This window comes from Cherax quadricarinatus, unplaced genomic scaffold (assembly GCF_038502225.1).
Source record: "Cherax quadricarinatus isolate ZL_2023a unplaced genomic scaffold, ASM3850222v1 Contig162, whole genome shotgun sequence".
NCBI classification, from domain to species: Eukaryota; Metazoa; Arthropoda; class Malacostraca; order Decapoda; family Parastacidae; genus Cherax; species Cherax quadricarinatus.
In genome coordinates this window covers 180,001-290,911 of record NW_027195188.1, presented here as the reverse complement: position 1 = coordinate 290,911, position 110,911 = coordinate 180,001, and the positions used below count along the sequence as shown (strand labels likewise).

Sequence of the window (110,911 nt, the reverse complement as noted above, 5' to 3'; positions counted from 1 at the left end):
TTAAGTTACATTCACTTGTTAGACGAAGAATGAGGGGAGACCTGATCGAAGTGTATAAGTGGAAGATAGGTATTAATAAAGGGGATATTAATAAGGTCTTGAGGATGTCTCTCCAAGAGAGAACCCGCAGTAATGGATTTAAATTAGATAAGTTTAGATTTAGAAAGGACATAGGAAAGTATTGGTTTGGAAATAGGGTAGTTGATGAGTGGAACAGTCTACCTAGTTGGGTTATTGAGGCTGGGACTTTGGGTAGTTTCAAATCTAGGTTGGATAAGTACATGAGTGGGAGGGGTTGGATTTGAGTGGGACTTTCACATCAGAGCTTATTTCTTGGGTGGCATTGAAAATTGGGTTGGGCAAATGTTTTGTTAGTGGGATGAATTGTAAAGGACCTGCCTAGTATGGGCCAGCAGGCCTCCTGTAGTGTTCCTCCTTTCTTATGTTCTTATGTTATGTTCTTATGTTCACACCTTCTCCTAATTTCCACACTCCGAATTCTCTGTATAATATTTACACCACACATTGCCCTTAGACAGGACATCTCCACTGCTTCCAACTGCCTCCTTGCTGCAGCACTTACAACCCAAGCTTCACACCCATATAAGTGTTGGTACCACTATACTTTCATATATTCCCTTCTTTGCCTTCATAGGTAACGTTTTTTATCTCCACATATACCTCAACTATAGGTAGTAGGTTGGTAGACAGCAACCGCCCTGGGAGGTACTACCGTCCTGCCAAGTGAGTGTAAAACGAAAGCCTGTAATTGTTTTACATGATGGTAGGATTGCTGGTGTCCTTTTTTCTGTCTCATGAACATGCAAGTTTTCAGGTACGTCTTGCTACTTCTACTTACACTTAGGTCCCACTACACATACATGTACAAGCACATATATACACACCCCTCTGGGTTTTCTTCTATTTTCTTTCTAGTTCTTATTCTTGTTTATTTCCTCTTATCTCCATGGGGAAGTGGAACAGAATTCTTCCTCCGTAAGCCATGCGTGTTGTAAGAGGCGACTAAAATGCCGGGAGCAAGGGGCTAGTAACCTCTTCTCCTGTATATATTACTAAATGTAAAAGGAGAAACTTTCGTTTTTCCTTTTGGGCCGCCCCGCCTCGGTGGGATACGGCCGGTGTGTTGAAAGAAAGAAAGAATATACCTCAACGCACCACTCACCTTTTTTCCTTCATCAATTCTATGGTTAACTTCATCCCTCATAAACCCATCCACTGACATGTCAACTCCCAAATATCTGAAAACATTCACTTCTTCCATACTCCCTCTCTCCAATGTGATATCCAATTTATGTTTAGATAAATCGTTTGATACCCTCATCACCTTACTCTTATCTATGTTCACGTTCAACTTTCTACCTTTACACATCCTCCCAAACTCATCCACTAACCTCCGCAACTTTTCTTTAGAATCTCCCTTAAGTACACTATCATCAGCAGAAAGTAACTGTATCAACTCCCATTTTGTACTTGATTCCCCATAATTTAATCCCACCCCTCTACAACACCACCTTCACAACCCCATCTATAAATATATTAACCCCTTGACTGTTAAAATCCCAAATCCTGAGGTGTCTCCTGGTGTCGCAAAATTTCCGAAAAAAAAAAAGACATTTTTTCTTATGAGATGACATAGAATTTTTTCCGGTTTTAATGACACCAAAAGAACAAAATTTGATGGAAAACTGACAGAATTATGCTCTCGCGAGTTAGCGACCTCGGCGATATTCACGAATAAACAATTTCGCCCATTTTGAGCCCTATCTTCGGCTAATTCCATTGTTCCAGTCGACCAAATTTATAGCTATTTCTTTAGAACTCTGTTTTTTCCATTGATTGAGTGTAAGAAACTGCCCATTTACCAATTTCAACTACCCAATAACATGGTCAGAAATTTGCAATTTGGCTAATTTCATAAAAATTATAAAATATGACAATTTTAAAATAGGGTCCAGAATGAACAATGCAGACATTCCTGGCTCTAAAATAACATTTTCTTTATTCATCAGTCACATCTCCTGGTCCCTCTAATATTGCTCTTGCTTTCTATTTTGAATTTTTATTCAAACAAAATATAAAAGATTTACTGTTATGCAGACAACTGCAATATTGTAATAATTGTATAAATAATGTCAACTCATTCATGACTGCATATCAGAATGGCTACTTGGACATTTATTGGAAAATGCATCATTTGTTTACTTTTCAATATTGGCAAAAATCAAACATTTTCCCTACTCAGAGCTTTATTTCAAGGTTCTTTTCATAGTAAAACCAATCAATTTCTTTTCATAGTAAAACCAATCTATTTCTATAATATGACTTCCATTCTATCAAATGAGACCAAGAAAACGAGAATACAACCATAAATACTATACAGTGGACCCCCGGTTAACGATATTTTTTCACTCCAGAAGTATGTTCAGGTGCCAGTACTGACCGAATTTGTTCCCATAAGGAATATTCTGAAGTAGATTAGTCCATTTCAGACCCCCAAACATACATGTACAAACGCACTTACATAAATACACTTACATAATTGGTCACATTCGGAGGTGATCGTTATGCGGGGGTCCACTGTACAAAAATAGACCACAAACTTGGCATTTTAATTAAAAAAAAGTCGGAGTTTTTTTTTTCATTATGCACTGCATGCTGCAAGATTTTTTTTATATGGTGCACAATGACCACACAGGCCCATTCTCTCACATATGTGCCTACCAGCTTCCTCCTGCTTGATTTGTAGCCACTAGAATTTATGAGTACAGTGGATCCCCGAGTTTCATCAGCATCGACTTTCGTGAAATCCGACTTTTGGCAAGTTTTTTCGGCAAAATTTGGCCTTGTGGTTCGTGATTGGACTCGTGACTCGGCAACCGTCCGGTACCCGTCCGCCTGTCACCGCGCACACAAAGCCAGTTTCCCGCACCATTCACACTCAGTGTGCCATCGTTTACCAGCACGTGACCATCACCCTGCGGGTTCATACAATACATTTCATAATAATCCATTGTCTTTGTGCTTGTAACTGCTAAATAAGTCACCATGGGCCCAAGGAAAGCTAGTGCAAGCCCTTTGGTAAAGAAAGTGAGGAACACAATCAAATTCAAGAAGGAAATCAAGAGAGGGATTTTGAAGGGTTTGGGGCTGACCCTAAGGAGCCTATGCCAGTTGTGGAATCTATTGTGGCATTGGGAAAGTCCCTGGGGTTGGAGGTGAGTGGCAAGATGTGGAAGAGTTGGTGGAGGACCACAGAGAAGAGCTAACCACTGAAGAGCTGCAAGAGCTTCATCTGCAACAGCAAGAGATCACAGCTCAGGAAATTGCTGCAGAGGAGGAGGAGGAGGAAGAGAGATGGAGGAAGGTGCCTCCTTCAAAGATTAAGGACATCTGTGCAAAGTGGATTGAAGTCCAAACATTTATGGATGAACTTCACCCTAACAAAGCTGTTGCAGGCCGTATTGGCAACATGTGCAATGACAGTGTTGTGTCCCACTTCATACAAATCTTAAAGAAATGCCAGAAACAGAGCTCTCTGGACAGATATTTTGTGTGACAGGGATCCAGGGACTCTCAAGTTGTTCTCAGTGTCTTCAAAAAACAAAGAAGGGAAGTAACCCCAGATAAGGACTTGGTACCTGAAGTCCTAATGGAAGGAGGTTCTCTTTCCAAACAATAGTGTACACCTTCCTCCTATCCCCTCCTCCCGTCTTCCATCCGCCCAGAAGTCTTCAGTAAAGCTAAGTGTAATGTTATTATTATTTTATATATTCATGTACTTGATTTCTCATTGTTTTCAGTATGTAAATCTTTATTCAATTTGAAAAAAAAAAATTTAATTTAATATTTTTGGGTGTCTGGAACGGATTAATTTTATTTTCCATTATTTCTTATGGGAAAATGGTTTCGCCATTCGGCAATTTTGACATTCGGCAGACTCTCTGGAATGGATTAATCACGAAACTCAGGGGTCTACTGTATATATACGTCAAACATGGTGGCTCGTAAGACATGTATATATGACCGAAACAGTCAAAGGGTTAAACAACCATGGTGACATTACACATCCCTGTCTAAGACCTACTTTTACTGGGAAGTAGTCTCCCTCTCTTCTACACACCCTAATCTGAGCCTCACTATCCTCATAAAAACTCTTTACAGCATTAGTAACTTACCACCTATTCCATATACATGTACTTGCAACATCTGCCACATTGCTCTCCTATCCACTCTATCATATGCCTTTTCTAAATCCATAAATGCAATAAAAGCTTCCCTACCTTTATCTAAATACTGTTCACATATATGCTTCAATGTAAACACTTGATCTACACATCCCCTACCCACTCTGAAACCTCCTTGCTCATCCGCCATCCTACATTCTGTCTTACCTCTAATTCTTTAAATTATAACCCTACCGTACACTTTTCCCGGTATACTCAGTAAACTTCTTTCTTTCTTTCAACACACCGGCCGTATCTCACCGAGACGGGGTGGCCCAAAAGGAAAAACGAAAGTTTCTCCTTTTACATTTAGTAATATATACAGGAGAAGGGGTTACTAGCCCCTTGCTCCCGGCATTTTAGTCGCCTCTTACAACACGCATGGCTTACAAAGGAAGAATTCTGTTCCACTTCCCCATGGAGGTAAGAGGAAATAAATAAGAACAAGAACTAGTAAGAAAATAGAAGAAAACCCAGAGGGGTGTGTGTATATATATGCTTGTACATGTATGTGTAGTGTGACCTAAGTGTAAGTAGAAGTAGCAAGATGTACCTGAAACCTTGCATGTTTATGAGACAGAAAAATGGACACCAGCAATCCTACCATCATGTAAAACAATTACAGGCTTTTGTTTTCACTCACTTGGCAGGACGGTAGTACCTCCCTGGGTGGTTGCTGTCTACCAACCTACTACCTAGACTCAGTAAGCTTATTCCTCAATAATTTTTACAATCTCTTTTGTCCCCCTTCCCTTTATATAAAGGGACTATACATGCTCTCCGCCAATCACTAGGTACCTTCCTCTCTTCCATACATATATTAAACAAAAATAACGACCACTCCAACACTGTGTGTCCCCCTGCTTTTAACATTTCTGTCATGATCCAGTCAGTTCCAGCTGCTTTACCCCCTTTCATTCTACGTAATGCCTCACGCACCTCTCCCACATTCACATCCTGCTCTTCTTCACTCCTAAAAGATGATATACCTCCCTGGCCAGTGCATGAAATTACCGCCTCCCTTTCTTCTTCAACATTTAACCCGTGAACGGTCCAAGCAGATCTACACTCACATGTGTAGTGCTCCAAAAGTAGATCTACGTTTTTTTTACATATTTTCAAATATAACAAAAAAAAAAGTAGATCAAAGTTTTTTTACACATTTTCAAATGTAAAAAAAAAAAAAGATCTACTTTTTTTACATACTTTCAAATGTTGAAAAAACGTATATACATGTATACGTTTGGATCGTTTGCGGGTTAAAAGTTCCTCAAAATATTCTCGCCATCTACCCAACACCTCCATCTCCCCATCTACTAACTCCCCTACTCTGTTTTTAACTGACAAATCCATTCATTCCCTAGGCTTTCTTAACTTGTTTAACTCACTCCAAAATTTTTTATTTTCACTAAAATTTCTCTTTTTAAATTTAGAAATATACATATACAGGAGAAGGGGTTACTAGCCCCTTGCTCCCTGCATTTTAGTCACCTCTTACAAGATGCATGGCTTATGGAGGAAGAATTCTGTTCTACTTCCCCATGGAGAATTATTAGGGTTATTCCATGATATATTAAAACTGAGTGATTTGTGATCACTTTCCCCAAGCTCATGATTAACCTCAAGATTATTAATTAGCAATTCCCTGCTGGCAAGAACCAAATCAAGCAGGCTATTTCCTTTAGTTGGTTCTGTCACAAACTGTTTTAAAAAACAAACTGTCACAAACTGTTTTAAAAAAAATTTCCTGCCAAATTGCTCCAGTCAAATTGTCTAAAGTTGAAATCTCCCATTAGCACAACATTTTCATATGCAGATGCCTTACGAATTTCGTCCCATAGAGGTTTACTGCACTCCCTATCAAGATTTGGGGCCCTGTAAATCACACCCAAGATTAGTTTTTCACAGCCCTCGAGAAGCTGTAACCAAACAGATTCAGTGGCTGACGCTTCTAATTTTATATCCTGTCTAACACAACAATTTAAATTGTCTCTGACATACATCGCTACTCCACCACCCTTCCTGTACCAGTGTGGAATAATTTATAGCTTTGTATGTAGAGTCTCTTTTGTCCCACTTCCCTTTATATAAAGGAACTATACATACTCTCTGCCAATCCCTAGGTACCTTCCCCTCTTTCATACATTTTTTTTTTTTCAACAAGTCGGCTGCCTCCCACCGAGGCAGGGTGACCCAAAAAAGAAAGAAAATCCTCAAAAAGAAAATGCTTTCATCATCACTCAACACTTTCACCACACTCACACATTATCACTGTTTTTGCAGAGGCGCTCAGAATACAACAGTCTAGAAGCATATACGTATAAAGATACACAACATATCCCTCCAAACTGCCAATATCCCAAACCCCTCCTTTAAAGTGCAGGCATTGTACTTCCCATTTCCAGGACTCAAGTCCGACTATATGAAAATAACCGGTTTCCCTGAATCCCTTCACTAAATATTACCCTGCTCACACTCCAACAGATCGTCAGGTCCCAAGTACCATTCGTCTCCATTCACTCCTATCTAACACGCTCACGCATGCTTGCTGGAAATCCATGCCCCTCGCCCACAAAACCTCCTTTACCCCCTCTCTCCAACCCTTTCGAGGACGACCCCTACCACGCCTTCCTTCACCTATAGATTTATATGCTTTCCATGCCATTCTACTTTGATCCATTCTCTCTAAATGACCAAACCACCTCAACAACCCCTCTTCTGCCCTCTGACTAATACTTTTATTAACTCCACACCTTTTCCTAATTTCCACACTCCGAATTTTCTGCATAATATTTACACAACACACTGCCCTCAGACAGGACATCTCTACTGCCTCCAACCGTCTCCTCGCTGCTGCATTTACCACCCAAGCTTCACACCCATATAAGAGTGTTGGTACTACTATACTTTCATACATTCCCTTCTTTGCCTCAATAGATAACGTTTTTTGACTCCACATATACCTCAACGCACCACTCACCTTTTTTCCCTCATCAATTCTATGATTAACCTCATCCTTCATAAATCCATCCGCCGACACATCAACTCCCAAGTATCTGAAAACATTCACTTCTTCCATACTCCTCCTCCCCAATTTGATATTCAATTTTTCTTTATCTAAATCATTTGATACCCTTATCACCTTACTCTTTTCTATGTTCACTTTCAACTTTCTACCTTTACATACATTCCCAAACTCATCCACTAACCTTTGCAATTTTTCTTTAGAATCTCCCATAAGCACAGTATCATCAGCAAAAAGTAACTGTGCCAATTCCCATTTTGAATTTGATTCCCCATAATTTAATCCCACCCCTCTCCCGAACACCCTAGCATTTACTTCTTTTACAACCCCATCTATAAATATATTAAACAACCATGGTGACATTACACATCCCTGTCTAAGACCTACTTTTACCAGGAAGTAGTCTCCCTCTCTTCTACACACCCTAACCTGAGCCTCACTATCCTCATAAAAACTCTTACAGCATTTAGTAACTTACCACCTATTCCATATACTTGCAACATCTGCCACATTGCTCCTCTATCCACTCTATCATATGCCTTTTCTAAATCCATAAATGCAATAAGAACTTCCCTACCTTTATCTAAATACTGTTCACATATATGCTTCAATGTAAACACTTGATCTACACATCCCCTACCCACTCTGAAACCTCCTTGCTCATCCGCAATCCTACATTCTGTCTTACCTCTAATTCTTTCAATTATAACCCTACCGTAAACTTATTCCTCTATAATTTTTAAAATCTGTTTTGTCCCCTTTCCCTTTATATAAAGGGACTATACATGCTCTCTGCCAATCCCTAGGTACCTTCCCCTCTTTCATACATTTATTAAACAAATGTACCAACCACTCCAACACTATATCCCCACCTGCCTTTAACATTTCTGTCATGATCCCATCAGTTCCAGCTGCTTTACTCCTTTCATTCTATGTAATGCCTCACGCACCTCCCCCACACTCACATCCTGCTCTTCTTCACTCCTAAAAGATGTTATACCTACCTGGTCAGTGCATGAAATTACTGCCTCCCTTTCTTCATCAACATTTAAAAGTTCCTCAAAATATTCCTGCCATCTACCCAAAACCCCCTAGCTCCCCATCTACTAACTCCCCTACTCTGCTTTTAACTGACAAATCTATTCGTTCCCTAGGTTTTCTTAACTTGTTTATCTCACTCCAAAATTTTTTCTTATTTTCTGCAAAATTTCTTGACAGTCTCTCTCCCTTTCTATCATCTGCTTTCCTTTTACATTCTCTCATCACTCTCTTCACCTTTCTTTTACTCTCCATGTACTCTGCTCTTCTTGTAACACCTCTGCTTTATAAAAACCTATCATAAGTTACCATTTTCTCTTTTTTATCACACCCTTTACTTTATCATTCCACCAATCACTCCTCTTTCCTCGTGCACCCACCCTCCTATAGCCACAAACTTCTGCCCCACATTCTAATACTGCATTTTTAAAACTATTCCAACTCTCTTCAACCCCCCCACTACTCATACTTGCACTAGCCCACCTTTCTGCCAATAGTTGCTTATATCTCACCCTAACTTCCTCCTCCCTTACTTTATACACTTTCACCTTTCACCATTTTCCTTTTGTCCCATCTACCTCTTACTCTAACTGTAGCTACCACTAAATAATGATCCAATATATCAGTTGCCCCTCTATAAACATGTACATCCTGAAGCCTACCCATCAACCTTTAATCCACCAATACATAATCTAACAAACTACTTTTATTACATGCTATATCATACCTTGTAAACTTATTTATCCTCTTTTTCATAAAATATATATTACTTATTACCAAACCTCTTTCTACACATAGCTCAATTAAAGGCTCCCCATTTTCATTTACCCCTGGCATCCCAAATTTACCTACTACTCCCTCCACAACATTTTTACCCACTTTAGCACTGAGATCCCCAACCACAAGTACTCTCTCACTAGGTTCAAAACTCCCAATGCACTCACTCAACATTCCCCATAATCACTCTCTCTCTCTTTTACACTTCTCTCTTCTCCAGGTGCATAAATGCTTACTCTAACCCACTTTTCACATCCAACCCTTATTTTACTCCACATAATCCTTGAGTTTATACATTTATATTCTTTCTTTTCCTGCCATAACTTATTCTTCAACATCATTGCTACTCCTTCTTTAGCTCTAACTCTACAGTGGACCCCCGCATACCGTTGGCCTTACATAATGTTAAATCCGCATACCGATACGTTTTATCGCTAAGATTTTGCTTCGCATACCGCTAAAAAACCCGCTCAACGCTGCTCGTCCGAGACGCGTCTAATGTGCAGCCTTAGCCGCCCTCACATGTTCCGCCGGTGGCATTGTTTACCAGCCAGCCTCCGCGGTAACATCCAAGCATACAATCGGAATATTTCGTATTATTACAGTGTTTTTGGTGATTTTATTTGCAAAATAAGTGACCATGGGCCCCAAGAAAGCTTCTAGTGCCAACCCTACAGGAATAAGGGTGAGAATTACTATAGAGATGAAGAAAGAGATCACTGATAAGTATGAAAGTGGAGTGCGTGTCTCCGAGCTGGCTAGGTTGTATAATAAACCCCAGTCAACCATCGCTACTATTGTGGGCAACAAAAAGGCAATCAAGGAAGCTGTTCTTGCCAAAAGTTCAACTGTGTTTTCGAAACAGAGATCGCAAGTGATGGAAGATGTTGAGAGACTCTTATTGGTCTGGATAAATGAAAAACAGATAGCAGGAGATAGCATCTCTCAAGTGATCATAGGTGAAAAGGACAGGAAGTTGCATCAGGATTTAATTAAAAAAATGCCTGCAACTAGTGATGATGTGAGTGAATTTAAGGCCAGCAAAGGTTGGTTTGAGAGATTTAAGAAGCGTAGTGGCATACATAGTGTGATAAGGCATGGTGAGGCTGCCAGTTCGGACCACAAAGCAGCTGAAAAATATGTGCAGGAATTCAAGGAGTACATAGAAAGTGAAGGACTGAAACCTGAACAAGTGTTTAATTGTGATGAAACAGGCCTGTTTTGGAAGAAAATGCCAAGCAGGTCCTACATTACTCAGGAGGAAAAGGCACTCCCAGGACATAAGCCTATCAAAGACAGGCTTACTCTGTTGATGTGTTCCAATGCTACTGGTGATTGCAAAGTGAAGCCTTTATTAGTGTATCACTCAGAAACTCCCAGACCGTTCAGACAAAAGAATAAAAGAATATCCTCAAGGCTAATTTGTGTGTGCTGTGGAGGGCAAACAGTAAGGCATGGGTCACTAGGGACTTTTTCTATGACTGGTTACACTATGCATTTGCCGCCAATGTGAAAGATTACCTAACTGAAAAGAAATTAGACCTTAAGTGCCTCCTGGTGTTAGACAATGCCCCTGGTCATCCTACAGACGTGGCAGAGCGACTTTATGGAGACATGAAGTTCATTAAGGTGAAGTTTTTTGCCTCCTAATACCACTCCTCTCCTGCAGCCCATGGACCAGCAGGTTATTGCAAACTTCAAAAAACTGTACACAAAAGCGCTGTTTGAAAGGTGCTTTGTAGTGACCTCAGAAACTCAACTGACTCTAAGAGAGTTTTGGAGAGATCACTTTAATATCCTCAATTGTGTAAACCTTATAGGTAAGGCTTGGGAGGGAGTTACTAAGAGGACCTTGAACTCTGCTTGGAAGAAACTGTGGCCAGAATGTGTAGACAAAAGGGATTTTGAAGGATTTGAGGCTAACCCTGAGAGGAGTATGCCAGTTGAGGAATCAATTGTGGCATTGGGGAAGTCCTTGGGGTTGGAGGTTAGTGGGGATGATGTGGAAGAGTTGGTGGAGGAGGACAATGAAGAACTAACCACTGATGAGCTGATAGATCAACTTCAACAGCAAGAGGCCAGACCTGAGGAAACTGGTTCGGAGGAGGGGAGAGAGAAATTGAAGAAGTTGTCTACTACAAAGATTAAGGAAATCTGTGCAATGTGGCTGAAAGTGCAAACCTTTATGGATGAAAATCACCCTCACACAGCTATTGCAAGCCGTGCTGGTGACTATTACACTGACAATGTTGTGAAACACTTTAGGGAAGTCATAAAGGAACGAGAGGTACAGGCCACTATGGACAGATATGTTGTGCGACAGAAGTCCAGTGACTTTGAAGCTGGTCCTAGTGGCATTAAAAGAAGAAGGGAAGTAACCCCAGAAAAGGACTTGACACCTCAAGTCTTAATGGAAGGGGATTCCCCTTCTAAACATTAAGACTCTCTCCTCCTCCCATCCCATCAATCACCACCAGATCTTCAATAAAGGTAAGTGTCATGTAATTGTGCATGCCTTTTTCAGTTTGTGTGTATTAAAATTAATATTTCATGTGGTAAAAATATTCTTTTTTCATACTTTGGGGTGTCTTGCACGGATTAATTTGATTTCCATTATTTCTTATGGGGAAAATTCATCCGCATAACGATAATTTCGCATAACAACGAGCTCTCATGCACGGATTAATATCGTTATGCGGGGGTCCACTGTATTTGAAACCCTGACCTAATCCCATTTATTTTTCCCCACTGAAACTCTCCCATCCCCTTCAGCTTTATTTCACTTAAAGCCAGGACATCCAGCTTCTTCTCATACATAACATCCACAATCATCTCTTTCTTATCATTCGCACAACATCCATGCATATTCAAACATCCCACTTTGAGTTTTTTTTTCTTTTTCTCTTTAGTAGGCTATAAGGGAAAAGGGGTTACTAGCCCATTGTTCCTGGCATTTGAGTTGACTTTTACAACACGCATGGCTTACAGAGGAAAGATTCTTATTCCACTTCCCCATGGATATAAAAGGAAAAGCAGTAAGAACAAGAACTATTAAGACAAAATCAAAGAAAACTCAGATGAGTGTGTATACATAAACGTGTACATGTTAACCCTTTGACTGTTTCAGGCCCCTTTCTGAAACTGTCATTCTATGTCGCCAAATATTCAAAAAAAAAATTATTTTTTCTTATGAAATGATAGAGAATCTTTTCCCGATGGTAATGACACCAAAAGTTCGAAATTTGGTCGAAAACTCACGGAATTACGCTCCCACGAAGTTAGCGGAATCGGCGACATGTGTAGCGGCGATTTCGCCGACTTTGAGCCCTGTTTTCAGCCAATTTCGTTGTTCCAGTTGACCAAACTCATAGCTATTTCTTTAGAACTCCATTTTATCTATCAGCTGAGTACAAGAAACTGCCCATTTACCAATTTGAACTACCCAATATAGTGGTCAGAAATTGGCAATTTGGCCAATTTCAGGCAAATTAAAAAAGATGCCAATTTCAAAATAGGGTCCAGAATAAACAAGGTAGACATTCTTGGCACTAAAATAGCATATCCTCTGTTCATTAGTCACATCTCTAGGCCCCTCTTATATTATTATTGCTTTCTATTTCGATTTTTTATTCATACAAAAAATACAAAATTTACTGTTATGCAGACTACTGCATTATTGTAAAAATGGTATAAATAATATCAGTGCACTAGTGAAAGAATATTAGACTCCCCAGTTGACGTGTATTGGACGTGTGGTGTGATTTGTTTACTCCTGAACATTGGTAAAAATCGAACATTTCCGCTAATTTGAGCTCAGTTTCAAGGTCGTTTTCATCGTCAAAGTAATGAAAATCATCTCTATTTCTGTAATATGTTTTCCATTTTATCACCTAAGACCATGAAAACGCGAATACAACGATAAATACTATACGAAAATACACCTCAAAGTCGGCGTTTTATTCCAAAAAAACGATCAGTTTTTTTTTTTCTCATTACGCAATGTGTGCTGCAGGTTTTTTTTACGTGGTGCACACTGACCACACAGACCCATTCCCTCACATGTGGGCCTACCAGCTTTCTCCCGCTTGATTTGAAGCCGCTAGAATTATTAAGTATATATACGTCAGAAACATTGGCTCGTAAGACGTATTTATACGTCGAAAACAGTCAAAGGGTTAATGTTGCAGTTTAAAAACTGTAGTGTAAAGCACCCTTCTGGCAAGACAGTGATGGAGTGAATGATGGTGAAAGTTTTTCTTTTTCGGGCCACCCTGCCTTGGTGGTAATCGGCCAGTGTGATAATATAATAAAATATAATATGTATGTGTAGTGTGATCTAAGTGTAATTATAAGTAGCAAGACGAACCTGAAATCTTGCATGTTTATGAGACAAAAAAAAAAGACCAGCAATCCTACCAACACGTAAAACAACTACAGGCTTCCTTTTTACACTCACTTGGCAGGACGGTAGTACCTCCCTGGGTGGTTGCTGTCTACCAACCTACTACCTACAGATATAGTTAGGATAATATAATTTAGGATTATATAATTTAGGATTATATAGGAGTGAGACAACCAAGAGGGCCAAAGGAGCTATTCAGGTCAATGTCAGTACCGTGACTGATTAAAGTGACAAAGCAGACCAAAACCAAAAATTGAAGTTAATGTTGGGAAAAAATGGAAGATTAACAAAGCAATTTCAAGAGGTATGTATAATTTTGACAAAGGGCTGTTAGAGATTAGATGGATTAATTTCTGAAATTTAGTTGAATGCATTTTTTTTTTTTTGTTAAACTTGCATTTAATAGTGCAATGTCGCATGTCAAATCTTCAAAACACACAATATGGCCTGACCTTAGCTTTCTCTTCATCTCTTCACCTGACCTGTCTTTAGTCTTTTTCTCAGGAGTGATTTGATAATGGTTCAGAATGGGCAGAAACATCATCTGAAGTTCCTCCTCCAAATATGAGTTAATTTTTTTTTATTCTATTTTACCACAGTGCCCATCTCTCATCAGTGTTGGGCGACTCAAAAAAAAAAAAAAAAAAAAAAAAAAAAAAAAGGAAAAAAACACACCAACAATGGCTGTCTTCCAAGAAATGCACTATCTGAATCCCATCATATATATTTCCTTACTCACAGTCCAACAGTACATGACATAAAAACATCATTTTTCCACTTGCTCTGATCTAACACACTCACACAATCTTGGCGGATGTATGTGCCCCTAGGACTCAAAGCTTCCTTTACTCCCTCCTCGCAATATTTCATGGAACCCCTACCCCTCCTGTCCACTTCAGAATTACACACCTACCTGGTTATTGTGTTCTGCTCCATTCTCTCTACATGCACAAACCATCTTAATTAACAACCCCTTCCATCTACACCTTAATATTTTTGCCCCTTATTTTCTATATAGTACTACTCACACCATACATAGATCAAAAAACATGACATCTCCACTGCCTCTAGCCCCCTCCTCACTGCAAAATTTGGGGTTGTAAGAGAAGTGAATGCTCAGGTGTTGGCAAGAGGTTTGGGGTTAAGAGATAAAGAATTAACACAAAGAGGGAGTTGTCACAGTTGCTCTTTGCTGATGACACTGCTTTTGGAAGATTCTGAAGAGGAATTGCAGAGGATGGTGGATGAGTTTGGTAGGGTATGTAAAAGAAGAAAATTGAAAGTGAATATAGGAAAGAGTAAGGTGATGAGGATAACAAAAAAATTAGGTAACGAAAGACTGGATATCAGGTTGGACATAGAGAGTATGGAGGAGGTGAATGTATTCAGATATTTAGGAGTGGACGTGTCAGTAGACGAGTCTATGTAAGATGAAGTGTATCATAGAATTGATGAGAGGAAAAAGGTGAGTGTGCACTGAGGAGTCTGTGGAGACAAAGAACTTTGTCCATGGAAGCAAAGAAGGCAATGTATGAGAGTATAGTTATACCAATGCTTTTATATGGGTGTGAAGCAGGAGGAAGTGGAGATATCGTGTCTGAGGGCAATGCGTGGTGTGAATACGTATAATGCAGAGAATTCGTAGTTTGGAAATTAGGAGGAGGTACGGGATTACCAAAACTATTATCCAGATGGGTGAGGACGGGTTGTTGAGGAGGTTGAGACATGTAGAGAGGAAGGAACAAAATAGAATGCCTTCAAGAGTATAAATCTGTGATAGAAGGAAGGAGGAGTAGAGGTCGGCTTAGGAAAGGTTGGAGGGAGGGGGTAAAGGAGGTTTTGTGTGTGAGGGGCTTGGCCTTCCAGCAAGCATGCGTGGGCATGTTAGATAGGAGTGAATGAATACAATTGGTTTTTAGGACTTGAAGTGCTGCTGAAGTGTGAGCAGGGTAATACTGAAGGGATTCAGGGAAACCGGCAGGCTGGACTTAAGTCCTGGAGATGGGAAGTACAGTGCCTGCACTCTGAAGGAGGGGTGTTAATGTTGTAGTTTTATAACTGTAGTGTAAGTGCACCTCTGGCAAGACAGTGATGGAGTGAATGATGGTGAAAGTTTTCTTTTTCAGGCCACCCTACCTTGGTGGGAAACAGCAAATGTGTTAATACATAAAATCTGTACTGTACAGTAACTCTCCACTTTATGCAAGTTCACTACATGCAGATTCACTTTCATGCTATGTCCCATTTCTACTAATATTACCCATGAATATAAATTAGCCTCATGCAATCAATGTATTTCACAAAATGTAACAGATTCCTATAGCAAAGCATTAGGTGATGATCTGATTGAGATTACCACAGCTGCCATGGACTGGAAGGCAACTATATAGTACACAAAGCATGGGACACTCACTTACAATTAATTTCTTCCAATTCCTTACTATATATGTGTTAAAATGTTAAACACATTTATGAAAACTTTTACATACTGTATCCCAGCCATAACAAACCTGCCATTATCATAGCACAACTTACTTTATTCATATTTACAGTAGGTATAGGTTTCTGTAGCGAGCTTCTTCCCTGCATGACATCTGCACATGAACGTTTTGTTTCACTATTTTCATTGGCTTTGGCATCACACACTTTTCCTTCAACCATTTTACATGAATCATTTGGCCTTATAATAATACCATTATCTTTTGATTTTGTACCAACTAATGCACTGTTACTTCGAGCAGTTTTAGACTCTTTGGACTTGGTGCTCTCGGAAATTTTGAAGTGAGCACTGAAATCTTTGTCACTGTTCGTTTTTACAGTATCTTCAAATTTTTCCATGCAATTAATAGTTTTACTGGAATTATTTATATTTTCTAGGCAAGTCTTATCTTCAGCTTCTTGTTTGAGATCTACAGCTTCATCAATAACATTATTACATAACACTTGCTTCTCATTTTCAGTTAGGTCACCTTCCATTACCTCTATAGGTTTGCCATTTTCAAAACAATTTTCAGCACTTTTAATGTTATCATTTCCCAGTACTGTTTCTTTCTGGGTATCACTTTCATCATCATTCTCAATTTCACTAGTCTCACTTGTCTCATTCCCCTCACACTCACTAACCTTTTCCAAAATTCTTTCATTTTGTAATTCACAATTCACAACAGAAAACTGAGAGCTCTCCTCTTGTTGCTCATCAATGCTTGCCTCATGTACAATTATCACTGGTTTAGTTGGTGTTGCTACACTCGATAAAATTCTTTTATCACTGCCCAATGGATCTTTTTTTGATGTATGGAGCTTGTCAACTGGTTTTTCTCCTGGCAAATTACCATTTATATGCCCAGGACGTCCTAGTTTTGTATCGAATGTGAGCGCTCTTCTTGCATCACTCATAGTCAAGATCTTACGGTCATGCTGCAAAGCCTGGGAAGGAAAACATATTTATATTATGCATTATTTTCTTGAAAAGCAGTAAACCCTTGACATAACAGACCTCAATGTAATGGACTTTCAAAATTATGAGTAAAATGCACTAGTTAAATTATACTTTTAATTCCTTTATTTTCAATGTTTATCGCAGAATATCTATACGTGTACAATACAATATTACATATACAGTACAGAACTTTAACCCTTTCAGGGGTCCAAACTCCTGATCTGAAACTTGAGCTAAGTATAAAAAAAAAAAAAAAAAAATTAGCGGTCATGGCAATATTTATGCACCAGCGATTTTTGCCTGCTTTGAGTCCTATTTTAGACCAATTCCATTGTTCCAGTCGACCAAACCCATAGCTATTTTGCTAGTATGCCTTGTGTTCCATTGATTAACCCGTTGACTGTTTCAGGCCCCTCTCTGAAAGTGTCATTCTATGTCGCTCAATTTTTGAAAAAAAAAAAATTATTTTTTCTTATGAAATGATAGAGAATCTTTTCCCGATGGTAATGACACCAAAAGTTCGAAATTTGGTCGAAAACTCGTGGAATTATGCTCCCACGAAGTTAGCGGTCTCGGCGACATATGCGTATCGGCGATTTCGCCGACTTTGAGCCCTATTTTCAGCCAATTCCGTTGTCCCAGTTGACCAAACTCATAGCTATTTCTTTAGAACTCCATTTTATCTATCAGCTGAGTACAAGAAACCTCCCATTTACTAATTTGGACTACCCAATATAGTGGTCAGAAATTGGCAATTTGGCCAATTTCATGCAAACTAAAAAAGATGCCAATTTCAAAATAGGGTCCAGAATAAACAAGGTAGACATTCGTGGCACTAAAATAACATATGCTCTGTTCATTAGTCACATCTCTAGGCCCCTCTTATATTATTATTGCTTTCTATTTTGATTTTTTATTCATACAAAAAAATACAAAATTTACTGTTATGCAGACTACTGCATTATTGTAAAAATGGTATAAATAATATCAGTGCACTAGTGAAAGAATATTAGACTCCCCAGTTGACGTGTATTGGACGTGTGGTGTGATTTATTTACTCTTGAACATTGGTAAAAATCGAACATTTCCGCTACTTTAAGCTCAGTTTCAAGGTCGTTTTCATCGTCAAAGTAATGAAAATCATCTCTATTTCTGTAATATGTTTTCCATTTTATCACCTAAGACCATGAAAACGCGAATACAACGATAAATACTATACGAAAATACACCTCAAAGTCGGCGTTTTATTCCAAAAAAACGATCAGAGTTTTTTCTTTCTCATTACGCAATGTGTGCTGCAGGATTTTTTTTATGTGGTGCACACTGACCACACAGACCCATTCTCTCACATGTGGGCCTACCAGCTTTCTCCCGCTTGATTTGAAGCCGCTAGAATTATTGAGTATATATACGTCAGAAACATTGGCTCGTAAGACGTATTTATACGTCGAAAACAGTCAAAGGGTTAAGCAAAGAAACTGCCAATTTAAGTATTTCAAATACCCTATAAAGTGATCAAAAATTGGTATTCTGGCCAATTTCACACAAAATTAAAAAAAAGTTTAAAACAGGATCCAGAATAGACAATGTAGACATTTCTGGCACTAAAACAACATTTCCTCTGTTCATTAGTTATGTCCCCAGGCCTCATCTATATTACACTTGCTTTTCATTTTGAATTTTTATTCAGACTACTGCATTATTGTAATACTGAAATAGTTATACAATTATTATTGTAATAATTGTATAAATAATGTCAGCGCATTCATGAACACATATTAGACCGGTCAGATGGACATGTACTGGATGAGTGTCCTCTGGAATATTGGCAAAAATTGAACATTTCTTCTACTTTTAGTTTAATTTCAAGTTACTTACAATCCCAAAACCAATCAAAATCACCTCTATTTCTGTAATATAGCTTCCATTCCATCCAATGAAACCATGAAACAGAATGAAATCATAAAAACCATCCAATAATACACAGCAAACTCACTGTTGTAAGCCATACACACGGTCACAGTTTTATTTTCCCACCATGCAAAATGTGGGGCAGGATTTTTTTTATATGGTGTACTCACCGAATAGATCCATTCTCTCATATCTATGCCAAAATTTACTGATCACAGCTTACATGAGGGAGCTGAGGTCATCACATAGTTCTACGGCACCGGCCCTCAGCTCAAAGCTGTAGTACTACGGCACAGACCTCGAAAGGGTTAATGCTTACTTTAACATTATTTTGATTAAACAGACACACTGGCAATCCCACTACTAGTCCATTATATTGATAGTTTACTCTATGATTATGAGATAATGGTGTCGCTTTATTCACTGAACATTAATGTACACAGGATGGGAAAAATAAAAATAAATATAAAACTAAATATAAATGTAAACAAGCACAAACACACAAAAAAAAACATGCACAGTCAGTACTATTTTTGCATATCAAGTCAAAATGAGCAAAGGTCACCAATAAAAATCATTTTGAAAATACAGTGTAATAAACTGTATTTCTGCTACAAACAGAACTAAAATATCTTATAAATTATGACTCAAACTTGTAGATATTTAATAATTATTTTTTAAAGTCTTCTACATGACAATGAATTTTGCACATTAAATGGTACATATACTAACTACTTATGAATAAATTTATTTTTGCTAAAGACTATCTTACAGGTATAATTATTTTTAAACCAATTAATAAAAAGATTTACACCAAAAATAAACAAGAAGTTAGTAGTAGTGCAAACAATCATATCTATAAAGTGATATCTTCATTTTCCTGGTGCTATTAGCCACATGATGAATACTGTACAATACTGAGTCTATTGGGAATTGCTCTGTATGAGTCATATTTTAGATACACAGTATTTCATTACTGAACTTACCTTTCCAGGAGATGATGTACGAATTTCCCAAGTTAAGGAATTAGGTCGTTGAGGTGGTGGTGTGTGCTCATATTCCCACTTTAACTTCAACCACTCTATAAGCTTCTGGAAATCACTGCTGTAACGCTCTAACATTAAAATGGCCTCCTGTTAAACAGAGACCAATGTAAATAAATGAGTCAAATATTCTTTACGTATCAATATCTAACTAAGCTCCAAACTCAATTAATTTTATGCAAAAAACTTTCTAGCACCAGACGAGTCTGGCACAAGACCAGGATCTGGGAGAAGAAAAACTCTTGGAACTAATCAAAGGGATACAAAACAAGTCAGGAGTGTGCCAAAGATGTCTACTATAATGATTATTCAGCATATTTATAATATGAACATTGGTTGTTTCAATAGCGATGAAATATTGTACAGATGCTCCTCGATTTACGATGGAGTTACAGTCCAATGAACCTATCATAAGTCAAAAATATCCTAAATCAAATATGAATATGATATGCTAAATAAGTAATAAATAACTACTGCCATTGAATAAGTAAATAAATAAGTAATTACTGTAACTAACTAAATATATACAAGTTATGGACTTACCACCTTCATGCTGGATAATTATCTAAGTTTCATCTCCAAAGTAATTGCTTTTGCACCATCGTAAAGTCAAAATATCATAAATCAAACTATCTTAAGTCAAAGAGTACTTGTATTGTGTTTTACATACAGTGTCACCTGAAGCATCACTAGCAAGACAATGACTGAATGAGTGACAATGAAAGTATTTTCTTTGTTGGGACACCCTACCTCAGCGGGAGAAGTCCGGAGTGTAAAAAAAAAAAAATGCTTGACCACCAATACCTCTCTCTCTCTCTCTCTCTCTCTCTCTCTTTTCTTTTACACAGTGTTTGACAAGGTTTGGTTAAGGATCCCTAGCTTTATCGACAAGCTATTTACAGGTTAAGGATTCCTAACTTTATTGACAAGCTAAGAGCTGTTACCTACATCAGCTCATTTGAAAGCATTTTTATTGTCATGAGACATACAAGCAGGGAACTGGATGAAGTTGGAGCCATCTGTGGGCAAGCATTTTCATCTGATCAACTGACTTTATCACGCTGACATAATGCTGAATGAATGTGTTCCAGACTCGAGCATCCTGGGGATAAATGATCTCAGATGAAGTGGTGCTCTGGAGAAGGGTACAGCCAGAGTGAAGTTGCTGCTTTCTGCCCATCTTGTGGTACAGAAGCTTGCTTCACGCTGTCCACGAAGTAGATCCAAGTGTGGTACTTTGACAATATTGGCCTTGTACATAACAGTAAGGCCACCCACATCCCTCCTGTGTTGAAGGCTCTGCTGAAATGAGAGATCTATCCAGGATTGGTCCAGGTGAGAGATGAGATGTCTTGCTCTGTTCTCTACTCTGTCAAGCAGTTACAGATGAGAGGGGGGGGACAGGCAAACCAAGAAAGTGGAGCATACTCAAGGTGTGAGCATACTTGTGCCTCGTACAGAATTTTGCAACCCCTACTGTCAAGCAGATGTGAGATACGGCGAAGTGCTGTAAGCTTCCTGGCTGCCTTGTTTGCAAGATTTACAACGTAGTTCTTCATGGTCAGTTTGGAGGCAAATTTCACCCCAAGGATATTAACTTCTCTCTGTACCTCCCTCTCTCTGTGCCTCTGTCTGTCTCTGTCTCTGTCTCTGTCTCTCTGTCTCTCTCTGTCTGTCTCTGTCTCTCTCTCTCTCTCTCTCTCTCTCTCTCTCTCTCTCTCTCTCTCTCTCTCTCTCTCTCTCTCTCTCTTCTTCTCATTGGGGCTGCCTTATCAGTAAGCTAAAATAGATAGTGTAAAGTATCCCAACTTGGTCAGGCAGGGTATCCATTTTCTTTTGACTTGATAAAAGACATTAACTGAAAATCAACCAAAGGATTTTATTAAAAATATAATTGCTGGAGTTCCCAATAACAAATTACATAGTTTCTTCAGTCATTCTTATGAATGTCAATATAAGCCAGTATCGAGTGATAGAGAGATACAGTATCGTTAAAACAAATCAAGTCAACCTGTTAATGCATTCCACTTTACTATTCTTTCCTCTCTCCCTCCCTCAACCCCTAGTCCCAACTATGGTATGTGTCAGTGCAATTTGACTGCTTGCATACCCATCTTCCTTTACCTTGGTGCAAGACACTTAAATTGGAAACCAACCATAGAATTTAATTTAAAATATGCTAAACAGATTTCCCATGCCCAATCCTGTTTCCTTTCTGGTCATTCTTATGTCAATATAAAATAATTTTGTCATACTTAAAAAAATATTAAACAACAGAGAGTGTAAGTACTGTACAGTACTCCTGGGTACTGACAGAGCAAGTCTATTTGTAAATCAATATTATTTTTTATTGTCAATTTGAAAGCAATAACTGAAGATTCTATAAGAGGCCTCTGAAATAACGAGTGCACCTTGTGGCATTAAAGCATAAAATATACATAAAATATAGGTAGTAGGTTGGTAGACAGCAACCACCCAGGGAAGTACTACCGTCCTGCCAGATGACTGTGAAACAAAAACCTGTAACTGTTTTGCATGATGGTAGGATTGCTGGTTTCTTTTTCTGTCTCATAAACACGCTAAGATAACAGGGATATCTTGCTACTCCTACTTACACTTTGGTCACACTTCACAGACACGCACATGCATATATATATATACATACATCTAGGTTTTTCTCCTTTTTCTAAATAGCTCTTGTTCTTTTTTATTTCTTCTATTGTCCATGGGGAAGTGGAAAAGAATCTTTCCTCCGTAAGCCATGCGTGTCGTATGAGGCGACTAAAATGCCGGGAGCAATGGGCTAGTAACCCCTTCTCCTGTATACAATTACTAAAAAAGAGAAGAAGAAAAACTTTATAAAACTGGGTTGCTTAAATGTGCGTGGATGTAGTGCGGATGACAAGAAACAGATGATTGCTGATGTTATGAATGAAAAGAAGTTGGATGTCCTGGCCCTAAGCGAAACAAAGCTGAAGGGGGTAGGAGAGTTTCAGTGGGGGGAAATAAATGGGATTAAATCTGGAGTATCTGAGAGAGTTAGAGCAAAGGAAGGGGTAGCAGTAATGTTAAATGATCAGTTATGGAAGGAGAAAAGAGAATATGAATGTGTAAATTCAAGAATTATGTGGATTAAAGTAAAGGTTGGATGCGAGAAGTGGGTCATAATAAGCGTGTATGCACCTGGAGAAGAGAGGAATGCAGAGGAGAGAGAGAGATTTTGGGAGATGTTAAGTGAATGTATAGGAGCCTTTGAACCAAGTGAGAGAGTAATTGTGGTAGGGGACTTGAATGCTAAAGTAGGAGAAACTTTTAGAGAGGGTGTGGTAGGTAAGTTTGGGGTGCCAGGTGTAAATGATAATGGGAGCCCTTTGATTGAACTTTGTATAGAAAGGGGTTTAGTTATAGGTAATACATATTTTAAGAAAAAGAGGATAAATAAGTATACACGATATGATGTAGGGCGAAATGACAGTAGTTTGTTGGATTATGTATTGGTAGATAAAAGACTGTTGAGTAGACTTCAGGATGTACATGTTTATAGAGGGGCCACAGATATATCAGATCACTTTCTAGTTGTAGCTACACTGAGAGTAAAAGGTAGATGGGATACAAGGAGAATAGAAGCATCAGGGAAGAGAGAGGTGAAGGTTTATAAACTAAAAGAGGAGGCAGTTAGGGTAAGATATAAACAGCTATTGGAGGATAGATGGGCTAATGAGAGCATAGGCAATGGGGTCGAAGAGGTATGGGGTAGGTTTAAAAATGTAGTGTTAGAGTGTTCAGCAGAAGTTTGTGGTTACAGGAAAGTGGGTGCAGGAGGGAAGAGGAGCGATTGGTGGAATGATGATGTAAAGAGAGTAGTAAGGGAGAAAAAGTTAGCATATGAGAAGTTTTTACAAAGTAGAAGTGATGCAAGGAGGGAAGAGTATATGGAGAAAAAGAGAGAAGTTAAGAGAGTGGTGAAGCAATGTAAAAAGAGAGCAAATGAGAGAGTGGGTGAGATGTTATCAACAAATTTTGTTGAAAATAAGAAAAAGTTTTGGAGTGAGATTAACAAGTTAAGAAAGCCTAGAGAACAAATGGATTTGTCAGTTAAAAATAGGAGAGGAGAGTTATTAAATGGAGAGGTAGAGGTATTGGGAAGATGGAAGGAATATTTTGAGGAATTGTTAAATGTTGATGAAGATAGGGAAGCTGTGATTTCGTGTATAGTGCAAGGAGGAATAACATCTTGTAGGAGTGAGGAAGAGCCAGTTGTGAGTGTGGGGGAAGTTCGTGAGGCAGTAGGTAAAATGAAAGGGGGTAAGGCAGCCGGGATTGATGGGATAAAGATAGAAATGTTAAAAGCAGGTGGGGATATAGTTTTGGAGTGGTTGGTGCAATTATTTAATAAATGTATGGAAGAGGGTAAGGTACCTAGGGATTGGCAGAGAGCATGCATAGTTCCTTTGTATAAAGGCAAAGGGGATAAAAGAGAGTGCAAAAATTATAGGGGGATAAGTCTGTTGAGTGTACCTGGTAAAGTGTATGGTAGAGTTATAATTGAAAGAATTAAGAGTAAGACGGAGAATAGGATAGCAGATGAACAAGGAGGCTTTAGGAAAGGTAGGGGGTGTGTGGACCAGGTGTTTACAGTGAAACATATAAGTGAACAGTATTTAGATAAGGCTAAAGAGGTCTTTGTGGCATTTATGGATTTGGAAAAGGCGTATGACAGGGTGGATAGAGGGGCAATGTGGCAGATGTTGCAAGTGTATGGTGTAGGAGGTAGGTTACTGAAAGCAGTGAAGAGTTTTTACGAGGATAGTGAGGCTCAAGTTAGAGTATGTAGGAAAGAGGGAAATTTTTTCCCAGTAAAAGTAGGCCTTAGACAAGGATGTGTGATGTCACCGTGGTTGTTTAATATATTTATAGATGGGGTTGTAAGAGAAGTAAATGCGAGGGTCTTGGCAAGAGGCGTGGAGTTAAAAGATAAAGAATCACACACAAAGTGGGAGTTGTCACAGCTGCTCTTTGCCGATGACACTGTGCTCTTGGGAGATTCTGAAGAGAAGTTGCAGAGATTGGTGGATGAATTTGGTAGGGTGTGCAAAAGAAGAAAATTAAAGGTGAATACAGGAAAGAGTAAGGTTATGAGGATAACAAAAAGATTAGGTGATGAAAGATTGAATATCAGATTGGAGGGAGAGAGTATGGAGGAGGTGAACGTATTCAGATATTTGGGAGTGGACGTGTCAGCGGATGGGTCTATGAAAGATGAGGTGAATCATAGAATTGATGAGGGAAAAAGAGTGAGTGGTGCACTTAGGAGTCTGTGGAGACAAAGAACTTTGTCCTTGGAGGCAAAGAGGGGAATGTATGAGAGTATAGTTTTACCAACGCTCTTATATGGGTGTGAAGCGTGGGTGATGAATGTTGCAGCGAGGAGAAGGCTGGAGGCAGTGGAGATGTCATGTCTGAGGGCAATGTGTGGTGTGAATATAATGCAGAGAATTCGTAGTTTGGAAGTTAGGAGGAGGTGCGGGATTACCAAAACTGTTGTCCAGAGGGCTGAGGAAGGGTTGTTGAGGTGGTTCGGACATGTAGAGAGAATGGAGCGAAACAGAATGACTTCAAGAGTGTATCAGTCTGTAGTGGAAGGAAGGCGGGGTAGGGGTCGGCCTAGGAAGGGTTGGAGGGAGGGGGTAAAGGAGGTTTTGTGTGCGAGGGGCTTGGACTTCCAGCAGGCATGCGTGAGCGTGTTTGATAGGAGTGAATGGAGACAAATGGTTTTTAATACTTGACGTGCTGTTGGAGTGTGAGCAAAGTAACATTTATGAAGGGATTCAGGGAAACCGGCAGGCCGGACTTGAGTCCTGGAGATGGGAAGTACAGTGCCTGCACTCTGAAGGAGGGGTGTTAATGTTGCAGTTTAAAAACTGTAGTGTAAAGCACCCTTCTGGCAAGACAGTGATGGAGTGAATGATGGTGAAAGTTTTTTCTTTTTCGGGCCACCCTGCCTTGGTGGGAATCGGCCGGTGTGATAATAAAAAAAAAAAAAAAATATAGTAAGCGTATATGCACCTGGGGAGGAGAGAAGTATAGAGGAGAGAGATTTTGGGAAATGTTGAGTGAATGCATGGGGAGTTTTGAACCAAGTGTGAGAGCACTTGTGGTGGGGATTTTAATGCTAAAGTGGGTAAAAATGTTGTGGAGGGAGTAGTAGGTAAATTTGGGGTGCCAGGGATAAATGAAAATGGGGAGCCTTGAATTGAGCTATGTGTAGAAAGAGGTTTGGTAATAAGTAATACATATTTTATGAAAAAGAGGATAAATAAATATACAAGGTATGATGCAGCACGTAATGAAAGTAGTTTGTTAGATTATGTATTGGTGGATAAAAGGTTAATGGGTAGGCTCCAGGATGTACACGTTTATAGAGGGGCAACTGATATATCGGATCATTATCTAGTTGTAGCTACAGTTAGAGTAAGAGGTAGATGGGATAAGAGGAAAATGGCAACAACAGGTAAGAGGGAGGTGAAAGTGTATAAACTAAGGGAGGAGGAAGCTAAGGTGAAATATAAGCAACTATTGGCAGAAAGGTGGGCTGGTGCAGGTATGAGTAGTGAGGGGTTTGAAGAGGGTTGGAATAGTTTTAAAAATGCAGTATTAGAATGTGGGGCAGAAGTTTGTGGTTATAGGAGGGTGGGTGCAGGAGAAAAGAGGAGTGATTGGTGGAATGATGAAGTAAAGGGTGTGATAAAAGAGAAAAAGGTAGCTTATGAGAGGTATTTACAAAGCAGAAGTGTTATAGAAGAGTAGAGTATATGGAGAGTAAAAGAAAGGTGAAGAGAGTGGTGAGAGAGTGCAAAAGGAGAGTGGATGATAGAGTGGGAGAGGTATTGTCAAGAAATTTTAATGAAAATAAGAAAAAATTTTGGAGTGAGTTAAACAAGTTAAGAAAGCCTAGGGAACAAATGGATTTGTCAGTTAAAAACAGAGTAGGGGAGTTAGTAGATGGGGAGATGGCAAGAATATTTTGAGGAACTTTTAAATGTCGACGAAGAAAGGGAGGCGGTAATTTCATGCACTGGCCAAGGAGGTATACCATCTTTTAGGAGTGAAAAAGAGCAGGATGTGAGTATGGGGGAGGTGCGTGAGGCATTACGTAGAATGAAAGGGGGTAAAGCAGCTGGAACTGACAGGATCATGACAGAAATGTTAAAAGTAGGGGGGGCCAGTGTTGGAGTGGTTGGTATTTTTGTTTAATAAATGTATGAAAGGGGAGGGTACCAAGAGATTGGCAGAGAGCCTGTATAGTCCCTTTATATAAAGGGAAGGGGGACAAAAGAGATTGTAAAAATTATAGAGGAATAAGTTTACTGAGTATACCAGAAAAAGTGTACAGTAGGGTTATTACTGAAAGAATTAGAGGTAAGACAGAATGTAGAATTGCAGATGAGCAAGGAGGTTTTAGAGTGGGTAGGGGATGTGTATATCAAGTGTTTACATTGAAGCATATATGTGAACAGTATTTAGATAAAGGTAGGGAAGTTTTTATTGCATTTATGGATTTAGAAAAGGCATATGATAGAGTGGACAGGAGAGCAATGTGGCAGATGTTGCAAGTATATGGAATAGGTGGTAAGTTACTAAATGCTGTAAAGAGTTTTTATGAGGATAGTGAAGCTCAGGTTAGGGTGTGTAGAAGAGAGGGAGACGACTACCCGGTAAAAGTAGGTCTTAGACAGGGATGTGTAATGTCACCATGGTTGTTTAACCCCTTCAGGGTCCAAGGCCAAAATCTGAAGTGGTGCTCCAGTGTCCAAGAAATTTTGAAAAAAAAAAAAAAATTATTTTTTTGTGAAGGTAATGAGACAAAAAAAAAAAATTCTGATCAGTACTTACCGAGATACAGTGCCAAGAATTTTGTCCAAAATGATGTGGTGGCGGCAACATCGACAAATTCCACATACGCGCATTACTTTATTTAGCGGTTTTTATAGTTTTTTCTTTTCTTTTCCAATTTTTTTCTTTTCCTACTAACATTTGGGGCCTGAGAGACCAATACTGTATATAATGTATATATATAAACTCACTGTATTGAACACAATAACCTCACTAAAGTTATCATATTATTGTTTACCGCTGTTGTTTATTACAATAAACATGCACAAATCTTGTATAATACTAATGTTCTATCATATATTTACATATTTACAATCACTGGACATGGTTTTAGAACTGCTGCAGCTTGTGGAACTCCTTGAAACAAGGCACCATGCACAGAGGTACCTTACATTCCTCACACATAAACCGAGTGTCTTTGCGTCTTTGTTGCCGTCGTTTTGTTTGTGCACAGACGATGCATCTCTTCTGAGCAAATTTCTTCTGAGTTGAAGGAAGCTGTATTATGAAATGATCACCTTCCCTCCTCAAACGCTTGGGTATATCCTGAGGAATTCGAGGACCTTGTTGTATAGCAGGTGTTCTTACCTGGTACTTCATTATGAGTTGTCTGACAACAGACAAACAAAATTCACCATACGGTGGTCTGTTGCCAGTCTTTATTTGGTACATATTATATGCATTGAGCATTGAAATGTCCATGAGATGGAAGAAAAGTTTCATGTACCACTTGTAACTCTTACAAACACAATCAACAAAACCAATCTGCATGTCACATTTGTCAACCAAGCGCATGTTTTGTGTATAATCAATCACTGTCATTGGTTTTCGAATACGTTCATTAGTCACTCGATCAACTTTGCCACTGTCTTGCATTTCATTACGGTGAATGGTTGTCAACAATGTGACATCTCGTTTGTCGTGCCACCGTAATGCCATGATGTCATTGGCAGTAAACACCTGCACGTCATCACCACGAGCACCTGCGTTGAGCCTGGGAATATGTTTACGATTAGAATGCACTGTGCCACACACATCTGTCTTGTTCACTCGCATGAAATCACCGAGTAATGGGCTTGTGTACCAGTTATCGGTATATAATGTATGCCCCTTACCAAGATAAGGTGCCATCATGTTTCTCACTACATCACCTGAGATACCCAATAACATCTTGGTATCTTTCAATGTTTTACTTCCCGTGTATACAACAATATCCAACACCAGGCCACTGTCACAGTCACAGAGTACAAAGTTTTATACCAAAGCGTTTCCTCTTGCTCGGTATATACTGCTTGAATGACAGTCTACCTTTGAATAAAATCAAAGACTCGTCAATTACAAGATTCTTGAATGGATAAAAGTATATGCTGAACTTTTGTTTGAGATACATGAAAACATTTTTAATCTTGTATAACCTGTCACTTCTGTCAGGCCTGGTTTTGTCAGAGAAGTGCAACATACGTAACAGTAAGATAAACCTGTTCACTGGGATGATTTCACTGAAGACCGGGGTAGAAATTAGCCGATCTGTGGACCAGTATGCTTTTATATTATGCTTGTAGACATGAGGCATAAGCGTTATTGTTGCAAAAAGCAAATACATTTCTGCAACAGTCGTCTCTTTCCACCTGTGTAGTCTTGACTGTGGTGATATGATCATATTTGCCATGGAGTACTCAAAATACTTATTACTTTCCCTGACAATAGTTTCCATCAATGGCTGGTCAAAGAATAATTCAAAGAATTCCAGTTCATTGGCCGTGGTTCCAAGGGGACAAGTAGGTAGAATTCCACTTTGAGAGTCATCAAAGTGGTGGGGCTTGGGAACAAAATTGGGATTTTGCTGCCAATCCCAGATACGGTTTGCTGGTGGATACTGGACATCATAGGCTGGTTGTGCGGGTGGTTGTGGTTGTGGTGAGCTGGTGGCTGACGCTCCGCTTTGTCCTTGAACTGACGAGTCAGCAGCGTGGGTCCCAGCCTGGGCTGGTGAGTCACGCATGGCGGTGCCACTACTATCATCACTACCACCATCTACTGATGCCTGTGGTCTATCCATGCCAAGTGTAGCCACATCATCCTCACTATCACTATCTAAACCTGGTGTAGGGCCACGGGATGTACTCCGTCCCCTGGGCACAGCATAGGGTACACTACCCGAGCGCATGCGGCAGCGAACATACCGACGCTTCACTGGTGAATATGATTCCTCACTATCACTACTCGAATGATCGTCAAGCGCAATAAAATCACAATCCACATCACTATCATCATCATTACTGAAGTCAGAGGCCTGGCCACGCGAAAATATTAGTTTTCTCTTGCGTTGAGGCACAACCGACCTTAAGTCACGAGTGCCCACACCAGAGGTAGAAGGTTGAGGATCGTCAGGGTTTTCTGCACTATTATCGATATCCTGGTCTTTCCTTTCGGTCACTAACTGATCAAAGCCATAGAATTCGTCTTCATTTCCACTTCCATCAGTGTCAGAACTATCAGATAGGAAGAGGAGAGTCCCAATTTTCCGGGGAGTGAGAGCTGACTTGCGATGAGGCATGGTGAACAAGGGTAACTGAGCCGGCATTCCCACAATGCTATGCGGGCGCCTAGATTTTTTGTTTATGGCGCACACCCACCATGCAGACCCATTCTCTCACATGTAGGCCTATGAGCGCTTTCGCGCTAAATTTGATGGCGCTAGAATTTTGGCGTAGATCTACGGTTTGGACACTCAACATGAAGCCGTAGATCTACGGGACGGACCCTGAAAGAGTTAATATATTTATAGATGGGGTTGTAAAAGAAGTAAATGCTAGGGTGTTTGGGAGAGTGGTGGGATTAAATTATGGGGAATTAAATACAAAATGGAAATTGACAAAGTTACTTTTTGCTGATGATACTCTGCTTATAGAAGATTCTAAAGAAAAATTGCGAAGGTTAGTGGATGAATTTGGGATTGTGTGTAAAGGTAGAAAGTTGAAAGTGAACATAGAAAAGAGTAAGGTGATGAGGGTATCAAATGATTTAGATAAAGAAAAATTGGATATCAAATTGGGGAGGAGGAGTATGGAAGAAGTGAATGTTTTCAGATATTTGGGAGTTGACGTGTCAGCGTATGGATATATGAAGGATGAGGTTAATCATAGAAGTGATGAAGGAAAAAAGGTGAGTGGTGCACTGAGGTATATTCGGAGGCAAAAAATGTTATCTATGGAGGCAAAGAAGGGAATATATGAAAGTATAGTAGAACCAACACTCTCATATGGGTGTGAAGCTTGGGTTGTATATGCTGCAGCGAGGAGGCAGTTGGAGGCAGTGGAGATGTCCTGTCTAAGGGCAATGTGTGGTGTAAATTTTATGCAGAAAATTCGGAGTGTGGAAATTAGGAGGTGTGGAATTAATAAAAGTATTAGTCAGAGGGCTGAAGAGGGTTTGTTGAGGTGGTTTGTTCATTTAGAGAGAATGGATCAAAGTAGAATGACATGGAAAGTGTATAAATCTGTAGGGGAAGGAAGGCCGGGTAGGGGTCGTCGTCGAAAAGGTTCGAGGAGGTGTTTCGGGCGAGGGGTTTGGACTTTCAGCAAGCGTGCGTGAACGTGTTAGATAGGAGTGAATGGAAACAAATGGTATTTGGGACCTGACGAGCTGTTGGAGTGTGAGCAGGGTAATATTTAGTGAAGGGATTCAGGGAAACCGGTTATTTTATATAACTAGACTTGAGTCCTGGAAATGGGAAGTACAATGCCTGCACTCTAAAGGAGGGGTTTGGGATATTGGTAGTTTGGAGGGATATACTATTCTGTATTTTTATATGTATATACTACTTCTAAACTGTTGTATTCTGGGTACCTCTGCAAAAAAAATGATTATGTGTGAGTGAGGTGAAAGTGTTGAATGATGATGAAAGTATTTTCTTTTTGGGGATTTTCTTTCCTTTTGTGTCACCCTGCCTCGGTGGGAGACAGCCAACTTGTTGAAAAAAAAAAAAAAAAATACATGAGTGAGAGGGGTTGAATTTGAGTGGGGACATGCATGTGAGTAAATAGAATTATCAAAGTTTATTGCTTGGGTAACATTTATTCTGTTAGTGGGTTGGATTTGTGAAGGATCTGCCAAGTATGAGCCAACAGGCCTACTGCAGTGTTCCTATGTTGATAAGTAGAACAGTCTTCCTAGTATGGTTACTGAGGGTTGGATGTGAGTGGGACTTGCACATGAGTAAATAGAATTATCAAAACATTTTGCTTAGGTAGTATTGAAAATTGAGCTGGGCAAATATTCTGTCAGTGGGATGGATTGTGAAGGACCTGCCTAGTATGAGCCAACAGGCCTGCTGTAGTGTTCCTCCTTTCTCATGTTCTTATGAAACAATGGGCAGCGCTGGAGTTATGTAGAGATGACTGACACTCCACGAAAAAACTTCGGTTTTCAGAATTTTTCGAATTTCAGAATTTCAGATAAAGTAATGGGGATTGTAGTTCTTGTTCTTGTTTATTTCCTCTTATCTCCATGGGGAAGTGGAACAGAATTCTTCCTCCGTAAGTATGCGTGTTGTAAGAAGCGACTAAAATGCCGGGAGCAAGGGGCTAGTAACCCCTTCTCACGTATAAATTACTAAATTTATAATGAGAAACTTTTGTTTTTCTTTCTTGGGCCACCCTGCTTTGGTGGGATACAGCCAGTTTGTTGAAAGAAGATAATCAAAATGAGGTAAAACATCTATCACAACATACCTTGCATTCCACAATGCTTTCATCATCTTCACATGTCTGATAGATTTCATCCACTGCTTGTTGCAAGTTTCGGAAAAGAAAACCCCAGTGTCGGGCACGCAAACCTTTAAGGAAAACAATGGTGGTCATATTAATGGGTAAGATAACTCTGGTTATGAATGAAAATTAAGAAGAATTACTCTCAAAACATCAAATATGCACCTATGCAGAGCTGGCTGTAGATTATGGCAACACTCAACTATGGGTTAAATAACTAGAAAACAGTCTAAACGTTATTCGTCAGCACTTACCAGCCTGATAAGAAGATCTAAAAGATTGTATTATAAAAATAGACTACATAACATCAAAGGTGATATGAAAAAAATCTGGAAAACTCTATCTGAAATTCTTGAAAATAAAAAGTTATCCAAAAACAAAACAATCAAAGTAACAAAATCAGATGAACCGCTACTCACACCTACTGAAACAGCAAACAGACTCAATGTTTTCTTCTCCACCATAGGTAAAAATCTAGCGAATATAATACCAAGCATAAACACCCGTCCATCAGACTACCTCATAGGTACCTACCCAAATACGCTATTCCTAGCTCCAACCAACCCCATAGAAGTTACACTCATCATAAACACCCTTAAAAACAAGGCAGGAGACATAAACAACTTGCCTGCTTTTATGTACAAAAAAGCTTCTCAAGTATTGTCACCAATTATTGCAATGCTCTTTAACAAATCCATTGAATCAGCTACCTTCCCAACAATCCTCAAAATAGCGAGGGTCACTCCAATCCACAAAGGAGGTGACCAAGCTGACTTGAATAACTATAGACCAATATCTAACTTACCACTTACCACTGCTCTCTAAAATCTTTGAAAAATTAATGCACAGATGTATCTATTCCTACCTCGTCCCACACTACATATTAAACCCTTGTCAGTTTGGATTCAGGAATAATAAAAGCACGAATGATGCTATCATACACAAGCTATCATATACCACACTTGAAAAGAAAGAAGTCCCGCTGGGCATTTTCATTGATTTACGTAAAGCTTTCGATACAGTCGGCCATGAACTGCTGTACTCCAAATTAACGCACTATGGCATCAGAGGCCACTCCCTCAACTACCTAAAATCATACCTTAGTAACAGAACTCAATACGTGTATACAAATGATGCAAACTCTTCCACCCAACTAATCACAGTAGGAGTCCCACAAGGAAGCATCCTTGGACCACTCCTCTTTCTCATCTACATCAATGATCTACCGAATGCATCACAGCTACTCAAATCCATATTATTTGTAGATGACACTACATATGTCTTTTCCCACCCAAACACAGTCATACTAGCAAACACAGTTAATGCCGAATTACAGAAAATATCTGCCTGGATGATGACTAATAAACTTACCCTGAATACTGATAAAACCTATTTCATTCAATTTGGAAACAAAGCTGCAAATGATCCGATTAACATAACGCTAAATGGATCATCAGTCACAAGACTCACAGAGGGAAAATTCCTAGGTATCCACCTTGACATTAGCCTTAAGTTCTGGACACACATACAACAAATCACCAAGAAAATCTCCAAGACTGTAGGCATACTATCAAAGATAAGGTACACCTACCATCCGACTTACGACCTGCTCGACATACGACCATTCGACTTACGACCTTGTTTTCTATGCCAAATTTCTGGGAAATAAACAACTGTTTGTGTTGTACACAGAGTTTATCCTAAACCTTACAGTATAAAATACAGTACTAACAGCATAAAAAGTGAAGTAAAAAAATAAATACCAAAATAAAACAATAAAATAAAGTCATTACAAAAATGTGATGTTGATATTCAGTAGTAAGGTTCGACTTACGACCGGTTTCTCAGAACCGAACTTGGTCATAAGTCGGATGGTACCTGTACTACATTCCACAATCAGCTCTCCTGGCACTGTACCATACACTCATATACCCTTATCTTACATATGGAATTTGTGCATGGGGATCAACAACATCCAATCACCTAAAACCCCTCATTACCCAGCAAAAGGCAGCAGTAAGAATGATAACGAATTCCCACTCCCACCAGCATACTCCACCAATTTTCAAAAGTCTGAATCTGCTCACCATTAAGAACACCCATACTTATTCATGTGCCTACTACATACACAGAACAATACACGCAAATATAAACCCTCCACTCAAACTCTCCTCACCAACTTAAAAACAGGACACATGACCACAACACAAGACACAGATCTCTTTTTGGTATACCTCGTGTCCATATCACACTGTGTAAAAACTCTATGCACATAAAGGGCCCTAAAATATGGAACTCATTACCAGAAGATATTAAAGTAACCCAGTCTGAAAATCAGTTTAAGACTCTTCTCAAAAGCCACTTAATCACCCTAGACTAAATGCTAAATACTCAGTGCACACATACTCACCTATGTACTCCTACATCATAACCTCAACAATCACTTTGAACCTTTTATCCATTGTTGACAGGAATATAATTGGACCATTGTTTTCCACAAAAAGCATTTTAGACTATATGAATATATCCTTTGTCTTATACAAATTTAATTCACTTATAATTAATAATCTACTGTTCAACTATGAAATAATTACTATCCTACTGTACAACTATGATAAAATCCTTAGTGTTAAGTACTCTGTAAGCCAATAATGTTAATTTTTACTTTTTTAACAACACACTGGCTGATTCCCACCAAGGCAGGGTGGCCTGAAAAAGAAAAACTTTCACTATCATTCACTCCATCACTGTCTTGCCAGAAGGGTGTTTTACACTACAGTTTTTAAACTGCAACATTAACACCCAATGTTAAGTTGGCCCATAATGCCTAGGCATAATAGAGGCTCTCTTTGCATTGCAACCCACTATAGTAAATATAAAATCTCAATGTACTGTTTGCAAAGACACAAAATAAATAAATAAAATAAATAAATGGCAACGGCCAACTTGTTGAAAAAAAATATATATATAAAATATTTTGCATGAGCCGGATTACAATACAATTTGAAATATTCTGTTTCAAGGTAGACTGCCAGTTCAAGGGTGATCCAGTATATATACTAAGCAACACAGACCCCAACTTATGCCTAGAACAGATTAACTTGGTGGCACTCGATGTATGCACAAGACTTATTCCTCTAAAAAAAAGGAGGAGTAGATGTAAAATAGAAAGAGACAGGTGGTCCTTTTACAGGCAACGGAAAAGAATAACAGAGCGGCTAAAAGAGGTCAATATATCTGAAATGCGTAGGGAGACACTGGTCAGAGAAATAGTAAGCATCGAACTTAACCTAAAGGAATCTTATAGGAGTCAGGAATCGTGGGAAGAACTAAAAGCCATCAATGAAATCGAAAGAAACCCAAAGTATTTCTTCTCCTATGCCAAATCAAAGTCGAGAACAACATCCAGTATTGGGCCCCTACTTAAACAAGATGGGTCCCACACAGATGACAGCAAGGAAATGAGTGAGCTACTCAAGTCCCAATATGACTCAGTTTTTAGCAAGCCGCTAACCAGACTGAGAGTCGAAGATCAAAATGAATTTTTTATGAGAGAGCCACAAAATTTGGTTAACACAAGCCTATCTGATGTTATCCTGACGCCAAATGACTTCGAACAGGCGATAAATGACATGCCCATGCACTCTGCCCCAGGGCCAGACTCATGGAACTCCGTGTTCATCAAGAACTGCAAGAAGCCCCTATCACGAGCCTTTTCCATCCTATGGAGAGGGAGCATGGACACGGGGGTCGTCCCACAGTTACTAAAAACAACAGACATAGCCCCACTCCACAAAGGGGCCAGTAAAGCAACAGCAAAGAACAACAGACTGATAGCACTAACATCCCATATCATAAAAATCTTTGAAAGGGTCCTAAGAAGCAAGATCACCACCCATCTAGAAACCCATCAGTTACACAACCCAGGGCAACATGGGTTTAGAACAGGTCGCTCCTGTCTGTCTCAACTATTGGATCACTACGACAAGGTCCTAAATGCACTAGAAGACAAAAAGAATGCAGATGTAATATATACAGACTTTGCAAAAGCCTTCGACAAGTGTGACCATGGCGTAATAGCGCACAAAATGCATGCTAAAGGAATAACAGGAAAAGTCGGTCGATGGATCTATAATTTCCTCACTAACAGAACACAGAGAGTAGTCGTCAACAGAGTAAAGTCCGAGGCAGCTACGGTGAAAAGCTCTGTTCCACAAGGCACAGTACTCGCTCCCATCTTGTTCCTCATCCTCATATCCGACATAGACAAGGATGTCAGCCACAGCACCGTGTCTTCCTTTGCAGATGACACCCGAATCTGCATGACAGTGTCTTCCATTGCAGACACTGCAAGGCTCCAGGCGGACATCAACCAAATCTTTCAGTGGGCTGCAGAAAACAATATGAAGTTCAACGATGAGAAATTTCAATTACTCAGATATGGTAAACACGAGGAAATTAAATCTTCATCAGAGTACAAAACAAATTCTGGCCACAAAATAGAGCGAAACACCAACATCAAAGACCTGGGAGTGATCATGTCGGAGGATCTCACCTTCAAGGACCATAACATTGTATCAATCGCATCTGCTAGAAAAATGACAGGATGGATAATGAGAACCTTCAAAACTAGGGAGGCCAAGCCCATGATGACACTCTTCAGGTCACTTGTTCTATCTAGGCTGGAATATTGCTGCACACTAACAGCACCTTTCAAGGCAGGTGAAATTGCTGACCTAGAAAATGTACAGAGAACCTTCACGGCACGCATAATGGAGATAAAACACCTCAATTACTGGGAGCACTTGAGGTTCCTAAACCTGTATTCCCTGGAATGCAGGCGGGAGAGATACATGATTATATACACCTGGAAAATCCTAGAGGGACTAGTACCGAACTTGCACACGAAAATCACTCACTACGAAAGTAAAAGACTTGGCAGACGATGCAACATCCCCCCAATGAAAAGCAGGGGTGTCACTAGCACGTTAAGAGACCATACAATAAGTGTCAGGGGCCCGAGACTGTTCAACTGCCTCCCAGCATACATAAGGGGGATTACCAACAGACCCCTGGCAGTCTTCAAGCTGGCACTGGACAAGCACCTAAAGTCGGTTCCTGACCAGCCGGGCTGTGGCTCGTACGTTGGTTTGGGTGCAGCCAGCAGCAACAGCCTGGTTGATGAGGCTCTGATCCACCAGGAGGCCTGGTCACAGACCGGGCCGCGGGGGCGTTGACCCCCGGAACTCTCTCAAGGTAAACTCCAGGTAATATGGGTGTGAAGCATGGGTGATGAATGTTGCAGCGAGGAAAAGGCTGGAGACAGTGGAGATGTCATGTCTGAGGGCAATGTGTGGTGTGAATATAATGCAGAGAATTCGTAGTTTGGAAGTTAGGAGGAGGTGCGGGATTACCAAAACTGTTGTCCAGAGGGCTGAGGAAGGGTTGTTGAGGTGGTTCGGAAATGTAGAGAGAATGGAGTGAAACAAAATGACTTCAAGAGTGTATCAGTCTGTAGTGGAAGGAAGGCGGGGTAGGGGTCGGCCTAGGAAAGGTTGGAGGGAGGGGGTAAAGGAGGTTTTGTGTGCGAGGGGCTTGGACTTCCAGCGGGCATGCGTGAGCATGTTTGATAGGAGTGAATGGAGACAAATGGTTTTTAATGCTTGACGTGCTGTTGGAGTGTGAGCAAAGTAACATTTATGAAGGGATTCAGGGAAACCAGCAGGCCGGACTTGAGTCCTGGAGATGGGAAGTACAGTGCCTGCACTCTGAAGGAGGGGTGTTAATGTTGCAGTTTAAAAACTGTAGTGTAAAGCACCCTTCTGGCAAGACAGTGATGGAGTGAATGATGGTGAAAGTTTTTCTTTTTCGAGCCACCCTGCCTTGGTGGGAATCGGCCAGTGTTAATAATAATAAAATAATAAATACAAAATGGGAAATGACACAGTTACTTTTGCTGATGATACTGTGCTTATGGGTGATTCTAAAGAAAAATTGCAGAGGTTAGTGGATGAATTTGGGAGTGTGTGTAAGGGTAGAAAGTTGAAAGCGAACATAGAAAAGAGTAAGGTGATGAGGGTATCAAATGATTTAGATAAAGAAAAATTGGGTATCAAATTGGAGAGGAGGAGTATGGAAGAAGTGAATGTTTTCAGATATTTGAAAGTTGACATATCAGCAGATGGATTTATGAAGGATGAGGTTAATCATAGAATTGATGAGGGAAAAAGGTGAGTGGTGCATTGAGGCATATGTGGAGACAAAGAATATGGAGGCAAAGAAGGGAGTGTATGAAAGTATAGTCGTACCAACACTCTTATATGGGTGTGAAGCTTGGGTTGTAAATGCTGCAGCGAAGAGGCAGTTGGAGGCAGTGGAGATGTCCTGTCTAAGGGGAATGTGTGGTGTAAATATTATGTAGAAAATTCGGAGTGTGGAAATCAGGAGAAGGTGTGGAGTTAATAAAAGTATTAGTCAGAGGGCTGAAGAGGGGTTGTTGAGGTGGTTTGGTCATTTAGAAAGAATGGATCAAAGTAGAATGACATGGAGAGCGTATAAATCTGTATGGGAAGGAAGGCGGGGTATGGGTCGTCCTCGAAAGGGTTGGAGGGAGGGGGTAAAGGAGGTTGTGTGGGCGAGGGGCTTGGACTTCCAGCAAGCATACGTGAGTGTGCTAGATAGGAGTGGAGACGAATGGTATTTGGAGCCTGACGAGCTGTTGGAGTGTGAGCAGGGTAATATTTAGTGAAGGGATTCAAGGAAACTGGTTATTTTATATAACTAGACTTGAGTCCTGGAAATGGGAAGTACAATGCCTGCACTCTAAAGGAAGGGTTTGGGATATTGGCAGTTTGGAGGGATATATTGTGTATTTTTATACATATATACTTCTAAACTGTTGTGTTCTGAGCACCTCTGCAAAAACAGTGATAATGTATGAGTGTGGTGAAAGTGTTGAATGATGATGAAAGTATTTTCTTTTTGGGAATTTTCTTTCTTTTTGGGTCACCCTGCCTCGGTGGGAGACGGCCGACTTGTTGAAAAAAAAAAAAAAAAATAATAATAATAATAATAATAATAATAATAATAATAATAATAATGCACAACACATACATAAAAATAATTCAGATTGCTTCTGCTAGTTGACACAGCTGGTAAGCAGTAAACATGTTTACATCGCTGTGGGAGTAGTTTTCTCATGCTTGTTTGCATTTTTTACAGTCATTTGGCCAAATTTCTTTTTTCTAACCATGGTTCCTAAGAAAATAAGTGCAAAGGACAGTGCTGAGAACAAAAGGATAGTGATTTCCATCAACATCCCCCACCCTCAGCATCCCCCACCCACACTTTACATAAACGGTTTTTATACGATATTTCTTATTTATTCTCCATACAGTGTTTCAGTGTTTTCCTTAGAAAACTAGTGATCTACTACAGTTAGCCTCAAAAATACTCTGCTTTCTCTTACAGTAAGAACATGGGAAGATATAGTCAAGTTGAGACAGAAATGGCAGATGCTTCTGCTGCTGCCTCTGCCACCACATTATGGCCTATTTTATTCATTCTAGAGTATATATCATGCTTCTGTGGTAATTATATTGTTTATTATGTCAAATTAGATAAATTGTGATAGATAAATAAGCCGTACAGTTGATAATAGCGTCATATTCATGTATTTTTTCTCTGGCCAGAGTGCAGGAATGGATTAATGGCTTTTCAATTAATTTAAATGAGGAAAATTAATTTGATATATGAGTAAATTGAGTTACGAGCTAGCTCCTGGAACAGATTAAACTCGTAAGTCAAGGTTCCACTGTATATGAATAAATATTTACTTTTGTAACAATAAAGATAATTTTGAAAATGCTATTATCTTTTTTTTTCACTTGTTTGTTCATTACACAAATAAAAATCACTGCCTTGGCCTGGACCAAAAAACCCTGATAAATAAAAACAATACTTCAAAAACTTCAACTTTACAGTAACTTAAAGCTTTAAAAAATGCTGGTGCTTTCTCCTTATAGCAATATTTCAAAATACGTAACCAACTGCAACTTACTAGCTTGAGGATCTCGACCAGCAGAGGCCGATCTTGGTCGTTTGTCTTGCTTAGAGCCACGACGTGGAATCATCTCTGCCACTCTCCTTACTTCTCGATGTCGTACAACTGCTAAAACAGTATTTAATCATAGCATAAAATGTTTATTAATCTATAACATAAAATTTATTCCACTCCTCTTTTTTTTATATATATAAAATTTTTTAACACCATGCATCTCCCACCAAGTCAGAGAGACTGAAAAGAGAAGAAATATTTTCACTGTCATACATTCAATCATTGTCTTGCCAGAATCATGCTGACATCACAGCTTAGATAACCTTGCAAACTGCAACCTCTCCACCCCCTCCTTTAGAGTGCAGGCACTGTATTTCCCGCCTCCAAGATTCAATTATGGATAACTATTTTATCTTATCTTAGTATGCCATGTCTTGTATTGCATTAAAACCAATAGATATTTCTTTAAATCTGCTCTTTTAAAAATGAAATATACTGCAAGGATTGACTGACATAAAAATTTCAGTATGGATTCTAGGTACAGTAGAACCTCAAATATAGAACTTTCTTCGGTCCAAAAGGCTGTTCAAGTGTCGCTACCGAACGAATTTATTCCCATCAGGAATAATGTAAATTAGATTAGTCCATTTCAGACCCTCAAAAATACACTTATAAAAGCACTTACAAAAATACACTTACATAATTGGTTGAGTTGGGAGCAGTTCAATTTTTGAGGTTCCACTGTACAGTAATGTGGGCAAAACTTTGCAAATACCACATATATTTGCATATATTAACCTTTCAACAATAAAAATTCCAGTCAACATATTAATTCATAGAGTTGAAGGCTTAATAATAAATATTAATAAAAAAGAAAATACTGTAAACACTGTACTTCAACTACCTCTCATGAGAGATTTCTTGATCCTGGTGAGGGGCTCTCAATCCAAGGAATTGGAAATGTCCTCCCCTTCCTTGAACTGAACCTGACTGCTTCCTAGAGTTTACCTGGTGTCAGTTCTCTTTAAAAAAAATCAACATCTCAACATCACCATACATAAAATGTAGATAAAAATCCAAATGTACTCCTATTAACCCTTCTGGAGCCTAGTTCATAGGCCTTATGTGTATCCATACAGTATACAGTGGAACCTCTACTTGCGAGCGTGTCCACGTGCGAGTTTTTCCAAATACGAGCAGATGATGGGTCGATTTTTTGCTTCCATACGCGAGCAAAATTTCCACAAGCGAGCAGACCTCAAGGCAGGTTCCTTGACACTGGTGAGGGGCTCTTGCTCTTGATCTTGGGAATTGTATCTCATTTGTTTGTTGGACTATCTTATTGAAACTTGGGCAATGTATGATGGAAAGATGCTTCTTAACGTACAACAAAAATGAAAAAATCTAAGCATAAATAATGGAGTTCACTTCTCACCAATTAGCCACCCCTTAGCGGTAATTTCAAATGGTTTTTATGGTCCATTGCTTGGCTGTTTCAGAGTAAACAAATGATGTCACCGTCCATTCCAATATCCAGTCGTGAATGGGTTGACATTATTTATACAATTATTGCAGTAAGGAATAACAGTAAAGCTTATATTTGTGTGAATAAAAATTACAAATTATTTATATAATAATAATAATAATAATGAAAGAAATCTAAGCATAAATAATGGAGTTCACTTCTCACCAATTGGCCACCCCTAAGCGGTAATTTTGAATGATTTTTATGGTTGAATTCTCGTTTTTATGGTCTCATTTGATAGAATGGAAAATATATTACAGAAATAGATATGATTTTGATTGCTTTCATGACGAAAAGTACCTTGAAATAGAGCTCAACCTAGGAGAAATGGTCCATTGCTTGGCTGTTTCAAAGTAAACAAATGACATCACTGTCCATTCCAATATGCAGTCGTGAATGGGTTGACATTATTTATACAATTAATGCAATAAGGAATAACAGTAAATCTTATATTTTTTGTGTGAATAAAAATTACAAAATATTTATATAATAATAATAATATGTTGTGTATCTTTATATGTGTATGCTTCTAAACTGTTGTATTCTGAGCACCTGTGCAAAAACAGTGATAATGTGCGAGTGTGGTGAAAGTGTTGAATGATGATGAAAGTATTTTCTTTTTGGGGATTTTCTTTCTTTTTTGGGTCACCCTGCCACGGTGGGAGACGGCCGACTTGTTGAAAAAAAAAAAAAATAATAATAATAATAATAATAATAATAATAATATAAAGTTTTTCTTCTTCTCTTTTTTAGTAAATGTCTACAGGAGAAGGGGTTACTAGCCCATTGCTCCCGGCATTTTAGTCGCCTCATACGACACGCATGGCATACGGAGGAAAGATTCTTTTCCACTTCCCCATGGACAATAGAAGAAATAAAGAAGAACAAGAGCTATTTAGAAAAAGGAGACAAACCTAGATGTATGTATATATATATACAGTGGACCCCCGCATAACGATTACCTCCGAATGCGACCAATTATGTAAGTGTATTTATGTAAGTGCGTTTGTACATGTATCTTTGGGGGTCTGAAATGGACTAATCTACTTCACAATATTTCTTATGGGAACAAATTCGGTCAGTACTGGCACCTGAACATACTTCTGGAGTGAAAAAATATCGTTAACCGGGGGTCCACTGTATATGCATGTGCGTGTCTGTGAAGTGTGACCAAAGTGTAAGTAGGAGTAGCAAGATATCCCTGTTGTCTAGCATGTTTATGAGACAGAAAAAGAAACCAGTAATCCTACCATCATGCAAAACAGTTACAGGTTTCTGTTTCAGTCATCTGGCAGGACGGTAGTACTTCCCTAGGTGGTTGCTGTCTACCAACCTACTACCTACTACCTACTGAAGGAGGGGTGTTAATGTTGCAGTTTAAAAACTGTAGTGTAAAGCACCCTTCTGCAAGACAGTGATGGAGTGAATGATGGTGAAAGTTTTTCTTTTTCGGGCCACCCTGCCTTGCTGGGAATCGGCCAGTGTGATAAAAAAAAAAAAAATGTATAATACGTATAATAATAATAGTATAATAATATAATACAATAATAATATGTATAATAATAATACATATATACATGTAATAATAACGTACTACACATAACAATTATAACAGACAGCTTCAAAAGGCCGTCACTAGACGGCAGTGTTTGCCACAACAAAGAGGGAGCAGTTGTGGCTGCCTCCACCTGTTACATAATGACATATTTTATTCATTCTAGAGTATATATCATGTTTTTATGTTATTTTTATTGTTTGTTATGTCATATTAGATGAACTGTGATATATATATAAGCCGTATAGATATTAGCGAAATTATTCATGAAGTATTTTGCCCGGTCTCCAGACAAACTCTCGTCCACTGCCGACACTGCCCATACCACTACATGAATGACATATTTTATTCATTCTAGAGTATGTATCATGTTTCTATGTTATTCATATTGTCTGTTATGTCATATTAGATGAACTGTGATATATAAATAGATGACATTAGCGAAATTATTCACGAAGTATTTTGCCTGGTCTCCAGACAAACTCTCGTCCACCGCCGCCACCGCCCATACCACTACATGAATGACATATGTATTTTATTCATTCTAGAGTATATATCATGTTTCTATGTTATTTATATTGTTTGTTATGTCATATTAGATGAACTGTGATAGATAAATAAGCCGTATAGATGATATTAGCTAAATTATTCATGAAGTATTTTGCCTGGTCTCCAGACAAACTCTCATCCACCGCTTACACCGCCCGTACCACCACATGAATGACATATTTTATTCATTTTAGATTATATATCAGGTTTGTATATTATTTATATTGTTTATTATATCATATTAGATGAAGTGAGATAGATAAATAAGCCATAGAGTTGATATTAGCAAAATTATTGAAGTACAGAATTCCACTGGAACGGATTAATTGCATTTCAGTTAATTTAACCCTTTGAGGGTCCGTCCCGTAGATCTACGGCTTTACGTTCAGGGTCCAAACCGTAGATCTACGTCATGAGCTCAGCTCACTCTGATAAACTGTGAGTGGTACATTTGGGCCTAGATATGAGAGAATACATCTATGTGGTATGTATGCACCACATAAAACAGATCCTGCAGCACGCTGTGTATAATGAGAGAAAAAAACTGAAATCATGATTTTTCGATTAAAACAGCGACTTTGCAGTGTTTTTTCGTATGTTTTTTATAGTTCTATTTGCAATTTCTTGGTCTCATTTGATAGAATTGAAGACATTACAGAAATAGAGATGATTTTGATTGGTTTTCGCACTGGAAATGGCTTGAAACTGAGCTCAAAGTAGCAGAAATGTTAAATTTTTGCCGATATTCAAGAGTAAACAAACGACCTCACATGTCTAATACACGCCAGCTGGTGGGTCTAATATGCATTCACAAATATGGTGATGATATTTATACAATTATTACAGTATTGCATAACAGTAAATCTTCTATTTTTTGGTGTGAATAAAAATTCATTATGTGAATAAAAAATCAAAATGGAATTTATTTGTAAAGCCTCAAAACGTAACTAATGAACAGAGGAAATGTTAGTTTAGTTCCAGGAATACCTACATTGTTTATTCTGTACCCTATTTTGAAATTGGAATATTTTGAACTTTGTGTTAAATTGGCCAAATTAACAATTTCCGATCACTTTAATTTGTAGTTGAAACAGGTGACTTGGCGATTTCTTGTGCTCAATTGATAGAATAGAAGTAATACTAGTGAAATAACTAAGAATTTGGTTGACTGGAATAATGTAATTGGCCTAAAATGGGAGTCAAAGTCGGCAAAATCGCCGATTCGTAAATATCGCTGACACATCAAAATTTGCGAGAGCATAATTTCGTCAATTTTCCATCAAATTTCGTACTTTTTGTTTTATTACCTTCACAAAAAGATTCTCTACCATTTCATAAGAAAAAATAACAAATTTTTTTTTTTGAAAATTCTTGGACACTGGGGCACCACTTCAGATTTGGGCCTTGGCCCCTGAAGGGGTTAAATGAGGAAAATTGACTCTGCAAATGAGCAAATCCAGTTGCAAGCAAGGTCACGGAACGGATTAAACTCGCAAGTAGAGGTTCCACTGTACTTTTGCACCATCATCCACAGGATGGGCATGAGGTGCACAATAAACTAGCCACTTCTGCAGCAATATCTTAACCCCTTCAGGGTCCAAGGCCAAAATCTGAAGTGGTGCCCCAGTGTCCAAGAATTTTCATAAAAAAAATTTGTTATTTTTTCTTATGAAATGGTAGAGAATCTTTTTGTGAAGGTAATAAAACAAAAAGTACGAAATTTGATGGAAAATTGACGAAATTATGCTCTCGCAAATTTTGATGTGTCAGCGATATTTACGAATCGGCGATTTTGCCGACTTTGACTCCCATTTTAGGCCAATTACATTATTACAGTCGACCAAATTCTTAGCTATTTCACTAGTATTACTTCTATTCAATCGATTGAGCACAAGAAATCGCCAAGTCAACTGTTTCAACTACAAAATAATGTGATTGGAAATTGGTAATTTGGCCAATTTGACACAAAGTTCAAAATATTCCAATTTCAAAATAGGGTCCAGAATAAACAATGTAGGTATTCCTGGGACTAAACTAACATTTCCTCTGTTCATTAGTTACGTTTTGAGGCTTAACAAATAAATTCCAATTTGATTTCTTATTCACATAATGAATGTTTATTCACACCAAAAAATAGATTTACTGTTATGCAAAATTGTAATAATTGTATAAATATCATCACCACATATGTAAATGTATATTAGACCCACCAGCTTGTGTGTATTATACGTGTGAGGTCATTTGTTTACTCTTGAACATCGGCAAAATTTTAACATTTCCGCTACTTTGAGCTCTGTTTCAAGCCATTTCCAGTGCTAAAACCAATCAAAATCATCTCTATTTCTGTAATATGTCTTCCATTCTATCAAATGAGACCAAGAAATCGCAAATACAACTATAAAAAACATACGAAAAAACACTGCAAAGTCACTGTTTTAATCGAAAATCATGGTCTCAGTTTTTTTTCTCTCATTATACACAATGTGCTGCAGGATTTGTTTTATGTGGTGCACACATACCACATAGATGTATTCTCTCATATCTAGGCCCAAATGTACCACTCACAGTTTATCAGAGTGAGCTGAGCTCATGACGTAGATCTACGGTTTGGACCCTGAAAGGGTTAAAAATCTAAATCCATATATAAATTTTATTGAAGTAAATCCTGCTTCCTTAAGTAGTGAAGTCAACTTACTAGAGTCAGTGTGTGGCGGGTCTTGAAGTGGTAAGGAGTAAGCAACAAGGTTGCGAGCTTCCCTCCCTTCCTCCTGCAGGCGAGCTTTGACACGCTCCACAACCTCATCCTGAGAAAAAAACCTTATTAAACATTTCCAGAAAGATCACATTATACATGTTAACAATTCTGCATTTTTTTAAAAACTTAAAAATATTAATTGGTGAAATCAGAAAGTCTTCAAGACCCCCCCCCCCCTTCAGCTCTGAGTGCAGTATCAAAATATGTAAATCTACAAAACTTGATACTGTATTAAATACACAATTATGCACAGTGAGAAAGAAAAGATTCTGTATTCAAACTGGAAACATATATCTAGATAACAGAATACTATTACAAAAATTTTGACAAACACCAAATGATACCAGTAATAAATAGCCAGCTTACTTAAATAATATACATTCAATACTTCCCTGAAGACTGTGGATTATATACATACATAATTACTGTGAAAGTAAAAGTACTGTACACCTTTCTCATACCAATAATTACCTTTCTGGGTCCAACTCTCTCAAAATTTTCTCTACCTCTATATTGGCTTTCTGTCTTTTATTTTTATTTATTAACATGTCAGCTGTTTCCCACCAAGGCAGGGTGACCCAAAAAAGAAAAAACACTTTCATCATCATTCACTCCATCATTGTCTTGTCAGAGGCATGCCTACACTACAGTTAAAAAACTGCAACATATCAACACCCCTCCTCCATAGTGCAGGCACTGTACTTCCCACCTCTAGGACTCAAGTTTAGCTAACCGATTTCCCTGAATCTCTTCATAAATGTTACTTGGCTCACACTCCAACAGCACGTCAAGTCATAAAAACATTCATCTCCACTGGTTCCTATCTAACCTGCTCACACATGCAAGCAAGCATGCATGAGCACACAAAACCTCCTTTACCCCCTCCCTCCAACCTTTCCTAAGACAACTCCAACCCCACCTTTGTTCCACTAAAAAAAACAGTATGGCCTGCAAGTCATTTTATTTTGTTCCACTCTCTCTAAATGTCCAAACCACCTCAACCACCCTTCCTCTGCCCTCTGGATTATACTTCTAGAAACCTCACACCTCCTCCTAATCTCCAAGCTATGGATTCTTTGCATTAGATTCACACTACCCTTAAACATGACATCACTGCATCCAGCCTTCTCCTTTTGCAACATTCACCACCCATGCTTCAAACCCACATAAGAGCATTGGTACCTCTCTTCTCTCATATATTCTCCTCTTTGCTTCCATGGATAATGTTCTTTGTCTCCACACTTCCCCCAGTGCTCTAATCGCCTTTTTCCCCTCATCAATTCTATGATTCACCTCATCTTTCATAAACCCATCTGCTGACAAGTCCACTCTAAAATATCTGAATAAATTCACTTCCTCCATCCAATTTGATAGCCAGTCTTTCATTACCTAAATTTTTTATCCTCATCACTTTGCTCTTCCCTATGTTCACTTTTAATTTCCTTCTTTTACATACCATTTCAAACTTGCTCACCAACCTTTGCAACTTCTCTTCAGAATCTCCTTAAAGCACAGTGTCATCAGCAAAAATCAACTGTGACAATTCCCACTTTGTGTTAGATTCTTTATCTCTTAATCCCACACCACTTGCCAACAACTGAGCATTCACTTATCTTACAACCACCATCTATAAATATATTGAACAACCATGGTGACATCACACATCCCTGTGTAACGCTTACTTTTACTGGGAAATAATCTCCATCTCTCCTACATACTCTAAGCTGAACTTAGCTATCCTCGTACAAACTCTTAACTGCTTTCATTAACCTACCACCTATTCCATACATTTGCAACATCTGCCACATTGCTCTGCTGTCCACCCTATAATATGCCTTTTCCAAATCCTTATATAAATGCAACAAAAAACCTCTTTACCAAAATACTACTGTTCACCTATATGCTTCAATGTAAACACTTGGTCTACACATCCCTTACCTTTCCTAAAGCCTACTTGTATTTTATAACAACATATACAGTACAGTGGACCCCCGGTTAACGAACTTTTTTCATTCCAGAAGTACGTTCAGGTGCCAGTACTGACCGAATTTTTTCCCATAAGGAATATTGTGAAGTAGATTAGTCAATTTCAGACCCCCAAACATACACGTACAAACGCACTTACATAATTGGTCGCATTTGGAGGTGATCGTTATGCGGGGGTCCACTGTATTTATTTTTAGTTAAACAGCAAGGCAAACCTCAAGTCTTTCTACATATGTAATCTTGTTTCTCCAAGAAGACCACTTGTGCAATAGCCAACCTCCCATGTTACTACAGTACAGTGGTCCCTTGAGTCATGATGGGTTTCAGTTATGATAATTTTGAGTTACAATTTTTTTTAACACGTTGGCCTTCTCCCACCAAGGAAGGGTGACCCCAAAAACAAAATAAAAATAAAAAAGAAAGAAAAAACTTTCATCATCATTTAACACTTTCACCATCTCTCATACATAATCACTGTCTTTGCAGAGGCATCCAGATACAACAGTTCAGATGTTCCTCCAAACTGCCACTATCCCAAACCCCTCCTTTAAAGTGCAGGCATTGTACTTCCTATTTCCGTGACTCAAGTACAACTAACCGGTTTCCCTAAATCCCTTCATAAAATATTGCCCTGCTCACACTCCAATTTACCTTCTCAAATTAATTTAGTTTTGAGTTGCAATGAAAAAATTTAAATACAATATGAATACAATGGTCAGCAAACATGGATTCACCTCAGTCAACCAGCAATACAACTGCTTGCATCTTAGGCAGCATGAGCTGCCCAAGATGCATATAGGTCAGTAAAAATAATAAGTGCATCTGTCTGGTGCTTAGCAAACGGAGGATCAAGCCTTACACTGAATGTCTTACACTGAATGACCCTCATGGGTTAGCACTGAAGTGAATTATTTTATTACCATTTCCAAGCAAAAGGAAATTATAAAGAATATTAAAGTGGCTGATGAATCTAAGTTAGTTATTGTGGGTAACACAGAAGCAGATGAAGGGAGATACAGTGCCTGCAAGTTTTATCTGTAAATGTGCAAGTCCAAAGTACAGTAAAAGTTGCACTTCCAAGGTCTTGGAACGAATTACCATGTAGTATTTTGGGGTTTCAGTTATGAAAGTTTTGAGATATGATACGTCTTCTGGAACGGAGTGATATCGGAACTCAAGGGACCACTATATCAGTATTAGGGATGGGATGATACCTAAGTTTCTGCCAATACCAATACTCAGTTTTAGGCCAACACTGATGCCATCAAAATTAGCTGACACCCAATGCTGATAACGATACTTTGGCACACCTCTAATCATTATACAATGTACATTCGACTGAAATGTGTCAGGAAGACTGTTTGAAGAGGCTCCCTCAATACTAAACCAGTTATAATTAAGACATTTTGGGTTTGAATGTTTATACAGAAGAAACTATTTCTGTGAATATCTTAAGTTACACATGTATTGAGGAAACATTTAAGATTTTGTTCAGCTCAATATAAATGACATTAAACTGTACTTTTGACTTTAGCCACTGTATACATCAGTTTTGAACATTCACACTTGCAGCAAATGTGGTCCCTGCAGGTCTGAAAATTTCTTGTATACTAGTGATATGGGGGATAACATAATATAATACCTTAGCCTTCTGTCATTGCTTTTAAACATAAAAAGCCATTTCCCTCATTCTGTCAAATAAGCATAATACCTGATAAAAAATAAATCTAAATATTTAATATCACTACATTCTAGACAACATTTTCTAAAAAAATATACCAAAGATTCCTTTATGCTCAGCCATGAGTGAGAGAAATAAAATCCTATTAAATGTTTTACACTTAAGCAGGATTCCTGGACTTTGCTTTATCATTAACATTTAAATAACAGGTAAATTTTACCAACCTCTACTCAAATTTAATACAGATTTTACTTTCCTGCATTTTTCTTGTTTTTCTTTTTTTGTTTTTTATTAAACAAAATTGGATATACACCTACCATCCGACTTACGGCCCGCTCGACTTACGACCACTCGACTTACGACCGTGTTTTTTATGCCAAATTTCTGGGAAATAAACCACTATTTGTGTTGTACACAGTGTTTATCCTAAACCTTACGGTATGAAATACAGTACTAACAGCATAAAAAGTAAAGTAAAACATGAAATACCAAAATAAAACAATAAAATAAAGTCATTACAAAAATGTTTTGTTGATATTCAGTAGTAAAGTTCGACTTACGACCATTTCGACTTACGACAGGTTTCTCGGAACCGAACTCGGTCGTAAGTCGGATGGTAGGTGTATTAGCAGTGCTTTTCCTTGGTAATTCTTATTACTGCACTATTTCATTTCCAAATGAGGAAGCCTGGTCCAAGACCAGTCCATTGGTGTGATGATCCCTGGATCCATTAACAGTTGTATTGTACAGCCTCTCCTCACTTAGCGATGTACTTGTTTACCGACGCCTCGGATTTACGATGGGCTCTCTGACCAGTATGCATGCCTAAATAACGTATATAAGAGATGATTTTCTCTATTCCGTTTTTAAAATATACAGTGGAACCTCTACTTGCGAGTTTAATCCATTCCATGACCTTGCTTGCAACTGGATTTGCTCGTTTGCAGAGTCAATTTCCCTCATTTAAATTAATTGAAATGCACTTAATCCGTTCCAGTGGAATTCTGTACTTCAATAATTTCGCTAATATCAACTCTACGGCTTATTTATCTATCTCACTTTATTTAATATGACATAATAAACAATATAAATAACATAGAAACCTGATATATACTCTAAAATGACTAAAATATGTCATTCATGTAGTGGTATGGGTGGTGTCCGCAGTGGACGAGTTTGTCTGGAGACCGGGCAAAATACTTCGTGAATAATTTTGCAAATATCATCTATACAGCTTATTTATCTATCACAGTTCATCTAATATAACATAAACAATATAAATAACATAGAAACATGATATATACTCTAGAATGAATATGTCATTCATATAGTGGTACGGGCGGAGTCGGCAGTGAACAAGAGTTTGTTATACAGTGGAACCTCTACTTGCGAGCGTGTCCACATGCGAGTTTTTCCAAATGCAAGCAGTCGATGGGTTGATTTTTTTGCTTCCATACGCGAGCAAAATTTCCACAAGCGAGCAGACCTCAAGGCAGGTTCCTTGACACTGGTGAGGGGCTCTTGCTCTTGATCTTGGGAATTGTATCTCATTTGTTTGTTGGACTATCTTAATGAAACTTGGGCAATGTATGATGGAAAGATCCTTCTTAACGTACACCAAAAATGAAAGAAATGTAAGCATAAATAATGGAGTTCACTTCTCACCAATTGGCCACCCCTAAGCGGTAATTTCGAATGGTTTTTATGGTTGTATTTTCGTTTTTTTGGTCTCATTTGATAGAATGGAAGATATATTACAGAAATAGATATGATTTTGAATGCTTTCACGACGAAAAGTACCTTGAAATAGAGCTCAACCTAGGAGAAATGGTCCATTGCTTGGCTGTTTCAGAGTAAACAAATGACATCACTGTCCATTCCAATATGCAGTCGTGAATGGGTTGAAATTATTTATACAGTACAATTATTGCAATAAGGAATAACAGTAAATCTTATATTTTTTGAGTGAATAAAAATTACAAATTATTTATATAATAATAATAATAATAATAATAATAATAATAATAATAATAACAATAATAATAATAACAATAATAACAATAATGTATAATTATATGTATAATAATAAAACGTATAATAATAATAGTATAATATAATACAATAATAATAATATGTATAATAATAATACATATATAATAATACAGTGGACCCCCGCATAACGATGGCATCACATAGCGATTTTTCCGCATAACGATTACTTTTATCGCAAAATTTTTGCCGCGCATACCGATTAAAAACCCGCTTACCGATTTTCGTCCGAGACGCGTCCAATGTGCCCTCAGCCAGCCTCACATGTGCCGCCCCGTCCCATTGTTTACCAGCCAGCCTCCGCGGTAACATCCAAGCATACACTCGGAATATTTCGTATTATTACAGTATTTTCGGTGCTGTTTCTGGAAAATAAGTGACCATGGGCCCCAAGAAAGCTTCTAGTGCCAACCCTACACCTCAAAGGGTAAGAATTACTATAGAGATGAAGAAAGAGATAATTGATAAGTATGAAAGTGGAGTGCGTATAGCCGACCTAGTCAAGCTGTACAAGAAACCCCAATCAACCATCGCTACTATTGTGGGCACCAGAAAGACAATCAAGGAAGCTGTTCTTGCCAAAGGTTCAACTGTGTTTTCGAAACAAAGATCGCAAGTGATGGAAGATGTTGAGAGACTCTTATTGGTGTGGATAAATGAAAAACAGATAGCAGGAGATAGCATCTCTCAAGCGATCATATGTGAAAAGGCTAGGAAGTTGCATGAGGATTTAATTAAAAAAATGCCTGCAACTAGTGATGATGTGAGTGAATTTAAGGCCAGCAAAGGTTGGTTTGAGAGATTTAAGAAGCGTAGTGGCATCCATAGTGTGATAAGGCATGGTGAGGCTGCCAGTTCGGACCACAAAGCGGCTGAAAAATATGTGCAGGAATTCAAGGAGTACATAGAAACTGAAGGACTGAAACCTGAACAAGTGTTTAATTGTGATGAAACAGGCCTGTTCTGGAAGAAAATGCCAAGCAGGACCTACATTACTCAGGAGGAAAAGGCACTCCCAGGACATAAGCCTATGAAAGACAGGCTTACTTTGTTGATGTGTGCCAATGCTACTGGTGATTGCAAAGTGAAGCCTTTATTAGTGTATCACTCTGAAACTCCCAGAGCGTTCAGGCAAAAGAATGTCCTCAAGGATAATTTGTGTGTGCTGTGGAGGGCAAACAGTAAGGCATGGGTCACTAGGGAATTTTTCTATAACTGGTTACACCATGCATTTGCCCCCAATGTGAAAAATTACCTAACTGAAAAGAAATTAGAACTTAAGTGCCTCCTGGTGTTAGACAATGCCCCTGGTCATCCTACAGACGTGGCAGAGCGACTTTATGGGGACATGAGCTTCATTAAGGTGAAGTTTTTGCCTCCTAATACCACTCCTCTCCTGCAGCCCATGGACCAGCAGGTTATTTCCAACTTCAAGAAACTGTACACAAAAGCTCTGTTTGAAAGGTGCTTTGTAATGACCTCAGAAACTCAACTGACTCTAAGAGAGTTTTGGAGAGATCACTTTAATATCCTCAATTGTGTAAACCTTATAGGTAAGGCTTGGGAGGAAGTGACTAAGAGGACCTTGAACTCTGCTTGGAAGAAACTGTGGCCAGAATGTGTAGACAAAAGGGATTTTGAAGGGTTTGAGGCTAACCCTGAGAATCCTGTGCCAGTTGAGGAATCCATTGTGGCATTGGGAAAGTCCTTGGGGTTGGAGGTTAGTGGGGAGGATGTGGAAGAGTTGGTGGAGGAGGACAATGAAGAACTAACCACTGATGAGCTGATAGATCAACTTCAAGAGCAAGAGGCCAGACCTGAGGAAACTGGTTCAGAGGAGGGGAGAGAGAAATTGAAGAAGTTGCCTACTACAAAGATAAAGGAAATCTGTGCTAAGTGGCTTGAAGTGCAAACCTTCATGGATGAAAATCACCCTCACACAGCTATTGCAAGCCGTGCTGGTGATTATTACACTGACAATGTTGTGAAACACTTTAGGCAAGTCATAAAGGAACGAGAGGTACAGGCCACTATGGACAGATATCTTGTGCGAAAGAAGTCCAGTGACTCTGAAGCTGGCCCTAGTGGCATTAAAAGAAGAAGGGAAGTAACCCCAGAAAAGGACTTACTACCTCAAGTCCTAATGGAAGGGGATTCCCCTTCTAAACACTAACACACTCTCTCCCCTCCTCCCATCCCATCAATCATCACCAGATCTTCAATAAAAGTAAGTGTCATTTAATTGTGCATGCCTTTTTCAGTTTGTGTGTATTAAAATTAACATTTCATGTGGTAAAAAAAAATTTTTTTCATACTTTTGGGCGTCTTGCACGGATTAATTTTATTTCCATTATTTCTTATGGGGAAAATTCATTCGCATAACGATTATTTCGCATAACGATGAGCCCTCTTGCACGGATTAAAATCGTTAACCGGGGGTCCACTGTAATGTACTACATATAATAATTATAATAATAGAAAGTGAACATAGAAAAGAGTAAAGTGATGAGGGTATCAAATGATTTAGATAAAGAAAAATTGGATATCAAATTGGGGAGGAGGAGTATGGAAGAAGTGAATGTTTTCAGATACTTGGGAGTTGACGTGTCGGCGGATGGATTTATGAAGGATGAGGTTAATCATAGAATTGATGAGGGAAAAAAGGTGAGTGGTGCGTTGAGGTATATGTGGAGTCATAAAACGTTATCTATGGAGGAAAAGAAGGGAATGTATGAAAGTATAGTGGTACCAACACTCTCATATGGGTGTGAAGCTTGGGTTGTGAATGCAGCAGCGAGGAGGCGGTTGGAGGCAGTGGAGATGTCCTGTCTAGGGGCAATGTGTGGTGTAAATATTATGCAGAAAATTTGGAGTGTGGAAATTAGAAGGTGTGGAGTTAGTAAAAGCATTAGTCAGAGGGCTGAAGAGGGGTTGTTGAGGTGGCTTGGTCATTTAGAGAGAATGGATCAAAGTAGAATGACATGGAGAGCATTTAAATCTGTAGGAGAAGGAAGGCGGAGTAGGGGTCGTCCTCGAAAAGGTTGGAAGGAAGGAGTAAGGGAGGTTTTGTGGGCATGGGGCTTGGACTTCCAGCAGGCATGCATAAGCGTGTTCAATAGGAGTGAATGGAGACGAATGGTATTTGGGACCTGACGATCTGTTGGAGTGTGAGCAGGGTAACATTTAGTGAAGGGATTCAGGGAAACCGGTTTTTTTTATATAGCCGGACTTGTATCCTGGAAATGGGAAGTACAATGCCTGCACTCTAAAGGAGTGGGAGCGGTTTGAAGGGATATGTTGTGTATCTTTATACGTATATGCTTCTAAACTGTTGTGTTCTGAGCACCTCTGCAAAAAGAGTGATTATGTGTGAGTGAGGTGAAAGTGTTGAATGATGATAAAAGTATTTTCTTTTTGGGGATTTTCTTTCTTTTTGGGTCACCCTGCCTCGGTGGGAGACGGCCGACTTGTTGAAAAAAAAAAAAAAATAACAGACGGCTTCAAAAGGCCGTCACTAGATGGCAGTGTTTGCCACAACAAAGAGGGAGCGGTTGTGGCCGCCTCCACCTGTTACATAATGACATACTTTATTCATTCTAGAGTACGTATATATCATGTTTCTATGTTATTTATATTGTTTGTTATGTCATATTAGATGAACTGTGATATATAAATAAGCCGTATAGATGATATTAGCAAAATTATTCATGAAGTACAGTGGACCCCCGACATTTGATGGCATCGACATTCGATAAATCCGACATTCGATGCATTTTAACGCATAAATTTCACCTCGACGTTCGATGGAAAACCAGACATTCAATACGATTCGTACGAGACATGTCCACGTGTGGCCTGAACTGCCCCGTGTGTGCCAGTGTTTACAAGCCAGCCAGTGTGCGTGCATCTAAGGATATATTCGGTACATTCCATATTATCCATATTATCACTGTTTTTGGTGCTTGTTTCTGCAAAATAAGTAACCATGGGCCCCAAGAAAGCTTCTAGTGCCAACCCTTCGAGAAAAAAGGTGCTAATGACTATTGATATGAAGAAAGAGATAATTGCAAAGTACGAAAGTGGAGTGCGTGTGTCGGAGTGCATGATGATTTGGTAAAGAAAGTGCCTGCAACTAGTGGTGATGAGAGTGAAGTTAAGGCCAGCAAAGGTTGGTTTGAAAGATTTAAGAATTGTAGTGGCATACACAGTGTGGTAAGGCATGGTGAGGCTGCGAGTTCAAGTCCTAATGGAAGGGGATTCCCCTTCTAAACACTAACACCATCCACACTCTCCCCTCCTCCCATCCCATCAATCATCACCAGATCTTCATTAAACGTAAGTGTCATTTATTCTATTGTTATTAATCTATTGTCATTGTTGTTATTGTAATTATTCTATTGCATTAAACTTAATATTTCATGTGGTAAAAAAAAATTTTTCATACTTTTGGGTGTCTTGAACGGATTAATTTGATTTCCATTATTTCTTATGTGGAAAATTAGTTCGACTTTCGATATTTTCGACATTCAATAGCTCTCAAGAACGGATTAGTATCGAATGCAATCTATTACTCTAACCAATTATCTTGTATTAGCACCAATTGCTTTAGTGATGAATATGGAGAATACATTTTTGCTAATTTTACTGTAAAAAACCTCAAGACGCCTTTAACAATCTGTGCCATTTACCGGATACCCCACACAAACATCCCAAACTTCAGTGAGAAATTAAAGGCACTAATAACAAACAGACAAATGAATAAGCACCACCTTCTCTTAGCTGGAGACTTCAACATCAACCTTGGCCTACTAGATGATCAGCCTGTAACTGATTTCATCAACAATATGAACAACACACTTCTCATACCAACAATAACTAAACCAACCAGGCTCACTGAAACAAGTGCAACTATAATAGACCACATATGGACCAATATACTAGCCCCCTTAAATCAGGGATAATCACAGATAGCACTACAGACCACTACCCTACCTTCCTCTTGACAAACATTAGTAAACCACCACTTGAATACAACAAAGCCTCATTTAGACTCCATGATGAGGCCTCAATAAGGAAGTTCACAGCTGACATAGAGACTGTTGACTGGCCTACAGAATTCTCCAAGGCCAATGGTATTGATGACTGGACAGACATTTTTCTTAACAAACTACTTAGACTATACAACAAACATTGTCCTATAAAAACGAAACAGATCACAAACAAACGGCTTGGTTGCCCATGGGTAACCAGCACCATTCTGAAATCCATTGATAAGAAACACCAATATGAAAAGCAATATAGACAGGGCTTAATACACAAAGATATTCTTAAACACTATTCATCAGTCCTCACCAAAGTAATAAAGAAAGCCAAACAACTATACTACTCCAGTAGATTCACTGACACAAGAGGAGATATAAAAAAAGACCTGGAAAACACTCTCTCAGATTCTAGGGACCCACAAACTGAAAAAAAACAAGAATATTGTCCTAACTAAACCTAATGAAACACCACTGCAACCCACTGACACAGCTAACAAGATAAACGACTTCTTCTCAACCATAGGTTCTAATCTCGCCAATAAAATCCCACGTACCAATGCCCATGCCGGGGACTACCTAGAAGGGAATTTCCCAAATTCCTTCTATCTTGCTCCAACTGAGCCCACGGAAGTCACCGAGATTATAAAGTCACTTAAAAATAACTCAGGGAATCTGTCTCATGTCCCACCATTATTGTACAAGAGAGTGGCCCATGTCCTCTCGCATATTATCTCATTACTTTTTAACAAGTCACTAGAAACTAGCACCTTCCCGAAATTACTCAAGACGACAAGGGTTACACCAATACATAAAGGTGGTGACCCTACAGATTTAAACAACTATAGGCCAATATCAAACTTACCATTGCTATCCAAAATCTTTGAGAAACTCGTGCACTGGAGACTGTATTCATTTATAACGTCACAAAACATACTCAACCCCTGCCAATTTGGATTCAGGAAAAATAAAAGCACTAACGATGCAATCATAAAAATGCTAGATCTGCTTTACACAGCATTGGAAAATAAGGAATATCCACTAGGAATTTTTATTGACCTAAGAAAAGCTTTTGACACAGTAGACCACGGCATCCTACTCCACAAACTTGACCATTATGGTATAAGAGGCCATGCGCTTGCATATTTCAAATCTTACCTTACTAATAGGTATCAGTATGTCACCATTAAAGACACAGCATCAACAACACAGCCACTTGATACTGGAGTTCTGCAGGGAAGTGTCCTTGGTCCCCTGCTCTTCCTCATATACATCAATGATCTTCCAAACGTATCTCGACACCTGAACCCCATTCTCTTTGCTGACGACACGACTTATGTCATCTCTCACCCTAATCTTGCCACCCTCAACACCATTGTTAATGAGGAGCTGATCAAAATATCGACTTGGATGACAGCCAATAAACTTACGCTTAACGTTGACAAAACCTACATTATGTTTGGAAGCAGAGCAGGAGATGCGCAAATTAACATTAAGATCGACAACACTCTAATTGCCAGGCATAATGAGGGCAAATTCCTAGGCCAATACCTCGACAACAACCTGAACTTCAGCACCCATATCCAACACATAACCAAAAAAGTATCCAAAACGGTTGGGATCCTCTCCAAGATACGATACTACGTGCCTCAAACTGCCCTTCTCACACTATACCATTCACTTATATATCCATACCTCACCTATGCTATCTGTGCTTGGGGTTCAACTGCAGCAACACACCTAAAGCCAATAATAACCCAACAAAAAGCAGCAGTAAGAATAATCACTAAATCCCATCCCTGGCAACACACCCCCCACTCTTCATAGATCTAAACTTACTCCCTGTTCAGTACATCCACACTTACTACTGTGCAATCTACATCTACAGGACCTTAAATTCCAATATTAACCTTGACCTAAAACGCTTTCTTGATAGTTGTGACAGAACCCACAGGCACAACACCAGACACAAACATCTCTATGACATTCCCCGTGTCTGGCTAAACCTTTACAAAAATTCAATGTATGTTGAAGGCCCTAAAATCTGGAACACCCTACCTGAAAATTCCAAAACTGCAGACACATTCATCACCTTCAAAACTACCATCAGAAAACATCTTATCTCCCTGATACACCCAGTCAACTAATAATACGAATACCACCTGGTGGTTCACACTTACACTCACTCACCCATTTGACTATAAACAGAAATATCAATCTCAATCTCAAAATAATGAATCTTAACTAGTCATAAGTTGGCCTGTGATACTCCAATACTGAAACTATGTATAGTGCCAAAACAAAAGCATTCACACTGCTAAACTCACAACTAGTATTTAGTCACTTAGCCATAATACCAACTTACCTCATAATTTTGTAATATTTTAAACTTAAGATTTAATATAAGTCTGCCCGAAATGCCTAGCCATGCTAGGTGTTCTAGTGGTACACTCTGTAATTATTATTTTACTACATGTAAACCACACAATAACCAAATTCTGTAAACTCAGCATTGTAATCCTTATAGAGAATAAACTTTGAATTGAATTGAATTGAATGTTGAGGGTCCACTATATTTTGCCCGGTCTCCAGACAAACTCTCGTCCACCACCGACACCGCCCATACCACTACATGAGTGACATATTTTATTCATTCTAGAGCATATATCATGTTTCTATGTTATTTATATTGTTTGTTATGTCATATTACCTGGAGTTTACCTGGAGAGAGTTCCGGGGGTCAACACCCCCACGGCCCGGTCTGTGACCAGGCCTTCTGGTGGACCAGAGCCTGATCAACCAGGCTGTTACTGCTGGCTGCACGCAAACCAACGTACGAGCCACAGCCCGGCTGGTCAGTAACCGACTTTAGGTGCTTGTCCAGTGCCAGCTTGAAGACTGCCAGGGGTCTGTTGGTAATCCCCGTTATGTATGCTGGGAGGCAGTTGAACAGTCTTGGGCCCCTGACACTTATTGTATGGTCTCTTAACATGCTAGTGACACCCCTGCTTTTCATTGGGGGGATGTTGCATCGTCTGCCAAGTCTTTTGCTTTCGTAGTGAGTGATTTTCGTGTGCAAGTTCGGTACTAGTCCCTTTAGGATTTTCCAGGTGTATATAATCACGTATCTCTCCCGCCTGCGTTCCAGGAAATACAGGTTCAGGAACCTCAAGCGCTCCCAGTAATTGAGGTGTTTTATCTCCGTTATGCGTGCCGTGAAGGTTCTCTGTACATTTTCTAGGTCAGCAATTTCACCTGCCTTGAAAGGTGCTGTTAGTGTGCAGCAATATTCCAGCCTAGATAGAACAAGTGACCTGAAGAGTGTCATCATGGGCTTGGCATCCCTAGTTTTGAAGGTTCTCATTATCCATCCTGTCATTTTTCTAGCAGATGCGATTGATACAATGTTATGGTCCTTGAAGGTGAGATCCTCCGACATGATCACTCCCAGGTCTTTGACATTGGTGTTTCGCTCTATTTTGTGGCCAGAATTTGTTTTGTACTCTGATGAAGATTTAATTTCCTCGTGTTTACCATATCTGAGTAATTGAAATTTCTCAACGTTGAACTTCATATTGTTTTCTGCAGCCCACTGAAAGATTTGGTTGATGTCCGCCTGGAGCCTTGCAGTGTCTGCAATGGAAGACACTGTCATGCAGATTCTGGTGTCATCTGCAAAGGAAGACACGATGCTGTGGCTGACATCCTTGTCTATGAGGATGAGGAACAAGATGGGAGCGAGTACTGTGCCTTGTGGAACAGAGCTTTTCACCGTAGCTGCCTCGTACTTTACTCTGTTGACTACTACTCTCTGTGTTCTGTTAGTGAGGAAATTATAGATCCATCGACCGACTTTTCCTGTTATTCCTTTAGCACGCATTTTGTGCGCTATTACGCCATGGTCACACTTGTCGAAGGCTTTTGCAAAGTCTGTATATATTACATCTGCATTCTTTTTGTCTTCTAGTGCATCTAGGACCTTGTCGGAGTGATCCAATAGTTGAGACAGACAGGAGCGACCTGTTCTAAACCCATGTTGCCCTGGGTTGTGTAACTGATGGGTTTCTAGATGAGTGGTGATCTTGCTTCTTAGGACCCTTTCAAAGATTTTTATGATATGGGATGTTAGTGCTATCGGTCTGTAGTTCTTTGCTATTGCTTTACTGCCCCCTTTGTGGAGTGGGGCTATGTCTGTTGTTTTTAGTAACTGTGGGACGACCCCCGTGTCCATGCTCCCTCTCCATAGGATGGTAAAAGCTCTTGATGAACACGGAGTTCCATGAGTCTGGCCCTGGGGCAGAGTGCATGGGCATGTCATTTATCGCCTGTTCGAAGTCATTTGGCGTCAGGATAACATCAGATAGGCTTGTGTTAACCAAATTCTGTGGCTCTCTCATAAAAAATTCATTTCGATCTTCGACTCTCAGACTGGTTAGTGGCTTGCTAAAAACTGAGTCATATTGGGACTTGAGTAGCTCACTCATTTCCTTGCTGTCATCTGTGTAGGACCCATCTTTTTTAAGTAGGGGCCCAATACTGGACGTTGTTCTCGACTTTGATTTGGCATAGGAGAAGAAATACTTTGGGTTTCCTTCGATTTCATTTATTAGATGAACTGTCATATATAAATAAGCCGTATAGATGATATTAGCGAAATTATTCATGAAGTATTTTGCCAGGTCTCCAAACAAACTCTTGTCCACCGCCGACACCGCCCATACCACTACATGAATGACATATTTTATTCATTTTAGAGTATATATCATGTTTCTATGTTATTTATATTGTTTATTATGTCATATTAGATGAAGTGAGATAGATAAATAAGCCGCAGAGTTGATATTAGCGAAATTATTGAAATACAGAATTCCACTGGAACGGATTAATTGCATTTCAGTTAATTTAAATGAGAAAAAGTGACTGCAAATGAGCAAATCCAGCTGCGAGCAAGGTCATGGAACGGATTACACTCGCAAGTAGAGGTTCCACTGTATGTGTATTATTATTATACACATTATATATTATTATTATTATCATTGTATTATTATTATACTATTATTATTATACATATTATTATTATACATATTATTATTATTATTATTATTATATAATTTGTAATTTTTATTCACACAACAAATATAAGATTTACTGTTATTCCTGATTGCAATAATTGTATAAATAATGTCAACCCACTCATGACTGCATACTGGAATGGACAGTGACGCCATTGGTTTAATCTGAAACAGCCAAGCAATGGACCATTTCTCCTAGGTTGAGCTCTATTTCATGATACTTTTCATCATGAAAGCAATCAAAATTATATCCGTTTTTGTAATATATCTCTCATTCTATCAAATGAGACCAAAAAAATGAGAATTATTATTTATTTATTATCACACTGGCCGATTCCCACCAAGGCAGGGTGGCCCGAAAAAGAAAATCTTTCACCATCATTCACTCCATCACTGTCTTGCCAGAAGGGTGCTTTACACTACAGTTTTTAAACTGCAACATTAACACCCCTCCTTCAGAGTGCAGGCACTGTACTTCCCATCTCCAGGACTCAAGTCCGGCCTGCCGGTTTCCCTGAACCCCTTCATAAATGTTACTTTGCTCACACTCCAACAGCACGTCAAGTATTAAAAACCATTTGTCTCCATTCACTCCTACCAAACACGCTCACGCATGCCTGCTGGAAGTCCAAGCCCTTCGCACACAAAACCTCCTTTACCCCCTCCCTCCAACCTTTCCTAGGCCAACCCCTACCACGCCTTCCTTCCACTACAGACTGATACACTCTTGAAGTTATTCTGTTTCGCTCCATTCTCTCCACATGTCCGAACCACCTCAACAACCCTTCCTCAGCCCTCTGGACAACAGTTTTGGTAATCCCGCACCTCCTCCTAACTTCCAAACTACGAATTCTCTGCATTATATTCACACCACACATTGCTCTCAGACATGACATCTCCACTGCCTCCAGCCTTCTCCTCGCTGCAACATTCATCACCCATGCTTCACACCCATATAAGAGCGTTGGTAAAACTATACTCTCATACATTCCCCTCTTTGCCTCCAAGGACAAAGTTCTTTGTCTCCACAGACTCCTAAGTGCACCACTCACCCTTTTCCCCTCATCAATTCTATGATTCACCTCATCTTTCATAGACCCATCCGCTGACATGTCCACTCCCAAATATCTGAATACATTCACCTCCTCCATACTCTCTCCCTCCAATCTGATATCCAATCTTTCATCACCTAATCTTTTTGTTATCCTCATAACCTTACTCTTTCCTGTATTCACTTTCAATTTTCTTCTTTTGCACACCCTACTAAATTCATCCACCAATCTCTGCAACTTCTCTTCAGAATCTCCCAAGTGCACAGTGTCATCAGCAAAGAGCAACTGTGACAACTCCCACTTTATGTGTGATTCTTTATCTTTTAACTCCACGCCTCTTGCCAAGACCCTCGCATATACAGTGGACCCCCGCATACCGTACACATCGCATACCATACAATCCGCATACCGCTCGCTTTGATCGCAAAAATTTTGCCTCGCATACCGCCCAAAAACCCGCTCACCGCCCTTCGTCCGAGACGCGTCCAATGTGCGGCCTGAGCCAGCCTCATATGTTCCGCTGGTGGCATTGTTTACCAGCCAGTCTCCGCGGTAACATCCAAGCATACAATCGGAATATTTCGTATTATTACAGTGTTTTCGGTGCTTTATCTGGAAAATAAGTGACCATGGGCCCCAAGAAAGCTTCTAGTTCCAACCCTACAGCAATAAGGGTGAGAATTCCAATAGAGATGAAGAAAGAGATCATTGATAAGTATGAAAGTGGAGTGCGTGTCGCCTACCTGGTCAGGTTGTACAAGAAACCCAAATCAACCATCTCTACTATTGTGGGCAACAGAAAGGCAATGAAGGAAGCTGTTCTTGCCAAAGGTTTAACTGTGTTTTCGAAACAGAGATCACAAGTGATGGAAGATGTTGAGAGACTCTTATTGGTGTGGATAAATGAAAAACAGCTAGCAGGAGATAGCGTCTCTCAAGCGATCATAAGCGAAAAGGCTAGGAAGTTCCATGAGGATTTAATTAAAAAAATGCCTGCAACTAGTGATGATGTGAGTGAATTTAAGGCTAGCAAAGGTTGGTTTGAGAGATTTAAGAAGCGTAGTGGCATACATAGTGTGATAAGGCATGGTGAGGCTGCCAGTTCGGACCACAAAGCAGCTGAAAAATATGTGCAGGAATTCAAGGAGTACATAGAAAGTGAAGGACTGAAACCTGAACAAGTGTTTAATTGTGATGAAACAGGCCTGTTTTGGAAGAAAATGCCAAGCAGGACCTACATTACATAAGAACATAAGAACATAAGAACGAAGGAACACTGCAGAAGGCCTACTGGCCCATGCGAGGCAGGTCCAAGTCTCCTACCGGCTTAAGCCAATGCACCCAACCTAGTCAGGTCAGGTCACATTGACTTAAGGGAGGAACACGGCAACCGACCTGGTAGCACAAGCTATCAGGTCTAACTCACACCCACCCACATCCACTCATGTATTTATCCAACCTATTTTTAAAGCTACACAACGTTCTGGCCTCTATAACGGTACTTGGGAGTTTGTTCCACTCATCCACAACTCTATTACCAAACCAGTACTTTCCTATATCCTTCCTGAATCTGAATTTTTCCAACTTAAAACCATTGCTGCGAGTCCTGTCTAGGCTAGATGTTTTCAGCACACTATTTACATCCCCTTTATTTATTCCTGTCTTCCATTTATACACCTCAATCATATCCCCCCTAATTCTTCGTCTTTCTAGAGAGTGCAGTTTCAGGGCCCTTAGTCTATCCTCATAGGGAAGGTTTCTGATACATGGGATCAACTTTGTCATCCTCCTTTGTACATTTTCCAGAGAATTTATATCCATTCTGTAATACGGTGACCAAAACTGTGCAGCATAATCTAAATGAGGCCTAACCAAGGATGTATAGAGTTGAAGAACAACCTGAGGACTCCTATTATTTATGCTTCTTGATATGAAGCCAAGGATTCTATTAGCTTTATTGCGAACACTTATGCACTGTTGTCTTGGTTTCAGATTACTGCTAACCAGAACTCCTAAATCTTTTTCGCAATCCGTAATATTAAGATCTACATTATTTAGTTTATATGTGGCATGGTTATTGTCCTGTCCAACATTTAGAACTTTGCATTTGTCTATATTAAACTGCATCTGCCACTTCTCCGACCACTGCATCAGTCTATTCAAATCTTCCTGGAGTGCTCGAATGTCCTCGTCAGAATGAATTCGACGGCCTATTTTGGTGTCATCGGCAAACTTGCCGATGTCGCTCTTTATGCCCTCATCTATGTCGTTTATGTAGATTGTGAACAGCAGGGGGCCCAACACTGACCCCTGTGGAACACCGCTCGTGACACTTCCCCACTCTGATTTCTCCCCATTTATGCAAACTCTCTGCTGCCTATTTGTCAACCATGCCTCTATCCAGGAAAAAATTTCTCCTCCTATTCCATGTGCTTTAATTTTCCTCAATAGTCTCTGATGTGGGACCCTGTCAAAAGCCTTACTGAAGTCCATATACACAATATCATATTCATTACCATGATCTACCTCCTCAAATACCTTAGTGAAAAAAGTTAATAAATTCGTAAGGCAGGAACGCCCCTTTGTAAAACCATGCTGAGATTCGTTGATTAATTTATGTTTTTCAAGGTGGCTACGAACTGCCTCGGCAATTATTGATTCCATAAATTTTCCCACTATGGAGGTTAGGCTTATTGGTCTATAGTTCGAAGCTAAGGACCTGTCACCTGTTTTGAAAATAGGTATCACATTTGCCATTTTCCACTTATCTGGCACCATGCCAGTTTGTAGTGATATGTTGAAAAGATTAGCCAAAGGGGTGCTAAGCTCCTCTTTACATTCCTTTAGAACCCTTGCATACAGTTCATCAGGGCCTGGGGATTTGTTAGGTTTTAATTTATCTATTTGCCTAAGGACCATGTCACTTGTGACCCTAATAGTGCACAGTTTATTATCGTCCTGTTCTACATAATTTATCATTACTGGAATATCGCTGGTATCCTCCTGTGTAAAAACTGAGAGGAAGTATGTGTTAAAAATTCTACACATTTCCTTATCACTGTCAGTGAGCTGACCCGAGGAACTTTTGAGTGGGCCTATCTTGTCCCTGATCTTACTTCTGTATACCTGAAAGAATCCTTTTGGGTTAGGCACTCCCAGGACATAAGCCTATGAAAGACAGGCTTACTTTGTTGATGTGTTCCAATGCTACTGGTGATTGCAAAGTGAAGCCTTTATTAGTGTATCACTCTGAAACTCCCAGACCGTTCAGGCAAAAGAATGTCCTCAAGGAGAATTTGTGTGTGCTGTGGAGAGCAAACAGTAAGGCATGGGTCACTAGGGACTTTTTCTATGACTGGTTACACCATGCATTTGCCCCCAATGTGAAAGATTACCTAAATGAAAAGAAATTAGAACTTAAGTGCCTCCTGGTGTTAGACAATGCCCCTGGTCATCATACAGACGTGGCAGAGCGACTTTATGGGGACATGAAATTCATTAAGGTGAAGTTTTTGCCTCCTAATACCACTCCTCTCCTGCAGCCCATGGACCAGCAGGTTATTGCAAACTTCAAAAAACTGTACACAAAAGCTCTGTTTGAAAGGTGCTTTGTAGTGACCTCAGAAACTCAACTGACTCTAAGAGAGTTTTGGAGAGATCACTTTAATATCCTCAATTGTGTAAACCTTATAGGTAAGGCTTGGGAGGGAGTGACTAAGAAGACCTTGAACTCTGCTTGGAAGAAACTGTGGCCAGAATGTGTAGACAAAAGGGATTTTGAAGGGTTTGAGGCTAACCCTGAGAGGATTATGCCAGTTGAGGAATCCATTGTGGCATTGGGAAAGTCCTTAGGGTTGGAGGTTAGTGGGGATGTGGAAGAGTTGGTGGAGGAGGACAATGAAGAACTAACCACTGATGAGCTGATAGATCAACTTCAACAGCAAGAGGCCAGACCTGAGGAAACTGGTTCAGAGGAGGGGAGAGAGAAATTGAAGAAATTGCCTACTACAAAGATTAAGGAAATCTGTGCAAAGTGGCTTGAAGTGCAAACCTTCATGGATGAAAATCACCCTCACACAGCTATTGCAAGCCGTGTTGGCAACCTGTACACTGACAATGTTGTGAAACACTTTAGGGAAGTCATAAAGGAACGAGAGGTACAGGCCACTATGGACAAATATGTTGTGAGAAAGAAGTCCAGTGACTCTGAAGCTGGTCCTAGTGGCATTAAAAGAAGAAGGGAAGTAACCCCAGAAAAGGACTCGACACCTCAAGTCTTAATGGAAGGGGATTCCCCTTCTAAACACTAACACTCTCTCTCCCCTCCTCCCATCCCATCAATCACCACCAGATCTTCAATAAAAGTAAGTGTCATGTAATTGTGCATGCCTTTTTCAGTTTGTGTGTATTAAAATTAACATTTCATGTGGTAAAAATTTTTTTTTTCATACTTTTGGGTGTCTTGCACGGATTAATTTGATTTCCATTATTTCTTATGGGGAAAATTCATTCGCATACCGAACATTTCGCATAACAACCAGCCCTCTTGCATGGATTAAGGTCGCTATGCGGGGGTCCACTGTACTTCTCTTACAACCCCATCTATAAATACAGTGGACCCCCGCATACCGCACGCATCGCATACCGTACAATCCGCATACTGCTCGCTTTTTTCGCAAAAATTTTGCCTCGCATACCGCCCAAAAACCCGCTCACCGCCCTTCGTCCGAGACGCGTCCAATGTGCGGCCTGAGCCACGCTCACATGTTCCGCCGGTGGCATTGTTTACCAGCCAGCCTCCGCGGTAACATCCAAGCATACAATCGGAACATTTCGTATTATTACAGTGTTTTTGGTGATTTTTTCTGGAAAGTAAGTGAACATGGGCCCCAAGAAAGCTTCTAGTGCCAACCCTACAGCAATAAGGGTGAGAATTACTATAGAGATGAGGAAAAAGATCATTGATAAGTATGAAAGTGGAGTGCGTGTCTCCGAGCTGGCCAGGTTGTATAATAAACCCCAATCAACCATCGCTACTATTGGTGGTACAGCTGGTGCTGTACCACCGTCAGCTGCTGCTGCACTGTCATCTGCTGCTGCACTGTCAGCTGCTGCTGCACTGTCAGCTGCTGCTGCACTGTCAGCTGCTGCTGCTGTTGTACCACCGTCAGCTGCTGCTGCTGCTGTAGTACCGTCTGCTGCTGCTGCTGTAGTACCGTCTGCTGCTGCTGTAGCATCGTCTGCTGCTGCTGTAGCATCGTCTGCTGCTGCTGTAGCATCGTCTGCTGCTGCTGTAGCATTGTCTGCTGCTGCTGTAGCATCGTCTGCTGCTGCTGTAGCATCGTCTGCTGCTGCTGTAGCATCGTCTGTTGCTGCTGTAGCATCGTCTGCTGCTGCTGTAGCATCGTCTGCTGCTGCTGTAGCATTGTCTGCTGCTGCTGTAGCATCGTCTGCTGCTGCTGTAGCATCGTCTGCTGCTGCTGTAGCATCGTCTGCTGCTGCTGTAGCATCGTTTGTTGCTGCTGTAGCATCGTCTGTTGCTGCTGTACCACCGTCAGCTACTGCTGCTGCTGTAGCACCGTTGTTGGTGTGGCTTATTGAGAATACCAAGAAACAATTAACCCCAGAGGATTTGCCACCCAGGATAACCCAAAAAAGTCAGTGTCATCGAAGACTGTCTAACTTATTTCCATTGGGGTCCTTAATCTTGTCTCCCAGGATGCTACCCACACCAGTCAACTAACACCCAGGTGAACAGGGAAAAATGCCTGGAACTAGTGCTCATATTGGTGAATTTAAAGCCAGCAAAGGTTGGTTTGAGAGATTTAAGAATCGTAGTGGCATACACAGTGTGATAAGGCCTGTTCTGGAAGAAAATGCCAAACAGGACCTACAGTACTCAGGAGGAAAAGGCACTCCCAGGACACAGTCTCATCAGTCATTGCTGCATCTTCAATAAAGGTAAGTGTCATTTATTCTTCATTTAGTAGAGTAGTACATGCACAATATATATTGTGCATGTACTACTCTACTATTGTGCATGTATCCTTCTCTTTGTGTGTAGGAAAATGTATATTTCATGTGGTAAAATTTTTTTTTTCATACTTTTGGGTGTCTTGCACGGATTAATTTGATTTCCATTATTTCTTATGGGGAAAATTCATTCGCATACCGAACATTTCGCATAACAATCAGCCCTCTTGCACGGATTAAAGTCGCTATGCGGGGGTCCACTGTATATTAAACAACCACGGTGACATCACACATCCTTGTCTAAGGCCTACTTTTACTGGGAAATAATTTCCCTCTTTCCTACATACTCTAACTTGAGCCTCACTATCCTCGTAAAAACTCTTCACTGCTTTCAGTAACCTACCTCCTACACCATACATCTGCCACATTGCCCCCCTATCCACCCTGTCATATGCCTTTTCCAAATCCATAAATGCCACAAAGACCTTTTTAGCCTTATCTAAATACTGTTCACTTATATGTTTCACTGTAAACACCTGGTCCACACACCCCCTACCTTTCCTAAAGCCTCCTTGTTCATCTGCTATCCTATTCTCCGTCTTACTCTTAATTCTTTCAATAATAACTCTACCATACACTTTGCCAGGTATACTCAACAGACTTATCCCCCTATAATTTTTGCACTCTCTTTTATCCCCTTTGCCTTTATACAAAGGAACTATGCATGCTCTCTGCCAATCCCTAGGTACCTTAAATAAATAAATAACAAAAAGGCACAATACCGTGACTGGAACGATACACAAATAACCAGCACATAAAAGACAGAAGCTTACAACGACGTGTGACTTTGTCAATGGTCCAAGTCGGACCGAAACGTCGTCGTAAGCTTCTGTCTTTTATGTGCGGGTTATTTGTGTACCCTAGGTACCTTACCCTCTTCAATACATTTATTAAATAATTGCACCAACCACTCCAAAACTATATCCCCACCTGCTTTTAACATTTCTATCTTTATCCCATCAATCCCGGCTGCCTTACCCCCTTTCATTTTACCTACTGCCTCACGAACTTCCCCCACACTCACAACTGGCTCTTCCTCACTCCTACAAGATGTTGTTCCTCCTTGCCCTATATACGAAATCACAGCTTCCCTATCTTCATCAACATTTAACAATTCCTCAAAATATTCCCTCCATCTTCCCAATACCTCTAACTCTCCATTTAATAACTCCCTCTCCTATTTTTAACTGACAAATCCATTTGTTCTCTAGGCTTTCTTAACTTGTTAATCTCACTCCAAAACTTTTTCTTATTTTCAACAAAATTTGTTGATGACATCTCACCCACTCTCTCATTTGCTCTCTTTTTACATTGCTTCACCACTCTCTTAACCTCTCTCTTTTTCTCCATATACTCTTCCCTCCTTGCATCACTTCTACTTTGTAAAAACTTCTCATATGCTAACTTTTTCTCCCTTACTACTCTCTTCACATCATCATTCCACCAATCGCTCCTCTTCCCTCCCGCACCCACTTTCCTGTAACCACAAACTTCTGCTGAACACTCTAACACTACATTTTTAAACCTACCCCATACCTCTTCGACCCCATTGCCTATGCTCTCATTAGCCCATCTATCCTCCAATAGCTGTTTATATCTTACCCTAACTGCCTCCTCTTTTAGTTTATAAACCTTCACCTCTCTCTTCCCTGATGCTTCTATTCTCCTTGTATCCCATCTACCTTTTACTCTCAGTGTAGCTACAACTAGAAAGTGATCTGATATATCTGTGGCCCCTCTATAAACATGTACATCCTGAAGTCTACTTAACAGTCTTTTATCTACCAATACATAATCCAACAAACTACTGTCATTTCGCCCTACATCATATCTTGTATATTTATTTATCCTCTTTTTCTTAAAATATGTATTACCTATAACTAAACCCCTTTCTATACAAAGTTCAATCAAAGGGCTCCCATTATCATTTACACCTGGCATCCCAAACTTACCTACCACACCCTCTCTAAAAGTTTCTCCTACTTTAGCATTCAGGTCCCCTACCACAATTACTCTCTCACTTGGTTCAAAGGCTCCTATACATTCACTTAACATCTCCCAAAATCTCTCTCTCTCCTCTGCATTCCTCTCTTCTCCAGGTGCATACACGCTTATTATGACCCACTTCTCGCATCCAACCTTTACTTTAATCCACATAATTCTTGAATTTACACATTCATATTCTCGTTTCTCCTTCCATAACTGATCATTCAACATTACTGCTACCCCTTCCTTTGCTCTAACTCTCTCAGATACTCCAGATTTAATCCCATTTATTTCCCCCCACCGAAACTCCCCTACCCCCTTCAGCTTTGTTTCGCTTAGGGCCAGGACATCCAACTTCTTTTCATTCATAACATCAGCAATCATCTGTTTCTTGTCATCTGCAAAAATGAGAAGACAACCATAAAAAACATTCGAAATTACCACTAAGGGGTGGCTAATTGGTGAGAAGTGAGCTCCATTATTTATGCTTAGATTTCTTTCATTTTTGGTGTATGTTAAGAAGCATCTTTCCATCATACATTGCCCAAGTTTCAATAAGATAGTCCAACAAACAAATGAGATGCAATTCCCAAGATCAAGAGCAAGAGCCCCTCACCAGTGTCAAGGAACCTGCCTTGAGGTCTGCTCTCTTGTGGAAATTTTGTTCGTGTATGGAAGCAAAAAATCGACCTATCGACTGCTCATATTTGGAAAAACTCGCATGTGGACACGCTCGCAAGTAGAGGTTCCACTGTATAGTACACTACTGTATAAACATTTAAAAATATACCAGAAATGTTATAAATGGTGCAAAGGTGACATTAAAACAATATCAAAGACAGTCTACACAAACCACTATTATAGTATGCTCCTCACTTTGCAACGAATTCGTTTACTGACGTGGTCTAAGGAACGGAACTCTCTCATTAAGTGAGGAGAGGCTGCATTAACATATCTGTAACAAGAATGAAAACTTACCTGAGAATCTGAGTTGCAAGTGTCAGTGTTGCCTCCCTTCATGATGGTAAGTGTTTACACAGTCATCTGGAAAACACAACTACTGTACTTTACTCAGTTCTGGTAGTGAAATATAGGAAATTCATACAAAATTAGCCGAGTACATGTACAAAAGATATCTTATATTCCAAAAAATGTAACTTTTAGAACAATGGTTCCCAGCCTTTTTTTTGTAGAAAACCAAACTTCCCTCTTTAACCCATTCACTGCTCAGATGCCAGAAACTAAAAGTCCTAACAATATCTAAAAATGGTTGACACAAACTCACTACCAGTACAGTATGTCTGAAGTATCAGTAAGGGATGGCTCCTCACTTAACGACCAATTCACTTATTGACCTACTCTTAGGAACAGAACTCGGTTGTTAAGTGAGAAGTACCTGTACTTTATTTCAGCATGATAAATGTTTGTACAGAGTTGAATGGCATTTATGTGTGCATGCTTTTGGTATGCACACCTAAATGTTTTAACCCTTTCAGGGTTGGCAGGCCCTCTCCTAAACTTCTCAGGGTTGGAAATTTTTCAAAAAAAAAAAAAAAAATGAAATGACAGAGAATCTTTTCCTAATCATAATGACACCAAAAGTATGAAATTTGATGGAAAACTTATGGAATTATGCTCTCGCGAAGTTAGCTGTCTCGACGATGTTTACGCATCGGCGATTTCGCCCACTTTGAGCCCTATTTTCGGCCAATTCCAATGAACCAGTCGACAAAAATCATAACTATTTCGCTAGAACTCCATTTTTTCTATCGAATGAGCACAAGAAACCACCCATTTACCAATTTCAACTATCCATAAAGTGGTCAGAAATTGGCAATTTTGCCAATTTCACACAAACTTCAAAAGATGCCAATTTCCAAATAGGTTCCAGAATAAACAAGACAGACATTCCTGGCACTAAAATAACATTTCCTCTGTTCATTAGTCATGTCCCCAGGGCTCTGTTACATTTCTTTTGTTTTCCACTTTGAATGTTTATTCTCACAAAAAATAGAAGATTTAGTGCTATGCAGACTACTGCATTAGTGTAGAAATGGTGTAGAAATGGTATACATAATATCAGAGCACTTGTGAAAGAATATCAGACTCACCAGTTGACGTGTATTGGACGCATGGCATGTTTTGCTTACTCTTGAACTTTGACAAAAATAGAACATTTCTGCTACTTTGAGCTCAATTTCAAGGAATTTTTCATTGTGAAACCAATCAAAATCACCTCAATTTCTGTAATATGTCTTCCACTCTATAAAATGAGACCAGGAAAACTAGAATACAATAAAAAATACCATACGAAAATACACTGCAAAGTCGCTGTTTAAAACCAAAAACACGATTGGAGTTTTTTTTTTTCTCATTATGCACTGTGTGCTGCAGGATTTTTTTATACTGCGCACACTGACCACATAGACCCATTCTTACATATGTAGGTCTACCAGCTTTCTTTCGCTAGATTTGAAAGAGCTAGAATTTATGCGTACTAGTACGGTACCAACCCTGGCGTGCAAGCCATACTAGTACGGCACCAACCCTGAAAGGGTTAAGTTTGCCTGAAATGAAGAGCATTTCAGGCAAACTTAAGACTAAATTAAATTAGGTGATTGTACAGGTCTCCCTCCACATTTGCGTTTTCCACTTTCGCGGGCTTCAAACATTCGCGAATTCCCAGCCACCCAATCATACTTAAAATACGTCATTACATATTTGAACATGATACAGAGAAGTGCAAAGGAATACAGTTATTAAAGTGCAACATGCCAAAGCCCCTTGTATGCAGAGCATTATGGGCAGGCTTAAAATTAACTTAAGATTAACTAAGCCTTCAATGATATATTCAGTGGTAAAAACATTATTGTAAACAGATAACAATTTAGCACAAATGAGTATTACAAAGACAGGTCATATGGTCATTTACTGTGTTGCTGTGCATTCAATAGAGTGGAGTATTCTGTTAGGTAATGTAATTAAAAATAATAAAGTTTGATTGGGTCACAGGTTAGACATTTATGAGATACAATAATGAGAAACATTTACGAGATACAATTTATGAGATACAATTATTCAGTACAGTGGTCCCCCGCTTTTCATAGTTCCCGGCAATCGTAAAATTTGCCAATCATAGGGGTATTTTCGTATAAACATGGACTCGCTTTTCATAGGTTGACTCTCGAGTTGTAGTTATTCCGGGACGCGTACCCACGGCGTGAGCCGGGGCGGTAGCCAGTCTGGCATTGTTTACCAGTGAGCGAAGGTCTCCTCACGTGCTCCAGCGAAATATTTCATAATATTCCATTTATTTTAGTGCTTGCAAGTACTAAATAAGCTACCATGGCTCCAAAGAAAGCTCCTAGTGCCAAGCCTGTGGTAAAGAAGGTGAGAAATACAATTGAATTTAAGAAAACCATCATTGAACCATATGAAAGTGGTACAAGTGTGGCCGAACTGTCCAGGATGTATAAGAAACCCTACACAACCTTATGCTCCATAGTGGCCAAGAAAAAGGAAATAAAGGATGCTGTTGTTGCAAAGGGAGTAACTATGCTGACAAAAATGAGATCACCAGTACTGGAAGAGGTTGAGAAGTTATTATTGGTGTGGATAAATGAGAAACAATTAGCAGGAGATACTCTTATGACTTCGATTATTTGTGAAAAGGCAGTTGCATGAAGATTTGGTAAAGAAATTGCCTGCAAATAGTGGTGAAGTGAGTGAATTTAAGGCCAGCAAAGGCTGGTTTGAGAGATTTAAGAACCGTACTGGCATACACAGTGTGGTAAGGCATGGTGAGGCTGCCAGTTCGGACCACAAGGCGGCTGAAAAATATGTGCATGAATTCCAGGAGTACATAGAGGCTGAAGGACTGAAACCTGAACAAGTGTTCAATTGTGACAAAACAGGCCTCTTTTGGAAGAAAATGCCAAAGAGGACCTTCATTACACAAGAGGAAAAGGCAATGCCAGGACACACGCCTATGAAAGACAGGCTGACGCTAATGTTCTGTGCTAATGCTAGTGGGGATTTCAAAGTGAAGCCATTACTAGTGTACCATTCTGAAAATCCCAGAGTGTTCAGGAAAAACAATGTTATGAAGAGTAAATTGTGTGTGTTTTGGAAATCTAATAGTAAGGCATGGGTCACGAGGGAAATTTTCGTCGAGTGGTTCAACGAAGTGTTTGGCCCTAGTGTGAAGGAGTATCTCCTGGAAAAGAAATTGGATCTCAAGTAATGGACAATGCACCTGCTCATCCTCCAAACTTGGATGAACTAATTTTCGAGGAGTTTGGGTTTATCACAGAAAAGTTCTTGCCTCCAAATACCACTCCTCTCCTCCAACCCATGGACCAGCAGGTTATTGCAAACTTTAAAAAACTCTACACAAAAGCAATGTTTCACAGGTGCTTGACTGTGACAACAGACACTCACTTGACCCTAAGGGAATTTTGGAGAGAACACTTCAGCATCCTCCACTGCATAACCCTTATAGGTATGGCTTGGGAGGGAGTGACTACCAGGACTTTGAACTCTGCCTGGAGAAAATTGTGGCCAGATTGTGTTGACAAGAGGGATTTTGAAGGATTTGGGACTGACCCTAATGAGCCTATGTCTGTTGTAAAATCAATTGTGGCACTGGGGAGTTCCATGGGGTTGGATGTGAGTTTGGAGGATGTGGAAGAATTGGTGGAAGACCACAATGAAGAGCTCACCACTGAGGAGCTGCAAGAGCTTCAGCAGGAAGAGCAACACATCGCAGCTCAGAATCTTGCTGCAGAGGAGGAGGAAGAGAGATGGAAGAAGGTGCCTTCTTCAGAAATTAGAGAGATTTTTACTATGTGGGGTAAGATGGAAAGATTTATGGAGAAACATCACCCTAACAAGGTTGTTGCAAGCCAGGTTGGCAACATGTACAGTGACAAAGTCTTGGGCCATTTTAGGGAAGTGTTAAAGAGACGCCAGAAACAGAGCTCTCTCCACAGTTATTTAGTGAGACAGGACTCCAGTGACTCTCAAGGTGGTCCTAGTGGCATTAAGAAACAGAGAGGAGAAGCAACCCCAGAAAAGCAAATGGTACCTGAGGTGTTGATGGAAGGGGATTCCCCTTCCAAACTATAAATAATCCACTCTCTCTCCTCCTCCAGTCTCCCATACACTAAGAAGAATCTCCAATAAAGGTAAGTGTTATGCTGTTAATGTTTCATTCATCATTTCCCATTGTATTGTTTATGCACTACATGTATATTTCATGTTAAAAATTTTTTTGTTTTAATACTTCTGGGTGTCAGGAACAGATTAATTGTATTTACATTATTTCTTATGGGGAAAATTGATTCGTAAATCGTAAATTTCGTTTATAGTATCGGCTCCAGGAACGGATTAATTACGAAAAACGAGGGACCACTGTATTTATTTAGTTGTGGGTGAGTAAGTGATTTTTGAGAAGAGACTTGAATTTATAAACAGACAGTGTTTCTTTTATATTCACTGGTAACGAATTCCAGATTTTAGGGCCTTTTATGTGCATTGAGTCTTTGCATAGCGTGAGGTGGACACAAGGAACATCAAAGAGTGATCTGTGCCTTGTGTTATGGTCATGTGTTCTGTTGAGGTTGATAAGGAGATGTTTGAGGGGAGGGTTTATATCAGAGTTAAGTGTTCTATGTATGTAGTAGGTGTAGTAAAAAGTATGTATGTTTTATATGTTTGAAATTGTGGCGGTGGCAGAGTTTGTCAGGAGATAGGACAAGATAGTCCTTCAATATGACACTAATATCAACTCTACGGCTTATTTATCTATCACAATTCATCTAATATGACATAATAAACAATATTAATAACATAGAAACATGACACATACTCTAGAATGAATAAAATACGTCATTAAGTACGTCAAGAGTGTTGTTGCTGTTGTTGTTGTTGTTGTTGGGTGTATAAGGGCCACTGAGACATAACCCGTACATAGTGGTGGTTGAGGCAGCAGCAGAGGCGGTAGAGACAAGAGACGACGGTGTTGTCAGTCACCCTATATAATTCCAACAACATTGGAGGAGTTAGGTTCGTGCTGTCCTTTTTCTATCGATTTATCGCTTAACTTACTAGCTACACTGTTAATGCTACACTTTATCACTGGCTGGCACTATAGCCTTCACTGATTTGTGCTGCTTTAGTATCATACATATCGTAGAATCACTAAGGAAGGCACATTCTCCCCTCTCTCTTCCTCCTCCATTCTGGTACTCTGCTATGAGTTCTTTCTTGAATTCTATAGTCTTTTTCACCTTCTTTACCAAAGGGCTTGTACTAGTACAATATTTTATGATGTTTTCATGTGTTTTATGACTGTTCATGGCTCAATAGGTTAAGGAAGTAGTATTGTATTATATTTCCCTACAATATATTGGGGGCACCAAACATTCGCAATTTTTCAACATTCGCGATTTTTCAACATTCGTGAGGCTCTTGATCCCCTAACCCTCACGAATGTTGAGGGAGATCTGTAAATATAAATTTAGGAGTTACAATGAGTACAAGCAAACTGCATATCCTATTAGTAAATGCTATATGGCAGTTTGATTATAATTATAGGTAATGAGGATTTTAGTATATTAACATAGAGGGGACACAATGTTTTAACCCTTAAACTGTCCAAACGTAGATCTACATTTACGTGTGTAGCGCTCCGAACATAGACCTATGTTTTTTTTTACATTTGAAAGTATGTAAAAAAAAAGTAGATCTACATTCGGAGCGCTACGCACAGGAACGTAGATCTACGTATGGACAGTTTAACCCTTTGACTGTTTCAGGCCCCTCTCTGAAACTGTCATTCTATGTCGCTCAATTTTTGAAAAAAAAAAAATTATTTTTTCTTATGAAATGATAGAGAATCTTTTCCCGATGGTAATGACACCAAAAGTTCGAAATTTGGTCGAAAACTCGTGGAATTATGGTCCCGCGAAGTTAGCGGTCTCGGCGACATATGCGTATCGGCGATTTCGCCGACTTTGAGCCCAATTTTCAGCCAATTCCATTGTTCCAGTTGACCAAACTCATAGCTATTTCTTTAGAACTCCATTTTATCTATCAGCTGAGTACAAGAAACCTCCCATTTACTAATTTGGACTACCCAATATGGTGGTCAGAAATTGGCAATTTGGCCAATTTCACGCAAAATAAAAAAGATGCCAATTTCAAAATAGGGTCCAGAATAAACAAGGTACACATTCGTGGCACTAAAATAACATATGCTCTGTTCATTAGTCACATCTCTAGGCCCCTCTTATATTATTATTGCTTTCTATTTTGATTTTTTATTCATACAAAAAAATACAAAATTTACTGTTATGCAGACGACTGCATTATTGTAAAAATGGTATAAATAATATCAGTGCACTAGTGAAAGAATATTAGACTCCCCAGTTGACGTGTATTGGACGTGTGGTGTGATTTATTTACTCTTCAACATTGGTAAAAATCGAACATTTTCGCTACTTTGAGCTTAGTTTCAAGGTCGTTTTCATCGTAAAAGTAATGAAAATCATCTCTATTTCTGTAATATGTTTTCCATTTTATCACCTAAGACCATGAAAACGCGAATACAATGATAAATACTATACGAAAATACACCTCAAAGTCGGCGTTTTATTCCAAAAAAACGATCAGAGTTTTTTTTTTCTCATTACGCAATGTGTGCTGCAGGATTTTTTTTATGTGGTGCACACTGACCACACAGACCCATTCTCTCACATGTGGGCCTACCAGCTTTCTCCCACTTGATTTGAAGCCGCTAGAATTATTGAGTATATATACGTCAGAAACATTGGCTCGTAAGACGTATTTATACGTCGAAAACAGTCAAAGGGTTAAGGGTTAATAGTCAAGAGGATTACAGACATTAAGAATAAGATTATATTGTTTTACATATGTTCGTGACATTGAGAAGATGGATACGAAGTTTTCATGTATGTGTTTAGCTGATGTTTGGATATGTTAGGGAGAGAAAGTTCTTTTAACAGCAGTTCTGAAGTGGTAGAAAATTCTTCTGAAGGTAATGACACCAAAAATGCAAAATTTGATGGAAAACTTACAGAAATACACTTGCAAAAAGTTGGCAGTCTGGGCAAAATTTACACATTGCCTACACTGAGTCTTGTTTTAAGCCAATTCCATTGCTCAATTTGATGTAATTCCTAGCTATTTCACAAGTATGCTTTCCATTCTATCAACTGAGAGCAAGAAAATGCCCATTCAACTAGCAGAACTGCCCTATTAAGTGCACAGAAGTTGGTATTTGGTCAAATTTACACAAAACTCACCAAATTCCAATTTAAAAACGAGAGTCCAAAATAAACTTTGCAGGCATTCCAGCTACTGAAGCCACTTCTCTCTGTTCATTACTCACATCGTCAGACCTCTCCTATATGTATATCCCTCTCTTCCATTTAGAATCACACACAAAAAATCTAAATTTTCCCCTATTTTACAAATAACAATTTATAACCAAGAATGATTGGTCATGGTTTAGGCCATCTCAATAATTGATGCAAATCTAGTAAAAACTAATAAAACAGACCAAGGGGATATGAAAGTCCCTACCCTTCCTCTAGAAAATTGTCCAAAAAATCAAATATTTCTGCCACTCTGAGGCTTATTTCAAACTACAGTGGTCCCTTGACCAACGACATTAATCCGTTCCAGAGAGCTTATCTTTAGGCAAATTTATCATTAGTTGAATTAATTTTCCCCATAAGAAATAATGGAAATCTAATTAAGCCGTTCCAGACAGCCAAAAGTATTAACAAAAATTATTTTTTCATGAAATATACATTTCCCTACAAAGAAAATAATGAGACATGCACAATAACTACATAAATAAATGCTGAAATGACACTTACCTTTATTGAAGAGTATTGATGAGTGATGAGACACTGTTTTTCTTGAACACTCTGGGATTTTCAGAGTGATACATGAGTAAAGGCTTCACTTTGCAATTCCCACTAGCATTACAACAAAACATGAGAGTTAGCCTGTCTTTCATAGGCTTGTGTCCTGGGAGTGCCTTTTCCTCCTGAGTAATGTAGGCCACTTTTTAGTTGTAGCTACACTGAGAGTACAAGGCAGAGGGGATACAAGGAGAATAGAAGCATCAGGTAAGAGAGAGGTGAAGGTTTATAAACTAAAAAAGGAGGCAGTTAGGGTAAGATATAAACAACTATTGGAGGATAGATGGGCTAATGAGAGCATAGGCAGTGGGGTCGAAGAGGTATGGGGTAGGTTTAAAAATGTAGTGTTAGAGTGTTCAGCAGAAGTTTGTGGTTGCAGGAAAGTGGGTGCGTGAGGGAAGAGGAGCGATTGGTGGAATGATGATGTAAAGAGAGTAGTAAGGGAGAAAAAGTTACTATATGAGAAGTCTTTACAAAGTAGAAGTGATGCAAGGAGGGAAGAGTATATGGAGAAAAAGAGAGAGGTTAAGAGAGTGGTGAAGCAATGTAAAAAGAGAGCAAATGAGAGAGTGGGTGAGATATTATCAACAAATTTTGTTGAAAATAAGAAAAAGTTTTGGAGTGAGATTAACAAGTTAATGAAGCCTAGAGAACAAATGGATTTGTCAGTTAAAAATAGGAGAGGAGAGTTATTAAATGGAGAGTTAGAGGTATTGGGAAGATGGAGGGAATATTTTGAGGAATTGTTGAATGCTGATGAAGATAGGGAAGCTGTGATTTCGTGTATAGGGCAAGGAGGAATAACATCTTGTAGGAGTGAGGAAGAGCCAGTTCTGAGTGTGGGGGAGGTTTGTGAGGCAGTGGGTAAAATGAAAAGGGGTAAGGCAGCTGGGACTGATGGGATCAAGATAGAAATGTTAAAAGCAGGTGGGGATATAGTTTTGGAGTGGTTGGTGCTATTATTTAATAAATGTATGGAAGAGGGTAAGGTACCTAGGGATTGGCAGAGAACATGCATAGTTCCTTTGTATAAAGGCAAAGGGGACAAAAGAGAGTGCAAAAATTATAGGGGGATAAGTTTGTTGAGTATACCTGGTAAAGTGTATAGTAGAGTTATTACTGAAAGAATTAAGAGTACAATGAAGAATAGGATAGCAGATAAACAAGAAGGCTTTAGGAAAGGTAGGGGGTGTGTGGACCAGGTGTTTACAGTGAAACATATACTGTAAGTGAACAGCATTTAGATAAGGCTAAAGAGGTTTATGTGGCATTTATGGATTTGGAAAAGGCATATCCTATCAAACACGCATGCGTGAGCGTGTTTGATAGGAGTGAATGGAGACAAATGGTTTTTAATACTTGACGTGCTGTTGGAGTGTGAGCAAAGTAACATTTACGAAGGGGTTCAGGGAAACCGGCAGGCCGGACTTGAGTCCTGGAGATGGGAAGTACAGTGCCTGCACTCTGAAGGAGGGGTGTTAATGTTGCAGTTTAAAAACTGTAGTGTAAAGCACCCTTCTGGCAAGACAGTGATGGAGTGAATGGTGGTGAAAGTTTTTCTTTTTCGGGCCACCCTGCCTTGGCGGCAATCGGCCAGTGTGATAATAAAAATGAAATAAAAAAATATGACAGGGTGGATAGGGGGGCAATGTGGCAGATGTTGCAGATGTATGGTGTAGGAGGTAGGTTACTGAAAGCAGTAAAGAGTTTTTACAAGGATAGTGAGGCTCAAGTTAGAGTATGTAGGAAAGAGGGAGATTATTTCCCAGTAAAAGTAGGCCTAAGACAAGGATGTGTGATGTCACCGTGGTTGTTCAATATATTTATAGATGGGGTTGTAAGAGAAGTAAATGCTAGGGTCTTGGTAAGAGGTGTGGAGTTAAAAGATAAAGAATCACACACAAAGTGGGAGTTGTCACAGTTGCTCTTTGCTGATGACACTGTGCACTTGGGTGATTCTGAAGAGAAGTTGCAGAGGTTGGTGGATGAATTTGGTAGGGTATGTAAAAGAAGAAAATTGAAAGTGAATACAGGAAAGAGTAAGGTTATGAGGATAACAAAAAGATTAGGTGATGAAAGATTGGATATCAGATTGGAGGGAGAGAGTATGGAGGAGGTGAATGTATTCAGATATTTGGGAGTGGACATGTCAGCAGATGGGTCTATGAAAGATGAGGTGAATCATAGAATTGATGAGGGAAAAAGGGTGAGCGGTGCACTTAGGAGTCTGTGGAGACAAAGAACTTTGTCCTTGGAAGCAAAGAGGGGAATGTATGAGAGTACAGTTTTACCAACGCTCCTGTATGGGTGTGAAGCATGGGTGATGAATGTTGCAATGAGGAGGCTGGAGGCAGTGGAGATGTCATGTCTGAGGGCAATGTGTGGTGTGAATATAATGCAGAGAATTCGTAGTTTTTAAGTTAGGAGGAGGTGCGGGATTGCCAAAACTGTTGTCCGGAGGGCTGAGGAAGGGTTGTTGAGGTGGTTCAGACATGTAGAGAGAATGGAGTGAAACAGAATGACTTCAAGAGTGTATCAGTCTGTAGTGGAAGGAAGGCAGGGTAGGGGTCGGCCTAGGAAAGGTTGGAGGGAGGGGGTAAAGGAGGTTTTGTGTGCGAGGGGCTTGGACTTCCAACGGGCATGCGTGAGCATGTTTGATAGGAGTGAATGGAGACAAATGGTTTTTAATACTTGACATGCTGTTGGAGTGTGAGCAAAGCAACATTTATGAAGGGATTCAGGGAAACCGGCAGGCCGGACTTGAGTCCTGGAGATGGGAAGTACAGTGCCTGCACTCTGAAGGAGGGGTGTTAATGTTGCAGTTTAAAAACTGTAGTGTAAAGCACCCTTCTGGCAAGACAGTGATGGAGTGAATGATGGTGAAAGTTTTTCTTTTTCGGGCCACCCTGCCTTGGTGGGAATCAGTCAGTGTGTTAATAATAATAATAAATAAAAAATAATGTAGGTCCTGTTTGGCATTTTCTTCCAGAACAGGCCTGTTTCATCACAAATGAACACTTGTTGGGGCTGGAAATTTTCAGCTTCACCATGCCTTATCATACTGTGTATGCCACCACGATTCTTAAATCTCTCAAACCAACCGTTGCTGGCCTTAAAGTCACCAACATGAGCACTAGTTCCAGGCATTTTTTCCTCTTCACCTGGGTGTTAGTCAACTGGTGTGGGTCGCATCCTGGGGGACAAGATTAAGGACCCCAATGGAAATTAGTTAGACAGTCCTCGATGATGCACTGATTTTCTTGGGTTATCCTGGGTGGCTAACCCTCTGGGGTTCACTGTTTCTCAGTAATTGTTTCTCGTTAAGCCACACCAAAAACACTCTCCACATCTTCAAGTAGTACAGCTCATGGTGGTGGAGCAACAGCTGACGGTGGTGCAGCAGCAGCAACAGATGACTGTGGTGCAGCAGTAGCAACAGATGACTGTGGTGCAGCAGCAGCTGACCGTGATACGATAGTAGTACTTCTATAGTATTTCTCACCCTTTTTACCACAGGGTTGGCACTAGAAGCTTTCTTTGGGCCTATGGTGGCTTATTTAGCAGTTACAAGCACTAAAAACAATGGAATAATACAAAATTTATCAAATATATGCATGGAACCATCCACCCTAGCTTGTAAACAATGATGGCAGGGCAGCTGAGGCGCTCAGGCTGGACACGCAGGTTTGGGACGAATCATGTTGGTTGAGTTTTTCATCGTTGGTCGGGCCAAAATTTTTACGCTCCAACGCTTCATTGGACGAATTTATCATTAGATGATGCCTTCGTTGGCCGAGGGTCCACTATACTTCCACTCTCAAACCGACCAAAATTATCTTTATCTTCCTAGTGTCTTCCATTCTATTAACCCTTTCAGGGTCCGTCCCGTAGATCAACGGCTTTACGTTCAGGGTCCAAACCGTAGATCTACGTCATGAGCTCAGCTCACTCTGATAAACTGTGAGTGGTAAATTTGGGCCTAGATATGAGAGAATACATCTATGTGGTATGTGTGCACCACATAAAACAAATCCTGCAGCACACTGTGTATAATGAGAGAAAAAAACTGAGACCATGATTTTCGATTAAAACAGCGACTTTGCAGTGTTTTTTCGTATGTTTTTTATAGTTGTATTTGTGATTTCTTGGTCTCATTTGATAGAATGGAAGACATATTACAGAAATAGAGATAATTTTGATTGGTGTTAGCACTGGAAATGGCTTGAAATTGAGCTCAAAGTGGCGGAAATGTTAAATTTTTGCCGATGTTCAAGAGTAAACAAACGACCTCACACGTCTAATACACGCCAGCTGGTGGGTCTAATATACATTCACAAATGTGGTGATGATATTTATACAATTATTACAATATTGCATAACAGTAAATCTTCTATTTTTTGGTGTGAATAAAAATTCATTATGTGAATAAAAAATCAAAATGGAATTTATTTGTAAAGCCTCAAAACATAACTAATGAACAGAGGAAATGTTAGTTTAGTGCCAGGAATACCTACTTTGTTTATTCTGGACCCTATTTTGAAATTGGAATATTTTGAACTTTGTGTTAAATTGGCCAAATTACCAATTTCCGGTCACTTTATTTTGTAGTTGAAACAGTTGACTTGGCGATTTCTTGTGCTCAATCGATAGAATAGAAGTAATACTAGTGAAATAGCTGAGAATTTGGTCGACTGGAATAATGTAATTGGCCTAAAATGGGAGTCAAAGTCGGCAAAATCGCCGATTCGTAAATATCGCTGACACATCAAAATTCACGAGAGCATAATTTCGTCAATTTTCCATCAAATTTCCTACTTTTTGTTTTATTACATTCACAAAAAGATTCTCTACCATTTCATAAGAAAAAATAACAATTTTTTTTTTTTTAAATTCTTGGACACTGGGGCACCACTTCAGATTTTGGCCTTGGACCCTGAAAGGGTTAAGTGATACATGAAACGGCTAATAAAAGCAAACAAATTACCCTAAAAAACACCTCAAAGTCGCTATTTTGAAATAAACACAAGGCTATGCTATACGTAGGTCAGGATTTTTTTTATACTGTGCAGAGCCACCACACAGACCCATTCTCTTATGTCTAGGCCAAAATTTACCATTATCAACCTATCTGAGGGTGCTGTGCTAAAATAAATAACAGTTTATGAAAGCAGGTATGGCAGTTAGCAGTAGTTATGAACAGGTGGCCAGTAATGCTAAGCACAAGTGACTGTGACCACAAATGCAAGTTTTTACAGACAAATCTCCAGGTACTGTGGCCGTGACAAGTCCCCTCAAAGCCGTCAACATGACTCACGAAACTGTAATGACACAATTGCAAACAAACTGCGGGCTCTATCCCCATCCGTGGTATGGTTTGTTTGCAATTGTGTCATTACGATTTCATGAGTCATGTTGACGGCTTTGAGGGGACTTGAGCTAGAGTTTGTCACGGCCACACTAGCTGGAGATTCGTCTGTAAAAACTTGCATTTGTGGTCACAGTGGTGCCTATGCTAACCTTCCTATGGAGTATAAATATACCTAGTCGGATGAATCTTATTGTGGCTAGCTGGCCCAGTGGCTAACGTGACGGTCTGGGGTTTTGAGACTCTCTGATCGCGGGTTCTATCCTCGTCCGTGGTATGGTTTGTTTGCAATCGTGTCATTATGATTTCGTGAGTCATGTTGACGGCTTTGAGGGGACCTGAGCTAGAGTTCGTCATGGCCACGCTAGCTGGAGATTCATCTGTAAAAACTTGCATTTGTGGTCACAGTGGTGTCTATGCTAACCTTCCTATGGTGTATAAACATACCTAGTTGGATGAATCTTATTGTGGCTAGCTGGCCCAGTGGCTAACGCGACGGTCTGGAGTTTTGAGACTCTCTGATCACAGGTTCTATCCCTGTCCGTGGTATGGTTTGTTTGCAATCGTGTCATTACGATTTCATGAGTCACGTTGACAGCATAATCTAAATGAGGCCTAACCAATGATATACAGAGATGAAGAAGAACCTGAAGACTCCTGTTATTTATACTGCTTGATATGAAGCCAAGAATTCTATTCGCTTTATTGCAAACATTTATGCACTGTTGTCCTGGTTTTCAATTACTGCTAACCAGAACTCCCAACTCTATTTTTGCAATCAGTATTATTAAGATCTGCATTATTTAGTTTATAAATGTCATGGTTATTTTCCTTTCCAATTCTTAGAACTTCACATCTCTGTTAAACTGCATCTGCCGCTTCTCCAACCACTGCGCCAGTCTATAACAGATCTTCCTGAAGTGTTCTAGTGTCCTTGTCAGAATGAATTTGACAGCCTATTTTGGTGTCATCGGCAAACTTGCTTGTGTCGCTATTTATACCATCATCTACGTCGTTTATGTAAATTGTAAACAACAAACAGCCCAACACTGACCCCTGTGGAACACCGCTTGTGACACTTTCCCACTCTGCTTTCTCCCCATTCATGCAATACAGTATACACAATATCATATTCATACCATGATCTACGTCCTCAATTACCTTAATGAAAAAAGTTAGTTAATTCATAAGGCAGGAATGAAAAACCATGCTATGTAAGTATGTACACAAGTTTATTTAGGTACAGGTACACATAAATGCAGTTATGTAAATTATCTTACATAGCAGCATATGTAAATTACCTAGGATAACCCCAAAAAAGTCAAAGTGACTTTTTTCTATTCGGGGTTCTTGTAATAATTTATTATTTAAATTTTAAACATTAAAACAGGTAAGTAACTTAACTATGTGAAAAGTATCCATTAATCAACTTATGTCTTTCAAGGTGGCTTGGAATAGCCATGCCTAGAGCATGGGCCAGTAGGCCTATTGTTAAAGGACACAAGTGCAACTAATGTGACATTTATTGTGGCAACATTTCGCTCTCCAGGAGCTTTATCAAGCCATTACAAACAATACATGGACACAGAGGGTATATAAAGGCTCTGAGTGAGGTGCAATACTAGTGAGGTACCATTTCGATGTTCACTAGTGGTAGTAGTAGTAGTAGTAGTAGTAGTAACAAAAATAATACAATATGGAATCTTAGCAAGAATCCTCCTGAAAACAGTAAACCCTGCCATCACATAGTCTCTCCTGTTATACTACACAAGCACATTACAGAGAGTGAACACCGAAAAAAACCTGCCTCTTTCCAGTCTATATTTGTCCAACCTATTTTTATGTTACCCAAGTAATAGCTTTTATATCCTTTTATTCATGTACGAATTATTTGCTCTTCCATATTGTATTATTTTTGTTACTACTACTACTACTACTACTACTACTACTACTACTACTACTACTACTACCACTAGTGAACATCGAAATGGTACCTCACTAGTATTGCACCTCACTCAGAGCCTTTATATACCCTCTGTGTCCATGTATTGTTTGTAATGGCTTGATAAAGCTCCTGGAGAGCAAAACGTTGCCACAATAAAATGTCACATTAGTTGCACTTGTGTCCTTTTACTTTACATATTGTCGGTAATTCTACCAACTTTATTACAGGCCTATTGTTGTATTTCTTCATTCGTGTGTACAGTCTTAAGACTGATGCATTTTTTAAACACCCAAGACACCTCACTGGAGTGGGTAATTAACATGACTACATCATGTGAGCCCCTCCAGGTAGGTGCCTTGATGCCAGCGAGGGGCTCTTGCTCTAAGGAACTGGACTTATCCTCCCATTCCCCAAGAATTATAGGACCCCTACGAATTTAGGTATTTTCCCCCGATTCAAAATATATACAACAGGTGAGGTTCTGGTGGGTGTAAATACACTTATCACAACACATCAATCATTTCTGGCGGATGTGGTATATGGTGATACCAACAAGGTGCAGGTAAAAGTTACAAATACACTGATCAACACATTATAATAAAGAAACTTACAGCCACCAGTGGCTTCTTCAGTCCTAAGAAGCCACCTGTGGCGAAACGTTTCCGTAATAAAGGTCTTGATTAAACAAGTGTCTTTTTACCTTTACATCATTTCTTTACCACAGTGCTGTCATGGACTAAAAAATAGGGCAATATATTCGCCTCTTGTTTAAAATAAGACACAAAGTGTTGGCATAATACATTACGATAGACCAGGACAACAAGAGGAGTTGAGGCGACCTTCAAGGTGGCCACTATCACTCATATTACTGCTCACACACTACACTCACTCACGGCAGCCTCATACAACACATCTTACATCACTCACAACTTACTTCTAAGACGAGACAATTTACCAGCATGATCCTACGTCAGGAAGAGTAGGAGTAAAGGTAAGAGATGACATTGTTGTGACCATCAACACTGCACCAGGGACACCACACTCTCACACTCACACACTAGGTATGTAATGATAAATAATGAATGATAAATTTTATTTACATAAATTAAAGGTTGCAATTGGCTTGGAAGATGTGGTATTCTCGACACACTTTATAGAAAGTCCCTGGTTATACATAGCATTTCAGGCAGGTGCAATTAGGAACACTTAAGGTACAATTCAGGTACATTTTAAGCAAGTAAGTTTATTCAGGTATACACAAATACAGTTACATAGATTATCATACATAGCAGCATATGTGTATAGAACCTAGGATAACCCAAAAAAGTTAGAGTGACGTATTTCCATTGGGGTCCTTTTAGGTACAATTCATGTGCAATTTAGTTACAATTTTATATTTTTTATTATTATAATTGTCTTATACAATAAAATATGGGTAAATTACCTAGAATAACCCCTCCCCCCAAAGTCAAACGAGAGTGACTTATTTTCATCACTTTTCTTGCTTCATATTACTGGTTGCCTTCATCTTAAAATAAAACCAACCTGACAGCATAAATTTGATTAACTGCTATGTTCAACAAGAGTGTGAAAACATTCATGGTAAACTGTGTTTAATACCTTTATTATGCACCCCCATACCCATCTTATGCGGTAGTCAAAGTGAAGCTGAGTGTGCCATCAGACTGCTACATTAAATACGAGCCTATAATATATTTACCATCATATAAACTATGTATAAAAAACATTAAATAATATTAACAGACACTGCAAAAGTATAATTAATGCCAATACAACGTTAAGAAAAACAGAAAATAACCGTTTATTTGATCAGAAACTGACTACACTAGCTGCAAGTAAGTTTTAAACAGTGTTTTTGTGTACCTTTGTAATCTTTTGACTACCACCCACAAGATGGGTATGGGGTGCATAATAATTCTTGTGGGTACACATGTTATGGAATATGTAGGATATATAGGATACTCACTTCTGTATAACATTTGTGAGTTCATTACCTTGTACCTAGTTCAGCCATCAAAACTTTGGGGCCCAGTCCCTGGACCCATTGTGTACCTCTATAATCTGTTAATACCTTTGTAACTTGTCATGCTTGTGACTAGACCTACCTGGAGTTCATTACCTTTGTAAATTGTGAATTCATTACCTCTGTAACTTGCTCAGCCATCAAAACTTTGAGGCCCAGTCCCTGGACCCATTATGTACCTCTGTAATCTTTTGACTACCGCCCACAGGATGGGTATGGGGTGCATAATAAACATATTAAACTAACTACGGAAAGAAACAGAGAGGTATTGTTTGGGGGAATATGTCAGGATGGGCAAGTGTAAAGAGTGGGGTTCCACAAGGGTCAGTACTGTTTCACAAGGGTCAGTATTATTTTTTGTGTATGTGAAAGACATGACAGAAGAAATCAGGTCATAAAAGTCAGTTTATACAAATATTTTACATTATTATTGTTATTGTTTTGGGGTAATAGCGCACAAAATGCGTGATAAAGGAATAGCAGGAAAAGTTGGCAGATGGATCTATAATTTCCTAACAAATAGAACGCAAAGATTAGCAGAGTAAAGTCTGAGGCGGCTACAGTGAAATCCTCTGTTCCACAAGGCACAGTACTCACTCTCATCCTGTTCCTCATCCTCATAACTGACATAGGCAGGGATGTAAGCTGCAGCATCCAGTCTTCCTTTGCAGATAATACGTGAATTTGCATGGCAGTGTCCTCCATTGAAGACACTGCATGTGGAAATTTATTTGGTCCCTAAAGTTCCACAGGACAGATACGACGTACGAAGGGGTCCCAGCATAGCTGTAATGGGACGGCTGAGCTGGGTGGCCCTTATAACCCTCCCAAACAAACAGCATTCTCTCTAGTTGGCGTGGATTGTTGGTAGGCATTTATTTAATTTATAGATTTACTCTTCAGGGAAGGAGTAGGTAGTTTTACTCTTAGTATATTAATATTAGGTTTACTAAGGCAACTGTAGATAATAATAATCTAGACCTAAGACCTTAACATAGGTAGTAATAGGCTGATAATGTAGGCAAACACTAGGATAAGTTAGCTAGGGAGAACCGGCAGCCCTAGTTTGAACGAAGAGACGAGGGTCTGGAAGAGAGACCAGCTCGTTCTTCTTAAGACAGACGCCAACTGGACAAGACGTGCCGTGATCAGCAGACGGCGCCCCCCCCCCCCCCCGTGTCTTCACATTTAAGACCTGGGGAAATCTGGTAGAGGCACCTCGATGTACCGTAGATGACCTCCATCAGGCCCATACAGTAAGACAAGACCTCCACTTTATCTCGTAGATTTCTGGCCAGTGTCTGGGGAGAATTGTGAGTGAGTTTGATCTGTGGGCCTGTGTTGCAGCTGGCAGAGCATGCCCAGTAAGTACCAGTGTCTCAAGGCAGTCTGGAAGCTAGTGTCCCGTGTCTGCATAGTTATACTAGGGGATACATACCCTCTTGGATATAGGAATTTCTGAGGTGCAGGCAGGACACTAATAACGATTGAATATTGCAGGAATTAATGCTCCCGGTTGCACGTGATTTCTGAGGGAAAGTCCAAAGGGGCTAAGGCTAAGCTTAGGGAAGTTGAAGATCAGGATATATGCTGCAACACCAAGTAAGTTAGCCCTTTATACGTGCATGCAGGCGAGTTTCTTGCAACATCAATCATTTGTGAAAATCTGTCCTATAAGCCACTTGTGAGGCTGAGGCACCCACCTCAGAGCTCGGTGTCAACAGAGTTTGCCAGGGTAGGCGACTCACTTGCAGGCAGTCCATACAAATTTTCACACTGCAAGACTTCAGGCGGACATCAACTAAATCTTTAAATGGACTGCAGAAAACAATATGAAGTTCAATGATGAGAAATTTCAATTACTCAGATATGGAAAACGTGAGGAAGTTAAAACTACATCGGAGTATAAAACAAATTCCAACCACACAAAAAGCGAAAAACTAATGTCAAAGACCTGAGAGTGATCATGTCAGAGGATCTCACTTTCAAAGACCATAACATTGTATCAATCGCATCTGCTAGAAAAATGACAGGATGGATAATGAGAACCTTCAAAACTAGGGATGCCAAGCCCATGATGACACTCTTCAGGTCACTTGTTCTATCTAGGCTGGAATATTGCTGCACACTAACAGCACCTTTCTAGGCAGGTGAAATTGCTGACCTAGAAAGTGTACAGAGAACCTTCACAGCACACATAACTGCAAAAAAACACCTCATTTACTGGGAACACTTGAAGTTCCTCAACTTGTACTCCCTAGAACGCAGGCAGGAGAGCTACGTGATTATACACACTCAGAAAATCCGAGAGGGATTAGTACCAAACTTGCACATGAAAATCACTCCCTATGAAAGCTAAAGACTCGGCAAACGATGCAACATCCCCCTAATGAAAAGCAGAGGGGCCACTAGCATGATAAGAGACAAGACAATAAGTGTCAGGGGCCCAAGACTACCTCCCAGCATACATAAGGGGGATTACCAATAGACCACTGGCTTTCTTCAAGCAGGCACTGGACAAGGACCTAAAGTCGGTACCTGACCAGCTGGGCTGTGGTTCGTACGTTGGATTACGTGCGGCAAGCAGTAACAGCCTGGTTGATCAGGCCCTGATCCACCATGAGGCCTGGATACAGACCGGGCCGCGGGGGCGTCGACCCCCGGAACTCTCTCCAGGTAAACTCCAGGTAGGAATTAAACAGCGACTGCGGCACTGAGATACAGTAAACTGTAACCAGATTATGCATAATGCATGTCCTGTGCTCACCTAGTTGTGCTCACCCAGTTGTGGTTATGGGGGTCGAGTCACAGCTCCTCGCCCCGCCTCTTCAACTGGGTGCTACTCAGTCACTCTTCCTGCTCCGTGAGCTTTATCATACCTTTTCTTAAAGCTATGCATGGATCCTGCCTCCACTACATCACTATCCAGGCTATTCCACTTCCTGACAACTCTGTGACTGAAGAAATACTTCCTAACATCCCTGTGGTTCATCTGAGTCTTCATCTTCCAACTGTGACCCCTTGTTGCTGTGTCCCATCTCTGAAGCATCCTGTCTCTGTCCACCTTGTCTTTACCTCTCAGTATTTTATATGTCGTTGTCATATCCCCCCTATTTTTCCTGTCTTCCAGTGTCGTCAGGTCGATTTCCCTTAACCTCTCCTCGTAGGACATACCCCTTAGCTCCGGGACTAGTCTTGCTGCAAACCTTTGCACTTTCTCTAGTTTCCTTACATGCTTGATGAGGTGAGGGTTCAAAACTGGTGCTGCATATTCCAATATGGGCCTAACGTACACAGTGTATAGGGTCCTGAATGAGTCCTTATTTAGATGTCGGAATGCTGTTCTTACGTTTGCCAGGCGTCCATATGCTGCAGCAATTATTTGGTTGATTTGTGCCTCAGGAGATGTGCCTGGTGTTATACACACACCAAGATCCTTTTCCTTGAGTGAGGTTTGTAGGATCTGGCCCCCTAGGCTGTACTCCATCTCTGGTCTTCTTTGCCCTTCCCCAATCTTCACGACTTTGCACTTGGTGGAGTTGAACTACAGGAGCCAGTTGCTGAACCAGGCCTGCAGTCTGTCCAGATCCCTCTGTAGTGCTGCCTGGTCCTCCACATTATCTGCAAACAGGGACACTTCGGATTCTATTCCTTCCGTTATGTCGTTCACCAGAAACAGCACCAGTCCTAAGACTGATCCCTGTAGCACCCCGCTCATTACAGGCACCCACTCTGACACCTCACCACGTACCATGACTCGCTGTTGCCTTCCTGACAGGTATTCCCTGATCCATAGTAGTTCCTTCCCTGTTATCCCTGCCTGGTCCTCCAGCTTCCGCACTAATCTCTTGTGTGGAACTGTGTCAAACACCTTCTTACAGTACATGAAAATGCAGTTTACCCACCCCCCTCTCTAGATAAGATAAGATAAGATTTCGTTCGGATTTTTAACCCCGGAGGGTTAGCCACCCAGGATAACCCAAGAAAGTCAGTGCGTCATCGAGGACTGTCTAACTTATTTCCATTGGGGTCCTTAATCTTGTCCCCCAGGATGCGACCCACACCAGTCGACTAACACCCAGGTACCTATTTGCTGCTAGGTGAACAGGACAACAGGTGTAAGGAAACGTGTCGAAATGTTTCCACCCGCCGGGAATCGAACCCGGGCCCTCCGTGTGTGAAGCGGGTGCTTTAGCCACCAGGCCACCGGGCCTGGTCTTACTGCCATCAACCTGTCATAGAACTCCAGTAGGTTTGTGATACAGGATTTCTCGTCCCTGAAACCATGCTGGCTGTCGTTCATAAGCTCATTCCTTTCTAGGTGCTCCACCACTCTTCTGATAATTTTCTCCATGACCCATGTAGAGATGTTATCCGGCCCTATCGCCTTTGAGGTATCTAGCTCCCTTAACAGTCTCTTCACTTCTTCCTCAGTTGTATGTACTGTGTCCATTACTTGATGGTGTACCCCACCTCTCTGCCTTTCTGGAGGCCCTTCTGTCTCCTCTGTGAACACTTCTTTGAATCTCATGTTGAGCTCCTCACATACTTCGCAGTCGTTTTTTGTGACCTCCCCTCCTTCCTTCCTCAGCCTGATTACCTGGTCCTTGACTATTGTTTTCCTCCTGATGTGGCTGTACAACAGCCTTGGGTCAGATTTGGCTTCAACTGCTGTGTCATTCTCAAATTGCCTTTGGGCCTCCTGTCTTACCTGTGCATATTCATTTCTGGCTCTATGGCTGATCTCCTTATTCTCCTGGGTCCTTTGCCTTCTATATTTCTTCCATTCCCTAGCACACTTGGTTTGGCCTCCCTGCACCTTTGGGTGAACCACGGGCTCATCCTGGCTTTTTCATTATTCCTGTTACTCTGAGTCAAGAGCCTTCAATGATGACATAGAATCAGTAATGATGATAGAGTCAAGCTCAGTGTCATAGGTTAGCTTTAGCGCCATTAGGATTGCAAACAATTCAGTTTGCAGTGTAGACGCCCAGTTGTTAATTCTTATGCCTAACTCAACAAATTTATTATCTTTCTTAACTAGGGAGGTGGCAACAAGAGCAGATGCAGCCCTGCCAGAAGACTCCTGTTTAGATCCATCAGTGTATATAACTTGTGATAGCTTATTACTACCATCCAGGTGAGAAATTTCTTCTTGAGCAGTTGCTCTAACAAGAGATTTAAGGAAGGGATTACTAGCAATGAGCTTCTTGGGAGGGACTTGTAGGTATGTGATATTAAATGAACACATCTTCCATGGAGGGGTGAAATGGTCTTGTTGCCTACAGTGATACAGTTCATGTAGGTTATAAAACTTAATGCAATTGCACGTTTTCACAATCCATTTAGATCTGTGTGTATTTACCTCTAGACAATTGGTAAGATTCACTGTGACAGTGTCTGGTTCATTTCTCAACATTCTAATACCGAGTACAGTGTTAATTTCAACAATCCTATCACTGATACTAGAAATACCAAGCTCCTTCCTCATGTTAAGAACTTTTGTAGATCTGGGACAGCCAAGAATAATTCTGAGCTTCATTTTGCATTAACTCCAAGGGTCGGAGAGAACTTTCTCTAGCTAATATCAACATGGGAGCAGCATAATCAATTAAGGACCTAACATAGGCTATGTACATCATTCTCACGATTCTCACATTAGCACCATAGTTGGGATTGTAGCCAGCAACAGCTTTGAGAGCATTTAGCCTAGCTTTGCATTTCTTGTTTAGTTGATAAGTATGTTTATGGAGCAACTTGCAATGTGAACAGACTGACTGATGTTGTAGTGGCCAGGCTTAGGCTTGGTTACAAGTACTTCTGGCAGTTTGGGAGACACACAGATGATGATCAAACTAAATGTAAATTATGTGATCAGGCATATGGTCACTCTCTTGAACACTATGTGCTTAATTGTCCACTTATTGAGGAATACAGAGACAGACAGTATAATAACCTGTGACATGTCAAGATATCTTATTAATGAAAATAAGATACCAGATATACTAAGCAAATTTCCTAAATTTGCTTGTAACAGATAAGTGAACTATAGATATGTAGATATAAATCCATATGTATTCCTGTTAACCCTTTGGGGCCTAGTTCCTAGGCCTTTTGTGTATCCATATGCTCTCGCGCTACCGTCCACAGGATGGATATGGGGTGCACAATAAACTAGCCACTTCGGTGGCAAAATCTAAAAAATCTAATCTTGGGTACAAACCTTTCCTCAGCTTTCTTGCATCTTGTTGTCACATATTCCATCATCTCGTCCACTGACTTCCCTGCCAGTTCTCTGTCCCACTGAACCCCATGCAGGAAGCTCTTCATGCTTGCGTAGTCCCCTTTCTTGTAGTTTGGCTTCACTCGTCCAGCCTTTCCTGCTTCCCCCTCCACTTGTAACTCTACTATGTATTCGAAGCTTAAAACCACATGATCGCTGGCCCCCAGGGGTCTTTCATATGTGATGTCCTCAATATCTGCACTACTCAAAGTGAATACTAGGTCAGTCTCGCTGGTTCATCCTCTCCTCTCTCTCTCTCGTAGTGTCCCTTACATGTTAGTACAGTCAAATGGGTAACTGTTGACGGCACGTTAAACAGTTGAAATAACTAACATGTCAACTGTTCAACAGGAGCTGTGCGCAATGGTAAAGGGGTGGACATGCAAGCCAGCAGAAGGATTCCGTCAGATGATCAAAAGCTCCAACGGCAGGTCATCATATGACTATGACCAGGCCTGGTGGCTAAAGCTCCCACTTCACACACGGAGGGCCCGGGTTCGATTCCCGGCGGGTGGAAACATTTCGACACGTTTCCTTACACCTGTTGTCCACCTAGCAGCAAATAGGTACCTGGGTGTTAGTCGACTGGTGTGGGTCGCATCCTGGGGGACAAGATTAAGGACCCCAATGGAAATAAGTTAGACAGTCCTCGATGACGCACTGACTTTCTTGGGTTATCCTGGGTGGCTAACCCTCCGGGGTTAAAAATCCGAACGAAATCTTATCTTATCTTATTTCCTGACAAACCTTACCTAACCTAACCATTTTTTAACTTATATTTATAGTTTTTCATTGTAATGTAACCTAACCTACCTAAGCCAACCAAACCTAACCTAGCCTAACCTAACTTAACCTAGACCAGCCTAACTTAGAAATGGGCTGTAAACTCTATGTGAAAGTATAACAGTTATTCGGAGGACGGGTTATGAGTGAAACATCAATTAAATAGTGTAACTCACCTCTGATCATCATATTACAAGTATAACAATGGTGATGAACACCGACAAGGCTGTAAGACAGACACTCAGGTGCTAAATGGGACTTTTTGCCAACCAGCGGCTTTATCAACCCAGTAGATGGCGACGTCACCTCAATAAATGTACTCGTTGTACGATAAATAGTTCAGAGAACCAACAAGTTGATAAATTAGACACACACACAACACTTAAGACAAGATTTTCTTCGGATTTTTAACCTCGGAGGGTTAGCCCCCAGGATAACCCAAGAAAGTCAGTGCGTCATCGAGGACTGTCTTATTTCCATTGGGGTCCTCAATCTTGTCCCCCAGGATGCGACTCACACCAGTCGACTAACACCCAGGTACCTATTTACTGCTGGGTGAACATAACGACAGGTGTAAGGAAACACAAGGAAATATTCCCAACCCGCTGGGAATAGAACCCGGGCCCTCCGTGTGTGAAGCGAGAGCTTCAGCCACCAGGCCACCGGGGCACCCCACATGGGTATCTTTATTGTGGCACAACGTTTCCACAATAAAGATACCCAAGTGTCTAATTTATCAACTGTATTAGTTACCGAATGAGTATCTTTCCTCCACACTAAATATATTGGTAAAAACAAATAACATCAAAATGACTCCACCATATAAGAAATCTTACAGAGGAGGATAGACAGCATGAGAGCCCTGGGCCTCTACTCTCTTGAAAGACGTAGAACACAGATTTAAACAGTGAAGACATAGAATGCTAAGAATATCTGGCCAGAAAGAATTTGAAACAATGAATTCAAATAGGATAAATTAAGATTTATCAAGAATATATGTAAGATGTTTACCTGGAGTTTACCTGGAGAGAGTTCCGGGGGTCAACGCCCCCGCGGCCCGGTCTGTGACCAGGCCTCCTGGTGGATCAGAGCCTGATCAACCAGGCTGTTGCTGCTGGCTGCACGCAAACCAACGTACGAGCCACAGCCCGGCTGATCCGGAACTGACTTTAGGTGCTTGTCCAGTGCCAGCTTGAAGACTGTCAGGGGTCTGTTGGTAATCCCCCTTATGTGTGCTGGGAGGCAGTTGAACAGTCTGGGGCCCCTGACACTTACTGTATGGTCTCTTAACGTGCTAGTGACACCCCTGCTTTTCATTGGGGGGATGGTGCATCGTCTGCCAAGTCTTTTGCTTTCGTAGTGAGTGATTTTCGTGTGCAAGTTCGGTACTAGTCCCTCTAGGATTTTCCAGGTGTATATAATCATGTATCTCTCCCTCCTGCGTTCCAGGGAATACAGGTTTAGGAACCTCAAGCGCTCCCAATAATTGAAGTGTTTTATCTCCGTTATGCGCGCCGTGAAAGTTCTCTGTACATTTTCTAGGTCGGCAATTTCACCTGCCTTGAAAGGTGCTGTTAGAGTGCAGCAATATTCCAGCCTAGATAGAACAAGTGACCTGAAGAGTGTCATCATGGGCTTGGCCTCCCTAATTTTGAAGGTTCTCATTATCCATCCTGTCATTTTTCTAGCAGATGCGATTGATACAATGTTATGGTCCTTGAAGGTGAGATCCTCTGACATGATCACTCCCAGGTCTTTGATGTTGGTGTTTCGCTCTATTTTGTGGCCAGAATTTGTTTTGTACTCTGATGAAGATTTAATTTCCTCATGTTTACCATATCTGAGTAATTGAAATTTCTCATCGTTGAACTTCATATTGTTTTCTGCAGCCCACTGAAAGATTTGGTTGATGTCCGCCTGGAGCTTTGCAGTGTCTGCAATGGAAGACACTGTCATGCAGATTCGGGTGTCATCTGCAAAGGAAGACACGGTGCTGTGGCTGACATCCTTGTCTATGTCGGATATGAGGATGAGGAACAAGATGGGAGCGAGTACTGTGCCTTGTGGAACAGAGCTTTTCACCGTAGCTGCCTCGGACTTTACTCTGTTGACGACTACTCTCTGTGTTCTGTTAGTGAGGAAATTATAGATCCATCGACCGACTTTTCCTGTTATTCCTTTAGCACGCATTTTGTGCGCTATTACGCCATGGTCACACTTGTCGAAGGCTTTTGCAAAGTCTGTATATATTACATCTGCATTCTTTTTGTCTTCTAGTGCATTTAGGACCTTGTCGTAGTGATCCAATAGTTGAGACAGACAGGAGCGACCTGTTCTAAACCCATGTTGCCCTGGGTTGTGTAACTGATGGGTTTCTAGATGGGTGGTGATCTTGCTTCTTAGGACCCTTTCAAAGATTTTTATGATATGGGATGTTAGTGCTATTGGTCTGTAGTTCTTTGCTGTTGCTTTACTGACCCCTTTGTGGAGTGGGGCTATGTCTGTTGTTTTTAGTAACTGTGGGACGACCCCCGTGTCCATGCTCCCTCTCCATAGGATGGAAAAGGCTCGTGATAGGGGCTTCTTGCAGTTCTTGATGAACACAGAGTTCCATGAGTCTGGCCCTGGGGCAGAGTGCATGGGCATGTCATTTATCGCCTGTTCGAAGTCATTTGGCGTCAGGATAACATCGGATAGGCTTGTGTTAATCAAATTTTGTGGCTCTCTCATAAAAAATTCATTTTGATCTTCGACTCTCAGTCTGGTTAGCGGCTTGCTAAAAACTGAGTCATATTGGGACTTGAGTAGCTCACTCATTTCCTTGCTGTCATCTGTGTAGGACCCATCTTGTTTAAGTAGGGGCCCAATACTGGACGTTGTTCTCGATTTTCATTTGGCATAGGAGAAGAAATACTTTGGGTTTCTTTCGATTTCATTTATGGCTTTTAGTTCTTCCCGCGATTCCTGACTCCTAAAGGATTCTTTTAGCTTAAGTTCAATGCTTGCTATTTCTCTGACCAGTGTCTCCCTACGCATTTCAGATATATTGACCTCTTTTAGCCGCTCTGTTATTCTTTTCCGTCGCCTGTAAAGGGAGCGCCTGTCTCTTTCTGTTTTACATCTACTCCTCCTTTTTCTTAGAGGAATAAGCCTTGGGCATACATTGAGTGCCACCGAGTTAATCTGTTCTAGGCATAAGTTGGGGGTCTGTGTTGCTTAGTATATCTTCCCAGCTTATATCGGTTAGGACTTGGTTTACTTGGTCCCACTTTATGTTTTTGTTATTGAAGTTGAATTTGGTGAATGCTCCCTCGTGACTAATCTCATTATGTCGGTCTGGGGCTCCGCGCATACATGACTGAACCTCAATTATGTTGTGATCTGAGTATATTGTTTTTGATATGGTGACATTTCTTATCAGATCATCATTGTTAGTGAAGATGAGGTCTAGTGTATTCTCCAGTCTAGTAGGCTCTATTATTTGCTGGTTTAAATTGAATTTTGTGCAGAGATTTAAAAGCTCGTGTGAGTGTGAGTTTTCATCAGAGCTGCCTCCTGGTGTTATTACTGCAACAATATTATTTGCTATATTCCTCCATTTTAGGTGCCTTTAAGTTGAAATCCCCCAGGAGCAAGATGTTGGGTGCAGGAGCTGGAAGGTTTTCCAGACAGTGGTCAATTTTTAACAGCTGTTCCTGGAATTGCTGGGATGTTGCATCCGGAGGCTTGTAGACTACCACAATGACTAGGTTTTGGTTCTCGACCTTTACTGCTAAAACTTCCACTACATCATTTGAGGCATTTAGCAGTTCTGTGCAAACAAGTGACTCTGCAATGTACAGGCCAACCCCCCCCCCCCCACTTTTGCCTGTTCACTCTGTCACATCTGTATAGGTTGTAACCTGGGATCCATATTTCGTTGTCCAAGTGATCCTTTATGTGGGTCTCAGTGAAAGCCGCGAACATTGCCTTTGCCTCTGCAAGCAGTCCACGGATGAAAGGTATTTTGTTGTTTGTTGCTGGCTTTAGACCCTGTATATTTGCAAAGAAGAATGTTATCGGACTGGTGGTATTGTTGGTACTGGGGGGGGGATTTTTTTTCCGGCATTAGTATCTGTATCTGTTGGTTTGGAGTGGAGGCCATCGACTGTGGTTCCACTCCAGGAATGACTGGATTTGGTGTACGATTTCTGCCATTTCCTGCCAGTTTTTTTTCCTTCCTGGCACTAAAAATCTCTCCCTCTTGAGTGGCTGTGGCTACCCAGGTTTTCCCATGGCCTGGATGTTTTGTATCTTTTTGTCCCCTTTAGATGGTATGCCTGGCAGTTTAAGTTATTGCACAGTCTTTCCTGTGCTGAAGAGGTACACAGTTCAGGGTGAAAAAGCTTACAGGAAGGGAGTTTGCATTTTCCTGTTGTCATATGGGCATGGCATTTTCTAGGATGGTCATAGTTGCACGTCCCATCTGTTTTTCCAGATTTCCCATGCCAGCAGATACCGAGTGCATAGTATGTGCACAGGCTTGGTTTCCGTTTGCCTTGGGTTTCTGTGACTGTATTCCCTGTTGGTGCATGTTTCCCTGTCTTACTTCTATCCTCCCTAGCACCAACAATGGAGCTCCCACCAGTTGTTTTTGGTAATATATCCTCACTATTGCTAGTGGAGTCCTCTTGTTTGCTATTTACTGCGGTATTTCTAGTTTGCAATATTGGTTTTATCTTATCTTTGACTACACTTGTTTCCCTACTATGGCTCCTGTCCCCTATGAGGTCATTTATATGTATTCCTTCCTGCGTATAATTCCCGACTACCTGGACAAAATCTCCAGCTTCACCATTACTGTCTCCCAGGACAGCATCTCCAGCTTCCCCATTACTGTCTCCCAGGACAGCATCTCCAGCTTCACCATTACTGTCTCCCAGGACAGCACCTCCAGCTTCACCATTACTGTCTCCCAGGACAGCACCTCCAGCTTCACCATTACTGTCTCCCAGGACAGCACTATCAGCCCCACATTTACTGACTACCAGGACATCATCTCCAGCCTTACAGTTTCTGACTACATGGCCAGTGTCAAGGGCAGTACCATTCAGCCCAGACTTTTTATGTTCCCATCTGTTGTAGAAAGCTTCCAGGTTTTCTATGAAAGCAGCTTTGATGTTGACCTCTTTTAATACCCTTGTGATTTTAGTCCACAGATTTATCTCATTTGGGCATACCCAAAAACACTTCCCTGTTTTAATACTGCTTGTAGCCAGTTCTTGGATATCTGCACAAGGGGCGTGACACCAATTTCCGAGTGATTTTCGTGTGCAAGTTCGGTACTAGTCCCTCTAGGATTTTCCAGGTGTATATAATCATGTATCTCTCCCTCCTGCGTTCCAGGGAATACAGGTTTAGGAACCTCAAGCGCTCCCAATAATTGAGGTGTTTTATCTCCGTTATGCGCGCCGTGAAAGTTCTCTGTACATTTTCTAGGTCGGCAATTTCACCTGCCTTGAAAGGTGCTGTTAGTGTGCAGCAATATTCCAGCCTAGATAGAACAAGTGACCTGAAGAGTGTCATCATGGGCTTGGCCTCCCTAGTTTTGAAGGTTCTCATTATCCATCCTGTCATTTTTCTAGCAGATGCGATTGATACAATGTTATGGTCCTTGAAGGTGAGATCCTCCGACATGATCACTCCCAGGTCTTTGACGTTGGTGTTTCGCTCTATTTTGTGGAAGGAATTTGTTTTGGTACAAAATAATTTTTTATATTATAAATGAAAAAATACTTATCTTTAAACGTATAAGAGATAAATATAGAAAGGAATATATATATATATATATATATATATATATATATATATATATATATATATATATATATATATATATATATATATATATATATATATATATATATGCAGAACAAGCCCCGGGGGGCTTGAAAGAAAGTCTCCCTGATAACATTGTGTATACATAGTGTATAGTGTATACTACAGTGGTCCCTAGTATATAGATGATAAAGGCTAAAGTGTCATTTGAAAACAGGTGAATTTGTAAATGAAGTGATAAGCCTATAGAGGCAGGTGCCAGAAGTCGCCAGAAACTTACCACACTGGTCAGCTGTTTTAATAATCTTCCTGGCCTGCTAGTGTACTCGCATATAATCTAGTGATACCAGTGAATAGCAGAATACAGTGTTGTAGTAGCAACTAACCAGTATTATAATGGTACTTAGTGGAGTTTACCTGGAGTTTACCTGGAGAGAGTTCCGGGGGTCAACGCCCCCGCGGCCCGGTCTGTGACCAGGCCTCCTGGTGGATCAGAGCCTGATCAACCAGGCTGTTGCTGCTGGCTGCACGCAAACCAACATACGAGCCACAGCCTGGCTGATCCGGAACTGACTTTAGGTGCTTGTCCAGTGCCAGCTTGAAGACTGCCAGGGGTCTGTTGGTAATCCCCCTTATGTGTGCTGGGAGGCAGTTGAACAGTCTCGGGCCCCTGACACTTATTGTATGGTCTCTTAACGTGCTAGTGACACCCCTGCTTTTCATTGGGGGGATGGTGCATCGTCTGCCAAGTCTTTTGCTTTCGTAGTGGGTGATTTTCGTGTGCAAGTTCGGTACTAGTCCCTCTAGGATTTTCCAGGTGTATATAATCATGTATCTCTCCCTCCTGCGTTCCAGGGAATACAGGTTTAGGAACCTCAAGCGCTCCCAATAAATGAGGTGTTTTATCTCCGTTATGCGCGCCGTGAAAGTTCTCTGTACATTTTCTAGGTCGGCAATTTCACCTGCCTTGAAAGGTGCTGTTAGTGTGCAGCAATATTCCAGCCTAGATAGAACAAGTGACCTGAAGAGTGTCATCATGGGCTTGGCCTCCCTAGTTTTGAAGGTTCTCATTATCCATCCTGTCATTTTTCTAGCAGATGCGATTGATACAATGTTATGGTCCTTGAAGGTGAGATCCTCCGACATGATCACTCCCAGGTCTTTGACGTTGGTGTTTCGCTCTATTTTGTGGCCAGAATTTTGTACTCTGATGAAGATTTAATTTCCTCATGTTTACCATATCTGAGTAATTGAAATTTCTCATCGTTGAACTTCATATTGTTTTCTGCAGCCCACTGAAAGATTTGGTTGATGTCTGCCTGGAGCTTTGCAGTGTCTGCAATGGAAGACACTGTCATGCAGATTCGGGTGTCATCTGCAAAGGAAGACACGGTGCTGTGGCTGACATCCTTGTCTATGTCGGATATAAGGATGAGGAACAAGATGGGAGCGAGTACTGTGCCTTGTGGAACAGAGCTTTTCACCGTAGCTGCCTCGGACTTTACTCTGTTGACGACTACTCTCTGTGTTCTGTTAGTGAGGAAATTATAGATTCATCGACCGACTTTTCCTGTTATTCCTTTAGCACGCATTTTGTGCGCTATTACGCCATGGTCACACTTGTCGAAGGCTTTTGCAAAGTCTGTATATATTACATCTGCATTCTTTTTGTCTTCTAGTGCATTTAGGACCTTGTCGTAGTGGTCCAATAGTTGAGACAGACAGGAGCGACCTGTTCTAAACCCATGTTGCCCTGGGTTGTGTAACTGATGGGTTTCTAGATGGGTGGTGATCTTGCTTCTTAGGACCCTTTCAAAGATTTTTATGATATGGGATGTTAGTGCTATTGGTCTGTAGTTCTTTGCTGTTGCTTTACTGCCCCCTTTGTGGAGTGGGGCTATGTCTGTTGTTTTTAGTAACTGTGGGACGACCCCCGTGTCCATGCTCCCTCTCCATAGGATGGAAAAGGCTCGTGATAGGGGCTTCTTGCAGTTCTTGATGAACACAGAGTTCCATGAGTCTGGCCCTGGGGCAGAGTGAATGGGCATGTCATTTATCGCCTGTTCGAAGTCATTTGGCGTCAGGATAACATCGGATAGGCTTGTGTTAATCAAATTTTGTGGCTCTCTCATAAAAAATTCATTTTGATCTTCGACTCTCAGTCTGGTTAGCGGCTTGCTAAAAACTGAGTCATATTGGGACTTGAGTAGCTCACTCATTTCCTTGTTGTCATCTGTGTAGGACCCATCTTGTTTAAGTAGGGGCCCAATACTGGACGTTGTTCTCGATTTTGATTTGGCATAGGAGAAGAAATACTTTGGGTTTCTTTCGATTTCATTTATGGCTTTTAGTTCTTCCCGCGATTCCTGACTCCTAAAGGATTCTTTTAGCTTAAGTTCGATGCTTGCTATTTCTCTGACCAGTGTCTCCCTACGCATTTCAGATATATTGACCTCTTTTAGCCGCTCTGTTATTCTTTTCCGTCGCCTGTAAAGGGAGTGCCTGTCTCTTTCTGTTTTACATCTACTCCTCCTTTTTCTTAGAGGAATAAGCCTTGTGCATACATCGAGTGCTACCGAGTTAATCTGTTCTAGGCATAAGTTGGGGTCTGTGTTGCTTAGTATATCTTCCCAGCTTATATCGGTTAGGACTTGGTTTACTTGGTCCCACTTTATGTTTTTGTTATTGAAGTTGAATTTGGTGAATGCTCCCTCGTGACTAATCTCCTTATGTCGGTCTGGGGCTCCGCGCATACATGACTGAACCTCAATTATGTTGTGATCTGAGTATATTGTTTTTGATATGGTGATATTTCTTATCAGATCATCATTGTTAGTGAAGATGAGGTCTAGTGTATTCTCCAGTCTAGTAGGCTCTATTATTTGCTGGTTTAAATTGAATTTTGTGCAGAGATTTAAAAGCTCGCGTGAGTGTGAGTTTTCATCAGAGCTGCCTCCTGGTGTTATTACTGCAACAATATTATTTGCTATATTCCTCCATTTTAGGTGCCTTAAGTTGAAATCCCCCAGGAGCAAGATGTTGGGTGCAGGAGCTGGAAGGTTTTCCAGACAGTGGTCAATTTTTAACAGCTGTTCCTGGAATTGCTGGGATGTTGCATCCGGAGGCTTGTAGACTATCACAATGACTAGGTTTTGGTTCTCGACCTTTACTGCTAAAACTTCCACTACATCATTTGAGGCATTTAGCAGTTCTGTGCAAACAAGTGACTCTGCAATGTACAGGCCAACCCCCCCCTTTTGCCTGTTCACTCTGTCACATCTGTATAGGTTGTAACCTGGGATCCATATTTCGTTGTCCAAGTGATCCTTTATGTGGGTCTCAGTGAAAGCCGCGAACATTGCCTTTGCCTCTGCAAGCAGTCCACGGATGAAAGGTATTTTGTTGTTTGTTGCTGGCTTTAGACCCTGTATATTTGCAAAGAAGAATGTTATCGGACTGGTGGTATTGTTGGTACTGGGGGGGGATTTTTTTTCCGGCATTAGTATCTGTATCTGTTGGTTTGGAGTGGAGGCCATCGACTGTGGTTCCACTCCAGGAATGACTGGATTTGGAGTGGAGTGACTTTCATTAGTTTCTTTTTTCTTGAAATACCAGACGTATACTGTGAATTTCATATAACCTGTAGTTACCAGCGGTCGCAATATACACAACGAGAAGCAATTATTACTACAGAAAAAGCGTCCTTCCTCCAAAATTTCCACCAGTCAACTATAGTGATAATATAGCATTTATTGTGGTGGAGACGAAAAAAAAACTAGAAAAGCTAGATACAGCGATTGATAAACAAGGGTTGAGGCTCGACCGTTCGTCACTGTAGGAGCTGCCAGAAATCACCAGCTCTTCAACACACAAGTTATACTTTTGTATCAATCAAATCACATATTACTCGGGTAGATAATTTCAAGTAGATCCTTCATGTGTTAGCCCAAATCACCGACTAGTATGTTTTAAATAAGTGACCCACTGATCAGATCAGATCGACTGGTCCGAACCCTCGACTGGTCCGAACCCTTGATGGTCCGAACCCTTGACTGGTTTCAAACGGATTCGTTGGACAATAAAGCAGACTGTAAACGGATGGGGTTGTAGGCGCCCTTATCAAACACAAACAATAAATATAAATCAGGAACGTACACGGTAAGCTGTCCAATTAGTTAGAAATAGAAATACAAATAGCTAGAGCTTCATTTAAGGAGGTTATTAATAGAGTATTCAAGAGGTTGCTAGTAGAATTACAGTAAATCAACCATTCAAATCATTATGAAGCTCTGTATAGTCTGCAGTCAATCAAACAAACGGGCTCCCACATGGATAAATTGTCATTTTTGTGGAAATTGGTGTCACGCCCCTTGTGCAGATATCCAAGAACTGGCTACAAGCAGTATTAAAACAGGGAAGTGTTTTTGGGTATGCAAAAATGAGGAAAATCTGTGGACTAAAATCACAAGGGTATTAAAAGAGGATAACATCAAAGCTGCTTTCATAGACAACCTGGAAGCTTTCTACAACAGATGGGAACATAAAAAGTCTGGGCTGAATGGTACTGCCCTTGATACTGGCCATGTAGTCAGAAACTGTAAGGCTGGAGGTGATGTCCTGGTAGTCAGTAAATGTGGGGCTGATAGTGCTGTCCTGGGAGACAGTAATGGTGAAGCTGGAGGTGCTGTCCTGGGAGACAGTAATGGTGAAGCTGGAGGTGCTGTCCTGGGAGACAGTAATGGTGAAGCTGGAGGTGCTGTCCTGGGAGACAGTAATGGTGAAGCTGGAGATTTTGTCCAGGTAGTTGGGAATTATACGCAGGAAGGAATACACATAAATGACCTCATAGGGGACAGGAGCCGTAGTGGGGAAACAAGTGTAGTCTAAGATAAGATAAAACCAATATTGCAAACTAGAAATACCACAGGAAATAGCAAACAAGAGGACTCCACTAGTTATAGTGAGGATATAGTACCAAAAACAACGGGTGGGAGCTCCATTGTTGGTGCTAGGGAGGATAGGAATAAGACAGGGAAACATGCACCAACAGGGAATACAGTCACAGAAACCCAAGGCAAACGGAAACCAAGCCTGTGCACATACTATGCACTTGGTATCTGCAGACATGGGAAATCTGGAAAAACAGACGGAACGTGCAACTATGACCACCCTAGAAAATGCCATGCCCATATGACAACAGGAAAATGCAAACTCCCTTCCTGTAAGCTTTTTCACCCTGAAATGTGTACCTCTTCAGTACAGGAAAGACTGTGCTATAACTTAAATTGCCAGGCACACCATCTAAAGGGTACAAAAAGATACAAAACATCCAGGCCATGGGAAAATCTGGGTAGCCACAGCAACTCAAGAGGGAGAGGTTTTTTAGTGCCAGGAAGGAAAAAAAACTGGCAGGAAATGGCAGAAATCGTACACCAAATCCAGTCATTCCTGGAGTGGAACCACAGTCGATGGCCTCCACTCCAAACCAACAGATACAGATACTAATGCCGGAAAAAAATCCCCCCCCCAGTACCAACAATACCACCAGTCCGATGACATTCTTCTTTGCAAATATACAGGGTCTAAGGCCAGCAACAAACAACAAAATACCTTTCATCCGTGGACTGCTTGCAGAGGCAAAGGCAATGTTCGCGGCTTTCACTGAGACCCACATAAAGGATCACTTAGACAACGAAATATGGATCCCAGGTTACAACCTATACAGATGTGACAGAGTGAACAGGCAAAAAGGGGGGGTTGGCCTGTACATTGCAGAGTCACTTGTTTGCACAGAACTGCTAAGTGCATCAAATGATGTAGTGGAAGTTTTAGCAGTAAAGGTCGAGAACCAAAACCTAGTCGTTGTGGTAGTCTACAAGCCTCCGGATGCAGCATCCCAGCAATTCCAGGAACAGCTGTTAAAAATTGACCACTGTCTGGAAAATCTTCCAGCTCCTGCACCCAACATCTTGCTCCTGGGGGATTTCAACTTAAGGCACCTAAAATGGAGGAATATAGCAAATAATATTGTTGCAGTAATAACACCAGGAGGCAGCTCTGATGAAAACTCACACTCACACGAGCTTTTAAATCTCTGCACAAAATTCAATTTAAACCAGCAAATAATAGAGCCTACTAGAATGGAGAATACACTAGACCTCATCTTCACTAACAATGATGATCTGATAAGAAATGTCACCATATCAAAAACAATATACTCAGATCACAACATAATTGAGGTTCAGACATGTATGCGTGGAGCCCCAGACCGACATAATGAGACTAGTCACGAGGGAGCATTCACCAAATTCAACTTCAATAACAAAAACAAAGTGGGACCAAGTAAACCAAGTCCTAACCGATATAAGCTGGGAAGATATACTAAGCAACACAGACCCCAGTGTATGCCTAGAACAGATTAACTTGGTGGCACTCGATGTATGCACAAGGCTTATTCCTCTAAGAAAAAGGAGGAGTAGATGTAAAATAGAAAGAGACAGGCGCTCCCTTTACAGGCGACGGAAAAGAATAACAGAGCGGCTAAAAGAGGTCAATATATCTGAAATGCATAGGGAGACACTGGTCAGAGAAATAGCAAGCATAGAACTCAAGCTAAAGGAATCTTATAGGAGTCAGGAATAGCGGGAAGAACTAAAAGCCATAAATGAAATCGAAAGAAACCCAAAGTATTTCTTCTCCTATGCCAAATCAAAGTCGAGAACAACATCCAGTATTGGGCCCCTACTTAAACAAGATGGGTCCTACACAGATGACAGCAAGGAAATGAGTGAGCTACTCAAGTCCCAATATGACTCAGTTTTTACCAAGCCGCTAACCAGACTGAGAGTCGAAGATCAAAACGATTTTTTTATGAGAGAGCCACAAAATTTGGTTAACACAAGACTATCCGATGTTATCCTGACGCCAAATGACTTCGAACAGGCGATAAATGACATGCCCATGCACTCTGCCCCAGGGCCAGACTCATGGAACTCCGTGTTCATCAAGAACTGCAAGAAGCCCCGGGCTATCACGAGCCTTTTCCATCCTATGGAGAGGGAGCATGGACACGGGGGTCGTCCCACAGTTACTAAAAACAACAGACATAGCCCCACTCCACAAAGGGGGCAGTAAAGCAACAGCAAAAAATTACAGACCGATAGCACTAACATCCCATATCATAAAAATCTTTGAAAGGGTCCTAAGAAGCAAGATCACCAGCCATCTAGAAACCCATCAGTTACACAACCCAGGGCAACATGGGTTTAGAACAGGTCGCTCCTGTCTGTCTCAACTATTGGATCACTACGACAAGGTCCTAAATGCACTAGAAGACAAAAAGAATGCAGATGTAATATATACAGACTTTGCAAAAGCCTTCGACAAGTGTGACCATGGCGTAATAGCGCACAAAATGCGTGCTAAAGGGATAACAGGAAAAGTCGGTCGATGAATCTATAATTTCCTCACTAACAGAACACAGAGAGTAGTCGTCAACAGAGTAAAGTCCGAGGCAGCTACGGTGAAAAGCTCTGTTCCACAAGGCACAGTACTCGCTCCCATCTTGTTCCTCATCCTCATATCCGACATAGACAAGGATGTCAGCCACACCACCGTGTCTTCCTTTGCAGATGACACACGAATCTGCATGACAGAGTCTTCCATTGCAGACACTGCAAGGCTCCAGGCGGACATCAACCGAATCTTTCAGTGGGCTGCAGAAGACAATATGAAGTTCAACGATGAGAAATTTCAATTACTCAGATATGATAAACACGAGGAAATTAAATCTTCATCAGAGTACAAAACAAATTCTGGCCACAAAATAGAGCGAAACACCA

At 40.3% G+C, this 110,911-nt stretch overlaps 1 protein-coding gene across 3 annotated transcripts; it reads right to left on the bottom strand.

Annotated features, from left to right (window-relative positions):
• Positions 1-14,214: 14,214 nt before the first annotated feature.
• LOC128686614 (S phase cyclin A-associated protein in the endoplasmic reticulum) lies at positions 14,215-89,198 on the bottom strand. 3 transcript variants are annotated; one of them, XM_053773562.2, is made up of 7 exons: positions 89,078-89,198; positions 72,858-72,923; positions 46,922-47,030; positions 40,601-40,711; positions 32,506-32,609; positions 19,823-19,969; positions 14,215-16,912 (listed from the first exon to the last, which is right to left on the bottom strand). In XM_053773562.2, the coding sequence occupies exons 2-7, from the start codon at positions 72,897-72,899 to the stop codon at positions 15,968-15,970; spliced, it is 1,458 nt and encodes a 485-aa protein (XP_053629537.2). In that variant the 5' UTR covers positions 72,900-72,923; positions 89,078-89,198; the 3' UTR covers positions 14,215-15,967. The 3 variants fall into 3 exon arrangements, with proteins under 3 accessions (XP_053629537.2, XP_053629539.2, XP_053629538.2); XM_053773564.2 differs by having other exon boundaries at positions 40,601-40,708; XM_053773563.2 differs by having other exon boundaries at positions 89,099-89,189.
• Positions 89,199-110,911: the final 21,713 nt, after the last annotated feature.

What these genes read in the sequence shown, in the direction of transcription:
- LOC128686614 (XM_053773562.2), bottom strand. Translation starts at nt 72,899, where the DNA reads ATGAAGGGAGGCAACACTGACACTTGCAACTCAGATTCTCAG. An exon ending in CTTGCAACTCAGATTCTCAG is followed by an intron (nt 47,031 to 72,857) that starts GTAAGTTTTCAT and finishes TTTTTTTCTCAG; the next exon opens with GATGAGGTTGTGGAGCGTGT. An exon ending in CCCGCCACACACTGACTCTA is followed by an intron (nt 40,712 to 46,921) that starts GTAAGTTGACTT and finishes ATACTGTTTTAG; the next exon opens with CAGTTGTACGACATCGAGAA.